Raw genomic sequence first — 144179 nt, 5'->3', positions numbered from 1 at the left:
CTCCTAGAGTATGAGGCACGAGATGAAGCACATTGGAGTGCAGTCAAGCAATTATTCTTACTGCCACCAGTGTCGACATTGCGCCAAATGTCCAACACTACAAAGTATACCTTTAAATGTTTACAGGATGGAGAGTGGGCACAGCTCCTGCCAGTTAGTGCCCAGTCCCCTGAGCGTGTGGAGGAACAGAGGTAACTTATTTTCTTTGGCAAGGTTGAGCACACAGTCACTTGGTTTGTGTTGTGTGATTGTAGTTCTGAAAGACACTCTCTCCCTCCCTCTGTCTTGCTCTCTCTTTTCTCTCCCTCTTTCTCTCCCTCTCCCTCCCAGTTTCTCTCTCTCTCTATAACCTTTCTCTTTTCTCTCTCTCCTTCCCACTTTCTCTTTTCTCTCTCCTTCCCTCTCTCGCTCCCTCCCTCCACCTCCACCCCTCTCTCTGTCACACTGGGAGGAAGGCTGTCTTGCTGTGCTGTGTGTTTGCCTGCCTGGTTCCAGGCTATGCTGTTAGTAAATTGGGTCATTAGAAGACACTCTGACCTAACCAAAGGCATTTTGTTCTTGCTGACGTGTTTTTTCTCCGTCTCTTCATGTAAAAGAACGCATGAGCACCAACATGAGAAGTATATAGGAGCATATCAAATTTGGAGTCGGATGAAAGTTAAGATTATATTTTTGAGAAAGGAAGGCATAGATACGTAGGAATAAGCAAAGTCTTTGATTTCTGGTCACACAGATGGAAACGAGTTTTATGAAACATCTATTAGAAAATGTCTTAAAAGGTATTAGAAATACACAATAATGTTGAAGGCCCCAGTTTTTTGAGGGGCGGGGGAACGAGGTAAGAAGGGGGATTATTTGAGATACTCTTTGAAACAAACAGGTGTAGACTAACAGTTAAATGCTTACTTACTGTCATATGTCAGTTGTGCAGAGGTGAGGACGGAGTCAAGCGCAGGACACAGAACTGAGTAAAATAACGTACTTTACTCTGAAAAATAAATCTGCCAAAATAATCCACGCAGGGATAACAAACCCAAACACACACGACTAACCCAAACCAGGAATAATCACGCACAAAACATAATGGGAACCAGAGGGTTAAATAGGGAAATAATAATAACTTAATGGGAACCAGTGGTGTACACTCAAGACATAACAAATCGAAAACAGAAACATGGATTGGTGGCAGCTAGAAAGCCGGTGACGACGACCGTCGAACGCCGCCCGAACAAGGAGAGGCACCAACTTCGGTGGAAGTCGTGACAGTACCCCTCCCTGACACGCGGCTCCAGCAGCGCGCCGACACCGGCCTCGGGGACGACCCGGAGGACGAGGCGCAGGGCGATCTGGGTGGAGACGATGAAATTCCTGCAGTAAGGAAGGGTCCAGGATGTTCTCCACCGGCCCCCAGCATCTCTCCTCCGGACCATACCCCTCCCACTCCACGAGGTACTGAAGGCCCCTCGCCCGACGCCTTGAGTCCATGATGGCTCGCACAGTATACGCCGGGGCCCCCTCGATGTCCAGAGGGGGCGGAGGAACCTCCTGCACCTCAGACTCCTGGAGTGGACCAGCCACCACTGGCCTGAGGAGAGACACGTGGAACGAGGGGTTAATACGATAATCAGGGGGAAGCTGTAACCTGTAACATACCTCGTTCAGTCTCCTCAGGACTTTAAATGGCCCCACAAACTGCGGACCCAGCTTCCGGCAGGGCAGGCAAAGGGGCAGGTTTTGGGTCGAGAGCCAGATCCGGTCTCCCGGTGCATACACCGGAGCCTCACTGTGGTGGCGGTCGGCGCTCGCCTTCTGTCGCCTGATGGCCCGTTGCAGGCGTACATGGGCAGTGTCCCAGGTTTCCTCTGAGCGCCGAAACCATTCATCCACCGCAGGTGCCTCGATCTGGCTCTGATAACCTAGTACACACTGAAATAGAGACAGGTTAGTGGAGGAGAGGCGGAGAAAGTTTTGGGCCATCTCTGCCCAGGGGATGAAAACCAACCACTCCCCTGGCCGGTACTGGCAATAAGACCACAGAAACCTTCCCACATCCTGGTTAACTCTCTCCACCTGCCCATTACTTTCAGGGTGAAACCCTGAGGTCAGGCAGACCGAGACCCCCAGATGTTCCATGAACGCCCTCCAGACCCTTGATGTGAACTGGGAACCCCGATCAGACACTATATCCTCAGGTAACCCGTAGTGCCGGAAGACGTGTGTAAACAGGTCCTCCGCAGTCTGTAGGGCCGTAGGGAGACCGGGCAAAGGAATGAGACGGCAGGACTTAGAAAACCGATCCACAACTACCAGAATCGTGGTGTTTCCTTGTGACGGAGGAAGAGACAACTATCGATGGATTTCGACCGATTAATCGGAATGGCCGATTAATTAGGGCCGATTTCAAGTTTTCATAACAATCAGAAATCGGTATTTGTGGACACCGATTTGGCCGATTTTTTTTACACCTTTATTTAATCTTTATTTAACTAGGCAAGTCAGTTAAGAACACATTCTTATTTTCAATGACGGCCTAGGAACGGTGGGTTAACTGCCTCGTTCAGAGGAAGAACGACAGATTTTTACCTTGTCAGCTCGGGGGATTCAATCTTGCAACCTTACAGTTAACTAGTCCAACGCTCTAACCACCTGATTACATTGCACTCCACGAGGAGCCTGCCTGTTACGCGAATGCAGTAAGCCAAGGTAAGTTGCTAGCTAGCATTAAACTTATCTTATAAAAAACAATCAATCAATCAATCATAATCACTAGTTAACTACACATGGTTGATGATATTACTAGTTTATCTAGCGTGTCCTGCGTTGCATATAATCGATGCGGTGTGTATCGTTGCTCCAATGTGTACCTAACCATAAACATCACTGCCTTTCTTAAAATCAATAAACAGAAGTATATATTTTTAAACCTGCATATTTAGCTAAAAGAAATCCAGGTTAGCAGGCAATATTAACCAGGTGAAATTGTGTCACTTCTCTTGCGTTCATTGCACGCAGAATCAGTGTATATGCAACAGTTTGGACCGCCTAATTTGCCAGAATATAACGTAATTATGACATAACATTGAAGGTTGTGCAATGTAACAGGAATATTTAGACTATTTAGAATATTTAGAGGGATGCCACCAGTTAGATAAAATACGGAACGGTTCCGTATTTCACTGAAAGAATAAACGTCTTGTTTTCGAGATGATAGTTTACGGATTCGACCATATTAATGACCTATGGCTCGTATTTCTGTGTGTTATTATGTTATAATTAAGTCTATGATTTGATAGAGCAGTCTGACTGAGCGATGGTAGGCACCAGCAGGCTCGTAAGCATTCATTCAAACAGCACTTTCGTGCGTTTTGCCAGCAGTTCTGCTGTTTATGACTTCAAGCCTATCAACTCCTGAGATGATGCTGGTGTAACCGATGTGAAATGGCTAGCTAGTTAGCAGGGCGCGCGCTAATAGCGTTTCAAACGGCACTCGCTCTGAGACTTGGAGTGGTTGTTCCCCTTGCTCTGCAAGGGCCACGGCGTTTGTGGAGCGATGGTTAGCGCTGCTTCGAGGGTGGCTGTTGTAGTTGTGTTCCTGGTTCGAGCCCAGTTAGGAGCGAGGAGAAGGACGGAAGCTATACTGTTACACTGGCAATACTAAAGTGCCTATAAGAACATCCAATAGTCAAAGGTTAATGAAATACAAATGGTATAGAGAGAAATAGTCCTATAATTCCTAAAATAACTACAACCTAAATCTTCCTACCTGGGAATATTGAAGACTTATGTTAAAAGGAACCACCAGCTTTCATATGTTCTCATGTTCTGAGCAAGGAACTTAAACGTTAGCTTTCTTACATGGCACTTATTGCACTTTTACTTTCTTCTCCAACACTTTGTTTTTGCATTATTTAAACCAAATTGAACATGTTTCATTATTTATTTGAGGCTAAATTGATTTTATTGATGTATTATATTAAGTTAAAATAAGTGTTCATTCAGTATTGTTGTAATTGTCATTATCACAAATAAATCGGCCGATTAATCGGTATCGGCTTTTTTTGGTCCTCCAATAATCGGTATCGGTAGGCGTTGAAAAATCATAATCGGTCGACCTCTAGTTGTGACCACGGCCGTTGTGGAACGGGTATGGGTTGTAATTTCCCTCTGGGCAGGTGTCTAGGTGCCTTGCACTGGGCACACACCGAGCAGGAGGAAACATACACCGTCACGTCCTTAGCTAAAGTGGGCCACCAGTACCTCCCACTACGACAGCGCACTGTCCGATCGATGCCAGGATGACCAGAGGAAGGTGACGTATGAGCCCAACAGATCAATCGATCACGAACATCAGACGGAACGTACTTACGTCCAACTGGACACTGGGTGGGAGTGGGTTCCACATGTAACTCCCGCTCGATGTCCGCGTCAACCTCCCATACCACAGGTGCCACCAGGCAAGATGCCGGGAGTATGGGAGTGGGATCCGTGGACCACTCCTCTGTGTCATACATTCAAAACAGTGCATCTGCCTTAGCGTTCTGGGAACCTGGTCTGTAGGATAGAGTAATCACAAAACGGGTGAAACACATGGCCCATCTTGCCTGGCGAGGATTCATTCTCCTTGCCTCCCGGATGTACTCCAGATTGCGGTGGTCAGTCCAAATAAGAAAAGTGTGTTTAGCCCCCTCAAGCCAATGCCTCCACGCTTTCAGAGCCCCGACAACAGCCAACAACTCCCGGTCCCCCACAACATAGTTTCGCTCCGCCGGGCTGAGCTTCTTTGAAAAGAACGCACAGAGGCGGAGTTTTGGTGGCGTAGCCGAGCGCTGAGACAGCACAGCTCCTATCCCAGCCTCGGATGAGTCCACCTCTACTATGAACACTAAGGAGGGATCAGGATGAGCCAAAACAGGAGCCGAGGTAAAGAGAGCCTTCAGGTGCCCAAAAGCCCTGTCCGCCCCAGCTGACCACTGCAGTCGCACCGGTCCCCTCTTCAGCAAAGAGGTAATGGGAGATGCTACCTGACCAAAGCCCCGGATAAATCTTCGGTAGTAGTTGGACAACCCTAAGAACCGCTGCACCTCCTTTACCGTGGTTGGAGTCGGCCATTTACGCACGGCTGAAATGAGGTCATTCTCCATTTCCACCCCTGACTCGGACAGGCGGTACCCTAGGAAGAAGACGGAATGTTGGAAGAACAGATATTTCTCAGCCTTAACGTACAAGTCATGCTCCAACAGTCGACCAAGCACCTTGCGCACCAGAGACACATGCTCGGCGCGTGTAGTGGAGTAGATTAGAATGTCATCTATATACACCACTAACCCTGCCCGTGCAGGACCCTGAAAATCTTGTCTACAAACGATTCGGAAGACGGATGGAGCATTCATCAACCCGTACAGCATGACTAGGTACTCATAGTGCCCAGAGGTGGTACTAAATGCTGTCTTCCACCCCCTCCCAGATATGCACCAGGTTGTAAGCACTCTTGAGATCCAGTTTGGTGACGAAACGCACCCCATGCAATGACTCAGTCACACTGGCTATGAGAGGCAGAGGGTAACTATACTTCACCGTGATCTGATTTAAACCTCTATAGTCAATGCACGGGCGTAAACCTCCATCCTTCTTCTTCAAAAAAAAGAAACTCGAGGAGGCAGGTGAAGTGGAAGGCCGAATGTATCCCTGTCCCAGAGATTCGGTGACATATGTTTCCATAGCCGCCGTCTCCTCCTGTGACAGAGGATACACGTGACTCCTGGGAAGTGCTGCGTCTACCAGGAGATTTATCGCACAATCCCCCCGTCGATGGGGTGGTAGTTGAGTCGCCTTCTTTTTACAGAAGGCGAGAGCCAAATCGGCATATTCAGGGAGGATGTGCATGGTGGAGACCTGGTTTGGACTTTCCACCGTAGTTGCACCTATGGAAACACCTATACACCTCTCTGAACACTGACGTGACCATCCCTTGAGAGCCTTCTTTTGTCACGAAATAGTGAGGTCATGATGGGCCAACCAGGGAAATCCCAACACCACAGGAAACGCAGGAGAATCGATCAGGAAGAGACTAATTCTCTCCTCATGACCCTCCTGCATTATTATACGTAGTGGAGCTGTGACCTCCCTAATCAGACCCGACCCTAAAGGACGACTATCTAAGGAATGTACAGGGAAGGGCACATCAACAGGAACAATAGGGATCCCTAATCTAAGAGCAAACGAACGGGCAATAAAGTTCCCAGCTGCGCCTGAATCTACTAGTACCTTATGCTGGGAATGCGGGGAAAAGTCAGGAAATTCTATATATATACACATGTGCTTAACAGGAAGCTCTGGGTGAGTTGGGTGCATACTCACCTGGGATGATCCACCAGTACCCTGCCTGCTGCCTCGACTTCCTGGGGAACCTCTCCAGCACCGACCAGCAGTGTGTCCTCTGCGGCCACAGATAGTGCAGGAAACAGCCCCCCCTCCGGTCACCCTTAGAGCAGCACCTCCGAGCTCCATAGGTGTAGGATCGGAGGTGCTGGGGGATGGAATAGACGGACCCCGATCCAGACGTCCGCGGGTGGCCAACAGGTTATCCAGCCGGATGGATAAATCCACCAGCTGGTCGAGGGTAAGGGTGGTGTCCCTGCAGGCCAGCTCCCGACGAACGTCCTCACGTAGACTACATCGGTAATGGTCGATCAGGGCCCTCTCATTCCATCCCGCGCTGGCAGCCAGGGTCATGAAGTCCAGTGCGAATTCCTGTGCGCTCCTCATCCCCTGTCTTAGATGGAACAAGCATTCCCCAACGCTGAATGGGGAGGTATAGACGCAGCGTTGATCCGCTATTAGGATTTCACCCGCCGCTTCCGTGAAATCCTAATAGCGGATCAACGCTGCGTCTATACCTCCCCATTCAGCGTTGGCCCACTCAAGCGCTTTCCCCGACAGACAGGAGATGAGGGGGACACGCTCTCGCGGGAGCCGGGTGGACGGTCGCCAGGTAGATCTCCAACTGGAGCAGGAACCCTTGGCACCCGGCAGCCGTCCCATCATATGCGCTCGGGAGCGAGAGCCGAATCCCACTGGGTCCAGGTGACGGAGGGGTGGACAGCGGTGTGGGTTGAGGTGTTGGTTGGAGTGAAGTTGATGGGGTTGTGGGAAAACCCCTTTTTTCCCATCGCTCCATGTTTAGCAGCACGCGATCCATGGCTGTGCCAATATGTTGGAGCATCGTCGCGTGCTGCTGGACACGTTCCTCAACTGGTACCGGAGGACTGGGTGCACCTGCTGACTCCATATTATGGTGAGTGATTCTGTCATATGTCAGTTGTCACACGACTAACACAAACCAGGAATAGTCACGCACAAAACATAATGGGAACCAGAGGGTTAAATAGGGAAATAATAATAACTTAGTCGGAACCAGGTGTGTACACTCAAGACATAACAAATGGAAAACAGAAACATGGATTGATGGCAGCTAGAAAGCCGGTGACGACGACCGTCGAACGCCGCCCGAACAAGGAGAGGCACCAACTTCGGTGGAAGTCGTGACGCTTACGGGCCCTTACCAACAATGCAGAGAGAAAAAAAGAGAAATAATAGAAACATGCTAATAATAACACAAGGAATAAATAGAAAAATACTATCTTGAGTAACGATAACTTGGCTATATTCACGGGGTCGGTTTGCAGGGGTGCGAGTTAATCGAGGTAGATATGTACATATACACTATATGTACAAGAGTATGTGGACACCCTTTCAAATTATTGGATTCGGCTCTTTCAGCCACACCCGTTGAAGACATGTTTATAAAATTGAGCACACAGCCATGCAATCTCCATAGTACATTGGCAGTAGAGCTCGGTGACTTTCAACGTGGCTGCTATTTTTCCAACAAGTCAGTTTGTCAAACTTCTGCCCTGCTAGAACTGCCCCAGTCAACTGTAAGTGCTGTTATGGTGTAGTGGAAACGTCTAGGAGCAACAATGGCTCAGCTGTGAAGTGGTAGGCCACACAAGCTCACACAAGCGTAAAATTATCTTTCCTCGGTTGCAACATTCATAACCGAGTTCCAAACTGCCTCTGGAAGCAATGTCAGCACAAGAACCATTCATCGGGTGCATTATGAAATTAGTTTACATGCCCGAGTAGTGACACACAAGCCTAAAATCACCATGCTCAATGCCAAGCGTCAGCTGGAGTTGTGTAAAGCTTGCAGCCATTAGACTCTGGAGCAGTTGAAACACGTTCTCTGGAGTGATGAATCACACTGTCACGACTTCCGCCGAAGTCGGTTCCTCTCCTTGTTCGGGCGGCGTTTGGCGGTTGACGTCGCCGGTCTTCTAGCCATCGCCGATCCACCTTCCATTTTCCATTTGTTTTGTCTTGTTTTCCCACACACCTGGTTTACATTCCCTCATTATTTGATGTGTATATAACCCTCTGTTCCCCCCATGTCTGTGTGTGAAATTGTTTGTTGTAAAGTGTATGTGCACTTCTGACTGGTTCGCGACGGGTTATTTGTACCCATATTTTGTTGTTCTGGGTGCCGTTGGTTTTGCATATTAAACTGCTCCGGTTATTACCCAGTTCTGCTCTCCTGAGCCTGACTTCCCTGCAGCCAGTCACGCACCTCTTATTCACGCTTCACCATTTGGCAGTCCAACAGATTATTCTGGGTTTGGCGGATGCCAGGAGAAAGCATCATGCCTTAATGCATAGTGCACACTAAAAAGTTTGGTGGAGGAGGAATAATGGTTTTGGGCTGTTTTTCATGGTTCGGGCTAGTTCCCTTAGTTTTAATCAATCAATCAATCAATCAATCAAATGTATTTGTAAAGTCCTTTTTACATCAGCAGATATCACAAAGTGCTATACAGAAACCCAGCCTAAAACCCCAAACAGCAAGCAATGCAGATGTAGAAGGGAAATATTTCATTAAATAGAAATCTTAACGCTACAGCATACAATGACATTCTAGACTATTCTGTGCTTCCAACTTTTCAGCATGACAATGTACCCATGCACAAAGCGAGTTCCATAGAGAAATGGTTTGTCGAGGTCAGCGTGGAAGAACTCAATTGGCCTGCACAGAGCCCTGACCTCAACCCTATCAAACACCTTTGGGATGAATTGGAACGCCGACTGCTAGCCAGGCCTAATCGCCCAACATCAGTGCCCAACCTCACTATTGCTCTTGTGGCTAAATGGAAGCAAGTCCCCGCAGCAATGTTCCACAATCTAGCAGAAAGCCTTCCCAGAAGAGTGGAGGCTGCTGTGGCAGCAAAGGGGGGACCAACTCCATATTAATGACCATCATTTTGGAATGACATGTTCGATGAGCAGATGTCCACATACTTTTGGTCATGTCATGTAGGTAGGGATAAAGTGACTAGGCGTATGTAATGAGTCAAAAGAGATTAGTGCAAAAAGGGTCAATGCAGATATTTCTGTGTAGCTATTGGTTAACTTATTAACTAACTATTAACATGTTATTGAATAGGATGGGTGTCTTTTCAGTCATAGAAAACGAATTCATAGAATTGACCTATTCCTTCAGATCACTGGAATTGATCTGCTATACCATTGAAATTGAATGGAAATTGTAATTTATATTCTATATTTCTATGATTTAAATAGGCTTTCTATTAACAGTATAATTTTAAAAAACAGATGTTCCCATTCAAGTCAACATTCTCTGATGTCTGGACCTCCAATATCTTTGTGGTACCATTTGAAATGTGAAATGTATTCCCATTTTAGGACATTTATCAGCCAAAACATGACTCCCAATAGCATGATGTGTCTCATCCGATTGCGGCCACAACACAAAAACCTCAGACGATGAAAAATAGGGTCTAAACTACAACATATGCGAATTTGAAAATAATCTGAGTTTACGCATATTTGGTTAACTGAGGTTAAAACTTCTTGCGACTACAGGGGGTGCTGTTCCGAATTAGCATTTTGTCGTCTCCAAATTAAACTGCCTAGTACTCAATTCTTGCTCGTACAATATGCATATTATTAATTCTATTGGATAGAAAACACTTTCTAGTTTCATACAACGTTGAAATTATGTCTGTGGGTGACCCAGAACTCTTTCTACAGCGAAATCCATGACAGACAGTGAAAGGTCTGAGAGCGAAGCTCTGGTTTCAGATCAGTTTTTAAGGTCTCTGTCTATCCTATGGAACGACACGAACTGCACCCGCCTTCCCCTGGATGTCAGTAACCAATGAGAAGTGGAATGGGCCTTCTAGGTAGCTCTCAGAGGTTATAAAAGACCAAGGAGTGAGAGTAGCCCCCCTTTCGACGCTCGCCCTTACGCAGGAAGGGACCTCCGGATGCCATTTTCACAGGCTCGGTTATCAACTTGAAATGTATCCGTCTGTAATTTAATTCGATATAGGACTTAGAAACATCATAAGGTAGTTAATTTAAACCGTTTTATAGCAATTTATATCCGTTTAGTGCGATTTTGATGCATTTCTATGTGAAGCACCGGGCACATTTCGGGGTCCTGGTTGAACGTTAGCGGGCATTTAGACGGACAAAGGACATCTTTCGACCAAAAGAAGATTATACCCAAGAAAGAATACATTGCCCAAGAATCCGATGGAAAATCACCTCATAGTAAGTAATATTTAATATGATAAATCGTTGTTCTGTCGAAATATTTTAAACGCATATTTCGCCATTTTGTTTTCTATCCCTTCGCTTGGCGAACCCTGTATTGCACAGTAAGGATAATTTTAGAAATGTAAATCAGCGATTGCATTAAGAACTAATTTGTCTTTCGATTCCTGTCAACCCTGTATTTTTTAGTCAAGTATATGATTAGCTTTCAATTAAACTAGATCACTCTGATAGATGACGTCAGACATATTGAGGCTTGATTTCCTAGTATTTTTATTGTGTAACCACGGTTTTGTATGGCTAAATATGCACCTTTTCGAACAAACTGTATATGTATGTTGTAAAATGATGTTACAGGAGTGTCATCGGAAGAATTCTGAGAAGGTTAGTGAAAAAATTAATATATTTTGGCGGTGATTACGTTATAGCGCTCTTTGGCTGGAATCGATGCTCTGGTAACGTTTGCACATGTAGTATGCTAACTTATCGATTTATTGTGTTTTCGCTGAAAAACGCTTAGAAAATCTGAAATATGGTCTGAAATCACAAGAACTGGGTCTTTCCATTGCTATGCTTTGTCTATTCTTATGAAATGTTTTATGATGAGTAAATTGGTCATACACGTTGCTCTATCTAGTAATTCTAGTCGATTTGTGATGGTCGGTGCAATTGTAAACTGTGATTTCTACCTGAAATATGCACTTTTTTCTAACAAAAACTATCCTATACCATGAATATGTTATCAGACTGTCATCTGATGGTTTTTTTTATAGGTTATTGGCTATCAATATCTTAGTTGAGCCGAATTGGTGATAGCACCTGAAGGAGTAAGAAACTGATGGAGTTAGAATAGTGGTGTATTTTGCTAACGTGTTTAGCTAATAGATTTACATATTTTGTCTTCCCTGTAAAACATTTTAAAAATCTGAAATGGTGGCTTTATTCACAAGATCTGTATCTTTCATCTGGTGTCTTGGACTTGTGATTTAATGATATTTAGATGCTACTATCTACTTGTGAAGCTATGCTAGCTATGCTAATCAGTGTGTGGGGGGTGGGGGGTGCTCCCGGATCCGGGATTGATACTCGTGAAAGGTTAACGGTAAAAAAAATGACATGATTTTTATTAAGTATAAAATAGTCGGACAACCTTGTTTGTAAGCTTCTAAATTATATACATCTCATCCGTTTATCTTTTTTCCAGTGATGAAGACATGGGTTATGCAAAAGGGGTACATTTTGAGCACATTTATCTCCTGAATGTTTTGGCATTCAAGTCCAAAAAATCACGTTCTGAGCACTTCTACAACGGGCAAATATGTATGGAAGGTTTCGTTCAAATCAAAACCAGCGCTGTCAAAAAATTATTGAACTCATAAAGGTATTCTCTTTTACCTTCCAATTTATTTTTCCTCAGAATAATTAATGATGAAATTCAGACAGTAGTTGTGACAGAGGTGAACTCCCACGACCTCAAGTGGACTCTAATTCATTTTGTTAGTCACTCTCACTCAAATATCATATTAGTATATGACTAACATGCAATTATGTTTTTTTACGCTGATCTTAACTGTTTTTGGACATAACGTCTCCACCATTATTTCCTATGATCGAAAACGGCTAGTGGACATCAGAACAGCGATCACTAACCTTCGATTTGGACAGAAATGTTTACTTCAAAGCGTCGGCAGCTCTGGACGTTCTGCTTATTCCGGACCCTAATCCCCAGGACTCGAAAGAGGAAGCGACGGTGAAAGAGAGGCAGGCGAGCAGGGACCCTGATGAGATTCCGTAGGTGAGCAAAGAAACCGCCATTGCCCTCTGTTCTATTGGCGAACGTGCAATCACTGGAGAACAAACTGGATGAGCTCCACTCGAGACTATCCTATCAACGGGACATGTAAAACTCGAATATAATATGCTTCTCTGGCTCGTGGCTGAACGAGGACATGGATAAACATCTCACTGGTTTTTCTATGCGTCTTCAAGAACGGACGGCACACTGGGGTAAGACGAAAGGAGGAGGGGTGTGTCACTTTGTTACCAACAGCTATGACTGAGTGGAATTTCTTTGAATTGCACTGAATTAAATTCGACTTCCTGTCACTCAAACTAAAATTCTAGTTCTACACTCTTTGGGGTGTGGCCAATCCAATTAGAATTTCAATTCATGAGTTTAATGGGAGTCAATTCCAAAATGCTCAATTGAGCCCAACCCTGCTTGGCATTGCTCCTGGTCAACAGTCGTTCTGAAGCTGTTCGCTGCAACAAAAACCCAACTCGACATGAGTCCGTGCCTGTACGTTATTCTCTTTCATCTCGAAATCACTCCTAACGATTTGACTATTTATTGGTTTGTCCATAATTCCGTTCTGCCTCTTTATTTCAAAATGGCCGTCACAGTTCCTTTCATGATGAGTGTATAGAACGTAAACATCACAAGTGTATCAGTCTCTCTCACCTGTCAATGAGTTTTAATTGTCAGTGAATGTCGAGGTTCGGCACATTTATTTTCTCTCATCCTGAAACACGTCTTGTGTAATGTTGTCCTTTTGTCCAAGTACACTCATATCATCCATCATACACAGTGTCTCTGACGTATGTTCCATTGTTCCTCAAGTACCCATTTTGATGTTGGAGCATCAACAAGCATCTATTGGCTGAAACAAAATTAGCTTTAACACCTTATTACTCACCTCCATTTAAAAGCCTGGACCTTGACCACTTACGCTGTGAAAGAAAATTACCCTGGCACAAAGACCGAGCTCTTGTCTCCCCAAAACACATCACCGCACCCTTGTCATTAGTGGAGGGTCTATTAAAAACAATTATTGTAGCCCTTCACTGCGGCCAGTTTGGTCTTTGTGCAGTTGTGGGTTTGTATCACTGGAGAAGGACAGAGTATAAACAATGGATGAGCCGTTTAGTCAGAGTAAGACTACACTGTGATTTTAGAACATTACGGAGTGGAAGTCACATGGGGTGACCGGTGAAGATGGCACACTAGGCACTAGCTGCGAACCCAGACCAGAATTTTTATGAAAGATATTCTCTGGTACTTTTGTATACATTTTAGCCAGTAGTTCTACAAGCAGTTCTCACAAGCCAAAAGTGGTCCCCGAAAATGGCATACAGGTACAGTATGCGATAGCCTCAGGATAGTTACAGAATGAGAAGTGTAACCTCATAAATGCATATGCCCCTAATACTTCACATGTCACATTTCTCTCTACCTTGGGGCCTGTGATATCTAACTCTCTTGAGGGTCCCATAAGTATGGATGGTGACTTTAATTTGCTTTGCAATCCTTTACTAGACCATTCTGGTGCCCCCCTTCTCTCAGACACATGCCACAGCAGCAATGGCGGAATTTCCATCAAGGCTATCTCTTTCAGATGTGTGGCTCCTGGTTAATTCAGATTCATGGGAATATACCTTTTACCTGATAAATTGAAACAGATAGAGAACCAACAGTCTATTCAAGCCATTAGGGATAGTGAGAGAGTACCTCAATACGGTGCCAACAGAAGTAATTAATATTTTAGGCACTTCTATTCCAAGTTGTATGGGTCAGAGAATAGAGCCGGGGGCAATGACTTTGATGCCTTCTTTAATTAAGAGCTTTAACCTTCCCATGGTGAATATAGTCGATCAAGTTGATTTGGACCTCCCAATGACACAGCTAGAAATGTATATGCAATTATGAAAATATCCTCTGGGAAAAAGCCTGCTAAAGACAGTTTAAGTATTGAAATATACAAATGTTTCGAAAACAACTGTCCCAGACCCTTCTGGAATTATTTGATGAAATACTAGAATCCAAATATATGCCTCTCGCTGCTACCCATGCCTGGTAAGGACCCTTTAGAGCTAGGGAGTTTCCGACCCTTAAGTTTGTTGAACAGCAACTATGAGATATTCGCTAAGACCCTCACCCTACGCTTGGAGATGGGAATCCCATCAATACGACCGGTGGCGACCTAAATGCCAGAACTGGACAATAACCTGAGACTCTCAGCTGTCACGGATCCCTCCGGAACTTTAATGGCGCACAACTGTCCCCTATTCCCACTGATTAGTACTTGTATAAGTGTGCCCTTTGGTTTCCATTGGGCTGTCGATTATTGTTGCAATGTCCGTTGGTTAGTGTGAGTACCTGTGCTGTGTGTTTTGGCTTTCGTGCCATTGTGTATTTCACAGATGATTACGGCTCTCCTCCCGTGTGTTAATCATCGTGTGTTATTTATTCAAGGTACTGTTCACTCTTTTGTTTGGGTTTCAACATACTGTTTTGTATAGTCAAACACTGTTTTGTATAGTGTTTGTTTGGTCTTCGTCCCCGTGCCTTTACACGGCACGCTGTAATTTAGGTACAATAAAGACCCCTATTATGAATTCCTGCGTCTGTCTCCCGAATCATTCATGCCAGCATGACAGAATAATCGACCATTAAGGGAGACAGCGGGAATGGCCCGTCCGACGAAGCTGCGACTGGTCCGTATGGCACCACCGCAACTTCGGCAGCTGCAACTGGGTCATCCGACGTCGCCACAACGGGTCCGTCCAATGACGCAACTTCAGCAGCTACAACTGGCCCGTTCGACGACGACGCAATTTCGGCAGCTGCATCGGGTCCTGATCAACTCGCACTGCGTTCCTGTGATCTTCCTCGAGGCCAATGTCGTTGTACTGCTAGTGCAGCGCGTCAGGGAGGTACTGTCACAGATCCCTCCGGAACTTTCGTGACGCACACCTGTCCACTAATCCTACTGATTAGTATTTGTATAAGTGTGCCCTTTGGTTTCCATTGGGCTGTCGATTATTGTTACAATGTCCGTTGGTTTGTGTGAGTACCTGTGCTAGGTGTGGTTTGGCTTTCGTGCCATTGTGGATTTCGCAGATGATTACGGGTCTCGTCCCGTGTGTTAATCATTGTGCTCATGTGTTATTTATTCGAGGTACTCCTCGCTCTTTTGTTTGGGTTTCAATTCTGTGTTTTTGTGTAGTGTTTGTTTGGTCTTCGTCCCCGTGCCTTTACACGGCACGCCGTAATTTGGGTTCAATAAAGTACCCTATTACGCATTACTGCATCTGTCTCCCGAATAAATAATGCCAACGTGACATCAGCACATAGGGGGACAAACACCTACCTGGAGGTGACAGTATTCCCCCCCCAAAATATAACTATGACAAAATAACTGACAAAAACTGGTCTCAACTCCTGCAGCTCTGTCTCACACTGGGTCTGTACATAGTCAAGGGTAGGCTTCGAGGAGACTCCTATGGTATAATCTCTTGGCAGTTGACTTTATCACCGACCTCAAGCCAGAGTCTCTCAGAACATTCACAGTCAGCCCACTGACATTCCTATCAGATTACAGCAAAATATGACAGTCTACTTGAACCGAGCAATACACAATCATGAAGCATCAAAGCCAAAAGAACTGCACAATATTAAGCAATGGCTATAGGTGGAAGAAACCTACCAAAAAATATTCAAACTGCTCACCTTAATTGACAGACACATGTCGTGGAAATTCGAATCAATAATGAGGAGAGACAAGGTCATTCACCAATCAGGATATGACTTTATTCAAAATGTATTAATAAGGAAAGCATGTCACACCACACAAACAAGTGAATGATGTGAGTGCTCTGCAATAATGATGGCGGGTCGACACAACACTCTTGACTGTTCTGTTGAGAGCCCTGAGTCAAAGAATACAAAGACCTACTATAGCAAAGGTACACCCCCTTAGTCTACATGACAAATAACAGACGTGTGGAATGGGTCACAAGTTTAGGATTTGTATGATATAAATAGACAGTATCTGCTGTATAGACTATTCTCATTGTGTGGAAACCAGGGTCTGGACCCCAAAACAACGTTCCCCTTATCATTATCCTTACCCGAGCCATCTCCACCCTGGTACCTCCCAGTACACAACTCATGCTATGGAATTTGTTTTATTTGTTTTATCACCAAAGGCATCGTAAATCCACTGTCAGCATTAAGCCCCAGAGGCCCAACTCAGAAGACCACGGACAGATGAGTGTTAAGAACCCTATTCTATTGTGTTAAACCACCATTTGATGCAATAACAGTATTATAACATAATCTTGTAGCTTTGCTCTCTTATTCCCCCATTTTGAGAATTCTCTCAACTTAAAATAATATTACATTGTTTAAAAACATTAATTAACATGTAGAAAACAAATAGGGCATCAAGCAACTTTTAACTCAAACATATAGGGAAAAAAACTTCCTTGCACTAGTATACAAACAACGTATATGACCATCCGTTCGTTCATTGAGTCTTTAACGTTAACATAAAAGTGATATTTCATTGGGAATGCTATAAACATTCAAATATCATTAACAAATTATCAGCAAATCTAAATCAAAGTAAATTTCCCATTGTCAGAAACAAATCATAATGTTGATACTGAGCATACTCCCATTGGTCAGCATAGTGGAAATAACTATTTCCATCCCAGAAACTAAAATTAGCATATCTTGTTGGAGATATCCAGGTAGTGACTCCCGGTTTAGGTTACATTTATTCCATTGGTGCCTAATGAACATGACCCAGGACAAGCACCATAATTCCACTATTTACAAGGCAACTCCTATAGTCTCTATAAGCATAAACCTGCTATAGTTCCTAAATATTATCATTATCATCAAAAATGTAATTTGGTAATGGATATAAATCAAATAGATTAGGATCAATTCACTCTCGGGACCAGAGTTCACCTCTCCATTCACCAGGGCATGCTGAGAATAGTGTCAACATCTTTAGTTCACACAACTTCTTTACACATCTCACAATTAGTTTAAATAACAGCAATCAAAACAATCTATCCCTAATACATTAATTGCTTCCCTCATATAGTTATTAACATACTAAACTCAAATCAATCAGTTAGTTTTAAAAATCATTCAGTTTCCAAATCATAATCGAAACCCAAATAATTATCTAACCAAAATGAGGAATGACATTGCTCAGTGACTCACATTGGTCCTATCACTCAAAGTGAAAACCCTCAATTTAACACACATTAACATTGGCAGAATGTACATTTATATTAACATATAATTATCTTATAACTTATCACGATTATAATTGCAGATCAGTATCTCAATGGATGTTATGTCTTCATTATTATACATTTAGCAGTGTGTAGACCTCCACAATCAACCTGATACCCCAAAATATATTTTTTATGTCTAAATCAATTATGGGCACAGTTGAACAATCCCCCCCCCCCCCCCCCCCCGGCATCTCTTCATTGTCTTCTTCAGATGGCTTAGTTCAAAGTGGATGGCCCATGATACTGTCTTGTCCATTCGTCAACGAGTATACCAGCAACATAAGAGAAGTTTGGAACAGATTTCTCTCCATGATCACTCCAAGTGGACTCCTGTCACACCCTGAGAGAAACGACATGAGAGAAAAAGCAGTTGATTGCTTAGATTAGATTCTGTACACCGGTTGCTGGCTCGGACTCAGGTCTCAGTTTTATCATGCAATAATTAATACCCATGTTATCAATTATGATCATGGTCACTGCTCTAACGCAATTACCTATCTGCTATTAGTAGAATGCATTAGATATAGGTAACAGGTAATAAAGCAAACACTTGCTGTTGTTGACAAGCATATATACAATTGATATCCATAGTTGAATTACAATCAGAAACCCAGATTTTAGTCAATACCATAGACCCAATGCTATTGAAATGACAAAGAAATTCTGCAAATAACCCAAGCATAATGGATTGTAGTCTGGCACGTAATAACGACACAATTCCCCAAAAATAGCCTTAAAGTTCCTCCAAGTGTTTCTCCACAGAGATTTTCACATGCGCAAATTGATTTATTCACAATCATAGCAGTCAAACATCCATTGATGTAAAACCAGATCTTGTGCCTTTTAACAATAATGGATTATCTTTTCTCATGCGACATATTTAAATTACTTTACTACATCACATTCGCTCCGTAATGATTATCATCTTGATGAAAAACCCCAAAGTTAGGCTTTGTACTATGTTATAAATTACATAGAGATTCCATCTTAATTCACTCTAACTGTATGAAAAAAGGTTAATTCGAAAAATATAGCAACTCTTCTCATACTGCGAGGGGAAAAAACTAATTGTCATGCCTTATGCGCAGTTTTATTTTAAATGTATTACCCGGAATGAGAAAATCCCATAAGCGTTTTATAGTTACATCGTTACGGTAAGTTAACCAAAAGTGGACACACTCCAATCAGTTTCTGAGACAATTGCCCAGACTTTGTAGACAGTTTAATAACGCTTAACCTCTCTGTGATATGTGGGACGGTAGCGTCCCACCTGGCCAACATCCAGTGAAAATGCAGAGCGCCAAATTCAAATAAATTACTATAAAAATTAAACTTTCATGAAATCACACATTCAATATATCAAATTAAAGCTACACTTGTTGTGAATCCAGCCAACGTGTCAGATTTCAAAAAAGCTTTACGGCGAAAGCAAACAATGCTATTATCTGAGGATAGCACCCCAGCTAACAATCACAGACAATCATAATTCAACCTTCCAGGCGCGACACAAAACGCAGAAATAAAGATAGAATTCATGCCTTACCTTTGACGAGCTTCTTCTGTTGGCACTCCAATATGTCCCATAAACATCACAAATGGTCCTTTTGTTCGATTAATTCCGTCGATATATATCCAAAATGTCCATTTATTTGGCGCGTTTGATCCAGAAAAACACCGGTTCCAACTTGCACAACGTGACTACAAAATATCTCAAAAGTTACCTGTAAGCATTGTCCAAACATTTCAAACTACTTTTGTAATACAACTTTAGGTAATTTTAATGTAAATAATAGATAAAATTGAAGACGGGATGATCTGTCTTCAATCCCGGAGGAAAACAATGTGTAGCATGCTTTCTGGTCACGCGCCTCTAACAAACAGTACACTCAACTAATTTCTAAAGACTGTTGACATCCAGTGGAAGCGATAGGAACTGCAGGAAGGTCCCTTATAAATCTGGATTCCCAAAGAAACCCATTGAAAAGAGAGTGACCTCAACAACAACAAAAAATCTGAATGATTTGTCCTCAGGGTTTTGCCTGCCAAATAAGTTCTGTTATAGTCACAGACATGATTCAACCAGTTTTAGAAACTTCCGAGTGTTTTCTATCCAATACTAATAATAATATTAGCATCTGGGACTCTGGGCAGTTTACTCTGGGCACGCTTTTCATCCAAACGTGACAATGCTGCCGCTTATCCTAGAGAGGTTTTAAGGATCCGACCCTTTTTTTAAATTTTCACCTAAAATTATATACCTAAATCTAACTGCCTGTAGCTCAGGACCTAAAGCAAGGATATGCATTTTCTTGATACTTTTTGAAAGGAAACACTTTGAAGTTTGTGGAAATGTCTAAATAATGCATTATTCCAGCACAGGCACAATTTAGGTTTTGGCAACTAGATGGCAGCAGTGTATGTGCAAAGTTTTACACTGATCCAATGTGTCACATCTTCTCCTGCTCTTCCTCTCCAGCGTATAATATCACCAGAATACTAACCACCGGTCCTGGGATTCATCATTACTCACACCTGGCACTCATCATTCCGCGCACCTGTTAATAATTATGATTCACCCCTGAACTTCATTACCTTCATCGTTTCCTCCCCTTTATATGTCACTCTATTATGTTCACTGATCAGTTGGTATAATTATTGTGTTCCGGCGTGTAACCTTATAGATAGGTGTCATCATCTAAAATAACCCTGATTTATAAGACAGTTCTTTTTTGATTAATGGTGGTCAAACCCATCTACAGTTGAAGTCGGAAGTTTACATATACCTTAGCAAAATACATTTAAACTCAGTTTTTTGCAGTTCCTGACATTTAATCCTAGGAAAAAATCCCTGTTTTAGGTCAATTAGGATCACCAGTTTATTTTAAGATTGTGAAATGTCAGAATAATAGTAGAGAGAATGATTTATTTCAGCTTTTATTTCTTTCATCACATTCCTAGTGGGTCAGAAGTTTACATACACTCTATTAGTATTTAGTAGCATTGCCTTTAAATTGTTGAACTTGTGTCAAACGTTTTGGGTAGCCTTCCACAAGCTTCCCACAATAAGTTGGGTGAATTTTGGCCCATTCCTCCTGACAGAGCTGGTGTAACTGAGTCAGGTTTGTAGCCGTCCTTGCTCGCACACGCTTTTCAGTTCTGCACACACATTTTCTATAGGATTGAGGTCAGGGCTTTGTGATGGCCACTTCAATACCTTGACTTTGTTGTCCTTTGTCACAACTTTGGAAGTATGCTTGGGGTCATTGTCCATTTGGAAGACCCATTTGCGACCAAGCTTTAACTTTCTGACTGATGTCTTGAGATGTTGCTTCAATATATCCACATAATTTTACTTCCTCATGATGCCATCTAGTTTGTGAAGTGCACCAGTCCCTCCTGCAGCAAAGCACCCCCACAACATGATGCTGCCACCCCCGTGCTTCACGGTTGGGATGGTGTTCTTCGGCTTGCAAGCGGCCCCCTTGTTCCTCCAAACATAACGGTGGTCATTATGGCCAAACAGTTCTACTTGTGTTTCATCAGACAAGAGGACATTTCTCCAAAGAGTACATTATTTTTCCCCATGTGCAGTTGCAAACAATAGTCTGGCTTTTTTATGGCGGTTTTTGTGCAGTGGCTTCTTCCTTGCTGAGCGGCCTTTCAGGTTATGTCAAAATAGGACTTGTTTTACTGTGGATATAGATACTTTTGTATCTGTTTCCTACAGCATCTTCACAAGGTCCTTTGCTGTTGTTCTGGGATTGATTTGCACTTTTCGTACCAAAGTACGTTAATCTCTGGAGACAGAATGCGTCTCCTTCCTGAGCGGTATGACGGCTGTGTCGTCCCATGGTGTTTATACTTGCGTACTATTGTTTGTACAGATGAACGTGGACCTTCAGAAGTTTGTAAATTGCTCCCAAGGATGAACCAGACTTGTGGAGGTCTACAATTTCTTTTCTGAGGTCTTGGCTGATTTCTTTTGATTTTCCCATGATGTCAAGCAAAGAGGCACTGGGTTTCAAGGTAGGCCTTGAAATACATCCAAAGGCACACCTCCAATTGACTCAAATGATGTCAATTAGCCTATCAGAAGCTTCTAAAGCCATGACATAATTTTATGGAATTTTCCAAGTTGTTTAAAGGCTTAGTGTATGTAAACTTCTGACCCACTGGAAATGTGATACAGTGAATTATAAGTGAAATAATCTGTCTTTAAGCAATTGTTGTAAAAATTACTTGTGTCGTGCACAAAGTAGATGTCCTAACCAACTTGACAAAACTATAGTTTGTTAACAAGAAATTTGTGGAGTGGTTGAAAAACAAGTTTTTGTCACACCCTGGCCTTAGTTATCTTTGTTTTCTTTATTATTTTAGTTAGGTCAGGGTGTTTGTGTTTTGTCTCGTTTCGGGTGGTTATATGGAAAAGGGGGTGTTGGGTTTAGTGTATGGGGTTGTGTTGTGTGAATGTTTCTAGGTATGTCTATGGTTGAGTGAATGTTTCTAGGTATGTCTATGGTTGCCTGAGTGGTTCTCAATCAGAGACAGATGTCGTTCATTTGTCTCTGATTGGGAGCCATATTTTAGGCAGCCATAGGCATCATGTTTTTGTTGGGTCATTGTCTAGGTCTGTGTCTGTGTCTGTGTCTAGGTTGCATGTTTGCATTTTGTTCGGTTATAGCTTCACGGTCGTCTATTTGTTGTTTTGCTTCGTTCGTTCATCTCCTAAATAAAGAGAAGATGTATTTTTTACACGCTGCGCCTTGGTCCTCTCTCTCTCCCTTGGACAATCGTGACAGAATGACCCAACCATTCAGGACCAAGCAGCGTGAAAGGAGGGAACCAGAGCCAGTTGTGCGGATATTGGAGGTGAGCAGCGGGAATGATACAGAGACTGTTAAGGATTTATTGAGGAGTTTGGAGGAGAGTGAAATGAGGGAGCTGCTGTGTTGGTGCGTGAGGCACGACATCCACCCGACAGAGCGTGTGCGGGATGTGATGTTACCTGAGTCAGTTCTCCATGCTCGTCCTGAGTTGCGTGCTAACCGTCTGGGAATGACAGTTCCACGAACTAGGTCTCCTGTGTGCCTTCCTAGTCCTGCTCCTCCTGTAGCACCTTCCCGCTCCAGCCCGGTACCACCAATTCCGGCATCACACACCAGGCTTCCAGTGTGTCTCCAGAGCCCTGTTCTTCCTCCACGTACTCGCCCTATGGTGCGTCTCCAGCCCGGTACCACCAGTGCCGGCACCACGCACTAGGCCTAATGTGCGTCTCCAGAGCCCTGTACGCACTGTTGCTTCTCCCCGCACTCGCCCTGAGGTGAGTGCCCTCAGCCCGGTACCACGCACTAGGCCTATAGTGCGCTTTGAGAGCCCAGTGTGTCCTGTTGCTGCTCCCCGCACTAGCCCTGAGATGCGTGTCCCCAGCCCGGTACCACCAGTTCCAGCACCACGCACTAGGTCTAAGGTGCGTCTCCAGGGTCCAGTATGCCCTGTTCCTTCTCCCCGCACTAGCCTTGAGATGCGTGTATCCAGCCCGGTACCACCAGTGCCGGCACCACGCACTAGGCCTAATGTGCTTATCCAGGGTCCAGTATGCCCTGTTTCATCTCCTCGCACTAGCCTTCAGGTGCGTGTCCCCAGCCCGGTACCTCCAGTTCCGGCACCACGCACCAGGCCTATAGTGCGTCTCAGCCGGCCAGAGTCTGCCGTCTGCCCAGCGGCGCCAGAGCTGCCAGTCTGCCCCGAGCCGTCAGAGCTGCCAGTCTGCCCCGAGCCGTCAGAGCTGCCAGTCTGCCCCGAGCCGTCAGAGCTGCCAGTCTGCCCCGAGCTGCCAGTCTGCCCCGAGCCGCCCGTCTGCCCCGAGCCGCCCGTCTGCCCCGAGCCGCCCGTCTGCCCCGAGCCGCCCGTCTGTCCCGAGCCGCCCGTCTGTCCCGAGCCGCCCGTCTGTCCCGAGCCGCCCGTCTGTCCCGAGCTGCCCGTCTGTCCCGAGCTGCCCGTCTGCCAAGCACCGTCAGAGCTGCCCGTCTGCCAAGCACCGTCAGAGCGGCCCGTCTGCCAAGCACCGTCAGAGCGGCCCGTCTGCCAAGCGCCGTCAGAGCGGCCCGTCTGCCAAGCGCCGTCAGAGCTGCCCGTCTGCCAAGCGCCGTCAGAGCTGCCCGTCTGCCAAGCTCCGTCAGAGCTGCCCGTCTGCCCAGTGCCCCCTGAGTCATCCGTCTGCCCAGCGCCCCCTGAGTCGTCCGTCTGCCCAGCGCCGTCTGAGTCGTCCGTCTGCCCAGCGCCGTCTGAGTCGTCCGTCTGCCCAGCGCCGTCTGAGTCGTCCGTCTGCCCAGCGCCGTCTGAGTCGTCCGTCTGCCCAGCGCCGTCTGAGTCGTCCGTCTGCCCAGCGCCGTCTGAGTCGTCCGTCTGCCCAGCGCCGTCTGAGTCGTCCGTCTGCCCAGCGCCGTCTGAGTCGTCCGTCTGCCCAGCGCCGTCTGAGTCGTCCGTCTGCCCAGCGCCGTCTGAGTCGTCCGTCTGCCCAGCGCCGTCTGAGTCGTCCGTCTGCCCAGCGCCGTCTGAGTCGTCCGTCTGCCCAGCGCCGTCTGAGTCGTCCGTCTGCCCAGCGCCGTCTGAGTCGTCCGTCTGCCCAGCGCCGTCTGAGTCGTCCGTCTGCCCAGCGCCGTCTGAGTCGTCCGTCTGCCCAGCGCCGTCTGAGTCGTCCGTCTGCCCAGCGCCGTCTGAGTCATGAGCCTGCAAAGCCGCCCGTCTGCCATGAGCCTGCAAAGCCGCCCGTCTGCCATGAGCCTGCAAAGCCGCCCGTCTGCCATGAGCCTGCAAAGCCGTCCGCCAGACAGGAGCCGCTAGAGCCTTCCGCCAGACAGGAGCCGCTAGAGCCTTCCGCCAGACAGGAGCCGCTAGAGCCTTCCGCCAGACCGGATCCGCCAGAGCCTTCCGCCAGACCGGATCCGCCAGAGCCTTCCGCCAGACCGGATCCGCCAGAGCCTTCCGCCAGACCGGATCCGCCAGAGCCTTCCGCCAGACCGGATCCGCCAGAGCCTTCCCGCAGACAGGATCTGCCAGAACCGCCAGTGAGCCATGAGCGTCCAGAGCCGTCAGCCAGCCATGAGCGTCCAGAGCCGTCAGCCAGCCATGAGCGTCCAGAGCCGTCAGCCAGCCATGAGCGTCCAGAGCCGTCAGCCAGCCATGAGCGTCCAGAGCCGTTCGCCATGCAGAACTACCCCTCAGTCCAGAGCTGTCTCTCTGTCCGGAGCTGCCCTTCAGTCCGGAGTTGCCCCTCTATCCTGAGCTACCTCTCTATCCTGAGCTACCTCTCTATCCTGAGCTACCTCTCTATCCTGAGCTACCTCTCTATCCTGAGCTATCCCTCTGTCCTGAGCTACCTCTTTGTCCTGAGCTACCTTGTCCCGGGGCTGCCCCTTAGTCCGGTGCTGCCCCTTAGTCCGGGGCTGCCCCTTAGTCCGGTGCTGCCCCTTAGTCCGGTGCTGCCCCTTAGTCCGGTGCTGCCCCTTAGTCCGGTGCTGCCCCTTAGTCCGGTGCTGCCCCTTAATCCAGTGGGGTTAAGTTGGAGGGTGGTCATTTGGAGGAGGCTACGTAAGCGGGTAGTGACTATGGTGGGGTGGAGACCACGACCTGTGCCGGAGCCGCCGCCGTGGACGGACGGACGCCCACCCAGACCTCCCCTAGACTTTATGCTGGTGCGCCCGGAGTTCGCACCTTAAGGGGGGGGTTATGTCACACCCTGGCCTTAGTTATCTTTGTTTTCTTTATTATTTTAGTTAGGTCAGGGTGTGACATGGGGAATGTTTGTGTTTTGTCTCGTTTCGGGTGGTTATATGGAAAAGGGGGTGTTGGGTTTAGTGTATGGGGTTGTGTTGTGTGAATGTTTCTAGGTATGTCTATGGTTGAGTGAATGTTTCTAGGTATGTCTATGGTTGCCTGAGTGGTTCTCAATCAGAGACAGATGTCGTTCATTTGTCTCTGATTGGGAGCCATATTTTAGGCAGCCATAGGCATCATGTTTTTGTTGGGTCATTGTCTAGGTCTGTGTCTGTGTCTAGGTTGCATGTTTGCATTTTGTTCGGTTATAGCTTCACGGTCGTCTATTTGTTGTTTTGCTTCGTTCGTTCATCTCCTAAATAAAGAGAAGATGTATTTTTTACACGCTGCGCCTTGGTCCTCTCTCTCTCCCTTGGACAATCGTGACAGTTTTAATGACTCCAACCTAAGTGTGTGTAAACTTCCGACTTCAACTGTAGGTTAAGGGATATATTTGCTAGCTATTAATCTGATTGATAAAGTTGCCATTACTAGCCAGCTATCTTGAAACTGCTGGGGTAAAGCTAGCTAACTCCCATCATGAGAGTTTACCTTAACCAATGTAATTAGGTTTGTAGAAAATAACAACTAGCTATATAATTGTTAGCTATATTTTAAAGAGTAGGTCGTTTCTGACTATTCAACAGTTTTTGTCAAATTACCCCTGCCTGTTTATTGATTTATTGGTGACTAAAAGTTGGCAAGAAAAATGACCCTCCTAATTTCACAGCAAATAGGCCATTTTATTTTCTCCATTTAATTTGGCTGATTAGGCTCGTGCACATTTACATGAGTGTTTCATTACGTAGTTAGATAAGTTACTGAGTGACTAAGCCAATTCTTATTCATGTTTTTGTTGCATTTCAGGTGGAGTGGCATTGCTGATAGGCCAGGGCTCATATTCACAAAGAATCTCAGAGCAGGAGTACTGACTTTAGGATCGACATTGACGAGGAGGAAGTTATCCTAGATCACAATCCCTACTCTGGGATGCTTTGTGAATTTGGGCCCTGGAAGAAAGCTGTTGTCCAGTACTTTGCACAGCAGTCACTTCACCACAGGACCCTAGAGTAGGCGTAGGTAACCCTGTTCCTGCAGTGCCACAGGTTTTTCAACTGGTTGTTTAGCACAGCACTGCTTCCATTCAATTGAACGTTCTATCACTTTTTTATGTACTGAACGCCGCCCTGACCAACTGAGCGAATTGATCAGTTCAGTGATTGCCTAAATTCAACACACTTGGTGGGTTAAATCAATAACATGAAGTGCCAGAGGCAATCCAGGGCCAGGGTTCCCTACCCCTGCCATAGAGGTATTAGTCAGTGCTCATGAACTGAATATTGCACATCTATCACTCCTGTCTCTATTACTCCAGTGTTTAATTGCTAAATTGTCATTATTTCGCCACTATGGCCTATTTATTGCCTTACCTCCATTATCCTTCCTCATTTGCACACACTGTATATAGACGTTTTCTATTGTGTTATTGACTGTATGTTTGTGAATTCCATGTGTAACTCTGTGTTGTTGTTTGTGTTGCACTGTTTTGCTTCACCTTGGCCAGGTCGCAGTTGTAAATGACAACTTGTTCTCAACTAGCCTACCTGGTTAAATAAAGGTGAAATAAAAAATAAATAAAATAAATGTGAATGGGTTTGAGTTCGGCCCTCTTTTATCTTGCTCACGTTGAGGGAGAGGTTGTTATCCTGGCACCACACTCCCAGGTCTCTGACCTCCTCCCTATAGGCTGTCTCATCATTGTTCGTGATCAGGCCTACCACTGTTGTGTTGTCAGCAAAATTAATGATGGTGTTGGAGTACAGGGGGGGACTAAGCACGCACTACTGAGGGGTCTCAGTGTTGAGGATCAGCATGGCAGATGTGTTGTTGCCTAACCTTACCACCTGGAGGAGGACAGTCAGGAAGTCCAGGATCCAGTTACAGAGGGAGGTGTTAAGTCCCAGGGTCCTTAGCTTTGCTTTGTGGGTACTATGGTGTTTAATGCTGAGCTGTAGTCAATGAACAGTATTCTCACATACAGTGGCTTGCGAAAGTATTCACCCCACTTGGTATTTTTCCTATTTTGTTGCCGTACAACCTGTAATTAAAATAGTTTTTTGGAGGGTTTGTATCATTTGATTTACACAACATGCCTTCCACTTTGAAGATGCAAAATATTGTTTATTTTGAAACAAACAAGAAATAAGACAAAAAATCTGAAAATTTGACCGTGCATAGAGCCATCTTTTGCAGCAATTACAGCTGCAAGTCTCTTGAGGTATGTCTCTATAATTTTGGCACATCTAGCCACTGGGATTTCTGCCCATTCTTCAAGGCAAACTGCCCCAGCTCCTTCAAGTTGGACAGGTTCCGCTGGTGTACAGCAACCTTTAAATCATACCACATATTCTCAATTGGATTGAGGTCTGGGCTTTGGCTAGGCTTCCACTTAAACAACTCGAGTGTTGCTTGAGCAGTATGCTTAGGGTCATTGTCCTGCTGGAAGGTGAACTTCCGTCCCAGTCTCAAATCTCCGGAAGACTGAAACAGGTTTCCCTCAAGAATTTCTCTGTATTTAGTGCCATCCATCATTCATTCAATTCTGACCAGTTTCCTAGTCCCTGCCGATGAAAAACATCCTCACAGCATGATAATGCCACCACTATGCTTCACTGTGGGGATGGTGTTCTCGGGTGATGAGAGGTGTTCGGTTTGCGCCAGACATAGCGTTTTCCTTGATGGCCAAAAAGCTAAATTTTAGTCTCATCTGACCAGAGTACCTTCTTCCATATGTTTTGGGAGTCTCCCACATGCCTTTTGGCAAACACCAAACGTGTTTGCTTATTTTTTTCTTTAAGCAATGGCTTTTTTTCTTCTTTTTTTCTCCTCTGTAAAGCCCAGCTCTGTGGAGTGTACGGCTTAAATTGGTCCTATGGACAGATACTCCAATCTCCGCTGTGGAGCTTTGCAGCTCCTTCAGGGTTATCTTTGGTCTCTTTGTTTCCTCTCTGTTTAATGCCCTCCTTGCCTGGTCCGTCAGTGTTGGTGGACGGCCCTCTCTTGGCAGGTTTGTTGTGGTGCCATATTCTATCCATTTTTAATGACGCATTTAATGGTGCTCCGTGGGATGTTCAAAGTTTCTGATATTTTTTTATAGCCCAACCCTGATCTGTACTTCTTCACCACTTTGTCCCTGACCTGTTTGGAGAGCTCCTTGGTCTTCTGGTGCCGCTTGGTTGGTGGTGCCCCTTGCTTAGTTGTGTTGCAGACTCTAGGCCTTTCAGAACAGGTGTATATATACAATGAGATCATGTGACAGATCATGTGACACTTAGATTGCACCCAGGTGGAATTTATTTAACTAATTATGTGACTTCTGAAGGTAATTGGGATCTGTTGGGGCAGTATGCAAATTGGAGTGGGTCTAGGGTTTCTGGGATGATGTTGTTTATGTGAGCCATGACCAGCCTTCCAAAGCACTTCATGGCTACCGACATGAGTGCTACGGGGTGGTAGTGATTTAGGCAGGTGACCCTCACTTTCTTGGGCACAGGGACAATGGTGATCTGCTTGAAACATGTAGGTGTTAGACTCGGACAGGGATAGGTTGAAAATGTCAGTGAAGACACTTGCCAGTTGGTCCGCGAATACTCTGAGTACACGTCCTGGTAATCCGTCTGGCCCCGCGGCCTTGTGAATGTTGACCTGTTTAAAGGTCTTGCTCACATTGGCTACGGAGAGCGTGATCCCACAATCGTCCGGGAACAGCTGTTGCTCTCATGTGTGCTTCAGTGTTGCTTGCCTCAAAGAACATTTAGCTCATCTGGTAGGCTTGTGTCACTGGGCACCTCGCGGTTGGGTTTCCCTTTGTGGTCTGCAATAGTTTGCATGCCCTGCCACATCTGACGAGCGTCAGAGCCGGTGTAGTAGGATTACATTTTAGTCCTGTATTTACACTTTGCCTGTTTGATGATTCGTCTGAGGGCATAGCGGGATTTAGACTTATATCCTGCCCCCCCCCCCCCCCCCCCCAAAGGTTCTTCAGCTAATAATGAGGCAAAGCCATCACAGAATGTGAAATGTGATCCCTGCATTACTTACTGAGATGGATGGAATATTCAGTGGTTTAGGACTGCAGGTTCCACCCCACACGACCACTCTCACAAGCAGCTGTATATTGCTGTAGCTGCTTTAGTATTTTTGTGCATAAGTAATACATTTCCTAGTTACCGTCCTCTTCTGAGCCTGAGTGAGTAGCTGAGGTGTGTGTGTGTGTGCTTGTGTGAATTGTGTCTCACATTAGCCTTTTCCATTAAAGCAATTTCACCGACCATTGTATTCCTGAAGAGGACCTGGGATGTCACTAATGGTGTCTCACACAGACACACACACACACACACCTCTCACGTCGTGCAATCATCAACTGTCACCTGATTGCTGTGTAAAACACAGACATCAGCATAGAATGAGACACAGTATGACTCCTCACACCTTTCCTCAACAATGCCTGGCATTACTGAGATAATGTTTCAGAAAAGCTCTGACACTCCAGAAGGCTTGAGACTGTGGTGATGGTATTAATAGGTTCTTCTTATTCACATTCATTACAGCCAGTTTTATTATCAAGTCTAATGTAAATATTGATGTTAAAATGAAGCCGTGAGGAAGAAGCTAAATTAGACAGACGCGCACACACACACGTACACACACACCAGTCAGTCAGAATGACAGAGGTGACAGCGGGAGGTTGTGCAGGTGGTCTGTCTTGAAGAGGAACAGGAAATGTTGGACATGTACGGCAGACACGCTGGATACATGCTGGTGTCAGAGGTCGCTGCTTTCTCCTGTCTGCCATGTTGTCTTAAGTCCTGCCTACTTAATGAGGTCTTGTTACATCTGCTATCCCTCGCTCGTTATATGGGTGGAGGGGATACAGGAGGAAGGCGGGAAGAGGTTGTTATTGACTCCTTTTCGGGTACCCCTCCATCACATGTAGGAGATCAGGCCCAAGGGGGCTACTTCCACCTGCGGCCCAGCAGGGTCACTGGGCAGTAGGGCTGGAGGGGTCCAGGAGGTGGGCTGGGGCTGGAGGATCATCCTGAGGCACAGACAGTACTAGAAAATGTGAATGTACTGGAACTCCTTGGATGTAAATGGGTTTGTTACCCCACCTGACACCCTGCCCACTTGCACATAGACATGCACATAGAGGTCTTTGATAATGACCTAATCATCCGAGTGCACCGAACCATGCAAATGGGCAAGATGAGTTGTGTTCCGATCCGTGGGTCTCCATCTATTTCCATTGTTGTAATGTACTGCTGCTGATTACCTGTATTCACAGAATTAGCAGCTACTGAGAGGACTGCCCTCGGAAAGAGACCTGCACTGACACCCACCTGCTGAAAATGTGTGGACGATTTTAATTTGTCTTTCTCAAAAAAAATTACAAAAAAAAAACATGGAAAAGTAGTGCGTGTAAATGTACGTTTTCAAACCCTTTGCTATGAAGCCCCTGCATATGATCTGGTGCAACCAATTACCTTCAGAAGTCACATAATTAGTTAAATAAAGTCCACCTGTGTGCAATCTAAGTGTCACATGATCTGTCACATGATCTCAGTATATACAGTTGAAGTCGGAAGATTACATACACCTTAGCCAAATACATTTAAACTCAGTTTTTCAAAAATCCTGACATTTAATTAGTTAGGACCACCAATTTATTTTAAGAATGTTAAATGTCAGAATAATAGTAGAGAATTATTTATTTCAGCTTTTATTTCTTTCATCACATTCCCAGTGGGTCAGAAGTTTACATACAGCCAGACTCAGTTAGTATTTGGTAGCATTGTCTTTAAATTATTTAAGTATTTGATCAATTGCATAATAATTGATCTAGCTAACATGAGTTAGCCAACATGCACTGCTTGTGACATGCCAAGGTCCTGCTTACTTTACATCTGACAGATATTTAGCTACCGTATCTAGCTAGATAATAATGGTTTATGATAATTGCAGTTTAGTTCATTATCTAGCTAGCTAAGTATAAAACTGAGTCTGGCTGTAAAACGCAGCTAGCCAACTCAACTTTATCAGTTGAAGCTTGATACTTACTAACTAACGTTAGTTTACCATGATTTTATGGCCAATCCCGGTCGACTCCTTCTTGCCTACTTCTTCTTCGATGAGGTTTAATGGTGGTTAGCATCCAATATATATGGCATTACCGCCACCTACTAGACTGGAGTATAACTCCCTTGTACTTTGCAAAATAATTACTCATATAATACCCTTCCCATCTAATACTACACTCACAATAAATAAGTAATAAATAATAAAAATACATTAAATAAATACCATACTGCACTATTTAAATCTATTTAGTCCTACTTCAGGCCAACACCCTGTAACTCTTCTGACTTCAAATCTCGCACGCCCAAATACCTCTCTGCAGCTGCCCCCAGAACCTCTAATTTCTGCAATTTATGTTCCATCCCTGCAGTACAGTTGATAACCAATGCTATAAATGCCAAAAATCCAATCTTACTGAAACATATATCACTTGTTGGTTTATCCCTCTATACTTGTACAGATCTACTACTCACTCCTCTCAGGATCCATCCCCCTTGAACCATCTTCCTCTACTTTCTTCACTGCCTCAGCATATGACAACTTCTGCACTACTCTAACCCTGGAAACCTCAACCTGCCTCTCTCGCACCGGACATTTCTGATCCCCAGCCCCATGGGCACACCTACAATTAACACATACCACTACTTTCCCCAATGCTACACATTCCTTTGTCTCATGCCTTTCTGCACATCCTCACACCTAGGAACCTCCCACCTACACACTTCTGCAGCATGCCCATAAGCTTGACACCTGTAAAAACGTAATGTATTCAGCACAAAAGCTTGTACAGGATAACTTTATATATCCTAACATCACTTTGTCCGGCAAAGACTCAACATCAAAACTCAAAAGAACAGACAATGACTCTTCTGTTCCACCACTCACGCCACCCTGTCTGCATCGCACCAAACGGCGAGCATCACAAACACCGGGAATCTTCCCCTTTTAGTTGGTCAGATTTCACATTTACCGCTACCCCAGTAATCAGTCCTTTCAATTGCACCCTTTTCTTGAGAGCAAAACAATTCACATCTCTTGCCCCCATTAATTTAACGCGGAGCGCCTGCTCTCTCTGACCAGCAGAAACACAAAAAATTATCACAAGACCCCTTCTGGTTGGTTACCCTCATCGATTCCACAGCACCCAACTCTGTTTAGTCACTTTAACTATACATTCATGTACATACTACCTCAATTGGTCCGACCAACCAGTGCTCCCGCACATTGGCTAACCAGGAATTCTGCATTGTGTCACGCCACCCAACACCCACCACCCGCCAACCACTCTTTTACGCTACTGCTACTCTCTGTTCATCATATATGGATAGTCACTTTAACCCTACCTACATGTACATACTACCTCAATCAGCCTGACTAACCGGTGTCTGTATGTAGCCTCGCTACTGTATATAGCCTATCTTTTTACTGTTGTTTTATTTCTTTATTTACCTATTGTTCACCTAATACCTTTTTTGCACTGTTGGTTAGAGCCTGTAAGTAAGCATTTCACTGTAAGGTCTACACCTGTTGTATTCGGCACACGTGACAAATAAACTTTGATTTGATTTGTTTTCACCCACCAATGGATCAGCCAAAAAGCAAGGGTACACTTTTTCAAAAAACTTCACTCCTACTGTCACAGACTCATCTTTATCCTGACCCTCGGTGCAAGCCTCGGGCTCCGAGAGCTTCACCACACCTATCACCTCCGATACTTTGCGCTCATTCACTTCCATTTCTCCTCCTGTCCACAACTCACTCTGCTTACACTTTATACTATTCTTCTTTTAACAAACCATCTCCCTTTTTTCTGCCTTTTTTAACCGACTCAAGCACACCCTCTTCCTCTCTCTCGCTGCCTCTCTTTTTCCCTCCATTCCTCCTCCGTATTCCAAGTATAAGTCTCCTTATGATAACACTGCACTTCTCCTGACATGCATCTTGTTCTTGCCTTGTCAAGGGATACCATTTAACCGGCTGTCACAATCTACATACAATCAGCACGAACCCCTGGGGATGTAGCACTCAACAGTGCATCCCACTTGTAAAGCAGCTGCTTCATCTTGATGTTCTTCTTTATCAATAGCTACCGCAAAGCTTTTCCATTTCAAACAAGCACGCTCTCTTTCTCCCGGATTCCTCCCTTCTTGCCTACTCCCGTCACTTGGTCTTCTTCTAGGTTCAAAACTGGCTGTAGTCAGGTGCCTTAAGCTGAAACTACACAGAGAGATGCATCAACAGCATCAACATTTGCGTGAGAGGGTAGAGATCGTCAATTCAACTACACTGTGTAATGTATCCCACTTGTCATGAAAATCCATAAACAGTTGAATTTGTTGTGTTCACTATGTGGCCCTTGTGAACTATTGCTGTGTGTTCCTCTTGACTCGCCTTATGTCCTATGGGAACCACCGTACCTGCCTCCTGTTATGTTGGCTCATGAACACGAGGAGAGCTGTAACTAATACACCCTAACAGTGTATAAAGATTGTTGCTAGTCACATTCTTTCTACATAACAGTATTCTCTGTTGAATGAGTTCCTCAAATTTCCCATCCGTAGCCTGCCTAGGCTACAGTATATGCCCATGCAAGAAATCAACAAAGGTAGGCATATGGTTGTTTTCAAATATGTAATATTGGCACCGGCAGCCAAACTTATCAACACTTTTTTAAATATACATGTCACAATTCCAGATGTAACCATGTGTCTATTTTATCTGGCATTTGATCTGCTCACTTTACCATCACTGCTTAGCGTAGACATGAGAAAAATAGACTTGCTTTCCTAATTTGAAGCGCATGAAGCTGTTGACGCTCGCAGCCCATCTGTTTTCTCTCATTCACTACCATGCATTCTAATTCCATGCATTCTCGTTCACGCGCAAAAAAAAAAAGAAAAAGCTTTTCATTTCATTTGGGCTTTATTGTCCAAAAGCAACCCACTTGTAACACAGCCACCTGGTGCAACCAGGCAATCAATGGTTCAGTGTTCCAAAACTGTTCATCTGTTTCTATGGCAAGCAAGGACAATGTTCCATTTGTTATGTTTGTGTGTTTTTATGGTACGCTGCAACACAGCAGCATATAATCTATTTTATCTCCAATTTCCACAAAGAAAGGTGACATATATTGATACATAGCTATATGCGCCAGTGGAGGCTGCTGAGGGGAGGACGGATCATAATAATGTCTGGAACAGAGTAAATGGAATGGCATGTGTTTAATGTATTTGATACCATTCCACCTATTCCTCTCCAACCATTACCATGAGCCCGTCCTCCCCAATTAAGGTGCTACCAACCTCCTGTGATATACGCTACATATTATTGTTTTGGGGGGTGGAACGTGGCCTTTGTTGAACACCGTTCTGTCATGCTGAACGCAGCCCAGGCAAATGCAATCGAGCAACGCGCCGTGGCAGTTGATCAAACAATGATGTTTGATTTCACTCACATACGCTTGCTTGACCGCCCCTCATTTTTATATTGGAGGAAGAAATACAGAAATAAATAAATGAAATAATAACAATGAAAAACATCAAAGAAATTGTGATTCATTATTTAAATTATTTATTTGTGTGCGTTCATTCATTCATCCATTTATTTAGGTACTGCAGCAGACAAGCATTGTGCAGTGAGGCCTCCTGGCTGGCTGTGGCTCTGCTCACCATGCCTCACCACAGAAAACAAAAGGTTGGAGAGGTTGTCTCTAAATAAGTCCTAGACAGGGGAGGGAGGGTACGGAGGGAAGAGGAGAGGAGGGGAGATTTGGGGATAACGACCAACCTTCCTGGCCCTATACTCACACATACCAGGGCTTTGGAGCTGAAACCCTATCGCGTGGTTTTTCCCTGAAATAAAACCGCAAAGCCCCCTTGCTAATGTCCAGATCAGAGGAGCAGTTAAGCAGCGCCACGGACGGATGGCTAAGTTTGAGTTTTTGGGGGATGGAGGGGTGGGGTACTTACTCATTTTAAATGTGTGATGCAGGCGAGGGCTTGCATAACATAGGGAGATGTTCCCCCTTCTTATTAGGAACTAATTCCTGTTTTTACTTGGGTGTAAGTAATCTGCAGTAATTGGCAAACACACACACACACATATATATATAGACACACTCAAAACACATACACACAGACTAGCAGTAGTAACGTAATGCTCACCTATGGGCTAAATCCTATTCAGAGTTGGGGCTGAGGACACAAGGTTGCTAGAGAGTGAAGAGGTTGTGATTTTAGATTTTTGATATTTGAACTTTTAGACCCCAGTCATTTAACCCTTTAATTGGGTTGGGCTGTTGAAAAAAATAGACATTTGTGCAGCTGTTTTGGTACACATCTGTCCCTAACGTCTGACATCATCATCACCAGCTGGAGATCACTACGACTAAACTGATGCTTGGAATTGAAAAAGCGCTAGTACACTAGGGTTGGGGTCAACAATCTAATCCATTTAGGCTTTAGGGAAATTCCAAATGTTTTTACAAATCCTAATTTAATATAAATTGCATAAATGTTTTCATTATTATTATTCATCTGGATTTTTATTATTTCCCTAAATTGACCCCAACCCTATTAATGATAACTGTGAGCAGGCATGTGCTGTCCAATATTCCGCTCCTCATGGCCCAATCTTGATTACACATTTAGGGATGAGATCTTGGAGAGGCATTTCCTTGGACTGGGAAAGCACTCATCATTGATTTATGAATAGAGCTTTTGGACGTTGGATCTGCTAGGGAACACACCCCTAAAGACGTGGAATACAATGAAAAATCACAGTGCTTTCACTCGGTGTCCATCTGCCCGCTACTGAGCCCGCTCAGTGTGTGCCACTTGGCTTAAATCTGTCCCATCAGCCATCACAAAAGCCCTGATCCAATTCAAAGGCTGATCGAAGCATGGCCAAGGCCAGGGAGCAGGAGCCAAGTCCCAGTCCAGAATCAACAACCTATTCTCCAAAGATCACAGACACAGAGGAGAGGGAGAACGAGAAAGAGGCAAACATATTCAAAGATAGAAACAACGATACAGAAGATAGACAGAGAAAGGAAAGTATGGTTTGAGAGATGGAAAGAGCCTTGTGAAGCCTTGTCATTTGCTGTAAATATCTATAATGGTCAGTCAGCACTAACCTCATTGTTATGTGAAGAGTGATGTGTATTCACAAATGGATCAGCTGGCATACAGAATCAAACCAAAATTCCCCAAAATCCACTCAAATTTATAGGCTCAGACTCTTAATCAGAAATGAAAATGGTTGCATAAATGTTTAATTGAATTCAGTCCCAAACTCCAGAAAAAAATCTGCAAATGAGCAAACATCCAAATAATCTAGCTTCATGTTATCCAGAGGTAAACAAATCATTGGCAAGAGCGTCAAGTGAGCGAAACGAGATGGGTGGGGCTAAAGCTTAAGAGTGATGCTGAATGGGTGTAGACAAAGAAGAGCTCTTCACTAGATACCAAAATATTCAAAGACCATTTTATCAAAAGTGAGTTTACAAGTTGATCATTTTTCAAAGCAGAATTACTTTTCCATTTTCCTCATGTGGTGTATGATGTACCATTTTGTAGCTCTGAGTCTCTACTTTTATGCAATGTAAAAACACCATTTCACATTTTGCTAAATAAGACCGAAGCCAGGTGGTGAGTCACATATATTGTTGTGTTACAGCCTAAATTTAAAATGGATTAAATAGAGACTTTTTATTACTGGCCTACACACAATACCCAGTAGTATCTAAGTGGTATTATGTTTTTGATTTTTTTATTGCAAATTAATAAAAAAGGAAAAGCTGAAATGTCTTGAGTCAATAAGTATTCAACCCCATTGTTATAGCAAGCATAAATAAGTTCAAGAGTAAAAATGTGCAGAACAGGTCACATAAAAAGTTACATGGACTCTGTGTGCACTCTGTGTACACTCTGTGTGCAATAATAAGGGTAATATGATTTTTGTATTGCTACCTCATCTCTGTAACTGACACAATTATTTGCAAGGTCCTTCAGTCGAACAGTGCATTTCAAACACAGGTTCAATCACAAAGACCAGGAAGGTTTTCCAATGCCTCGCAAAGAAGGGCACCTATTGGTAGGTGGGTAAAAAAAAACTAACATTGAATATCTCTTTGAGCATGGCGAAGTTATTAAAACAATTGCAGAGTTCTTAGGGCTGCAATCCCGGTAACGGGATCGATATGACAACAGCCAGTGAAAGTGCAGGGCGCCAAATTCAAAAAACAGAAATCTCATAATTAAAATTCCTCAGACATACATGTGTCTTATACCATTTAAAGGTAATCTTGTTGTTAATCCCACCAAAGTGTCCGATTTCAAATATGCTTTTCAGCGAAAGCACCACAAACGATTATGTTAGGTCACACCAAACCACAATAAGCATAGCCATTTTTCCAGCCAAAGATAGGAGTCACAAAAAGCACAAATAGAGATAAAATGAATCACTAACCTTTGATGATCTTCATCAGATGACACTCATAGGACTTCATGTTACACAATACATGTATGTTTTGTTTGATAAAGTTCATATTTATATAAAAAAATCTGAGTTTACATTGGCGTGTTACATTCACTAGTTCCAAAAACATCCAGTGATTTTGCATAGCCACATCGATTCAACAGAAATACTCATCATAAATGTAGATGATAATACAAGAAATACACATGGAATTATAGATATACCTCTCCTTAATGCAACCGCTGTGTCAGATTTCAAAAAAACTTTACGGAAAAAGCTAACCATGCAATAATCTGAGACAGCGCTCAGAACAATAGTCAAATTAGCCGCCATGTTGGAGTCAACAGAAACCAGAAATGACATGATAAATGTTTCCTTACCTTTGATGATCTTCATCAGAATGCACTCCGAGGAATCCCAGGTCCACAATAAATGTTTGATTTGTTCAATAATTTCCGTTATTTATGTCCAATTAGGTACTTTTGTTAGCGCGTTTGGTAAACAATTCCAAAGTCACGAAGCGCGTTCCCTAAAAGCTGACGAAATGTCCAAAAGTTCAGTAACAGTCAGTAGAAACATGTCAAACGATGTATTGAATCAATCTTTAGAATGTTGTTAACATAAATCTTGAATAAGTTCCAACCGGAGAATTACATTGACTTCAGATGAGCGATGGAACAGAGCTCCCTCTTATGTGAACGCGCATGGTGAAAGCATGGTCAGGTCATGGCAGACTTGACTAATTCCTCTCTCATTCGGCCCCCCTTCACAGTAGAGGCATCAGACACAGTTCTACAGACTGTTGACATCTAGTGGAAGCCGTAGGAAGTGAAAACTCATTCATATCTCGCTGTGATTTCAATGGGATGTGGCAAAGCAATTACATTTTTGTCTTAAATACAAAGTTTTATGTTTGGGGCAAATCCAATTAAACACATTACGGACTACCAGTCTCCATATTCTCAAGCACCCTGGTGGCTGCATCACCAGCATGCTTGTCATCATTATGGATTCGGGAGTTCTTCACGATAAAAAATTACGGAATTGAGCTAAGCACAGGCAAAGTCTTAGAAGAAAACCTGGTTCAGTCTGCTTACCACCAGACAATGAGAAATTAATTAAGCTTTCAGCAGGACAATAACCTAAAACAGGCTAAATCTACAGTGGAGTTGCTTACCAAGAAGACAGTGAATATTCCTGCTTGAAAATCTATGGCAAGACCTGAAAATGGTTGTCTAGCAACCAATTTTATAATGGGCAAATGTTGCACAAACCAGCTTTGAAAAGCTCTTAGAGACTTACCCAGAAAGACTGACAGCTGTTATCGCTGCCAAAGGTGCTTCTACAAAGTATTGACTCAGAGATGTGGATAGTTATGTAAATGAGATATTTCTGTATTATTTTTCAATAAATTTGCAAAAACAAAATATATATATGTTTTCACTTTGTCATTATTTGGTATTGAATGTAGATGGGTGAGTAAAATCTATTTAATCCATTTTGAATTCAGTCTGTAACAGAACAAAATGTGGAATGAGTCAATGGGTATGAATACTTTCTGAAGGCACTATCTCACATTCACATTATTGTGAACGTGAATGGGGAAAGCTGATCTGAGAGTAGTGCGGCCTTTCTATGGATCTTGTCGATACACATGCTCCAACGTCGCGCTTGTGAAAGTTCTCCCTACTTGGTGTTTTGGTAAAAAGCACGAGTTCTACGGTCGTTATAGCAACAATGCATTGTTAAAACACTCATAAGCTTAAATTCCATCGCTATCAGAAAACCGGGCCCAGTTCAGTAGTTTGGTTCAGTATAATAATCCAAAAGGAAAGAAGTCCACAGAACAAAACCACAACAGGCCTTGTAAATAATCTTCCAAGCGTTGGTCTTTAGTAACAATAGGACCTAAATGATTGATACAGTGGCTTGCGAAAGTATTCACCCCACTTGGCATTTTTCCTATTTTAATGCCTTACAACCTGGAATTATAATTGATTTTGGGGGGGTTTGTATCATTTGATTTACACAACATAACTACCACTTTGAAGATGCAAAATATCTTTATTGTGAAACAAACAAGAAATAAGACAACAAATCTGAAAACATGAGCCTGCATAACTATTCACCCCACCAAAGTCAATACTTTGTAGAGCCATCTTTTGCAGCAATTACAGCTGCAAGTCTCTTGAGGTATGTCTCTATAAGCTTGGCACATCTAGCCACTGGGATTTATGCCCATTCTTCAAGGCAAACTGCTCCAGCTCCTTCGAATTGGATGTGTTCCGCTGGTGTACAGCAATCTTTAAGTCATAGCACAGATTCTCAATTGGATTGAGGTCTGGGCTTTGACTAGGCCATTCCAAGAAATGTAAATGTTTCCCCTTAAACCACTTGAGTGTTTCTTGAGCAGTATGCTTAGGGTCATTGTCCTGCTGGGAGGTGAACCTCCGTCCCAGTCTCAAATCTCCGGGAAGACTGAAACCGGTTTCCCTCAAGACTTTCCCTGTATTTAGCGGCATCCATCATTCCATCAATTCTGACCAGTTTAACAGTCCCTGACGATGAAAAACATCCTCACAGCATGATGCTGCCGCCACCATAATTCACTGTGGGAATGGTGTTCTCGGGGTGATGAGAGGTGTTGGGTTTGCGCCAGACATAGCGTTTTTCTTGATGGCCAAAAAGCTCAGTTTTAGTCTCATCTGACCAGAGTACCTTCTTCCATATGTTTGGGGAATCTCCCACATGCCTTTTGGCAAACACCAAACGTGTTTGCTTATTTTTTTCTTTAAGCAATGGCTTTTTTCTGGCCACTCTTCCGTAAAGCCCAGCTCTGTGGAGTGTACGGCTTAAATTGGTCCTATGGACAGATACTCCAATCTCCTATGTGAAGCTTTGTAGCTCCATCAGGGTATCTTGGTCTCTTTGTTGCCTCTCTGAATAATGACCTCCTTGCCTGGTCTGTGTGTTTTGGTGGCCCTCTCTTGGCAGGTTTGTTGTGGTGTCATGTTCTTTTCATTTTTTATAATGGATTTAATGGTGCTCCGTGGGATGTTCAAAGTTTCTGATCTTTTTTTATAGCCAAACCCTGATCTGTACTTCTCCACAACTTTGTCCCTGACCTGTTTGGAGAGCTCCTTGGTCTTCATGGTGCCGCTTGCTTGGTGGTGCCCCTTGCTTAGTTGTGTTGCAGACTCTGGGGCCTTTCAGAAGAGGTGTATACAGTTGAAGTCGGAAGATTACATACACTTAGGTTGGAGTCATTAAAACTTGTTCTTCAACCACTCCCAAAATTTCTTGTTAACAAACTATAGATTTGTCAAGTCGCTTAGGACATCTACTTTGTGCATGACACAAGTAATTTTTCCAACATATGTTTACAGACAGATTATTTCACTTATAATTCAATGTATCACAATTCCAGTGGGTCAGAAGTTTACATACACTAAGTTGACTGTGCTTTTAAAAAACTTGGAAAATTCCAGAAAATGATGTCAGGGCTTTTGAAGCTTCTGATAGGCTAATTGACATCATTGGAGTCAATTGGAGGTGCACCTGTGGATGTATTTCAAGGCCTACCTTCAAACTCATTGCCTCTTTTCTTGACATCATGGGAAAATCAAAAGAAATCAGCCCAAAGAATTGTAGACCTCCACAAGTCTGGTTCATCCTTGGGAGCAATTTCCAAATGCCTGAAGGTACCACGTTCATCTGTACAAACAATAGTACACAAGTATAAACACCATGGGACCACGCACCCGTCATACCGCTCAGGAAGGAGACGTGTTCTGTCTCCTAGGGATGAATGTACTTTGGTGCGAAAAGTGCAAATCAATCCCAGAACAACAGCAAAGAACCTTGTGAAGATGCTGAAGGAAACAGGTACAAAAGTATCTATATCCACAGTAAAACTAGTCCTATATTGACATAACCTGAAAGGCCGCTCAGCAAGGAAGAAGCCACTGCTCCAAAACCGCCATAAAAAAAGCCAGACTATGGTTTGCAACTGCACATGGGGATAAAGATTGTACTTTTTGGAGAAATGTCCTCTGGTCTGATGATACACAAATATAACTGTTTGGCCATAATGACATCGTTATGTTTGGAGGAACAAGGGGGAGGCTTGCAAGCCGAAGAACACCATCCCAACCTTGAATCCCATAGAAAATGTGTGGGCAGAACTGAAAAAGCGTGTGCGAAAAAGGAGGCCTACAAACCTGACTCAGTTACACCAGCTCTGTCAGTAAGAATGGGCCAAAATTCACCCAACTTAATGTGGGATGCTTATGGAAGGCTACCCGAAACGTTTGACCCAAGTTAACCTTTCTGACGCAGGCATTCCGCTAGCGACCCACCTCGACAACATCTGGTGAAATTGCAGAGCGCCAAATTCAAAATACAGAAATAGTCATAATAAACATTCATAAAAAATACAAGTGTATACATCGGCTTAAAGATTAACTTATTGTTAATCCAGCCGCTTTGTCAGATTTCAAAAAGGCTTTACGGCCTTTTTACGGTGATTATCTGAGGACAGCGCCCCGCTTACAAAAGCATACAAACATTTTACAAGCAAGTAAAGAAATTACAAAAGTCAGAAATAGCGATAAAATGAATCACTTACCTTTGAAGATCGTCATATGGTTGCAGTCACAAGAGTCCCAGCTACACAATAAATGTTCATTTTGTTCAATAAAGTCCCTCTTTATATCCCAAAAACTCAGTTTTGTTGGTGCGTTTTGTTCAGTAATCCACTGGCTCATAGGCGGTGAAAACATGCAGACGAAAACATCCTAATAGTACCGGTAAAGTTTGTCAAAACATGTCAAACGATGTTTATAATTAATCCTCAGGTTGTCAGTTGTCTAAATAATCGATAATATTTCAACCGGACAATAGCGTATTCAATAGAAAGGAAAAACAACGAAGGGCACGCACTCGGTCACACGCGCAAAACAGCACTGCGTGACTCTACAGTCCACTGACAGAAAGGGCTCATTCTTCTTCATTTTTCAGAAAACAAGCCTGAAACAATGTCTAAAGACTGTTGACATCTAGTGGAAGCCATAGGAACTGCAATCTGGGTCCTAACCCATTAGATTCTCTATAGGCATTCAATTGAAAATACCCATATCAAAGAAATCCCACTTCCTGGATGGATTTTCCTCAGGTTTTCACCTGCCATATCAGTTCTGTTATACTCAAAGAGTTTTAGAATCTATCCAAATCTACCACTTATATGCATATCCTAGCTTCTGGGCCTGAGTAACAGGCAGTTTACTTTAGGCACGCTTCTCATCCAGACGTCGAAATACTGCCCCTAAGGCATAAGAAGTTAACAGCTTTTACCCCCAAGCATTAAGACTGCTCAACGATTAATCAAATGGCCACCTGGACTATTTACATTGACACCCCACTCCCCCTTTTGTTTTTACACTGCTGCTACTCACTGTTTATTATCTATGCATAGTCACTTTACCCCTACCTACATGTACAAATTACCTCGACTAACTCGTACCCCCGCACATTGACTCGGTACCAGTACCCCCTGTGTATATCCTCGTTATTGTTATTTTATTGTGTTACTTTAAAAAAAAATCTATTATTTAGTAAATATTTTCTAAACTCTATTTCTTGAACTGCATTGTTGGTTAAGGGCTTGTAAGTAAGCAGAATAGTGTTCAATACCTGTTGTATTCGGCGCATGTGACAAATTAAATTTTATTTGATCACTTAGTGTGACTCATTCTCTCAAGCTCACAGGTTCAGTCCATTGTAACATTATGCTCTAAAAAGTGCTAATATTGATTACATTTAAAAAAACGTTTAGTCATTTAACCACTAGAAGTGAGCATTTACTTATCACTAATCCTACTGTATGTCACTGTGGTTTGTTTTAGTCATGTTTCTTTGAAGGTCATTATAATCACACACACTCTGCCTCCATCCTTCATAAGGCAAGGTATGTCCTACCTTTCTAAAAGGTCTCATCTGTGCCCTACTCAAGTCTGGCAGCATCTATTTCACTACAGGCCACGCCAGGGCTCCATGGAACCTGTGTTTTCCTGCAAGATCCCCCTTGCGACCCCGCTAACCCCTACCTCCTGGCCTTTAACTGATGCCCCTTGCATGTAACTGATGCCATCAGCTTAACTCCTCTCCTCCTAGATGTGTGAGATGTGGTCTGGGGCCCTGGCGGCGCAGTGACAGAATGTGTCTTGGAGCCAGGAAGCATTCTCCTCAGAGAAGTACAGTCACAGATTAACGCTGCGTCGCTCCCAGCCCGACTTGCCTTCCCAGGAATGGGGCTCCTTAACAGGCGTCACATTCCCCTCCAGTAAGACTGCGGCACCCGCGACAGCTCAAGAAACTGAGAGGGGAAAGTGATCTGATGGCAATATCTCTCTCCATTCCTCCAACTCTCTTCCGTTCTCTCTCTCCCCCACTCGTTTCTTTCTCTCTTATTCTGTCTCTCTCTGGAAGTCAAGGAGCCATGTCTCCGAGCCGTGCATATCAACAATGACACAGAGAGGGGGGAAGAGGCGCTAAACGGGCCCCTGCTACGACCTCTTCAGCCTCTGCCCGGAGCGGAGAGAGAGAGAGAGAGCGAGAGAGAGAGAGCGAGAGAGAGAGAGAGAGAGAGAGAGAGAGAGAGAGAGAGAGAGAGAGAGAGAGAGAGAGAGAGAGAGAGAGAGAGAGAGAGAGAGAGAGAGAGAGAGAGAGAGAGAGAGAGAGAGAGAGAGAGAGAGAGAGAGAGAGAGAGAGAGAGAGAGAGAGAGAGAGAGAGAGAGAGAGAGAGAGAGAGAGAGAGAGAGAGACTAACAAGTGGTGCTGCAGAGCCACAGAAGGTGTGTGTATCAGAGCGTGAGGAAGCTGTTGAGACAGCGCCGAGCCATTGAGATGACTGGGAAGAAAATGCTATTTTACTGGGACGCTAACGGCATGCCTTAACACAATGAAGCCTGCTCCACACTCTTTTGGGAGCAAGTTGAGACTTCCTTAATATTTGACCTGTTCCATATGACTCACCGCTGGAGATTAGTAGTATATAAAGTACTCCGTCTGCATATTCAATGTGACACAGAAGGAGAGGTAGAATAACAAACACTCAACGAGAAAATAACCACCCAGTCTACATTAAGTAGTTTCACAGAAAGTACCCTGGTGTAATTCTGCTTGAACTGAGTTCAGATATCTCCTAGGGTTAGTCTCTCGCTTTTTCTCTGTCTCTCTCATATGCACAAACACTGAAAAAAATATTCTAGCCCTGTAGGGTGCATGTAGATTAAAATACAATTATATTGAGATTTTTTTTAAATTAACTGTGTCATTACTTATACCATAACCAATATATTTTTGGGGGGTTGAAGGTCCAATACTGTATATTTATATAAACTTTTTACTCAACATTCCTACAGCTGCTAAGTAGGATGACCCTGACATCCTGTAATATTTACGCAGACCTCCGGTTGACCTTGTGAAAACATCTCCTGGAGCATCCAGTGATCTACGTCCACGAGACTAACAAACTGTCACAGGGTCACAATGTGCCCTATAGGTCCCTGAAACCAATGTAAGATCATGCACCCCTGACGTGCTAAGATCAAGGTCATGTTATCTGATTCCAGATCTCTGATACAGCCAAACGCTACAGTCTTGACCCCCCCCCCCCCCCCCCCTCCGTCTTGTCATTGTTATAGGGGAATGTGACAGTCGAAAACCTGCTACTATACATATGGTCCCTAACCACAACCCTTTCTATTCTACTATAGTCCTGTTGAGCTCCCTCCATTCTCCCTCTTATATCACTATAACATAACATGTAACATATAGCCCGGGAAGTGGAGGTAGGTGTGATTTTATTTATTTATTTATTTTACCGTTATTTTACCAGGTAAGTTGACTGAGAACACGTTCTCATTTGCAGCAACGACCTGGGGAATAGTTACAGGGGTGAGGAGGGGGATGAATGAGCCAATTGTAAACTGGGGATTATTAGGTGACCGTGATGGTTGAGGGCCAGATTGGGAAGGGGTGGATGGGGGTGGATGTACTAAAGAGGCTTTGTGTCTCTTCATTATGACATCATGGCTCTGACAGAAGCTGGAGAAGATGCCCAGGGATCTGAAGCGGTGGCACTGTGTGTGTGTGTGGGGGGGGGGGGGGGGTTGTGTACACCCCACCCTGGGCTATGGGAGTCCTCCTGTGCTTTGTGGAGGAAAGTCAAACAAAGCCTGACCACCAGCAATATGAAGCAGAGAGCAAATCAATTGGCTGCATGCATGTATGAGAGAGAAGGGAGATGGGGGAGAGGACACCAGAAGGGAGGTACATGCAGAAAAGGTGAGAAGATGCCAGGGTGTACAGAAAAATGTTAAATGTACAGTATTGTCAGTGAACATACAGTGCATTCGGGAAAGTATTCAGACCCCTTGACTTTTTCCACATTTTGTTACGTTACAGCCTGATTCTAAAATTGATTATTTTTTAAATTCCTCCTCATAAATCTACACACAATACCCTGTCATGACTACACATGAGGATCACAATGGGTCCGATCAGCTTGGCAAGGGCAGACAATCACCAGACCCTCTCCCACCCACAAAGAGGGAGAGTTTTGCCAGCCCTAAACTCTAGCATCCAAAAAGTGAAACACTAGAACAATATTTCTAACATCTGAATGTGGGAAATGGTCAATGGGTAGATGTGGAAAATGAATGTCTATTTTGGGATGTCATTAAAAATTTTATAAAAATGGTATAACAAAAATACTCTAACTTGGAAAGTGTGCACACTGTTTATGTCAAGTTTCCATCCAATACGTGGTGTAGACAATATGAAAAAGGATGAAACAATTGTTGTTAAGATATGAATGTGACTTTTGTTTTCTAACGAGCTCATCGTTTTTGATTACACTTTGTACATTATTAAGTAGCCACACCCTGAATGAGGTCAGAGAGCTTGTCAATGTGGTGGAACCGCCTTTTCAACCAGATTGCTTAAAACCTCTTAGCGCTAGGGGTCAGAAATGTTTTTCTCTTAAAATAACGTTCCCAAGGTAAACAGACATTTTCTCTGGCCCAGATCGTACAATGTGCATATAATTTACAGATTGGGATAGAAAACACTCCAAAGTTTCCAAAACTGTCAAAATATTGTCTGTGAGTATAACAAAACGTATTCTGCAGACCAAAACCTGAGAAAATCTAACCCGGAAGTGATATTCTTTTTTAAAAATCTGTGTTTCCTGGACCGTCTTTCTTCCATTTAAAGGGGTATCAACCAGATTCATTTTCCAATGGCTTCCTCAGGCTGTGACCAGGCTTTAGACATATTTATTTATTTTTATTTTGAAAAATGAATGAGATTTTTCAAAAGTAGTCAGGTGTCCTCCGAATAGTACCTGCGTGCGCGAGAGGAGCCCTCCATTTTCCTTTTGTCTCTTAATGAATAGGTTATGGTCCAGTTGAAATATTATCGATTATGTTTGTTAAAAACAACCTGAGGATTGATTATAAAAAAACATTTGACATGTTTCTACGACCATTACGGATACTTTTTGGAATTTGTCGAACGGAACAAGGCTTTGGTTTTCTGAACATAACGCGCAACCCAAATGGCGTTTTTTTGTGATAAAAGTAATATTTATCGAACAAAAATAACATTTGTTGTGTAACTGGGAGTCTCGTGAGTGCAAACATCCGAAGATTATCTAAGGTAAGCGATTAATTTTATTGCTTTTCTGACTTTCGTGACCAAGCTAATTTGAGGCTAGCTGTTCTTACTGTTTTGTCTAGTGATTGATAAACTCACAAATGCTTGGATTGCTTTCGCTGTAAAGCATATTTTCAAAATCTGACACGATAGGTGGATTAACAACAAGCTGAGCTGTGTTTTGGTATATTTCACTTGTGATTTCACGATTATAAATATATATTTTTTTTTTTATTTATTTGGCGCTCTTCAATTCAGCGGTTGTTTACGAAAATGATCCCGCTAAAGGGATCCATGCAGGCAAGAAGTTAACAAGAATTTAAGCTTTCTGCCAATATCAGATATGTCTATGTCCTGGGAAATGTTCTTGTTACTTACAACCTCATGCTAATTTCATTAGCCTACGTTAGCTCAACCACCTCGTGGAAGGGACACCGATCCCAAAGAAGTAAAACATCTGCTGTTTCCAGCTACAATAGTCATTTACAACAATAACAATGTCTACACTGTATTTCTGATAAATGTTATTTTAATGGACAAAAACTAAACTAAAGTCCACCTGTGTGCAATCTAAGTGTCACATGATCTGTCACATGATCACATCTGTTCTAAAAGGCCACAGAGTCTGCAACACCACTAAGCATGAGGCACCACCAAGCAAGCGACACCATGAAGACCAAAGAGTTCTCCGAACAGGTCAGGGACAAAGTTGTGGAGAAGTACACATCAGGGTTGGGTTACTAAAAAATATCAGAAACTTTGAACATCCCACAGAACACCATTAAATCCATAATGAAAAAATGGGAAGAATATGGCACCACAAATCAAATTTATTTATATAGCCTTTCTTACATCAGCTGATGTAAAACCCCAAACAGCAAGCAATGCAGGTGTAGAAGCACGGTGGCTAGGAAAAACTCCCTAGAAAGGCCAAAACCTAGGAAGAAACCAGGCTATGAGGGGTGGCCAGTCCTCTTCTGGCTGTGCCGGGTGGAGATTATAACAGAACATGGCCAAGATGTTCAAATGTTCATAAATGACCAGCATGGTCAAATAATAATAATCACAGTAGTTGTCAAGGGTGCAGCAAGTCAGCACCTCAGGAGTAAATGTCAGTTGGCTTTTCATAGCCGATCATTAAGAGTATCTCTACCGCTCCTGCGGTCTCTAGAGAGTTGAAAACAGCAGGTCTGGGACAGGTAGCACGTCCGGTGCTACCACAACAAACCTGCCAAGAGAGGGCCGCCCTCCAAATCTCAGACCAGGCAAGGAGGGCATTAATCAGAGAGGCAACAAAGAAACCAAAGATAACCTGAAGGACCTGCAAAGCTCCACAGCGGAGAGTATCTGTTGGGTCAGCATTGTGTCAGTAACTGAAAGGTCGCTGGTTCGAATCCCCAAGCCGACTAGGTGAAAAATTTGTCGACATGACCTTGAGCACGTCAACAGTACTACAGAAAAAATAACTATTTTGTATCCATTGTTTCTTCAGAGGGGATTTACACTAAGCTGTTGGGTTTGTCTGATGTGAATCTGGGACCATGGAGGTTGATAAAGATGGCGCCTACAGACATGGCACCTCTCCAAAGCAACTTTGCAGTATTTTTTTTTAGGGGGGGGTTATTTCTGACATTATTAGCCCAGAACGTTTTTTTTGTGTTATTACACACAGCCGGAAATAACTTTTGGATATAAGAGCGGGGGTAACTCACCAGCATTCCAACAAGAAATATGACTTTCCCAAATTAGATCCTTTGTTTGTACCCCCCAACGCAATTGAACTTATCCCAGAGGCTGCTCCAAGATGCTGCCGGTGGAGAAGAGGTATATGGAGTGGACTTTTATCCCGACTCAGGAGGCGTGCACACCATCCACAGTTTAAGAGTTTATTACTCGCTAATGTTCAGTCCCTGGACAATAGAGTAGAGGAGCTCATGATGTCTTTCCAGAGAGACATCAGGGACTATAACCTACTCTGTGTCCCAGAATTGAGGCTCTCCGGATATACTGTCACTGTCCATACAGCCAGTCAGCTGGGTTCTCAGTACATTGCACAAAATTCTCCGGGAAGAGGAAAAGTGGAGGTGTGCAGTACCAGTCAAGTTTGGACACCTACTCATTCAAGGGTTTTTTCTTTATTTGTACTATTTTCTACATTGTACAATAATAGTGAAGACATCAAAACTATGAAATAACACATATGGAATCATGTAGTAACCAAAAAAAAGAGTTAAACAAATCAAAATATATTTGAGATTCTTCAAAGTAGCCACCCTTGGCCTTGATGAAAGCTTTCCACACTCTTGGCATTCTCTCAACCAGCTTCATGAGGTAGTCACCTGGAATGCATTTCAATTAACAGGTGTGCCTTGTTTAAAGTACATTTGTGGAATTTCTTACCTTCTTAACCTCACTAGGGTATGTGGGACGCTTCACCTGGCCAACATCCAGTGAAATTGCTGAGCGCCAAATTCAAATACAGAAATACTTATTGTAAAAATTCAGAAAACATACAAGTATTTTACATAGGTTTAAAGATGAACTTCTTGTGAATCCAACCACGGTGTCAGATTTCAAAAAGGCTTTACGGCGAAAGCATACCTTACGATTATTTGAGAACATCGCCCAGCAGACAAATCATTACAAACATTAACCAGCCAAGTAGAAAAGTTACACAAGTCAGAAATAGAGATAAAATGAATCACTTACCTTTGATGATCTTCATATGGTTGCACTCAGAAGACATTCATTTACTCAATAAATATAAAACCAGAAGCCATGGATTACAGGCAGTGCCCAAGAACACAAAGGCAACCTGCCTAAATGACTACAGACCAGTAGCACTCACGTCTGTACCCATGAAGTGCTTTGAAAGGCTGGTAATGGCTCACATCAACACCATTATCCCAGAAACCCTAGACCCACTCCAATTTGCAAACCGCTCAAACAGATCCACAGATGATGTAATCTCTATTGCACTCCACACTGCCCTTTCCCACCTGGACAAAAGGAACACCTACAGTGGGGAGAACAAGTATTTGATACACTGCCGATTTTGCAGGTTTTCCTACTTACAAAGCATGTAGAGGTCTGTAATTTTTATCATAGGTACACTTCAACTGTGAGAGACGGAATCTAAAAATCTAAAAAAATCCAGAAAATCACATTGTATGATTTGTAAGTAATTAATTTGCCTTTTATTGCATGACATAAGTATTTGATACATCAGAAAAGCAGAACTTAATATTTGGTACAGAAACCTTTGTTTGCAATTACAGAGATCATATGTTTCCTGTAGTTCTTGACCAGGTTTGCACACACTGCAGCAGGGATTTTGGCCCACTCCTCCATACAGACCTTCTCCAGATCCTTCAGGTTTCGGGGCTGTCGCTGGGCAATACGGACTTTCAGCTCCCTCCAAAGATTTTCTATTGGGTTCAGGTCTGGAGACTGGCGAGGCCACTCCAGGACCTTGAGATGCTTCTTACGGAGCCACTCCTTAGTTGCCCTGGCTGTGTGTTTCGGGTCATTGTCATGCTGGAAGACCCAGCCACGACCCATCTTCAATGCTCTTACTGAGGGAAGGAGGTTGTTGGCCAAGATCTCGCGATACATGGCCCCATCCATCCTCCCCTCAATAAGGTGCAGTTGTCCTGTCCCCTTTGCAGAAAAGCATCCCCAAAGAATGATGTTTCCACCTCCATGCTTCACGGTTGGGATGGTGTTCTTGGGGTTGTACTCATCCTTCTTCTTCTTGGGAACCAATGTCTAGGCCTATGGCTGCTTTGGCGTTGCATTCCATTATCACCTGCGAAATGGGTTCACATGGCTGATATCCTGAAAAAAAAGTGACAATCAACTAAAACGAGCACTTACAACTGAATAAAAAGGTAGGTAATGTTCGTTTAAGAATACTACACAGATAAATTAGTGGAAGATTCCCTTGCCCTCTTTATGACAGGATTGTGAGCTGTGACTAATCAACATTGACACTGGTTTGTCTTGAATAATAGTTTTAAGTTGACAATTAAAACAAGTTTAAACACTTCACTTCAAATAATCAACACTCTTTCATATAATTTCAAAGTGTACAAGTAAGCTAACTCATATGTAGAGGTTTTATATCTTAGTATGAAGTAGGCTATTATTACTAAAGCATAATTTCAGGTGAACAAAAAAATAGTCAATACCAGAGGTGGCCAACATCGCTCCACTGATCCCTGATCTACTTTGTGAGCAGACTTCCGTTCCAGCCCAGCAATAACACACTTGATTATCAACCAATTAGGTTTGATACATTGAATCATGTGTGTTATTGCTGGGCTGGAACAGAAGCCTGCACACCCAGCAGAGTTAGCCTGCTCCAGTTGTAATAGGTTCATACATTGTTTTACAAATTTTGCTAACATGGGGTGCGGTTTCAACATGGCTACATAAAGACGTGTTCCAAGGCCTCTCCACTAAGGGTTGATACTTTTATGTTTTATCCTTATCTATCAAAACGAGAACAAACTTTGCACACCTACTGGATCGAGCAACATTTGGGTGGCATTCTTGGATACGTTTGGAACCGGGAAAACGATACAAAATGATAAACAAGACATGACGAAGACTAGCAACAGGATGGCAGATGCTAACGTTATGGAGATGCTAGTCACCATCCACACAGAAATGGCTACACTATGCTCTGATTTCATAGCTGAACTTTGTTCCTCTGTGTCAAGTCTACGAGCTGAAATTATGAGAGAATTCCAGTCAACTATGGCGACACAAACCCAAAGGATATGGAAACGTCATTGACCGACAATGATAAGCGGTTTACCGAATTGGAGACCAAAAACTACGAGTTTACCTCCGAAAACGTGAAGCTAAAGGTTAATCTAGATTAACAGGAAAACCGTTCCCGGAGACAGAACATACGTGTGGTCGGAATCCCAGATGGGACGGAAGAGCGCAATCCTACCGAGTTCATGGCCTCTCTCCTGCAAGACGTCCTCGGCGGAGAGACATTTGACAGGCCCTTAGTCGTCGACAGGGCGCATAGCATTCTAGCTGCAAAACCACAGCCTGGTCGCCCTACCAGAGCAATGCTGGTCCGCCTACATTACTTCCAGACCAAAGAGAAAATTCTTCGGACCTCCCGCGAAAGAGGACAGCTACAATGGCAAGCTGATCCATATCTTTCCAGATTACTCAGCAGACCTGGCAAGACGCAGAGCTGCATACAAAGATGTGAAAGCCCAACTTCACAAGGCAGGAGTCAGATTTGGCCTGATACACCCGGCTAAATTGAGGATTACTTTCCAGGGGGCTAGCCACGTACTGGACGACCCCCAGTCTGTGCTCACCTTCTGCAGGGACAATATCCACTCAACAGCGGCACAGAAACCCAGATCCGTGAAGAGTGCTAGTTATGTTATTAGGGTGCACACATGGTCAGTTTATGGACGTGAATGTGAGTAACTTTTATTTGCCCTATTTGGGCAGTCTATTCAACGCATATAGATGGCCGACTACCTCGAGATGGAACCATCTACCATGCCATTGTATACAAAGTAATCGTTAATAAGCCTTATGGTGTAATGTAATTACGCTTTTCATTTGTAGAGCTGAGGTTCTTTTTCATTTCTTCATAAATGAATATGCCAAAGCCCAATGTCATTCCTGTTAATTTGCTCCTTCAGTTGGGCCTCAAGGTCGGCAAAGTGACGTAATTATTAGTCTATATTAATTGACTTTAGGCCTGCAATAGATTTTTTTTGTATTCATTATATAGGCTAGGCTACATGTGACTGTATGGTGTGTGTGTTTGGGCACATGCATATGAGTGCAATAGCAATGATGCTTAAGACAATTTAAAAGATTAGGTTACTTATTTCTCATCCACATGTCCATAGAGCTATGTTAATTCCCCTTTATTCAACATAGGACATAGTGAAACTTATTTGATTTTTTCTTAAAAACCCTTAATGGGCTTCCTTTTAGTAACGTGACAGAAAACAGGGTTGGTACTGTTTTTGGGGTCTGTCATTTCATTTGGGGACTCGGGCAGTGGTGGTTACACAACCGTCTTATTAATTGTTTTGTTTTTGTGATGCACTACTCAGTCTGGGTTAAGTTCTTTTGTAATACTACTGTGACATAAACAGTTCATTTAACAGTTCAGTCTCCTGGAATGTTCGGGGCAGTGGGCATGTGGTCATTCTTAAAAAAAGGAAAGGGTTTCAATTGCGATGCTACAGGAGACCCATTTATCTTCAACAGAGCATGCTAATCTGAAGAGGGATTGGGTGTGCCAGGTGTACTTTTCTTCTTTCAGTTCAAACAAAAGAGGCACTGCCATCCTTGCAAATAAAAATGTCCCTTTTATATTTGAGCACCAAGATGCAGACCCCGAAGGATGATTTATTTTGATTACAGGTAACGTACTTGGTCAACATATTTCTATACTAAATGTATATAGCCCGAACACAGACTCCCCCCAAATTGTATTATTTAATCAACACTGCAAGGGACTTGGGTTTATTTCAGGATATTTTATTTTTGGATAAATCAACTGCTCCGATCTCAATTCATAGAGCTTCAAATGCTCTCAGAAGCGTTTGTGATTCATCTGGTTTAGTAGACGTATGGAGAGAGCTAAATTCTAATGTCAGAGACTATACTTTCTACTCTAAAACCCATAATTACTACTCCAGATTGGACTATTTTTCATGCCCGCTACTTACATTCATGTTGTCAAGTCATGTGCTATTGGTTCTATAGTCATTTCTGACCATGCCCCAGTGTATATAGATATTGAAATTGGCCCCCCAAAAAATAAATGCAATATTGGTGACTTAATATGTCTCTGCTTAACAATGAAGGATTCTGCTCAGTGATCATTTAAATTTTATCACATTACTGCCTCGACAATCAACTCTCTCCTGTCTCAGCTGCAACTATCTGGGATGCTGCTAAAGCAACCATAAGGGGTGATATCATTTCCCAAGCCTCTCTGATCAAGAAGCTTAGGATGGAAAATAGGGAAAGGTTGGAGGCTGAAGTAAAGCATGTCGAACTTTTTCATGAACAACAACCAACCTAGGTGAACTGGAATTCACTAGCTTGTGCTAAAGCCAAACTCAATTTAGAGCATACAAAGCATGTAAAAAAAAAAACGGTAGTTTTTAACAAGCAAAAATATGATGAGGTTGGTAACTGTCCGAGCCGTCTACTTGCACACCAACACAAGTACAGAATGAAATATTGATTAAGCTCCACTTCTTATGATCGATTGCTTATCAATAATATGTTTTGCGACTTCTATCAATCTCTTTATACTTCACAATGTACAAGATTGAATTACGAAAATACAAAATCATCTTACAAGATCATCTTGCGCACGATATCAGATAAGCATAGAAATGGACGAGAGAGAGAGAGAGAGAGAGAAATATCAAATGACACATACAGTACCATTTTGATGTGTGTTTTGGGTTGTTCAGTTAAGTAGACCATGTCCATTTCAAGCTTATCTTTCAGAACAAATTGTTATTTTGGCAAGTTAGCAGGCTAACTCCTTGATCCTCTTTTGTAGTATACCCCTCAGGTGAGACCCCACAGGTTACACTTTAAGTCACTCAACTATTTTCAAAACAAGGATTTTATATCTGACACATTGAAACAGACACCTTACTCTAGAAGAGCTCTCCAAATGCCCCTAATGTACAGTATGTTTGAGCAGCAGGCCAGGAGGAAGGTCTATGACATCCTGGGGGCAGCACCCATGTCCTTAACCTGCAGTTCCAACTGCTTCCCCTTGGATGATGCCTGCACTGTCTCAAGTGCCCCACCAATAGGGGCAGGGCACAGGAGGTTGGTGGCACCTTAATTTGGTTGGACGGGCTCGTGGTAATGGTTGGAGTGGAGTAAGTGGAATGGTATCAAATATACCAAACACATGGTTTCCATGTGTTTCATGCCATTCCATCAACCTCCGTTCCAGCCATTATTATGAGCCGTCCTCCCCTCAGCATCCTCGTTTGTGCTTGAGGCCATCCAAATGGGTAACAGGACAATTAAGGAAGACCTAGGGACTATTCTATAAATAGTTTAGCCCTGCCAATAATTAAGAACTGTGGCTACCAAGGAATGTTTGTTTCTTAAATTGCACCATGCACTTTTAGCTGATGGCTTGATAAGTGTTTATTTTTTATACAGCCTGTCTGTTTGTGTTTGTCCACACACACACACACACACACACACACTCGCGCTCTCTCTCTCTTTCCGTTGTCTTTCTTTTCTACCCCTGAAGACGAGCCCCCAGGTCACTACACTGGAAGACCCATTCAAGGTGAACGTGGTGTGGGCCGTGCATCCTTCCCATAACTCCACCTCCCTTTCTCCCTCCATCCATTCGTCTTTATTTCCATCCCTACCTCCCTGGCCCCTCCAGGCCCCTGGCCCCTGGCACTCTCACCCACAGAGGAGGTTAGGGAAGCAGAGACACACAGCCAGAGTGACAGGCAGGTCAGCTGGGGGCCACTGGTGGGTGTGTGATGTGTGTTCCACTGGGCACCAGATGGCCCCTTGTGTCTCTCTCTGCTCCTCTCTCCAAAGGGTGCCTGGTAGCCCTTTGGCCGGGGCCTAGGGGTCAGAGAACATTTACCCAGTGACCAGGCTCCTCGGATACGGGAGGAGAGACAAAGCCCCGGCTCCTTCAGTAGGCTCCAGGGAGCTGTGCAGCTCTCTTCCAGCCAAGGTTAGAGAGCCCCAGACAGGAGTATGATACTCCTCCCCTCTGGCCGCCCCTTAGGAGCATCCAGTCTGTGTGCTCACACACACACAAACACACACACACACAGCCAACTGAGCAACAAGTCTTCAGGGCTCCAGATGACCACTATTTTGACAGCCAAGGAGAAGAGATTGTCATTGAATAGACTAGTGATACCTGCGTGGTTATGAGCTTGGGGGTGGGATACTGGACACACACACACACACGTCTCACAGCAAGGTCGATTGTCATCACAATGGATTAATGTCTGAGGAGCTGCAGGGAAAAGACAGTGGAGCTGGCTACACTTACTGCTCTGTCAGAGCAAGTCCGGAAGAGAGGGAGAAAGGGGCAAAGAGAGCGAGAAAGAGGGGGGAATGCACAGCATGGGACATGGGTGACTAACTAAACCCACTCATACAGTAAGCCTCCGTTTTACATGACTGTAATACACGTGAGTAAATTCTAAATGTTTCTACATACTAAACTGTTTCTCTCCTTTCCTCAGTGTCTTTCTCATTCCATCTAGGAACGAGAACCTTGGCTGATCTTTACAAAATCAGTGAGAGCAAGGGAATGCAAAGCCAGGTAGGGAACAGAGTATTCTCAGCCCAGGTGTGATGTCAGACTCAGTACACAGCATAGCTTCCCTTTTCTCTATAGCTAACTAAAGGAGCTATAGGAGTTCCCTCTCCCTTGGTCAGTTGTTTATTAAGAAAATTATTCTCTCTTCTCCTCTCTTAGGGCCAGGAGGAACCTTCTCTGTTCTCCTGTCTCTTCTCCACTTCCCCAAAAGCAACCGAGAGCCATTTTTCAAGGGGGAAACGATTCAGGAGGGAGTGGGAAGTGAGGAGATGAGGTCCGGAGAGTCTGGAGATTCTCACGCTTCAGGTAGAAACTTCTACCTATTCTGATTGGCACAGTTGACGTTGGGTTTTGAGAACTTTAGCTCTGAATATAAATGGGGAAACTTAAGACAGCCAAAAAAAGAGGAATCTAAGGCATATCTTTAAGTGAATCAGGCGATTCAAATTGTGACAATGCACATATTATCATCAGACAGAATGACAGTGAGGTAGATAGAATGAAAGGGAGTGAGTGAGATTGAAACAGAGAATGAAAAAGAGAGTAAGACAGAGTGAGTGAAAGTGAGATGAAGAGAAAGAAAGTGGTAAAGAGAGAGAGAGAAGTTGAAGAGAGTCAGAGACCAGTTATATGGACTTCAGACTACCACAGGCAAAGAATCACAAACAGACTCACAGACAGACTGGCAGACAGAGACTGAAAGAGACTCACAGGCAGAGACTCACAGACACACTGAGAGACACACAGAGACTGAAATAGACTCACAGGCAAGAGACTCACAGGCAAGAGACGCACAGACACACTGACAGACTCACAGACAGAGCATGAATCCCCCTGCTGGAACCTCATGGCTACTACACCTATCACATGCTGCCCAATGAACAGTGCACAAACAGAACCAAACTAACCAGAAAGACATATAGATTAGACATGCTTTGACAATTAGTCCTATATCTGGAGCTATATCTATTCAGAATCTAGACTTAGTCACCCCAACCCATCAAAAGAATACCATATCTTCATATTTCTCAAATTAGAAGAAGTACAGCCAACACTCAATTACATCTGGAATGAATGACCCCTATAAGAATGGTTCTATCTGACCTACAAAATCCCCAACCTCTGCCTGCTTATCCCTCCCTCATCTGTCTTTAGTGCAACAACTCCTGCTGACCTCTGGGACATGTGTTCCCATCTCCATTAGAGGGCTTTAATACATGAATGGTGCTTCTGCTGCTCTGGCCTTCCTGAGGCTTCGGCTACTGTGCATTTTGAATATTATGTGTGGAGCGAGATGGTGCTTTGCTTTCAGACTTATTACTCTGCCATACATTTTGTTTGGACACAAGGATTGAGGGAGGGGGGATAGGGGTGTGAGAGAGGGAGACAAGTAACACACACACTTAAAGGTAAATACATCTGTCATTTTTGTTTTTTCGAGCGACACATATGTTAACTATGTGTCCCCTGTTGTCTGGTGTTCTAGTACAGTATCGTGCACAGTGTCGCAAATAAACATGCACACACACACAACCACCTAAAGGCATTAAGTTGCAAGGTGGTCCGGTGGGGTCTTGCGCATAACAGCAGTGTGTTTAGTCAGCCTTTAAACAATATGCCAGGCCACAGGAGAGGTCAGTCACTCCACCGTAATGCATGCTGGCACAACACCGCCCTCTATAGGACACTATGGGAACTACATCCAGCTTGTCCCTAAATGTATATTTTCTTCTGTACATTTTAAGCCTTTCAAAATATGTAAAAACAATGGATGACAGTAATCGCCTTTCATCAATAGTCACACAAAAAATGTGGCCTTCTGTGCATCTGTTACTAAGTTTAATTCTCTGCGATAAGTGTGGGTTCAAATCTTGTTCATGTTATAAAGACATCACTGAAAGACAACTCTCAAGGCACTCACAACATCTCTTAGTGTGTGTAGATCGCCTTTGACAGGCTAATAATAACTAGACATCTTTTAAATTAGCATACCCTTGCAAGGCTTGACAATCAGATACATTTGCCAGTGGCACATCGGGCCAGTGCCAACTGAAAGCTACTGGCCCGAATGAAAAGAATACTGGTCTGGGAAAACCTATATCCTATAATGACCTACCCTCTATATACAAATAACTAAATTTTAACTTGACAATATCATATTTACATTGGAGGAATAAAATAAAACCAAACTATCAATCTCAAATTTGTTTTGAACAGTCAATCTACAGTTGTAAGGTCCTGTAAAATCAGTTTTATCTTTAGGTAAATTCAGTTTTCACAAATATATTATTTCCGTTTTTCACTCTAAAAAAATCACACTTTTTATAGAAAAACAACAATGCTTAAACCATGCCAGCAGACCACATTTCAGGTCTGGGAACAATAAAATAAAAAACATTTGGAGGGTGCAGTTGCCCTTTAATTTAATTTCACCTAGCAAGAGACCATTGTGTTTGGTACTGTACAGTGCAAAATAAAAGCTACATGTGATGGCAGTTTGCAAAACAAATGTCCCGCAATTGATACAAATCATCATCATAAGCCTACTTTGCAGTCAACATTTAATTGGGAAGGCTTTTTGGGAAAGCCTTTAGAAATGTTCATAGAAATTGATGATTGATTTGAATTGATGATTGAATTGCACAGCGCAAAGATTCAACCAAGACTTCGGACCAAACCTTTTGAATACCTGGTCTACATACCCATTGTTGCATACCCTTTGCTGTTTCAATAAATCTTGATGAACTATTTTATTTTTTATTCTGAACCAAAAACAAACATGACCAGCAAAAAAAACATTTCACTGGCACCTTAGCGACCAATTCAATATTGGTGTCACACTGCACAAGTCAAAGGGTCGCTAATGCGCTGACTCTCTCTCTCTCTCTCTGCAAAGCAGTCCACTCAGCTCACCTCTACAACACCCCTCTTTTCCTTACTTCTTCCTCTCTTCCCTTTTAACAGAGGTTTTCCAGCAGTGCACGGCCCCAGTGATTACTCCTGTTTAGCTGGTAACGGCTAGTGCTATCATTAGGACTAATGGTGTCATTAGCTAGCAGGGGCTATTAGCCTGAGCCTGGGCTAGCCAGACTGATGCACAACACTAGCCTGGGCTGGTGATGGCCATTTAGAACAATAACTACACACAGAGACACAGGGAGACCAACAGCCACTCAGCTAATTAGACAAGTGGCTGTAAAGAGGTGCAGAAAGATGATGGGACTGGAAACGGAAAAGGTGAGAAATATTTTCTAGCCTGGGTCGGTGTAAAACAAAGAGGGAGTTCCCAAACTATTGGTATCGGTTCTGTGAACGCTGCATGTAACACATCCGGTATCAGGATAAATAAAAACAAGGTCTGCTAACTTTCTTTAATTATGTTTAATTACCGCAAGCAATGAATGGCAAATGCAATTTTCGTATATACGGGTTCACTGTATCTCCGCGCAGGGTAGATCAGGGAACTGGCAGGAAGTACGTAAACAGCTGTTCTTATACCGTGATGACGTAGTTCCAACGCGTCTGTTGGCCTATCACAGTAGAGGCTGGGCGCGGTTTAGACTTTGCCCCGCCTTTGCTGGCCCTCGGACTTGTCCAAGTCCCTTAGTGCTTTCCTTTGTCCACATCTGGTTGCTGGGTAGATTAGATCCGTCTTGTGTCTGTCGATTCTACACTGAAACAGTTCCTAATATGGTATTGTCCAGTAATCTAACCTCCGTGGTTGGCCTAGAGAGATGCACCCCTCCCCTCTCCAGATTGACTGTGTTGGTCAGTCCTTACACACATCTGTATTGTTTGTGTGTGTGTAACAAAACAATATGCTAGCAGGCTATAGTGCATAAACCCTAACAGTTCGAACTGAGAGACGGAAGTATGAGTGGTATGTCCTGTCTCTTTGAATACATCTAGTAGAACTACCATAGAGACTAAGCTTTGAAGGATAAGCCAAAGATGAGGAAAAATCCCCCACCAGAGTGATATCTCTCAAAGTTCAATAAGAACTGAGAGTACATTGTTTCATAACTTCTCTACTGGTAGACAGAGAGAGAGTGGAAATTAGATTAGAGGCCCGCATATTTTTCCTAATGCATATTACTGGATCTACACAAGACGTGGCAATGAATCAGGACTTGGCTTGACTTTGGAGACCACTTTACAGGTAAGAAAATGTCTTGATTTGGGGGTAAACGATGACTATGATGGCAGTTTACTTTTGATGTATATGGCCTAAAAACATCCATCACATGTGAAAGCCCTGTCCCTTCAGTAGAGCTGTGTGACCCCTGCCCTTTGCTGTTGATAAGGATGTTTTTGGGTTTGAGGTCCTTGCAGACGATGCCCTCCTGATGCAGTGAGTCCAGGGCAGAGACCATCTCGACGGCCCAGCACCTTACAAACTCCTCTGGAATGCTGGCCTGGAAACTGCAGCATACAACTGGTCCAGCTCTGTCCTTATCTGACTCTACTATGTCCTCCACACCAAACACAACGCCCCCAAAGCCAGCTCCTCCCCCTCCTCCAGCTTGTGATGGAGCTTGCAGGACGTCTGAGTGAATTTGGGGGAGGCCTTGGCCAGCTCCTCCTCTATGGCCTCCAACGCCCCCATTACGGCCTCCAACGCCCCCATTACCACCCCCACACCGGCCATGATCCCAGGCAGGTTAACCAGTAGTTCAGGGGGTCGCCCCTCATCCTCCACCACCCCCTCTTTAAAGCGGAATGGAAACACCAGGATTTAGAACACCAGCTAACTGTAACTGTAAATCGTCATATTGGCATTGTTGCATCACTGGCAGGAGAAAAATGTTGGAACTCCCAAAAATGGCTGAATTTACTGAGTAGCTCCAAGTCAGAGAATGAGTTTATGGCAGAAGATTAAATAACGTTAGTTAGGGAGCCAATAAACCTACTGAAGCCCTTCATGTTTGAGACGATCGTTGCCCCAGATCAAAGAGTTTGTTCTCGTTGCAGTAACTACACAGATATGCCGCCTGAAATAACTCAGCTAGAGGGTCGGAGTAGTGGTGACATAAACTGGTGTGAGTGCGGATGCTGCCAGAAAATGGCTAGGGAGTATGAGTGTGTGTGTTGTAGAGAGAATGTGGTGATACCATTTTGTACTCGTTCTCTGCTAGTGTATACAACTTTCCTAGTTTATTTCTCACTTCCCCAATGTCAGGTTGTTACTACGGCTGCTCTTAATACTGTATGATTTGAAAAATAACATAATATTTTCAATTTATAATACAGATAATATTATAATAATTACCAGCAACATGCACAGTTAACTGTTTTCATAAAAAAAGCTTGGCATGAAATTAATCAATCTCCACTCTACACAATGATCAAAAATAAAATATCATGGCTGCCTCTCCTACAAGTTAACACATGCAATACACCCTCTAGACTTAAGATAATATAATTTCGCCACAGATCATATAATGTATGATCATTCAGATTGATTCACACTATGACAGATCCTTAGTCTATGAACTCTATGAGCTTGGAGAGGCACTTCTCACTGTCTTACCTGTTGGTTTGTGGGCCAGCCTCTCTCTCTGTGGGTATCATCATGGCTGCTTCTGTAGGTGAAAATTCATGACTATGGTTGATTTTCCAGTATCTAGACTGTTCTCTCAGAAGTATTGAGACAGAAAACATAGAGTTAATTAATAGACATGTGTAAGCAGAATGAAGGCTGAGCCCATGTGAGTGTACAAAGCTGGATCAACATCGAATTGACCATTAGACATGTAAAAAAACAGAACGTAAGCAGAATCTGTGTGGATGAGGCAAGATAGACCAACAAGACGTGACTGGTCTAGGCCATATCTGATCTTGTGAAGGCTACTGGACATGCACATGGGTTAATCATACATGGACAACATCGGCCTGAACTTGTGAAGACCTTTGGACAGGAACATTAGCTAATCAGTGACAGGCACCAGTAGGAGTGTGCATGTCACGCCACCAATAGAATCTATGCCCCAATGTCTGAGCCAATAAGAGAATGGAAACTAAGTAAGACAACAAGATATGTAAAGTGGAGTGACAACGTTATGTAAGGGTAAGACTGTATAAAAGCCAAGTACTAAGAATGAAGATTCAGTTCTTCCATGGAATTGCTCAGCTTTGTTACTGTTTGTAATAAAGTCTAATTGAATTTACAAGTTCCGGTATCTGTGAAATATTTTGATTCAACATTTCCACAACACATGCAATACACTCTCTAGACTACAGCCGAGCCAGACTACTGAACGACTCGTACAACTCTTGCAACATCACTAGCTAAAGGAAAGTGCTTATTTCCAGTGTGTGAGAGAGTTTCTAAATTGTGATCAGTATAGCCCCTCATGTGTTTCCCAGCCAGCTGCTGTTGGGAGACACCGACTTGACGTCGAAAACTTTGGAACTCAAGAACTCGGATACCTGTGTCAACAACTGCTAACATCTAGCTAGCTAGCTAGGTTGCAATGGAGCCCGCATTGCCTAGAATAGCTAACGGAAGTTTCCAGCGATGTAGAAGCTGTGTTTCTTACACTCTGGTCCGTGACAATATTGACAATCTAGATTTCCAATGCGGCAATTGTTTGCTAGCGGAGGACTACAGGAATGAAGGGGCTATGCTTGGCAAATAAATCTCAATTCTGCGCAAACTTATGGGGAAAACGCAGATTGGAACTTTCTCGTTCTCACCTCCTATGGCAGGACGCCGCTCGGGCCTAATGGATGTTTCCCCATCATCTGTCCCTATACGACTGGCCTGTGCTACCTGGAACTAGCCTGCCAAGGAAGTCTTCTCCATCTGCTTCTCCTCCTCCATCATGTAGTGAAGTAGACGGAGAACAGCAAGAAGAGCGTTCCAATCTCCCCTGATCCCATGTCACAAGTTGTGGAAACCGAAGGCAGCGGCATGCTGTAAGCAGACAGGACAGACTGCAAGAGGTTCGGAGCAGATTGACATAAGGAATAGCTTCGCTGCACTTGTGCCTGATCTACCTGCGCCTTCATTGCTGGGATTACCTGTGTCTGCGATGGCGGTGCTGACTCCAACTACGCTGACTTCAGCAGCTGCTTCGTCGTTGAGTTCGGCTCCTTTCCCTCTCTCTGGATCTGACGGGGCACTGCCTGCTGTGGGAGATCTGGACCTATCGCCAGGCCCATGAAAGGATCAATGAACTGTGTGAGGGGTGGGAATGGGCGGATTTCTCAATTCCCTTCTCCAGCCGTTGTATTGGGCAGTTCAACAGTGAGGAATGTTAAAAACGTTGTGCTATCCAGGAGCACGAGTACAGGACATCAATAAGCTGCTCCCAAACATTTTAAACCAGCATCAGGAAATGGAGTATATCATAGTTCATGTGGTATTCAATAACATTATGAAGGGCAGCTCAGAAAAGCTGAAGATTGATTTTAACTTGTTTGGGATAGGGGGCAGCATTTTCACGGTTGGATGAAAAGCGTGCCCAGAGTAAACTGCCTGATACTCAGTCCCAGTTGCTAATATATGCATATAATTAGTATATTTGGATAGAAAATACTCTGAAGTTTCTAAAACTGTTTGAATGATGTCTGTGAGTATAACATAACTCATATGGCAGGCAAAAACCTGAGAAAAAATCCAACCAGGAAGTGGGAAATCTGAGGTTGGTCGTTTTTCAACTCATTCCCTATTGAAGGTACAGTGGGAGATTGGTGATGTTGCACTTCCTAATGCTTCCACTAGATGTCAACAGTCTTTAGAACCTTGTTTGATGCTTCTACTGTGAGGTGGGGGCGAATGAGACGGGATTGAGTAAGGTCTCTCCCAGAGTCCCATGAGCTGACCATGCGCATTCACGGGAGAGTTAGCTTGAGTTCCATTGCATTTCTGAAGACAAAGGAATTCTCTGATTGGAACATTATTGAAGATTTATGATAAAAACATCCTAAAGATTGATTCTATACTTTGTTTGACATATTTCTACGAACTGTAATATGACTTTTTTGACTTTGTCTGAACTAAGCAATCGCGCATTGAGCATTTGGATTACTGGGCTAAACCCGCGAACAAAAAGGAGGTATTTGGACATAAATTATGGACGTTATCGAACTAATCAAACATTTATTGTGGAACTGGGATTCCTGAGAGTGCATTCTGATGAAGATCTGTCACACCCTGGCCTTAGTTATCTTTGTTTTCATTATTATTTTAGTTAGGTCAGGGTGTGACATGGGTAATGTATGTGTTTTGGTTTGTCTAGGGGTTTGTACGTTTAATGGGTCAGCGTCTTGTCTAGGTGTTTGTATGTCTATGGCTGCCTAGATTGGTTCTCAATTAGAGGCAGCTGTGGTTTATTGTCTCTGATTGAGAGCCATATTTAAGGCAGCCATAGGCATTTGGGTTTGGTGGGTAATTGTCTATGTTGAACGTTTGTTGCTTGTCTATGCACTTACGTCGTTAGCTTCACGGTTGTTTTGTTTAGTTTGTATTCAGTGTTCGTTTTCGTGTTTTTTCCCTTCTCTAAATAAAAGAGAATGTATTTTGCACACGCTGCGCCTTGGTCCTCTCTCTCACCCATAGACGATCGTGACAGAATTACCCACCTGAATCGGACCAAGCAGCGTGTAAAGCAGCAACGGGAGCAGCGCATAAAGGATTCATGGACATGGGAGGAGATATTGGATGGAAAGGGACCTTGGGCACAACCGGGAGAATATCGCCTCCCTCGTGAAGAGCTGGAGGCAGCTAAAGCCGAGAGGAGGCGATATGAGGAGGCAGCACGGAAGCAAGGCTGGAAGCCCGCGAGTACAACCCAAAAATTTCTTGGGGGGAGGCTAAAAGGGAGTGTGGCGAAGTCAGGTAGGAGACCTGCGCCTACTCCCTGTACTTACCGTGGAGAGCGAGAGTACGGGCAGACACCGTGTTATGCAGTAGAGCGCATGGTGTCTCCTGTACATATGCATAGCCCGGTGCGGTACATACCAGCTCCTCGTATCGGCCGGGCTAGATTGAGTATTGAGCCAGGTGCTTACATGGCACCAGCCTTACGCATGGTGTCCCCGGTTCGCCTACATAGCCCGGTGCGGGTTATTCCACCTCCCCGCACTGGTCGGGCGACGGGGAGCATACAACCAGGTAAGGTTGGGCAGGCTCAGTGCTCAAGGGAGCCAGTACGCCTGCACGGTCCGGTATTTCCGGCGCCACCTTCCCGCCCTAACCCAGTACCACCAGTGCCTACACCATGCACCAGGCTTCCTGTGCGTCTTCAGAGCCCTGTTCCTCCTCCACGCACTAGCCCTATGGTGCGTGTCTCCAGCCCATTACCACCAGTGCCTACACCACGCACCACGCCTCCTGTGCGTCTCCAGAGTCCTGTGCGTCCTGTTGTTGCTCCCCGCACTAGCCCTGAGATGCGTGTCCCCAGCCCGGTACCACCACGCACTAGGCCTAATGTGCGTCTCCAGGGTCCAGTATGCCCTGTCCCTTCTCCCCGCACTAGCCCTGAGATGCGTGTCCCCAGCCCGGTACCACCAGTGCCGGCACCACGCACTAGGCCTAATGTGCGTCTCCAGGGTCCAGTATGCCCTGTTCCTTCTCCCCGCACTAGCCTGAAGGTGCGTGTCCTTAGCCCGGTACCTCCAGTTCCGGCACCACGCACCAGGCATACAGTGTGCCTCAGCCGGCCAGAGCTGCCAGTCTGCCAAGCACCGTCAGAGCTGCCCGTCTGCCAAGCACCGTCAGAGCTGCCCTTCTGCCAAGCACCGTCAGAGCTGCCCGTCTGCCAAGCACCGTCTGAGCTGCCCGTCTGCCAAGCACCGTCAGAGCTGCCCGTCTGTCCCGAGCCGTCAGAGCCGCCCGTCTGTCCCGAGCCGCTAGAGCCATCCGCCAGACAGGATCAGCCAGAGCCGTCCGCCAGACAGGATCAGCCAGAGCCGTCCGCCAGACAGGATCAGCCAGAGCCGTCCGCCAGACAGGATCAGCCTGAGCCGTCCGCCAGACAGGATCAGCCAGAGCCGTCCGCCAGACAGGATCAGCCAGAGCCGTCCGCCAGACAGGATCAGCCAGAGCCGTCCGCCAGACAGGATCAGCCAGAGCCGTCCGCCAGACAGGATCAGCCACAGCCGTCCGCCAGACAGGATCAGCCAGAGCCGTCCGCCAGACAGGATCAGCCAGAGCCGTCCGCCAGACAGGATCAGCCAGAGCCGTCCGCCAGACATGATCAGCCAGAGCCGTCCGCCAGCCATGATCAGCCAGAGCCGTCCGCCAGCCATGAGCAGCCAGAGCCGTTCGCCAGCCATGAGCAGCCAGAGTCGCCAGCCAGCCATGAGCAGCCAGAGTCGCCAGCCAGCCATGAGCAGCCAGAGTCGCCAGCCAGCCATGAGCAGCCAGAGTCGCCAGCCAGCCATGAGCAGCCAGAGTCGCCAGCCAGCCATGAGCAGCCAGAGTCGCCAGCCAGCCATGAGCAGCCAGAGTCGCCAGCCAGCCATGAGCAGCCAGCCAGCCAGGATCTTCCAAAGCCGCCAGTCAGCCAGGATCTACCAGAGCCACCAAAGCGGGTATTGACAATGGTGGAGTGGGGGCCACGTCCCGCACCCGAGCCGCCGCCATAATAAGGCCCACCCCGGACCCTCCCCTTCAATGTCAGGTTGTGCGGTCGGAGTCCGCACCTTTGGGGGGGTACTGTCACACCCTGGCCTTAGTTATCTTTGTTTTCAATATTATTTTAGTTAGGTGTGACATGGGGAATGTATGTGTTTTGGTTTGTCTAGGGGTTTGTACGTTTAATGGGTCAGGGTCTTGTCTAGGTGTTTGTATGTCTATGGCTGCCTAGATTGGTTCTCAATTAGAGGCAGCTGTGGTTTATTGTCTCTGATTGAGAGCCATATTTAAGGCAGCCATAGGCATTTGGGTTTGGTGGGTAATTGTCTATGTTGAACGTTTGTTGCTTGTCTATGCACTTACGTCGTTAGCTTGACGGTCGTTTGTTGTTTTGTTTAGTTTGTATTCAGTGTTCGTTTTCGTGTTTTTTCCCTTCTCTAAATAAAAGAGAATGTATTTTGCACACGCTGCGCCTTGGTCCTCTCTCTCACCCATAGACGATCGTGACAAGATCATCAAAGGTAAGTGAATATTTAAAATGCTATTTCTGACTTCTGTTGACTCCGCAACATGGCGGGTATATGTTTGGCTTGTTTTGGTCTCTGAGCGCCGTACTCAGATTATTCCATGGTTTGCTTTTTCCTTAAAGCTTTTTTGAAATCTGACAAAGCGGTTGCATTAAGGAGAAGTGGATCTATAATTCTGTGTATAATACTTGTATCTTTTATCAAAGTTTATTATGAGTATTTCTAGTATTTCCGCTAGCGGAACCCTGTTCCCAGACAGGTTAAAGAACTGATTGGGTCACTACTAGACACCAACAAGCGCCCTATAATATCTGGCCCTCTGCCATCCCCAAATCGTGGCATTGAATGGTTCAGCAGACTTTTAACCCTCCATAACTGGCTACGAGACTGTGGTAGCTCTGTGTGTGTAACATTTATTGACAATTTTGATACCTTCTGGAAACAAAGCTCGTATTATAAGGAGGATGGTATCCACCCAAATCATTTGGGTTCCTGGATTCTTTCACAGCATTATAAGGCTGCATTGAGACAATGACTGTTCAATGACACAAGCATCCCAGAAAAGTGCTAAAAATAGCCCATGTTAACATATGTAGCTCAAGAAACAAGGTTCATGAAATCAGTCATCTGCTAGTGACAGATGACACTGCTTGAAACAACCTAGAATGAGTCAGTGGGGGCAGGGGAGTCAGTCAGTCAGTGGGGGCAGGGGAGTCAGTCAGTCAGTGGGGGCAGGGGAAGTGACTCCTGTTCCAGCAGCGGAGGCCTTTTCTAAATAAAAGCCTTGCGCTTGTATTACACCTTTGGGGGGAGGTGGGCATTTCCCCCCTGTCCACCCCAGCCTCCTGCGCCCTTGTCATTGCATCTTTCACAAGTAATACAATTGTGGGAAGAATCTTCTCAGTGAGTAACTGCTATTAGTACTTTCTCTCTCTTTCACACACACACACACACACACACACACACACACACACACACACACACACACACACACACACACACACACACACACTTTGAATGGAAAATAAGGAGGCCCAGGTGTTAGCATAGCTAATGAAGCGCTGTGCCACCGGGTATTCAGAATAATGACCTGTGACATAAACCAATCTCTATCAAACATCTGTTTACAACAAGGGCAGGGAGGAAATGGGAGGGAGCGACAGGGAGGGAGGGAGAGATTGTAGGGTAAGTGTGAGTGGGTATACATAGAAAAGGAGAGGAGACGAGGAGAGAGAGAATACATAGGAAATATGAAGTTAGTGACAGAGACAAAAGGAAGGAGTGCGCAGTGCACCCTCAGCATACTGCAGCTGCAGAAACACAGTGTCCTCTGAGAAGATGAACTTCCTCAATGCCCATTTGGGGCACGGAGTGAGGAATGATGGTACGCTTGGTCCTCCCACACTCACTGCTCTTCCTCAGGCCCTGGTGAGGAGGCAGGGAGGGAAAAGGCCAGGGTTGAGGGGAAAAGTTAGAGAGGAGATGAGTGATGTTGTAGGGTTGAGGGACAAAAGTTGAAAGGACATCGATGGAGTAGAAACATTGCATTGAGGTTGTGCAAACATTTTCCTGCCATCCTGACTCCCTGTCTGTACTCAGCAAGACACATACAGTACATGTTTATGAGTTATTCTCGACTTCAGCGGAGGTGTGTGTGTGTGTGTGTGTGTGTGTGTGTGTGTGTGTGTGTGTGTGTGTGTGTGTGTGTGTGTGTGTGTGTGTGTGTGTGTGTGTGTGTGTGTGTGTGTGTGTGTGTGTGTGTGTGTGTGTGTGTGTGTGTGTGTGTGTGAAAGAAACAATGTTTGTGTGTGTGTCGTCTGTGCCGTGATGTTCGTTGGCATCTACACCATTACACTCAAAGCACATGGTGGCTTTCACACACACACACACATACATGCCACTACAGTCTGGATACATAGGACTGACACACACAAGAGTAAGACTAGTAGTTCACCACATAGAGTTACTTTCAAAATGAAGGTCTCCTGGGTTCTCATGTCCATAATCAGAAGAACCTGAGGGGGAAAACAAACAATAGAATACCCATTTAAAAAGACAAAGCATAAACATTACAGTATCCCTCAATCTCCTCTCTTCCCTTCCTCCTTCCCTGCCTTTCCTCCCTCACTCTTAAATATTTTCCGTTGCACCTGCCTGGACCCCCTCCCTTCCTCTCTCCTTTCCTGACATCTTCATTTATTTTCTCCTTCACTTCTCCTCCTCTCTCTGACATCTCCATTTCTCTCCTGCTCATTCTGTCAGGGGTGAGCTGGAGCATATGTGGCAGTTTGTGTGTTATTCTCTCTGTGACACTGGCTGGGCCCAAACAGGTGCAGGCTAAATAGATATGAATGGAGTTGTGAGTAAACAGAGTGAAAGTGCTAGCCAGGGCGCTAATATAATTAACACACCAACATCAGGGACGAGGGAGAAAAGAGGGGAGGAGGGAGGAGACGCAGGGGTGACCAGCTCTTTCTATCTATCCCCCCTGTCACCAATTAAAAGTGAGAGAAGGAGGTAGAATGAGAGAAATGTTGTGTTCGGTATGCCGTTGTTCGTTAGTTTAGAAACAATGCTGTTATCTTTCGTTGGACACATTTTGATTTGCACAGAGGAATGGAGAAAATGTCCTACTGGTACTTAGTTGTGTTGCTGAGTTGTGTGTAAACATATTATGGATTTAGTTTTGTGTAAAACTACAACACTGTAGCACATGTTGTGTGTTGTACTGTGTAAATATTATTTGTGTGTTGGTTGTGTTCATAGAGCTGTGGCACTGGCCCGTGTTGAGCTCCATTGATTCTGTGTTGTGTAATGTCTGCTCTGCCAGCCAAGTAATTTCATGCTCCAGTGCTGGAGTCACTTTGCCAACAGCTGTTTGAGAGGACCAGTAATCTAAACTGACCTTGTGGCACCCCTAACACACACACTTCTTTCACTGACACACAGACACACTGCATTTCAACAGTTAATATTACACACTGGCTTACATTCCCCTTCTCGTTTCCTTGAATCTAGCTGATTTTAAAGACCCTGGATACAGTAGGTGAAAACAGGTAACACAAAAGTCTTTCTAGGAGATGAGATGAGTACAGGAAACCACAGGGTGCATCTCAATAGTCTAAAGTGGCTTCCTCTCATTGACTTCTCGACTTCATCTGCACCGAGCTAAAAGAAACCGTCTCTTTGACTGACCTTTAACTCCTTCCTCCCCAGACTGACCTTATCAATGACCCTGTAGGCCCTGAGCTCCTCGGCTAGACTCTGCTGGCCCCCTCTGCTGGTGGGGGTGGAGCACTGTACCCCCAGGGCCTGAGATAGATGGACGTTTACAAAATATTGATTTGATATAACCTTTATGTAGCCAGGCAAGTCATTGAGAAGAAATGTTGTATTTTACAATAATGACTATCAGGGTGCATCAGTAGCCAATAAGATTGTCTGTAGCCACTTACCACTGCCTGTGTTGACCTTTGACCCATGTTTCTTCTCAGATGTTGATTGGATATCTGCTCAGCACGCATCAGATACTCAGCCATCCTTCTCTTCACCGCCTCCCGCGTTGTAGAGCTGGGCTCGCTTGGAGAGGGAGAGAGTCGCTCCATGTCATTTTAGCAAGCCCTGACACCCACCTTCTCAGATTCTTCTGAAATTGTTTCTGTAGTTAGAAACAGGTAAGATTGGCTTTCCTGAAACAGTATTTTGTTGAAATGTAATTTTATCTTGGCGATATTAAGCTAATTGTTTGCACCCAAACTGGCCATGTTAATTTATAGGATTCAGACCATATTCTATAAATATAATACCCAACATCTGATGTGAACCAAACTTCCTCCTACCAATGAGTAAGACATGAGGAATAGAAATTATAATGATCAAAAGCCACCAACGGACCCCCACACCCAATGCCAATCCCACCCCACCCACGGACCCCCACACCCAATGCCAATTCCACCCCACCCACGGACACCCACACCCAATGCCAATCCCACCCCACCCACGGACACCCACACCCAATGCCAATCCCACCGCACCCACGGACACCCACACCCAATGCCAATCCCACCCCACCCACGGACACCCACACCCAATGCCAATCCCACCCCACCCACGGACACCCACACCCAATCCCACCCCACCCACCCACGGACACCCACACCCAATGCCAATCACACCCCACCCACGGACACCCAATGCCAATCCCACCCCAACAACAGACACCCACACCCATTGCAAATTCCACCCCATTAACCAGTATACAGTATCAGTTCTCTATGTTTGACAAGTAGCATGCGGCTTGGAGTATTGCTTCTCCACTCCTTGTAATGTATTCCCTGTGAATCTGGTGATGGATTTTTTCACATGACAGAGAAATTTGTAATGGAAGTTGCTTTCATTATTTAGTGTGAAAGTAGCAGGTTTTGACCACTAGATACCTGTGTTCCTGCTATACCACCACACTCTTTTATCCATTTTGTTGGTCTCTTGTGTTTATTAAATAGATCACAACATTTCCTTTGCAACTTTGGGTAGAAAACCAATAGATGTGGCTCATCATGAAAATAAATTGTCCCAAGCACACACTGTACTCACTTAGATAATACCCTTAATGATACAGTGGTAGCAATACATGGTTTCAGCATCTTCAGAAGAGACAGGAATGCCCATGGTGGAGGTGTTGCCGTGAATGTTGAGAGTCATATTCCTTTAAAGCTTAGAGAGGATCTCATGTCAAATACTGTTGAAATAATACGGCTACAGGTTCACCTGCCTCACCTAAACCCGATTCTGGTAGGAAGCTTCTATAGACCAACAAATGCTAACAGTCAGTATCTGGATAATATGTGTGAAATGTGATATCAACAGAGAGGTATATTTTCTGGGTGACCAAATATTGACTGGCTTTCATCAAGCTGGCCACTCAAGAAAAAACTTCAAACTGTAAACAGAGCCTGCAACCTGGTTCAGCTTATCAGCCAACCTACTAGGGTATTTATAAACAGTACAGGGATGTAATCATCCACTTGTATTGATCACATCCTTATTAATGCTGCAGAAATATGCTCTAAAGCAGTATCCAAATCCATCGGATGTAGTAATCACAATATAGTTGCCATATCTAGGAAAACCAATGTTCCAAAGGCTGGGCCAAATATAGTGTATAAGAGATCATACAACAAGTGTTGTAGTGATTCCTGTTTTCAAGATGTAAATAATATTTGCTGTTCGGTGGTGTGTAATGAGGATCAACCAAATGCTGCACTTGACACATTTATGAAATTGCTTATTCCAGTTACTTCAGGAGGCGGAATAAATTTGGCTGGGCACCTAAAACCCTCACAAAATTGTACAGATGCACAATTGAGAGCATCCTGTCGGGCTGTATTACTGCCTGGTAAGACAACTGCACATCCCGCAACCACAAGGCTCTCCAGAGGGTGGTGCGGTCCGCATCACCAGGGGGAAAACTACTTGCCCTCCAGGACACATACAGCACCCAATGTCACAGGGAGCCCAAAAAGATCATCGAGGACAACAACCAACCGAGCCACTGCCTGTTCACCCCGCTATTATCCAGAAGGCTTGGTCTGTACAGCTGCATCAAAGCTGGGACAGAGAGACTGAAAAACAGCTTCTATCTCAAGGCCATCAGACTGTTAATTAGCCATCACTAGCACATTAGAGGCAGCTGCCTATATACATAGACTCGAAATCACTGGCTACTTTAATAAATGGAACGCTAGTCACTTTAGTAATGTTTACATGTTTTGCATTACTCATCTCATATGTATATACTGTATTCTATTCTATTGTATCTTAGTCTATGCCGCTCTGACATTGCTCATCCACATATTTACACTACCGTTCAAAAGTTTGGGGTCACTTAGAAATGTCCTTGTTTTTGAAAGAAAAGCTAATTTTTTGTCCATCAAAATAACATCAAATCGATCAGAAATACAGTGTAGACATTGTTAATGTTGTAAATTGCTATTGTAGCTGGAAACGACAGATTTTTTATGTAATATCTACATAGGCATACAGAGGCCCATTATCAGCAACCATCACTCCTGTGTTCCAATGGCACGTTGTGTTAGCTAATCCAAGTTTATCATTTTAAAAGGCTAGTTGATCATAAGAAAACGCTTTTGCAATTATGCTAGCACAGCTGAAAATGGTTGTTCTGATTAAAAAAGCAATAAAACTGTCCTTCTTTAGACTAGTTGAGTATCTGGAGCATCAGCATTTGTGGGTTAGATTACAGGCTCAAAATGGCCAGAAACAAATAACTTTCTTCTGAAACTCGTCAGTCTATCCTTGTTCTGAGAAATGAAGGCTATTCCATGCGAGAAGCTGCCAAGAAACTGAAGATCTCATACAACGCTGTGTACTACTCCCTTTACAGAACAGCGCAAACGGTCTCTAACCAGAATAGAAAGAGGAGTGTAAGGTAGTCATTAAGATAGTCATGTAACCTTGTAGGCCTATTAGAAATCTCCTCTGAATATTGTGTATAGATGACAGATTGGGGTTCGGGAGTGGGTATGAAAAAATAACTTTTTCAATGGAATGCTATTTTTCCTCTGTTTTTATTGAGATAAACGGTACCGTATTGTAAATGTATATATTAAAAGGATACTGTTTTGTGGCAAGCAACACAATTGTCTGCCTTTTTTTTTGTACTGAGGTTAACCAAACAAGCAACCAAGATAAAAGGCAGTGGTGCCTGTCAATGTACAGGGATAATAGTGACAAGTGAGTAATTGTGCATGGGATGGGATGTGTTCGCTCAGCTCCTGTAGACTGGTGAGTGATGCCAACTAATAAGAGTAAGAGAGGGCAGGTTTAAGCGGCATTGCTCTGATTTATAACCACATTACCCTGTGGAGCCAGTCAAATAAAACTGCACATAACGATACATCAAAAACAATACAGCTACAGTGCACTCATAATACAGCAGTTCCAAAGAAAGAGGGCAGGGGAGATGGAGAGAGAAATAGAAGTTAATAGAGTTAAAGAGACAGAGCAAGAGAAATAGAAGGAGAGAGAGGAAGGAAGAGAGGTTACTGATGAACAGTGGGTAGAGTCTGTGAATCATATCAAAACGTCACTCAAGATGAAGATACATCTAATTTATCAGTCTCATTTTCTCAGGCCTTTTTATATATGTCCCTTTGCCTTCTCATTTTTGCTGATACAGAGTCTATTTGTACTCTAGTGATGAGAGAAGATAGTGTGCTGTACTGGTGGACAGGCTCTATTCCATCAATCCCATTCCTAATTATATTCTTAAGTCCCTGGTTATTCGAATGGTCTTAAAAGTCGCTTCACTCAGCTGTCAGAGAAATAGCCTCGGTGGGTATGGAAATACCCTTCAAATGTCACAATATGCATTAGAGCTGCTTCAATCAGGTTGACTTTTATAGATCCAGAAAGTCACCACACAGGCACCGTTTGGCAATGCCAATATTTGTAAAGTTAATTCATTTGACAACCAATCAAATGACAATCGGGAAGAACCAAAACAGCTGAGCAGGACAAACAGGGTCAACATCAAGGACCAGGAGGATACAGTCAGTCAACGCTGCACAGTAGTGTTTTAATGACAACCCAAAACACAGCACATACTGTAGTCTCTATCAAACTGTGGAAGAGAGAGGGAGAATACCTCAAATAGTCTGACAATCACTCACACACAACCGCATGCTGTTGTATTAGTGTTAGAAAAACCTATTATGGTGTTAGCTCATGTGCCTATATGCACAGGTAATGTGTTACTGCATAGGAGATTAAACATGACTCGTTGTCCCATGTTCAACCCGACATGTCGTGTCTGTCTTCCCTTCATCTCAACATGGTATCAGAAGTGACTTAAAACACTATAACTCATCTCCAATGTTAGTGAAAACAATGTTAACAATCTAGTGCACAGTTCGCTTCCCGTTTGGTTGAGTAAAAACTTAAGTAAAGACGAGATACAACAACACTAACAGATCACACTTAGCTCAGCTAAAGTTAGCTAGCTGGCAACGTAATGCTAGCTTATGAAGCTTACCACTCAAGAGAGATATCATCAAGAACTTAGCAACTTACTGTGCTATGTTGTGGATTTCCTTTACGAATACAGAATGTTTTTATTGTGTCGATAAGCCCTCAGTAGCGTTTAAATGGCTTCTGAAGGATTTAATGTGAAAGGCCGTTGATTTCTTAACGCATCTAGCGGCACATTCCTTTGGTTTATTATGACTCGGTCAGACATGCTAACGTTGTTTACTTTACCGAAAAAAACTCAATTAGTATATCATCAGATTGCCATCAATTGTGAAGTGATCTTGATGCATTAATTTGCCCATCCAAGGAATTTGACGTCAGGTACCATTGTCACCTTGACCCATTTACAAATTAGCTAAGGGAAAATGTCGTCTAATACATTATTATTTGTCATAATTACTTTTTAGTTAACCTATACAATTCCTGAGACTTGTGTGAATAATGCCAAGAATTTTACATGAGCCAATGTTTACACTTCACAAGTGTAACAAGAAGCTAAAATTGCAAGTGTATGTTGCAGAGCTTCAAGTTCCTTGGTGTCCACATCACCAACAAACTAGAATGGTCCAAACACACCAAGACAGTCGTGAAGAGGGCACAACAAAGTCTATTCCCCCTCAGGAAACTAAAAAGATTTGGCATGGGTCCTCAGATCCTCAATAGGTTCTACAGCTGCAACATGGAGAGCATCCTGACTGGTTGGATTACTGCCTGGTACGGCAATTGCTCGACCTCCGAACGCAAGGCACTACAGAGGGTAGTGCGAACGGTCCAGGACATCACTGGGGCTAAGCTGCCTGCCATCCAGGACCTCTACACCAGGCGGTGTCAGAGGAAGGCCCTAAAAATTGTCAAAGACCCCAGTCATAGACTGTTCTCTCTACTACCACATGGCAACAGTTTTTACCCCCAAGCCATAAGACTCCTGAACAGCTAATCAAATGGCTACCCGGACTATTTGCATTGCCCCCCCAACCCCTCTTTTACGCTGCTGCTACTCTCTGTTTATCATATGCATAGTCACTTTAACTATACATTCATGTACATACTACCTCAATTAGCTTGACTAACCGGTGCCCCTGCACATTGGCTACCCGGACTATCTGCATTGTCCCGCCACCTACCACCCGTCAACCCCTCTTTTATGCTACTGCTGCTACTCTGTTTATCATACATGCATAGTCACTTTAACCACACCTACATATACATACTACCTCAATCAGCCCGACGAACCGGTGCCTGTATATAGCCTCGCTTTACTTATCTATTGTTCACCTAATACCATTTTTTTTTTTACTTGAAAGTTGCACTGTTGGTTAGGGCCTGTAAGTAAGCATTTCACTCTATTCACTGTTGTATTCGGCACACGGAACAAATAACTTTGATTTGATATGTGCTTGCTGGTAACTACAGTTTTTTGTTGTTGTCATATTTGCCTAAAATCTTGACTATATGTACAGTATAGTGGTGGTTCCCTCAGGTGTGATTCTACTCAACCCACCCTGAACCTCTTATTTTATGTTCCCCAGTCACCCATGTTTGACGGTAAGGTGTCCCATTGGCACCACTTCTCCTGCTTCTGCCTGCGAGCGGCCGCCCAGTCTCATGCGGACATCGCTGGGCTCTCTGACCTGCGCTGTTAGGACCAGGAGAAGGTCAAGAAGGCCATCGAGACTGGGGGAGCCACAGGAGGGCAGGCTTTAACTTCTAACCTTTAAACTTTCCCCCAGCATGAAGTCATCTGTGTATCCCTGTGATGCAATTGAAAAGGCACACCCAAAAAAGTGAATGCTCATTGACTGGAAGTCAAAGGTCAAATAACACATTGGCTTCCCTCTTCCTCATGGGAAAAGGTGACGCAAAGGGCGGGGCCAAAGGAGAGAAGACTCTGAATGACTTTGCAGTGGAGTACGCCAAGTCCAACCGCAGCACGTGCAAAGTGTGTGAGGAAAAAATTGAAAAGTTTAGGAGCCATTATTTACATCTGTTCGTTATCTGATATACACATTGCTGCAAAATGGAATTGCCCTACATCTATTCTTTAACATCTGTTCAATGTGAAAAACGGTTTAAGAATAAAGAGATTGTCAATTTCCATAAATGCATGAATAGCTATCCTACATAAACCCAAATATACACTATCATAACAGCCATAACAGCTCTGTGCTCCAGGACTAGATCCGCGTGTTTAACAAGACACTGGACCCAGAGAAGCCCCAGCTTGGGTTGATAGACCGCTGGTACCATACGGCCTGCTTCGTGGGTCGCAGGGAGCTGGCCTTCAAAGCAGAGTACCAATCAGAGTACCAATCAGTGGAAGACAAGGAGCTCAAGATGAGGCTGCCTGCCATCAAATCTGAAGGGTAAGGCTTTGTTTAGTAATGTAATGAAATATGTAGTTTATTGTCTACAAACTTTAACTTTACTGGAATGTACATAAGTCTGGAGCGGTGTCCCTGATATTCTAGCAGTTCAGTTGATTGAACCTTTTTTCCCCACCAGGTGTCAGTACACTCATGAATCTCCCTGATGTTTGACTTACCTTGGATAAAGCTCTGCTCCCGACTGGCCTCATGTACAAAGTTAATGGGGAATTCAGTGCCTGTCAACTTCCTTCACAGCGAAACTTTTCTCTTGAAGGGTGAAATACAGAATTATGTTTGTAAATGTTTTACTTTGGTGGATCAATTGGTCATAGAGAATGTAAACGGCTAACTTCTCTCCCCTATTTTTCCCTCGGAAAGAGGAAGGCTGACAAAGTAAATAGAGGGGGCATCCAAGAAGCAGCAGCAGCAGAAGGAGGAGGAGGAGAAGAAGAAAGTGGAGCTGCTGATGAAAATTCACTCAGATATAAAAATATATTTTTTGCAGAAATGCCTATACATTAATACTTTATTACTTCATCAAATGATTGACATTGTTGTGATTTTGTATGTGTGTATACAAATGTCACTTGCTCAATATGCCCATATGTTTTGCTAATTATGTTTTCTTAATACCGCTCTGAGTGGTTGTGTGTGTACAGGAGCAGTGCCAGCTGAGCTGGGCCATCAAGGACAAGCTGAGGCAGTTCTGTTCCACCAATGACATGAAGGAGCTGTTCATAGCCAACGGACAGGAAGTGCCCTGTGGAGAGTCCAATGTAAGGAGGCTCATTGTGTGTCTGTCTCATTAGCTGTCTTTTTCTTTATATCTTCATGTCTGTTTCTGTGTCTCTCATTTTACTCTTTGTGTAAATATGTGTTTGTGTGTGTCTGATTGATGGGTCAAACAGCCAGTCAAATAGTGTTGTTTGTTTGATTGATAGGTGGTGGACAGCCTGTCAGACTGCATGGCCTTTGGAGCGCTGAAGCCCTGCAAGGAGTGCAAGGGCCAGCTGGTGTTCAAGACTGCACTAGGGACATCTCTGCCTGGACCAATTGTGTGTTCAAGACCCAGCTGCCCAACTGCAAGGACTGGGTCACCCCAAAGGTATGTCTCCTTCTCTAGGGTCAGTGTCTGTCTGTAGAGCTGCTTATAGAACTTGATGTTCATCTGGGTTGTGTTCATTAGGGCACAACGAAGCAATCTTTTGCAACAGAACTAAAACTGGTGTTTCTAATTGGACAAGTTTAGATAGTCCCTCTCTGTTTCAGACTGTTTTTTTTCTCTGTGTCGTGCCTAATGAATACGACACAGATCTCAGTTATAACTCACTGAATGCTCATTTGAATTCCACACGCTAACATCTCCTCTAATCTATCCACCCCCAGGAGTTCCATGACTGGGTGTTCTCCAAGGTGGACCCGGCCCCTCCCCCTTCCTCCTCTGCAGCCGCCCCCAATCCCAGTGCTCTCAGTAAGCCCCTCTGAGGGAGTCCCTGCAGGTGAGGAGGAACCAGTAGGTGAATGGGGTGCAGACAGTGAGAACTGGTGAATGACCTGAGTTGTCTCCTTATTGCTCTGAGGAATCTTGCTGAAATGGAGAATACCATTTTGAGTAAAAGAAAGTAGATTTATACTTTTCCTATATTTTGCTTCTCTAGTCTTGTTGCTCAGTTTGATGCTATAACATGACCAGCCCCATTCATAGTTTTGTAATGTCCATTCTACTCATTCCAATTCTGTCTATATGCCTTCCTCGTCGCTCTCCTCCCCTGTAGACACGCCTCTGACAGGGATGAAGCTGCTGACCGTTGGCAAGCTGAGACAGAACAAGGATGAGCTGAAGGCTGCTGAGGAGGAGCTGCTTTTTGCCTCAGCACCTATAGTGAGTAGCCAATCAACCTGGTGGGGTTGTCGGATTCAACTTTTGCTCACCTTTACAGTAACAAATAACACATACGTACACATTGTCAGAAGGATAGGTTGGATTTTTTTTGTAATCCCTGACCCCATTTGGTCAATTTTTTGGCGATAGGCTGTTGGTCGACTGAGATTTCTTTAGTTGAGTAGTCGCAAATAGATTTTTTTTATGGTGCACGAGACGCATGTCTGATTCGCACCTTTCTCAGTGGACTAATCCATTGCGGGGGCCACAGGGATGGCACAGTCCATCACTCTAGGACGTGATACTGAACATGTACATGGTTATATTATGAAAAATGATTGTGCAACACTAATAAATCTATTATTTTAGAACAAAAGCGCTTTCTCTCGCGTTGGATAGCGGAATCTTTAGTGCGCCGTTGAATGTGCATTATAGCAAAGTTAACCGGCGTATTGGTGTATTGGAGGCAGCAGTGGAGTGAGGAGATGAGGAAAAAGCCCTTGCCTTAACTGTCTACGAAAATTGAGGAGAGCGGAAACGCCAACTTAATTAGGTCTATAATCAATAGCCTAACTGTTAAATGTGCCTGGCTTTATAAATCATCCATATACACTGAGTGTACGAAACATTGAACGCCTTTCTAATGAGTTGCACCCCCCCCCCCACCCTTTTTCCCCCGCCTCAGAACAGCCTCAATTCGTTGGGGCATGGACTCTACAAGGTTTCAATCACTCCACTATTGCCTATCATAATCACATCAATAAATTGGTTATAACAAACTCCGAACACCGTAGCAAAATGGATGTGCAGGACGTGAAAAATAAACTCGAAACAGGCAAATCTTTACTGCTTCCTCAGGAGGGAACAAGGAAGTCAGATCTGACTTCAGGCCCTATTGGTCACATGCATGCGATGCATACATGTTTCACGTAAAGAGAGCAAGGGTTGAGGGAATAGGGTATGTTCTTCCTAAACAACTGAGGTAGCAGAACGTTTCAGTCAGAAACAAGTAAGAAACAAAATGGTTGAAATTATGTTGTAGCTTCAGCACAGACAGCGCAATGAACACTTGCTGTGGTGCCCTTTTGCTGCAGCAGGGAGGAGAGAGGGACAACGTGCGCCAGTCACACAGGCAATAGCTTTTTTTTTTTTTTTTACACACAGCTTGGCCATCGGGCTCCCTCTTCAGTCATTCATCTTAATTATTTAATCAAACGGTGTGCTTAAAGCATCAGACAAGCTCAGTGCATATAGTTGATTTTATCAAAACACATATGTTGTGTCTATATACAGTGGGGAGAACAAGTATTTGATACACTGCCGATTTTGCAGCTTTTCCTACTTACAAAGCATGAAGAGGTCTGTCATTTTTATCATAGGTACACTTCAACTGTGAGAGACGGAATCTAAAACAAAAATCCAGAAAATCACATTGTATGATTTTTAAGTAATTAATTTGCATTTTATTGCATGACATAAGTATTTGATCACCTACCAACCAGTAAGAATTCCGGCTCTCACAGACCTGTTAGTTTTTCTTTAAGAAGCCCTCCTGTTCTCCACTCATTACCTGTATTAACTGCACCTGTTTGAACTCATTACCTGTATAAAAGACACCTGTCCACACACTCAATCAAACAGACTCCAACCTCTCCACAATGGCCAAGACCAGAGAGCTGTGTAAGGACATCAGGACAATAGGACAATAGCCAAGCAGCTTGGTGAGAAGGCAACAACTGTTGGCACAATTATTAGAAAATGGAAGAAGTTCAAGATGACGGTCAATCACCCTCGGTCTGGGGCTCCATGCAAGATCTCACCTCGTGGGGCATCAATGATCATGAGGAATGTGAGGGATCAGCCCAGAACTACACGGCAGGACCTGGTCAATGACCTGAAGAGAGCTGGGACCACAGTCTCAAAGAAAACCATTAGTAACACACTACGCCGTCATGGATTAAAATCCTGCAGCGCACGCAAGGTCCCCCTGCTCAAGCCAGCGCATGTCCAGGCCCGTCTGAAGTTTGCCAATGACCATCTGGATGATCCAGAGGAGGAATGGGAGAAGGTCATGTGGTCTGATGAGACAAAAATAGAGCTTTTTGCTCTAAACTCAACTCGCCGTGTTTGGAGGAATAGAAGGATGAGTACAACCCCAAGAACACCATCCCAACCGTGAAGCATGGAGGTGGAAACATCATTCTTTGGGGATGCTTTTCTGCAAAGGGGACAGGACGACTGCACCGTATTAAGGGGAGGATGGATGGGGCCATGTATCGCGAGATCTTGACCAACAACCTCCTTCCCTCAGTAAGAGCATTGAAGATGGGTCGTGGCTCGGTCTTCCAGCATGACAACGACCTGAAACACACAGCCAGGGCAACTAAGGAGTGGCTCCGTAAGAAGCATCTCAAGGTCCTGGAGTGGCCTAGCCAGTCTCCAGACCTGAACCCAATAGAAAATCTTTGGAGGGAGCCGAAAGTCCGTATTGCCCAGCGACAGCCCCGAAACCTGAAGGATCTGGAGAAGGTCTGTATGGAGGAGTGGGCCAAAATCCCTGCTGCAGTGTGTGCAAACCTGGTCAAGAACTACAGGAAACGTATGATCTCTGTAATTGCAAACAAAGGTTTCTGTACCAAATATTCAGTTCTGCTTTTCTGATGTATCAAATACTTATGTCATGCAATAAAATGCAAATTAATTACTTAAAAATCATACAATGTGATTTTCTGGATTTTTGTTTTAGATTCCTTCTCTCACAGTTGAAGTGTACCTATGATAAAAATTACAGACCTCTACATGCTTTGTAAGTAGGAAAACCTGCAAAATTGTCAGTGTATCAAATACTTGTTCTCCCCACTGTATATGGAAGGACAGACAACTTTTTTTCAGGGACAGCCCGTCGAAGTTCCTTTGTTTTTTTTATTAGAAATTCTTGTGCATGTTCTTTTTTGTGCAGTCCATATTTATCATTATATGACAACAGCTCCAGCTCAAATTCAGCTTTACTACATTGTGACATTTGAAAAACGCTCATCTGGTGAGTACCTGCCTTACAACAGGCTTACAAGCCCTCAGTTCAGCCTCTCTGTCTATTGCGGACAGTCTGAGCACTGATGGATGGATTGTGCGTTCCTGGTGTAACTCGGGCAGTTGTTGCCATCCTGTACCTGTCCCGCAGGTGTGATGTTCGGATGTACCGATCCTGTGCAGGTGTTGTTACACGTGGTCTGCCACTGCAAGGATGATCAGCTGTCCGTCCTGTCTCCCTGTACCTCTGTCTTAGGCGTCTCACAGTACGGACATTGCAATTTATTGCCCTGGCCTCATCTGCAGTCCTCATGCCTCCTTGCAGCATGCCTAAGGTACGTTCACGCAGATGAGCAGGGACCCTGGGCATCTTTCTTTTGGTGGTTTTCAGAGTCAGTAGAAAGGCCTCTTTAGTGTCCCAAGTTTTCATAACTGTGACCTTAATTGCCTACCGTCTTTAAGCTGTTAGTGTCTTAACAACCGTTCCACAAGTGCATGTTCATTAATTGTTTATGGTTCATTGAACAAGCATGGGAAACAGTGTTTGAACCCTTTACAATGAAGATCTGTGAAGTTATTTGGATTTTTACAAATTATCTTTGAAAGACAGGGTCCTAAAAAAGGGACGTTTAGTTTTTTTGCTGAGTTTACACGTGTCAAATTGTCAAGACTTCAATTTTAGTTTTTTGCTCCAGGAACGTAACTTGCGTTTAATATTATGCCATGCCCCCATACTGTACTCCCTAGTCCCTATGTCCCTTAACCTCCCCTCCTCCAGATACATTATGTATGAAGTGGCACAGGTGAACCTGAAGTACCTGGTGTAGATCAAGTTCAACTACCAGACGTCCCTGTGGTAAAGGGGGCCGTAGTAGCCCACTACCACCCCTCCAAAAAGATCCAGCTGACCATGTAGCAACCCCACCGCTTCCAGCCCACACCCCACAACAAAGGACATCTTTGCCCCCTTTACCATCTTCCCAGCATAAGACCATGTTATGTTTTCATTCAGTAGTTTTAAAATCCTTGCCACTATATACATGGCTTATTGCAATAGCAGATAGCCATAAATTGGATTGATGTATTGGCCTTGGTTTTATGCAACTCAGTACGTACCTGTTTCAGTCTTTACTAAGTTACTAAGACTGTGGATCATGAGGTCAGAGTTTGCCTTTCAGAATGGCTGAATTGAGGTACCTGTGGAAATAGACTCTCATTAGAAAACAATATAAAAAGACTTGTCTGTAAAATTGTACATGTGTACCCATAGTCCTAGGTAGTATTTGAGGTAAAAGCAATGCTCTGTTATTTACTCTTAACTGCAATTTGGCACAGTTAAGGTATTAGTTTGGGCTGACAGCATTTAGACCACATTCTGTAAAATAAATGATTTACTTGGAGTGATTGTTGGTGTTATATCAATCTTGTCATGATTTAATGATAACCTCTGGGGTTACATGTACAGTATGTCTGGAGAATTAATGTCTACACCTAATATGTCAAACATCCCCAGGTGGCCCACTTACTGCATGTCTGTCATTTGGGGGTGACACAAGGGGAGATTCTCTGCGTGGTCAGACAATTTAAACACCACTCTCATTAATGTATTTTTGTCTTATTATTTGTCTGGATGAATTATACAACAAGGATCATTGGAGTATTTTTTCCCCCTTCAGACAGGACGTTTGAGGTCTGTTCCAGTCTTCTCAAAGATCTATACAACTATAGCTAAATACATTAATTTCATTGTAACCCAATTTGAACATCGCTTTCCATAAACTATATACCTGAAAATAATATTGTACTGGTTTATTATAAAGATGACCGCTGAGTTAGCTGTATGCTCCAGACACCCTCTGTCCCAGAATGCATCTTGACAATACATCTTTGAAAAAGCGGCGCGGCTAATTCAAGATGGCGGAGATGGACCAGCTGTTAGATGAGAGTAAGTAATAACACGAATTTTACAACACGTTTAAGCTACCAATGCCATTCTGTGAGGTAATTTGTTGTTTAAAACCTGGTAGGTTATTATTCACTGAATACTTGTCGCACCCCCCCATGAAGTGTTTGTAAGCTCCCGATTTCTAGACTCAAAAGCTAGCTAGTGAGCTAATGCTTGTTAGTTACTAAGGTTAGCTAGCTAGTTATCTGCTAACGTTAGCTAACTACACTAAACATAATTAGGCGATGGTCATAATGGCTAGTTAAAGTATAGCAACCTTGTAGTCCGTTAGCTAATGACTAAACTAGCTAATGTTAGCTAGCTGAGTTTTGTTTTGTTCAATTCTGAATTTTTATCCACTCACATTTTTGAGCCAAGGGTGTAACTAACGCTAAATTATGGGATAATAATTACCCAACCACGATGAGAGGTCTAGCTTACTGTTGTTGTAATAACACATTTAGTTAGCTAGTTGCTTACATTATCCACTGCTCCCTAAAATATATAGTTAGGTTTCTTGCTGCTATCATCTATAAACAAACCGCCTATTCAGCAGTCTTATCTGAAGACACTGACAGAACAGCTGTCTAGTGGGTGATGTGAGGCGTCATACTGTGTTGGCTTGCTGTCATCTGACATATTTTTCTGGTAACCTGTCCAAGCCACAATGACTGCCAGTTTCCTAGGTATTATTTAGAGGGTATATCTGCAGTTGAACAATAGCAAAGCAAATTCCCTGCCCGTGTTTGGTAAAATGCTGAGGGATGGGGTGGACTGTGTCAACTATTTTGTGGGCTCCTGATTGGCTCAGTGGTCTAAGGCACTGCATCTCAGTGCATCACTACAGTCCCTGTTTCGAATCCAGACTATCACATCCGGTTGTGATTGGGAGTACCAACATGCTGACCAGACCGGACGCGTGCGCGAGCGTCGCAAAATACATTTAGAAATCCATGTTATTCAATTATTGCACCCACACTGCTCGCGCGCGCCGAGCAGTGGAATGTCAGTGTTCTGCCACGATTCGGTTGGCCGTTTGATGTGTGGATTAATTGTCGGAGTAGAAGTCCTTGTGCATTTCAAGGAAAAATAGCAAGTCAATGTTTATATCCCAGGACAAATTAGCTAGCAACATCAAGCTAGCTAAATAGGACAAATTAACGTTAGCTAGCAAGTGCAAGCTAGCTAGCTAAATTGCCATACATGTTTAATGCTTTTCGACCTGTCCCCAAATTAATGTCATTGGTTCAGAGTTTGTTTTGACATTTTAAGCTGCGTGTCGTGATCGCGTTTGGTGTGGGAGGGAAAAATAAATGTATGCATGATGGCGCACGCGCGCAGCCGGTTTGGGTTCGGTGTTATAATGGCGCTGCACAATTTGGCCCAGCGTTTGGCCGGGGTAGGCCTTCATTGTAAATAATAATTTGTTCTTAACTGACATGCCTAGTTAAATAAAGGTAAAATAGGGGCCTCCCGGGTGGCGCAGTGGTCTAGGGCACTGCATCGCAGTGCTAGCTGCGCCACCAGAGTCTCTGGGTTCGCGCCCAGGCTCTGTCGCAGCCGGCCGCGACCGGGAGGTCCGTGGGGCGACGCACAATTGGCATAGCGTCGTCCGGGTTAGGGAGGGTTTGGCCGGTAGGGATATCCTTGTCTCATCGCGCTCCAGCGACTCCTGTGGCGGGCCGGGCGCAGGGCGCGCTAACCAAGGGGGCCAGGTACACAGTGTTTCCTCCGACACATTGGTGCAGCTGGCTTCCGGGTTGGAGGCGCGCTGTGTTAAGAAGCAGTGCGGCTTGGTTGGGTGGTGCTTCGGAGGACGCATGGCTTTCGACCTTCGTCTCTCCCGAGCCCGTACGGGAGTTGTAGCGATGAGACGAGATAGTAATTACTAGCGATTGGATACCACGAAAATTGGGGAGAAAATGGGATAAACATTTTTTTTAAAGAAATAAAGGTAAAATAAATATAAAATCTCAAATTCATAGAGCTAGCTATGGATGCAAGGAATGACCATCCATGATATAAAAATAATAGTTTTAAGCAACTTTTGTACTCGGGCAATACATGTTTTTGTTTTGTACATTTACTATGTTTACAAATGTTGCATTAAAACAGGCATATATTTTGGGTTCTAATGGGGGTAAGACAGTTAGCTCATGAGGCATTTATAAGTTATATTCAATAATTGATGGGTAAATATAATTAAGTCCCAAAAATTGATGTTTGACTGCAGATTGCCTCTTTAACAAACATTATAATTTAACTCTACAATCTATCAGAGGACCTGCTATTCTTTCCATCTGTATCTACCTTTGTCTGTTCAAGGTAGCCTTTCTCAATAGTTGACCCTTACTTGGGTTAATAAAGATGACATTCTCTCCAATAAGCATTGTTTTGTGTCACAACACTTTTAGTATTTGCATACAGATGTCCCTGGGCTAAAGTGTAAATCATAGTCCACAGACTCTGACTCCGAAGTTCCATTGTGACATAGCTACGAGGCTCTGAGACTACCATCTGCGCACCTCCCCACAATTCTCAACCTATTAATTTGAATGTGTTGAAAGTTGGAGAAATTCTTTCAGCTGGGCTGAGAATTCAAAAAGTATGTAAGCCAGTGGTTCAATATTCTAGAACACTGCGGTGCATAGTGAATAATAGCGCACACAGAACAGATCTACTGCTTCTTAGACTTGCTTTCAATAAGAATGACAGATCTATAACTCACATTTCGATGTGAATTTGGTCAGGTCGCCCAAAAAGTTACGTATTGCAGTTCTATGAGATATCTACTGCAGCCCTCAAACTCCACATACAACACCCGTTCTGCCAATCACATTCTGTTAAAGGTCCCCAAAGCGCACACATCTCTGAGTCGCTCGTCTATTTAGTTCGCTGCAGCTAGTGACTGGAACGAGCTGCAACAAACACTCAAACTGGACACATTTTTTGTTGTCCATATCGCCCAGCTCTACTTTGCGCACACACCTTTCTGTGTTTCACAACTGTTTGTATAGCTAATAAGCCTTGCAAATTGGCCTGCATGCTGCCCCGGATGGGAAGTAGGGGAAATGTGTGTGTGTGTGTGTGCAAAGCCAGAACAAAACAATGCCATCCATATTAGATTTTAATTTGGTGCGGGGGTTAACATCTAAAAACTGGATTTAATAGTTGGGGGAAAAATAAGGAACTTGTCTGCCCTGCATTAAAGACCAAAATTGTGATAAAGTATACCAGTTTCATTTAAGGCCCAAAAAATTGACAGCTGTGCCATATAGATTGCAAAAATAGTTGGGTAGATATTTTCGATATAAACATTACATGGTTTATGAACTGATACGCATAACGTAGAATTTTTCAATTTGAATTATTATACAAAATTCTTGCAACCAATAGAATGTTATATATATGGGGATACAACCTTCCCAGCTCTGCAGATTTTTCTGCGAAGAGACAGTCATTAGATAATTTATTTTGTTACTGTCCATATGTAGCTTGCTTTTGGTCAGGTCCAGGAATGGCTGAAGAATTGTGCAATATTTACCTGGAGCTAACCCTGCAGATAGCACTACTGGGTGATCTGAAAAGTTATAGTCAATCGATCAATAATATAATACTTTTAGCAAAAATGTTTATCTTTAATTTAAAATCTGTAGAAACTAGGAGAATAGAAATGTTCAGAACTTTTCTGAAACGGCACAGTTGAAAAATATATGGGAAATAGAAATCCAATATGGATGGTGTTAAGAAATAAATGGCAAGGGTTTGAATGGAGCTGAAGGGTGGGACTAATAGCAATATACTGTGTCCGTAAAATGTATATAGGTTCAGAACTTTTGTGAGACAGCAGTTAAAAATATGGCAAATATAAATCAAACTGTATAGACATCACAAATAGATGAGGTTGAGGGTAGAGGAAGAACAGGACTAAAAACAAATAAAATATAACTATTGTAAAAATAGATTGTGTCCATAAAATGTGTATAGTATGTAGGAGCCTATGTATTGTTTACTACAAGTAGGGGAATGGGTGGAAGGGTTAGTGGAAAATATATATATAAAAAATGTGTATGTATATCTCTATCAGTACCAGTCAAAAGTTTGGATACACCTACTCATTCCAGGGTTTTTCTTTCTTTTTTTTTTTTCTTTTTTTTTACATTGTAGGATAATAGTGAAGACATCAAAACTATGACATAACACATATGGAATCATGTAGTAACCAAAGAAGTGGTAAACAAATCAAAATATATTTCATATTTAATTTTTTTCAAAGTAGTCACCCTTTGCCTTGATGACAGCTTTGCACACTCTTGGCATTTTCTCAACCAGCTTCATGAGGTAGTCACCTAGAATGAATTTCAATTAATTGCCTTGTTAATTTGTGGAATTTCTTTCCTTAATGCGTTTGAGCCAATCAGTTGTGTTGTGACAAGGTACGGGGTGGTATACAGAAGATAGCCCTATTTGGTAAAAGACCAAGTTCAAATTATGGCAAGAACAGCTCAAATAAGCAAAGAGAAACAACAGTCCATCGTTACTTTAAGACATGGTCAGCCAATCCGGCAAATTTTTGTGCAATCGCAAAAACCATCAAGCGCTATGATGAAACTGGAAATGAAGATGCAGAGTTACATCTGCTGCCGAGCATAAGTTCATTAGTTACCAGTAGAGGTCGACCGAATATGATTTTAACGCCGATACTGATTATTGGAGGACCAAAAAAAGCCATCAATAAAATCAATTTATTCTCAAATAAATAATGAAACATGTTCAATTTGGTTTAAATAATGCAAAAACAAAGTGTTGGAGAAGAAAGTAGAAGTGCAATATGTGCCATGTAAGAAAGCTAACGTTTAAGTTCCTTGCTCAGAACATGAGAACATATGAAAGCTGGTGGTTCCTTTTAGCATGAGTCTTCCATATTACCAGGTAAGAAGTTTTAGGTTGTAGTTGTTATAGGAATTATAGGACTATTTCTCTCTATACGATTTGTATTTCATATACCTTTGACTATTGGATGTTCTTATAGGCACTTTAGTATTGCCAGTGTAACAGTATAGCTTCCATCCCAAGTCCTCGCCCCTACCTGGGCTCGAACCAGGAACACAACGACAACAGCCACCCTCAAAGCAGCGTTAACCATGCAGAGCAAGGGGAATAACTACTCCAAGTCTGAGAGCGAGTGACGTTTGAAACGCTATTAGCGCGCACCCCGCTAACTAGCTAGCCATTTCACATCGGTTACACAAGCCTAATCTCGGGAGTTGATAGGCTTGAAGCACAGCGAAGAGCTTCTGGCAAAACGCAGGAAAGTGCTGTTTGAATGAATGCTTACGAGCCTGCTGGTGCCTACCACCGCTCAGTCAGACGACTCTATGAAATCATAGACTTAGTTATTACATAATAACACACAGAAATATGAGCCTTAGGTCATTAATATGGTCGAATCCAGAAACTATCATCTCGAAAACAAGACCTTTATTCTTTCAGTAAAATACGTAATCGCTCCGTATTTTATCTTACGGGTGGCATCCATAAGTCTAAATATTCCTGTTACATTGTACAACCTTCAATGTTATGTCATAATTATGTAAAGTTCTGCCAAAATAGGCGGCCCAAATTGTAGCATATACACTTACTGCGTGCAATGAACGCAAGAGAAGTGACACAATTTCACCTCGTTAATATTGCCTGCTAACCTGGATTTCTTTTAGCTAAATATGCAGGTTTAAAAATATATACTTCTGTGTATTGATTTTAAGAAATGCATTGATGTTTATGGTTAGGTACACATTGGAGCAACGATACGCACCGCATCGATTACATGCAACGCAGGACACCCTAGATAAACTAGTAGTTTCATCAACCATGTGTAGTTAACTAGTGATTATGATTGATTGATTGTTTTTTATAAGATACTTATGTCATGCAATAAAATGCAAATGAATTACTTAAAAATCATACAATGTGATTTTCTGGATTTTTGTTTTAGATTCCGTCTCTCACAGTTGAAGTGTACCTATGATAAAAAATTACAGACCTCTACATGCTTTGTAAGTAGGAAAACCTGCAAAATCGGCAGTGTGTCAAATACTTGTTCTCCCCACTGTATGTATATATACAAAACAGAACAAAAAATATAACAAAAAATTCCACTTTGACATTATGGGGTATTGTGTGTAGACCAGTGACACAAACATCTTAATTTATACTATTTTTAATTCAGGCTGCAACACAATAATGTGGAAAAGGTCCGTGTGTGTGAACTATGAACTATGAATAGCTCCATTCTTGTGTATTTTATTTTCTTCCTGTTCCTTACTATTTTTATCTTTAAACTCTGCCATGTTGGGAAGGGCTCGTAAACAAGCATTTACTGTGAAGTCTACACCAGTTGTGACAAAAAAAATCCCAATCACTATTTAATAGAACATCCAATTTTGTTGTCTTTCTAAGTGAACAACAATGCTTAAACCACATTGAGGTCTTTTTTGTGTGTAGTTACCTTTTTAGTTCAGGTGCGCACCATCCAGACTGTTGTGTGTCTAGTGGTGTTGTAGCACACGTGTGATGGAGTTTTCTACACAAATGGCCACTGGATTAATGCAAGTATGTGTGATTCTACCAGGTAGGCATAGGTTACGTTGTTGATACCTTTCAATTGCCCGAAAAGTGTTAGGCCAGTGGTCACCAACCTTTTCTGAGTCAAGATCACTTTCGCAGTTTTACCTTAACCTCACACAAACAGTTTTGTAGGAATGAGGTTTGGGCAGTAGGCCTAATACATTATCACAGCATATTGAGTTTATGATTGGCCTGCCAATATTGTAAATCAGACCATATTATTTTTCAAAACTCGAGCTTTGATGAAATATATCAGTTGGTTTAGCACTTGTGAGGCACTGTGGAACATGAATTGAAATTATTAGCTTTTTTATTTTACTGGACTGATGGTACCTGCATCTGATGGTCAACGAGGTCAAATCACAAAGTCAGTGATGTTCGAAAAGTCAAACTGCATGTCTCATGCACAAATTCGTTGTTCCTATGACCAAAGATAACCCTGAAGGAGCTGCAAAGCTCCACAGTGGAGATTGTAGTATCTGTCCATAGGACCACTTTAAGCCGTACACTCCACAGAGCTGGGCTTTATGGAAGAGTGGCCAGAAAAAAGCCATTGCTTAAAGAAAAAAATAAGCAAACACGTTTGGTGTTCACCAAAAGGCAGTTGGGAGACTCCCCAAACATATGGAAGAAGGTACTCTGGTCAGATGAGACTGAAATTGAGCTTTTTGGCCATCGAGGAAAACGCTATGTCTGGCGCAAACCCAACACCTCTCATCACCCCGAGAACACCATTCCCACAGTGAATTGTTGTGGCAGCATCTTGCTGTGGGGATGTTTTTCATTTGCGGGGACTGGAAAACTGGTCAGAATTGAAGGAATGATGGATGGCGCTAAATACAGGGAAATTCTTGAGGGAAACGTGTTTCAATCTTCCAGAGATTTGAGACTGGGACGGAGGTTCACCTTCCAGTAGGACAATGACCCTAAGCATACTGCTAAAGCAACGCTTGAGTGGTTTAAGGGGAAACATTTTAATCTATTGGAATGGCCTACTCAAATCCCAGACCTCAATCCAATTGAGATTCTGTTGTATGACTTAAAGATTGCTGTACAACAGCGGAACCCATCCAACTTGAAGGAGCTGGAGCAGTTTTTTTTCCCTTGAATGGGCAAAAATCCCAGCGGCTAGATGTGCAAAGCTTATAGTCATACCCCAAGAGGCTTGCAGCTGTTTTTGCTGCACAAGGTGGCTTTACAAAGTATTGACTTTGGGGGGTGAATAGTTATGCACGCTCAAATTTTCAGATTTTTTTGTTGTCTTTATTGTTTGTTTACAATAAAAAATATTTTGCATCTTCAAAGTGGTAGGCATGTTGTGTAAATCAAGTGATACAACCCCCCCCAAAAAAATCTATTTTAATCCCAGGTTGTAAGGCAACAAAATAGGAAAAATGCCAAAGGGGTGAATACTTTCGCAAGCCACTGTATCAATGGTCATGAAGGAAGGAGACTGGGAAAGGGGGATACTTCAAAGTTTGGGAAAATAGACTGTCTAAACAATGAGGGAGCAGTTGTGACTTGTCAGGGTATTGTGAGTTTAATCTATTATTGATAACGCCATATGTTGTACATTTCCAGAGGGCAGTCTGTCAAATACTTTGAATGAGAAGCAAACAAAAGCTCACAACACGAGAGGACGACACACCCTGGTGTCCATGGAAACGGTGAGATGACCAATGTAGCCCTTCCTCCCATCTATGCCTTGGAACTCTTTAGGGCTCTTATGGATTTTATCTCTGGTAATTCAACCATTATTGATTAAGTCGGCACTGATACTCTTATCAGCACTTCCCATGAGTTGGGCTGGGAATTGCCACGGCCCTCACGATGCGATATCACAATACTTTGGTGCCGGTACGATATGTATTGCGATTCTCACGATTTATATACAGGTCCAGTCAAAAGTTTGGACACGCCTGTTCATTCAAGTTTATTTTTTTTGTGTACTATTTTCTACATTGTAGAATAATAGTGAAGACATCAACACTATGAAATAACACACATGGAATCATGTAGTAATCAAAATATATTTTACATTTGAGTTTCTTCAAATAGCCACGCTTTGCCTTGATGACAGCTTTGCACAGTTTTGGCATTCTCTCAACCAGCTTCATGAGGTATGCACCTGAAATGCATTTCAATTAACAGGTGTGCCTTGTTAATTTGTGGATTTTATTTCCTCAATGCGTTTGAGCCAATCAGTTGTGTTGTGACAAGGTAGGGGTGGTATACAGAAAATAGCCCTATTTGGTAAAATACCAAGTCCATATTATGGCAAGAACAGCTCAAAAAAGTAATGGACTGTCGTTTCTCTTTGCTTAAAGACATGGTCAGTCAATGCGGAAAATTTCAAGAACTTTGAAAGTTTCAAGTGCTGTCGCAAAAACCATCAAGCGCTATGATGAAACTGGCTCTCATGAGAACCTCCACAGGAAAGGAAGACCCAGAGTTACCTCTGCTGCAGAGGACAAGTTCATTAGTTACCAGCCTCAGAAATTGCAGCCCAAATATTATAATATATGCTTCACAGAGTTCAAGTATAGACGCATCTCAACATCAACTGTCCAGAGGAGACTGCGTGAATCAGGCCTTCATGGTCGAATTGCTGCAAAGAAACCACTACTAAAAGACACCAATAAGAAAAAGAGACTTGCTTGGGCCAAGAAACATGAGCAATTTTTTAATTTTTTATTTAACCTTCATCTAACTAGGCACGTCAGTTAAGAACAAATTCTTATTTACAATGACGGCCTACCGAGGAACAGTGGGTTAACTGCCTTGTTCAGGGGCAGAATGATAGATTTTTACCTTGTCAGCTTAGTGATTCGATACAGCAACCTTTCGATTACTGGCCCAATGCTAACCACTAGGCTACCTGCAATGGACATTAGACCGGTGGGAATCTGTCCTTTTGGTCTGAGTACAAATTGCGACGCAGAGTAGGTGAACGGATGATCTCCGCATGCGTAGTTCCCACCTTGAAGCATGGAGGAGGTGTGGGGGTGCTTTGCTGGTGTCACTGTCTGATTTTTATTTAGAATTCAATGCACACTTAACCAGCATGACAACCACACTTTTCTGCAGCGATACGCCATCCCATCTGGATTGCACTTAGTCCCACTATCATTTGTTTTTCAACAGGACAATGACCCAAAACACATCTAGGCTGTGTAATGGCTATTTGACCAAGAAGGAGAGTGATGGAGTGCTGCATCAGATGACCTGGCCTCCACAATCACCAGACCTCAACCCAATTGAGATGGTTTGGGATGAGTTGGCCTGCAGAGTGAAGGAAAAGCAGCCAACAAGTGCTCAGCATATGTGGGAACTCCTTCAAGACTGTTGGAAAAGCATTCCAGGTGAAGCTGGTTAAGAGAATGCCAAAAGTGTGCGAAACTGTCAAGACAAAGGGTGGCTACTATGAAGAATCAAAAATATATTTATAATTTTAAGTTACCTCATGATTCCATGTCATTTCAAAGTTTTGATGTCTTCACTGTTATTCTACAATGTAGGAAATAGTAAAAAACTGTATACTGTATGTATTGCAATTTGATGCTGTGATTTTATTGCGATTCAATGCTTCAAACATATTGCTCACCATATCTCTGCTGCAGAGGGACAAGATGGCCATGAGAACACTTTTATCAGTCATGGAAATCAAAGTGCTGAAAACAAATTGGCTATCTTTTTTAAAAAGATGGGGAACAAGCTATGAAGGAAAAATAGCCAACTAGCGCAAGAATGTGATATTGTCTATATAATCATCAAATAATATCACTATGTAACTATCACTTTTAGTTTTTTTACTACCCATGAGCAGTTTGTCTTTCTGTTCAAATAACCATCATTGGTCTGATTTGCACAATCAATTCTACCATGTTGACACTTCATTTGTATTTTTAACAAATCAGTTCCCCAGTTTCATCTTAGTTTTGCTTATTAAACTTTCCTACCCCATCTATCTGCACATTTTAAAAACATGGTAACTTATTACCTATATGCTGACCCTGCCCTCCCTGTGTCCAGCCGGGAGGGCAGAGCTCCAAGAGAAGCAGACTGTTCAGGGAAGAGGAGGAGCAGCGCCTCCCATCCAGATCCCCTAGAAGGAGCCAAAGGGTCACCTCTGTGCCCCAGGTAAGGGCTCCAGCTCACACAGCTGGGCAATGCAATCTCTCTTCAAATCAAATTAGTCACATGCGCCGAATATAACAGGTGTATCAACCTTAGTGAAATGCTTACTTACGAGCCCCTAACCAACAATGCAGTAAAAAAAAAGAAGGATAATAATAAGTAATAAAAGTAACAATTAATTAAAGAGTAGCAGTAAAATAACAATAGCGAGACTATACACGGGGGTACCGGTTAGTTGAGGTAATATGTACATGTAGGTAGAGTTCCCTCCCTATAGGCTGTCTCATCGTTGTCGGTGATCAGGGGTACCATTGTTGTGTCATCAGCAAACTTAATGATGGTGTTGGAATCGTGCCTGGCCGTACAGTCGTGAGTGAACAGGGAGAAACGGGGGGACCGAGCACGCATCCCTGAGGGGCCCCTGTGTTGAGGAGCAGCGTGGCGGATGTGTTGCTGTCTACCCTCACCACCTGGGAGCGGCTCATCAGGAAGTCCAGGATTCAGTTGCAGAGGGAGGTGTTTTGTCCCAGGATCCTTAGCTTAGTGATGAGCTCTGAGGGCACTATGGTGTTGAACGCTGAGCTGTAGTCAATGAATAGCATTCTCACACAGGTGTTCCTTTTGTCCAGGTGTGAAAGGGCAGTAGAGATTGCATCATCTGTGGATCTGTTGGGTCGGTATGCAAATTGGAGTGGGTCTAGGCTTTCTGGAATAATGGTGTTAATGTGAGCCATGATCAGCCTTTCAAAGCACTTCATGGCTACAGACGTGAGTGCTACGGGTTGGTAGTCATTTAGGCAGGTTACATTGGTGTTCTTGGGCACAGGCACTATGGTGGTCTGCTGTAAACATGTTGGTATTACAGACTCAGACAGGGAGAGGTTAAAAATGTCAGTGAAGGCACTTGCCAATTGGTCAGCGCTTGCTCGCAGTATTAGTCCTGGTAATCCGTCTGGCCCTGCGGCCTTGTGAATGTTGACCTGTTTGAAAGTCTTACTCACATCGGCTTCGGAGAGTGTGATCACACCCTTACTCGTCTTGTAGGCTCGTGTCACTGGGCGGCTCTCGGCTGTGCTTCCCTTTGTAGTCTAATGATTTGCAAGCCCTGCCACATCCGACGAGTGTCAGTCGGTGTAGTACGATTCGATTTTAGTCCTGTATTGATTCTTTGCCTGTTCGATGGTTCGTCGGAGGGCATATCAAGATTTCTTATTAGCTTCCTGGTTAGAGTCCCGCTCCTTGAAAGCGGCAGCTCTAGCCTTTAGCTCAGTGCGGATGTTGCATGTAATACATGGCTTCTGGTTGGAGTATGTACGTACGGTGACTGTGGGGAGGACGTCATCGATGCACTTATTGATGAAGCCAGTGACTGTTGTGTACTCCTCAATGCCATCGGAGGAATCCCGGCACATATTCCAGTCTGTGCTAGCAAAACATTCCTGTAGCTTAGCATCTGCCTCATCTGACCACTTTTTTATTGATCTAGTCACTGGTGCTTCCTGCTTTAATTTTTGCTTGTAATCAGGAGGATATAATTATTTTCAGATTTGCCAAATGGAGGGCGAGGGAGAGCTTTGTATGCGTCTGTGTTTGGAGTGAAGGTTGTCCAGAATGTTTTTCCTCTGGTTGCACATTTGACATGCTGGTAGAAATTTGGTAATACGGATTTAAGTTTCCCTGTGTTAAAGTCCCCGGCTTCTAGGAGTGCCGCCTCTGGGTGAGCATTTTCTTGTTTGCTTATGGCGGAATACAGCTCATTCAATGCTGTCTTGGTGCCAGCCTTTGACTGTGGTGGTATGTAAACAGCTATGAAAAATACAGATAATGTGGTCTACAGCTTATGAGATACTCTACCTCAGGCGAGCAAAATACATAGTCCGCCGCCCCTTGTCTTACCAAACGCCTCTTCTATCCAGCCGGTACAGCGTATAACCAGCCAGCTGTATGTTGATAATGTCGCCGTTCAGCCACGAATCCGTGAAGCATAAGATATTATAGTTTTTAATGTCCTGTTGGTATTTTAATCTTGTGCGTAGGTCATTGATTTTATTCTCCAAAGATTGTTATCAAAATGGAAGGAAGGTTTTTTGATCGCCTACGATTACTCAGAAGGCAGCCAACCATTTGGCCCCTATTTCTCCACCTCTTCACGCAAATCACGGGGATCTGTGCCTGTTCAGAGAACGCAGTATATCATTCACGTCAGGCTCGTTAAAGGGGAAAAAAGGTTACTCACCACGGACTGGCAGAAATCACAATCCTGATGTCCAGAAGTTATTTTCGGTCATAAGAGACGGTAGCGGCAACATTATGTACAGTTGAAGTCGGAAGATTACATACACTTAGGTTGGAGTCATTTAAACTCGGTTTTTCAACCACTCCACAAATTTCTTGTTAACAAACTATAGTTTTGGCAAGTCGGTTAGGACATGTACTTTGTGCATGACACAAGTCATTTTTCCAACAATTGTTTACAGGCAGATTATTTCACTTATAATTCACTGTATCACAATTCCAGTGGGTCAGAAGTTTACATACACTAAGTTGACTGTGCTTGGAAAATTCCAGAAAATGATGTCATGGCTTTAGAAGCTTCTGACAGGCTAATTGACATCATTTGAGTCAATTGGAGGTGTACCTGTGGATGTTTTTCAAGGCCTACGTTCAAACTCAGTGCCTCTTTGCTTGACATCATGGGACAATCAAAACAAATCAGCCAAGACCTGATTACCTGAAATAATTGTAGACCACCACAAGTCTGCTTCATCCTTGGGAGCAATTTCCAAATTCCTGAAGGTACCACGTTAATCTGTTCAAACAATAGTACGCAAGTATAAACACCATGGGACCCCGCAGCCGTCATACCGCTCAGGAAGGAGAAGCGTGCTGTCTCCTAGAGATGAACATACCTTGGTGCGAAAAGTGCAAATCAATCCCAGAACAACAGCAAAGGACCTTGTGAAGATGCTAGAGGAAACGGGTACAAAAGTATCTTTATCCAAAGTAAAAGGAGTCCTATATCGACATAACCTGAAAGGCTGCTTAGCATGGAAGAAGCAACTGCTCCAAAACCGACATAAAAAAGCGAGACTACGATTTGCAACTGCACATGGGGACAAAGATTGTACTTTTTGGAGAAATGTCCTCTGGTCTGATGAAACAAAAATAGAACTGTTTGGCCATAATGACTATCGTTATGTTTGGAGGAAAGTGGGGGATGCTTGCAAACCGAAGAACACCATCCCAACCGTGAAGCACGGGGGTGGCAGCATCATGAGGCACTAAACAAAATAGATAGCATCATGATGAGGAAAATTATGTGGATATATTGAAGCAACATCTCAAGACATCAGTCAGGAAGTTAGAGCTTGGTTGCAAATGGGTCTTCCAAATGGACAATGACCCCAAGCATACTTCCAAAGTTGTGGCAAAATGGCTTAAGGACAACAAAGTCAAGGTATTGAAGTGGCCATCACAAAGCCCTGACCTCAATCCTATAGAAAATGTGTGGGGAGACCTGAAAAAGCTTGTGTGAGCAAGGAGGCCTACAAACCTGACTCAGTTACACTAGCTCTGTCAGCAGGAATTGGCCAAAATTCACCCAACTTATTGTGTGAAGCTTGTGGAAGGCTACCTGAAATGTTTGACCCAAGTTAAACTATTTAAATGCAATGCTACCAAATACTTATTGAGTGTGTTAACTTCTGACCCACTGGGAATGTGATAAAAGTTGAAATAAATCATTCTCTCTACTATTATTCTGACATTTCACGTTCTTAAAATAAAATGGTGATCTTAACTGACCTAAGACAGGACATTTTTACTAGGATTAAATGTCAGGAGTTGTGAAACTGAGTTTAAATGTATTTGGCTAAGGTGTATGTAAACTTCCGACTTCAACTGTACAAAATAAGTAAAATAATGTGCAAATAAACGACCCAAAAAACACAATCGGTTGAACACGTAAAACGTCTGCCTTCTCCAACACCATTTTAGTATATTTGCATATATTTTTACATCATAAAGAAGTAATGTGAATCATTGCCTATCATTTATCAACTTGTCAGGATCTGATTAACCTAGATGTCTCTAACTTAATTCTTGTTAATTTGTTTGGTATGTTTTCTTGTAGAAGTTTACTGCTGTGACAACCCCAGATAAGAAAGTGTCTCAGAGAATCCGTCAGCGATTGAGAAACCTCCTCAAACTGCCTAAAGCACACAAATGGTGCATCTACGAGTGGTTTTACTCTAACATAGACAGGTAAGCTGTATTACATACTTTCACAGTGAGTTATTCTAAGTTCTTTATTCCATTGAGCTCTGCCAACTTTTTCTCCTTCCAGACCTTTATTTGAAGGGGACAATGACTTCTGCCTGTGTCTGAAAGAGTCCTTTCCTAACCTGAAGACCAGGAAGTTGATCCGTGTGGAGTGGGGGACAATCAGGAGACTGATGGGAAAACCCAGACGGTATTGTTTATTATTACAGCATATTTTCTTTTCAAAGCCTGGCCCTCCAAATCAGATTTTTATTTCAAAGCTCTCTTACATAGAACATTGTCCTGATCATATAGGCCTAGACCATGTCTAAAACAACAAAAAATACACTAAGTTCATACATTTTCTGTCATTTAAATTGTAAAGTCATGTCTTTCTACACAATACCACTACTAATGTATCCAATCTGGGAGGTAAACTTGATAAAGTATTCAATCATTTTGCTGTGTATTTCAGATGGAATCAAGGCATTAGAATGTACCAGAGGCCACCAAAATAGAGCTCCTTCTGCTAAAAAATGTAACCCGGGTGGCCTGGCTGGTTATGTACTTGTGGAAAACACTGATCCCTAGCCACCAATGATACATCTTATTTCAGAAAGGAAACACCACATAGAAACATGTTTAACCATTTATTGAATAATGCAGGTCTTGGCGATATAGGCTCTGCTCCTTCAGCATCAATATATACAATTAACTACAAGCAGTGAGTGTGGTAAGCTATACCAATCCCCCAAAACAGCAGAACCAGACTACTGTGTAGCTACGGCAGAAAGCACTGTTTAGATATTATCAAATGATCCAGCTAAGTCATTCTACCATTACAAGGCTGTGTCCTGACTGGCCTATGAGGATCAGGTTACAGTGGATCATGGTTCTACAGAGAGATCTCTTCCTCCCGTACAGGGGGTGAGGTATAGAGTGATTGGTCGGGGGGTTTATGACCTCACGCCCATCGTACATTTTAAGGCAGCAGCCAACTCCCTTCTGGTCTGTAACGTGAGACTGGAATGTCTGTGTGCCTTAGGAAGAGTTTACAGCCCAAAACTCCAGAACATCAAATAAATTGACTTTTGGACATTATATTTCAGCCAAAATGGTGGTAAAACAATCATGGATGGAATATGAAAATGAATGTCGATTTTTGTGATGTCATTAACTTAAATGAAGAGTTATCATGTATATGATGTTTACATTCTTTTTGTTGTGTAGAAAATATCCATATCAAAGAGAACTGATTTTAGTTGTCTAAACGAGATCATAGTAAGTTCTAATTCCTTGCCTTGTAACTAGCTACGCGCCAGGGAACCCAGAGAGCATGTCATAAAGACGGAAATGCCCCTTTTGACCCGAGGTTATAAAACATGTGCGCTAAGAATTTACATATCAGACTAAGTTGACCATGCCCTGCAGCCGCGAAATGCAACACGAATTTGAGGAAGACAAAGGAACCTCTTAACAATCAATGCTACGGTTGATTACTGTATCTAGGAAGGTGAATTCAAGCAGGACCACCCAGGTTTTCTTTTCAAGTCACCGGTTGTCTACACGGCCCTCCTACCCACGATGGGAGCGTCGACACGGCTGATTAGCCTCCTCAGAAGCTCACTCTCACAGAGTTAAGTGGGCATTGTGTCAAGAAGCAGTGCGGCTTGGTTGGGTTGTGTTTCGGAGGACGCATGGCTCTCGACCTTCGCCTCTCCCGGGTCCGTACGGGAGTTGCAGCGATGAGACAAGACTGTAACTACCAATTGGATACCACGACATTGGGGAGAAAAAGCGGTAAAAAAAGGGGAACAACCACTCCAAGTCTCAGAGCGAGTGACGTTTGAAACGCTATTAGCGCGCACCCCACTAACTAGCTAGCCATTTCACATCGGTTACACCAGCCTAATCTCGGGAGTTGATAGGCTTGAAGTCATAAACGGCTCAATGCTTGAAGCACAGCGAAGAGCTGCTGGCTAAACGCACGGAAGTGCTGTTTGAATGAATGCTTACGAGCCTGCTGGTGCCTACCATCGCTCAGTCAGACTGCTCTATCAAATCATAGACTTAATTATAACATAATAACACACAGAAATTTGAGCCTTAGGTCATTAATATGGTCGAATCCAGAAACTATCATCTCGAAAACAAGACGTTTATTCTTTCAGTGAAATACGGAACCGTTCCGTATTTTATCTAACGGGTGGCATCCATAAGTCTAAATATTCCTGTTACATTGCACAACCTTCAATGTTATGTCATGATTACGTAAAGTTCTGGCAAATTAGGCGGCCCAAACTGTTGCATATACACTGACTGCGTGCAATGAACGCAAGAGAAGTGACACAATTTCACCTGGTTAATATTGCCTGCTAACCTGGATTTCTTTTAGCTAAATATGCAGGTTTAAAAATATATACTTCTGTGTATTGATTTTAAGAAATGCATTGATGTTTATGGTTAGGTACACATTGGAGCAACGACAGTCCTTTTTCGCGAATACGCACCGCATCCATTATATGCAACGCAGGACACGCTAGATAAACTAGTAATATCATCAACCATGTGTAGTTAACTAGTGATTATGATTGATTGTTTTTTATAAGATAAGTTTAATGCTAGCTAGCAACTTACCGTGGCTTCTTACTGCATTCGCGTAACAGGCAGTCTCCTCGTGGAGTGCAATGTAATCAGGTGGTTAGAGCGTTGGACTAGTTAACTGTAAGGTTGCAAGATTGAATCCCCGAGCTGACAAGGTAAAAATCTGTCATTCTGCCACTGAACAAGGCAGTTAACCCACCGTTCCTAGGCTGTCGTTGAAAATAAGAATGTGTTCTTAACTGACTTGCTTAGTTAAATAAAGGTGTAAAAAAAACAACCCCAAATTTTTTTGGGGGTGTGTCCAAAAATACAGATTTCCGATTGTTATGAAAACTTGAAATCGGCCATTCCGATTAATCGGTCGACCTCTAGCCCTCACCCACCCTCAGGTCCCAGACGTGCTCAATGGGATTGAGATCCGGGCTCTTCGCTGGCCATGGCAGAACACTGACATTCCTGTCTTGCAGGAAATCACGCACAGAACGAGCAGTATGGCTGGTGGCATTGTCATGCTGGAGGGTCATGTCAGGATGAGCTTGCAGAAAGATTACCACGTGAGGTGGGATGATGTCTTCCCTGTAACGCACAGCGTTGAGATGTCCTGCAATGACAACAAGCTCAGTCCGATGATGCTGTGACACACCGCCCATACCATGACGGACCCTCCACCTCCAAATCAATCCCGCTCCAGAGTACAGGCCTCGGTGTAACGCTCATTCCTTTGACGATAAATGCAAATCCGACCATCACCCCTGGTGGGACAAAACCCTGACTCGTCAGTGAAGAGCGGTGGGTTTATGCCCATGGGCGGCGACGTTGCTGGTGAGGACCTGCCTTACAACTGTCCGCAATAGGGCTTGTAGGCCTGCCTGAGCACTGATGGAGGGATTGTGCGTTCCTGGTGTAACTCGGGCAGTTGTTGTTGCCATCTTGTACCTGTCCCGCAGGTGTGATGTTCTGATGTACCAATCCTGTGCGGTTGTTGTTGTTACATGTGGTCTGCCACTGCGAGGACAATCAGCTGTCCGTCCTGTCTCCCTGTAGCGCTGTCTTGCGCGTCTCACAGTACGGACATTACAAAGTATTGCCCTGGCCACATCTGCAGTCCTCATGCCTCCTTGCAGCATGCCTAAGGCACGTTCTCCCAGATGAGCAGGGACTCTAGGCATCTTTATTTTGATGTTTTTCAGAGTCAGTAGAAAGGCCTCTCTAGTGTCCCGAGTTTTCAGAATTGTGACCTTAATTGCCTACCGTCTGTAAGCTGTTAGTGTCTCAACGACCGTTCCACAGGTTCATGTTCATTAGTTGCTTATGGTTCCTTGAACAAGCATGGGAAACGGTGTTTAAACCCTTTACAATGAAGATCTGTGAAGTTATTTGGATATTGCTTGATCGCTAACAGCTAATCGCCATATGGGTGTTTAGCAAGCCAACCGCATGCTAGGTAATGCTAGTATCTACTGCTCATCCAACACAGCTGAAAATATAGCAAGCCTTGATTGGTCATCTCACAGCTGTAAAGCGTCAGCTTCCCCACTAAGGTACACGGTGATAACTTGAAATCTGAGGAAGAAAGCTTATGGTTTGGGTTAGGCAGTAGTAACTATTTCAAATGAAGCTGTACTTCTGTGAATATATTCTTAATGATGGAAAGACCCAGAAAAGTTTAGCCGACGACAGACTTACGCTATCCGAGTAGCACAAGATATTACGCTGCTCGACTGCTGAACAGTGTGTGTAGCGGCCCGCAGCATTTGGGCCAGCACAATGGTGGTAGATATGAGTCACGCTCCACTAAAATGACTAGCAGTGTGAGCTGCATCAGGGTATTAGATGCCTTGCATATGCACCATGTACAAGCATGCATGATAATGCACGTAACCTTGCTTACCACTATCCCAAAAATGTGTGCCATCGTACTGCGATGCTCCAAGCAGATGCTATTGAAGGGGTAGATAGTGTTGGCATCTGTCACCACAACATCGTGTGCTATTGGCAATAGCAATAATAGCAACCATGCCATAACGACTATGTGCAGATGATACAGGACGTAACAACCAATGCATGAATTAGCACAAGATCATGGATACGGAGCCTAACCATGCACATGCTCCCACGAATGCAATATCGGCAGCCATTCCATTTATGCAATACTGTGTGTAGATAATGAAATTAACTTAAATGTTCCCCTCTAGGTGTTCGTCTGCATTCTTTTCGGAGGAGCGGACTGCACTGAGACAGAAGAGGCAGAAGATGCGTCTGCTGCAGCAGAGGAAGCTTGCCGACGTGTCACACTGCAAAGACCTCCCTGATGAGATTCCCCTGCCGCTCGTCATAGGAACCAAAGTCACTGGTACAACACTGTTGTCATGGCAACCAAAGTGACTTGTTAAATATCAGCAGCCCTTACCCTAGAAGTAGCTATCATAGTCACTGGTAAAATATCCACAAACCTGTAGCCAAAGTCACCTGCAAATATCTCCAGATTAGATTTCCTCGTTTTTGTATGTGCAGCCAGCTTTGAGTATTGATAATGTCTGTGTGTATTCCAGCATGTCTCAGGGGAGTCCATGACGGCCTGTTCACTGGGCAGATTGATGCTGTGGATACAGGCGCTGCCACTTACCGTGTGACCTTTGACCAGAATAGGCTGGGCACACACACTGTGCCTGACTACGAAGTGTTGGTATGCCTGCCTAGCCTTCATAACACTCATTCAGCATTGATATGTTAGAACTGGGATTCTAACCTCATCAGACATCACGAACACATAAGTCTTTGGCCATCACTAGCAGTTCTGTCCAAACCCCAAGAAAGCATTACCAACCTAGAAGACGATACATTTTTCTTCCTCGATCACGCTCATATGCTTTCGGAAAATCAGCAACAAGGGAGGGAAAATGTACAAGATATTGCCAATACCATGGTGATTTATTGCATTACCAGCTAGAGTTTATTTAAAATATCTGTTGTGTTTCTTCCCCCTCCAGAGTAACGAGCCTAACGAGACCATGCCCATCTCAGCCTTTGCCCAGAAACAGAGACCCTCCCGCTTCCAGAACTTCATGACCCCACCTAGGGAAACGTACCCCTCTGCCACCACACCCGTCCTCATGGTAAGCATGAAACAAGGGCTTCAGTGCACATTATAGTTGCCTTTCCAGTTTTATTTGTGATCATGTGAGATTACGGTGAGCGCTTCATGTACTTCTATTGCTATAAGATGATTATGACGGAGACTTAAATTGAATATTGTTTTGTTTATTTGGAATTGACGCGTCAATTCCTGTGACAGGACAACGACCCCCTCATCGGCCAGTCTCCATGGAAAAGAAAACTCTCCGGAGCGGAAGGGGACACACTCGGCGGATTCCCTGTCAAGTTCCTCGTTCAAGTGGTGAGTGTTCCTGTCTTGGCTTTGCCTCTAGGATCATGTATCATAGTGTAAATATGTCCCACTAAAATCTCTCCCTCTCCTCTGTCTCATAGACGAGGCTTTCCAAGATCCTTATGATCAAGAAGGAACACATCAAGCACTTGAAAGATATGAACTCAGAGGCTGAAAAACTGGTATGGTCATAGATAATTCTATAACAATATTATAACAGAATATATAGTATATTCAGTCAAATAAATTGGAAATAAGTGACAAAAAGTAAATGTATACCACTTGACATTGATGTGTGTGTTGTTTGTCTTTGTAGAAGTCACACTCAATGCCTATAGGCCTGGAGTTCCAGAAGCGTTATGCCACCACAGTACTGGAGCTGGAGCAGCTCAATAAGGACCTGAACAAGGTGCTGCACGAGGTCCAGCAGTTCTGCTGCGAGGTGACGACTTCTTTCGGGCTCATCAAATAAATGGGCTATATTTGATCGTTTTGCAGCTAGATGTGTAACATGTAGCCTTGCCTCTTGTGAGGGTACTTAGTGAGAAGACATACCGAAGACTAGCAAAACATCATCAATAGTCGTTTTAGATTTGTCATCAGCAAAAGGGCGTCTTAATAATAATGTAAATAAAATGTGTTTTTGTTTCCAAAGCTTATATGAACTTCTTTCTCTTCGGCTGCTCCCAGAACAGTTTTGCAACAACATGAATCTAAGTATGTATGTCCCTGCGCCCTCTCCAGCTGGCCCCAGATCAGGGCATGGCGCCTGCGGACCGGCCCACAGAGCTGCGTCAGCACTGTGAGGAAGAGGCCAAGGAGATAGTGCAGCAGACCAACTCCCTCCGCGACGACCAGCAGTGTGTTTCTAACCCCAGCCTCACACGCCTCATCTCAGGCCTCACCGCCTTGTTGCTTCAGATCAAGGTTAGTGTAAGATACACTCACAGCCTCACAGCCCTGCTCAAGTTATTTGTTTGCCTGATCATGTATTTGTTTGCGCTCCAGTGTCTGGCTGAGGGAGGAGACCTGAACTCCTTTGAATTTAAATCACTGACGGACTCTCTGAATGACATAAAGAGCTCAATAGACCCCTCCAACCTCAGGTGAGTGCCTCTACATATCACACCCATTCTCTGCCCCAATGTGTTGTCCTATGCAGGGAGTTATATGGCGGTGATAGAAGTCTTCAGGGAAAGGTCTATAAATATGGCCAAGATGACAGGTGCATGTTCACATGGTCAAAATGTGTGTCTTGTCTGTGCAGTTGCTTCCAGAACAACGTAGAGATCCACGTAGCACACATCCAGAGTGGCCTGAGTCAGCTGGGAAACCTCCATGCCTTTGCAGCCAACAACACCAACACGGTCTGAAGCCGGCATCATTACCACACACAGAGAGCAGACTGGTCAGCACCAACTAAGTGGAACATACACACACACCATCTCGAATGACTGAAAGAAAAGATGTCCTTTGTGGATCCCCTAACTTCCCTCCAAAAAAGGCCCCACTGAAATGATCTGGATCAATGTATTTTTTAGGTTGTGGGGAAATATCCTGATGTTTATCAGTCTGTCATCCACTTTTATTGTGGATGTCTTTGAAAATTATTTGCTTACTATAATGAAAACTGAAATTTTTTAATGTCAAAATTTCCTGTTGTAGATGATTCTATAGTCTCAAGGGCCAAACAGTACGTTAAGCAGTTTCTATAATAATCCATATTTATTTATTTTTGAGTGACATAACAATATTTACCATTTGGCGCTTCCCTTTGAGTCAATGTCTTGTGTTCCTTTACTCAACTGGTAGTAAGCACAGGGGAGGCTAAAGAATGTTTTGTACATTTTCTTTATTGTAGATGTATGTAAAATACCTTTATGATTACTAGGATTTATCGTTAACCTTTCTGTAACATACTCAAAGATGGCTTTTGTAATTTTGTGTGCACTGAGAAGAGATTTTTGTATTTTTGTAAAAGGCGGTTTGACAGTCTCAAACAGGGCATTGCTATTGCTGAAAGCTCACATCAGGCCTACATCACTGACGTAACCGAAATTCAAACACAAAACTGAGTCGGTAAAGTTTGTTACCAGAATTTCTCCATTTCACCATTGGTTTTGTAAATCTGTATATGGGAATGCCCCAGGGCAATTGTACATATTCCTTGCTGTCATTTTGTATTAAACATATAGCAAAGCAAACTGATTACATGCATTTGTGACAATTTGATAAGGATAGGTAAAACAAATACTACACAGCACTGGTACATTAAATGTCGTATATATTTTGCATGTTTGCAAACGAAGACAATTAAAATATTTATGGAAATATACAAAAAAGTGTTTCTTTATAACAAACTGACATCAGTTCATTTTGAAGTTATGAACCCACCACATTTTTTGTTGTTGCTGTGACAGAAAATTCCCATAAAATTTCAAAAGCCAGACATGGCACTATTTTCCCACTCTGAATATCAATCAGAAAACTCTTGCTCCTCCCTGGCACAAATGGAGTGGCCAAAGGTGTCTGGTCTTCACTTGAGGATGCTGGACTTGACATGCTTTGGAGAGGACCTGCCGAAGTTGTTCTGTGATTGAATTGGAGGGATTACCACTCATCTCGGGACCGATGGTTTCATTTGAGGGAAAGTTGTCATATTCAACCAGGACATGTTTTGGCCCTGTGCTAACGCTTATGTTGTTTAAAGACTTGATGTAATGTCCATTTTCCTTGTGATACAGATGAGTGTTGTTGCACGGAACCGCAACGCTCAACTCGTCGAGTCTCCTTTGCTCAGCTTTGCTCCTATTCCCCCCCCCCCCTGGATGCATCGTAAACACAAACGATAGTCGATATACATCGATGCATGTGTTGTAGTTGCCCGTTTTCCTGGGTAGTGTTGCCTTCGCGTGCGTTTCTTCCACCCGGGTGTGAAGTGGTGGTCGGAATTAGTCCCCGAATGAATCTCTTGGGGCATTAGGTTATAGGGTTGTGTGAACGGGGCCACAGGGGTGTTGGCAGCAACACCGTTGAGATTCATGGACAAAGGCAACCCTTCCTGGTGATGGGATTTGGCTCGTCGGTTCTGTAACCACACCTTATTGCATTTTAAAGTTGTGGTTTAGTGGCTAGTAGTCCAAGACCATTTTGTTGTCACGGAAACTGTTTTGTGTCTTAACCGACTTAAAATGTGGTGCCTTACCTGTATTCTGGGTTCTGGTAGGCCAGTGAGAGCCTCCAGTCTCTCTTTCAAAGCATTTCATGGCTAAGGATGTGAGTCCTATGGGGCGATAGGCGTTTAGGCAGGTTACCTTGGTGTTCTTGGGCACAGGTACTATGGTGGTCTGCTTGAAACAAGTTGGTATTACAGACCGGATCAGGGATAGGTTGAAAATGTCAGTGAAGATGTCAGTGCATGCTCTAAGTATGCATCCTGGTATTCTGTCTGGCCCTGTGGCCTTGTGAATGTTCACCTGTTTAAAGGTTCACACTGTCCTCTGGAAAAGCTGGTGCTCTCATGCATGGTTCAGTGTTGCTTGCCTCGATGCGAGCATAGAAGGTATTTAGCTCGTCTGGTAGGCTCGTGTTGTTGGGTAGCTAGCAGCTGGGATTCCCTTTGTAATCTGTGATTTTTGTAAGCCATACCACATCTGACGAGCGTCAGAGCCAGCGTAGTGGGATCCGATCTTAGTCCTGTATTGATGCTTTGCCTGTTTGTTGGCTCGTCCGAGGTCGTAGCGTGATATCTTATAAGCGTCCGAATTGGTCACGCTCCTTGAAAGTGGCCTTTAGCTCTGTGCGGATGTTGACTGCAATCCATGGCTTCTGGTTGGGGTATGTACGTACCAGGGGAGGACGCTCATAATAATGTCTGGAATGGAGTGTCAAGCACATGGTTTCCATGTGGTTGATACCATTCCATTGACTCCATTCCAGCCATTAATATGAGCCGTCCTCCCCTCAACAGCCTCTACTGGTACGTACAATCACTGTGGGGACGACGTCGTCGATGCACTTATTAATGAAGCCTGTGACTGATGTGGTAAACTCCTCAAGGTTATTGGATGAATCCCCGAACACGTTCCAATCTGTGCTACCGAAACAGTCCTTTAGTTTAGCAACCGCTTCATCAGACCACTTCCGTATTGAGTGCCTCACTGGTACTTCCTGTTTGAGTATTTGCTTGTAAGCAGGAAGATAGAGTTATGGTCTGACTTGCCAAAGGGGGGGACAAGGGATGGATTTGTATGCGTTTCTGTGTGTGGAGTAAAGGTGACTAAGTTTTGTCATCAATAGTTGCACAGGTGACATGCTGATAAAAATTTGGTATAACGGATTTCAGTTTCCCTGCAATAAAATCACCGGCCACGAGAAGCCTCAATGTATATTTTCTTATTTGCTTATGGCCCTATACAAGTCGTTGAGTGCGATCTTAGTGCCCGCATTGGTTTGTGGTGGTAAATAAACAGCTACAAAAAATATAAACGATAAATAGTATGGTCTGCACCCAAGACTTCCTTAACATTAGAGATTGCGTACAAGCCGTTGTTACTTAAGAAAGAGACACGCCCTTCCTCCTTTTCATCTTACCCAAGTCTGCAGTCCGGTCTTGGCAATGCATAGAAAAACGGCAAGATGTATATCCATATCCTCGTTCAGCTACGACTCTGAGAATCATAGGATATTACAGTTGTCAGGTCCCATTGATAGGATAGTCTCGAATGGAGCTCAACCAGTTTGTTCTGCAGTGATTGCACGTTCGCCAATAGAATGACGGTCTATTTGCTCGCCAACATAGTTTTGTCAGGCTGCCTGCTCGCCTGCCTCTCTTTAGCTGCCGCTTCCTCTCTCGAGCCGCGGGGATTAAGGCCTGGCTGGAGTAAGCAGAACATCCAGAGCATTTTGTCCAAATCGAGGTTAGTGATTGCTGTTCTGATGTCCAGAAGCTGTTTTCCATTTTAGGAATTGATGGTGGAGACAGTATGTACAAAACAGTTATCAGCGTAAAAAAATAACACAAAATATCCACTGTTGGAATTCTAAAATTGTAAAACCCTATTAGCCAAGTAATTTTATCAAAAACATTTTGAACGGGGTTCGTATTTGATGCATATTGCATTGGAGGGTCTGGTTCATTGGTATGGTTCAGGGAAAATAGAACTCATAGCCCCATACAAATTATGCATGAAGATCTTTCTATAAACTAGGTTACCAGTGAGGGTTCCTATGCTGGACAACTTCTTACTTGACAATAATCTACCAATTTTTTTAAAATGTCATTACATTAAGTTATAAGGGGGAAAATAGCTCTATTCAATCAAATTCACAAGTCCTTTTCTGTCCTTGCATTTATGGCAGTGTAAGTTATCATATAGGCCTATTAAGTATTACTCAGTTAAATTAGACATTGAACTTGAACCCTTTAAGAATCCTGGATCTAACTGTTTGGACAGTTCTTTGTATAGAAATCTCAGACATGCAGTGTATCTAGGTAACATTTTGTGTCTCCTTATGTTACGGGTGAAAGCTGTTTTCATGGGCACATCAAGACGCAGCCGGGGGAGAAGAGGTATTTGGAGTGGACTTCTAGTCTGACTCAGGAGGCGTGCACACCACCCGCCACTTCTAAGTATTTTACTCGCAAATGTTCAGTCCTTGGACAATAAAGTAGACGAGCTCAGGGCGAGGATCTATTTCCAGAGAGACATTAGGGACTGTAACATATTCTGTTTCACGGAATCATGGCTCTCCCCGGATATACTGTCCTTGTCCATACAGCCAGCTGGGTTCTCAGTACATTCTCAGTACAGCAATAAAAAACTCTCCGGGAAGAAGAAAGGCTGTGGTGTGTGTTTCATAATTAACTACTCATGTTTCTTGGTCATTTCTCTACCTAGAAGGCCAGCATCCCAGAGTCGCCTCTTCACTGTTGACGTTGAGACTGGTGTTTTGCGGGTACTACTTAATGAAGCTGCCAGTTGAGGACTTGTGACTAGACACTCTAATGTACTTGTCCTCTTGCTCTGTTGTGCACCGGGGCCTCCCACTCCTCTTTCTATTCTGGTTAGAGCCAGTTTGCACTGTTCTGTGAAGGGAGATGTACACAGCGTTGTACCAGATCTTCAGTTTCTTGGCAATTTCTCGCATGGAATAGCCTTCATTTCTCAGAACAAGAATAGACTGACGAGTTTCAGAAGAAAGGTATTCCTTTCTGGCCATTTTGAGCCTGTAATCTAAGCCATAAATGCTGATGCTCAAAATACTCAACTAGTCTAAAGAAGGCCAGTTTTATTGCTTCATTAATCAGGACATCAGTTTTCAGTTGTGCTAACATAATTGCAAAAGCGTTTACTAATGATCAATTAGCCTTTTAAAATGATTAACTTGGGTTAGCTAACACAACGTGCCATTGGAACACAGGAGAGATGGCTGCTGATATTGGGCCTCTGTACGCCTATGTAGATATTCCATAAAAATCAGCCGTTTCCAGCTACAATAGACATTTACAACATTAACAATGTCTACACTGCATTTCTTATCAATTTGATGTTATTTTAATGGACAAAAAAAATGATTTTCTTTATAAAACAAAGACATTTCTAAGTGACCCCAAACTTTTGAACGGTAGTGTATGTCAATGTTATTCTCAGAGGCAACCTGGAACATATCCCAGTCCGCGTGATCAAAACAATCTTGAAGCATGGATTCTGACTGGTCAGACCAGCGTTGAATAGACCTTAGCATGGGTACTTCCTGTTTGAGGTTCTGCCTATAGGAAGGGAGGAGCAGAATGGAGTCGTGATCTGATTTGCCAAAGGGAGGACGGGGGAGGGCCTTGCAGCCATCCCGGGAGGGGTGTAACAATGGTCGAGAGTTTTTGTAGCGTGAGTACTACATGTGTGGATAGAACTCCGGTAGCATTTTACTCGAATTACATTTTTCCTGGCACCACTCCACCAGGGCCCTCAGTCAAAAGTTTGGACACACCTACTCATTCAAGGATTCTTCTTTATTTTTACTATTTTCTACATTGTAGAATAATAGTGAAGACATCACAAGTATGAAATAACACATATGGAATCATGTAGTAAGCAAAAAAGCGTTAAAAAAATCTAAATATATAAGTAGCCACCCTTTGTCTTGATGACAGCTTTGCATTCTCTCAACCAGCTCAACCAGTCACCTGGAATGGTTTTCCAACAGTGTTGAAGGAGTTCCCACATGCTGAGCACTTGTTGGCTGCTTTTCCTTCACTCTGCGATCCAACTCATCCCAACCCATCTCAATTGGGGTGATTGTGGAGGCCAGGTCATCGGATATAGCCCGTACACAGCCTGGATGTGTGTTTTGGGTCATTGTCCTGTTGTAAAACAAATGATAGTCCCACTAAGTGCAAACCAGATGGGATGGTGTATCGCTGCAAAATGCAGTGGTAGCCATGCTGGTTAAGTGTGCCTTGAATTCTAAATAAATCACAGACAGTATCAACAGCAAAGCACCCCCACACCATCACACCTCCTCCTCCATGGTTCACGGTGGGAACTATACATGCAGAGATAATTTGTTCACCTACTCTGTCTCACAAAAACACGGTGGTTCGAACCAAAAATCTCAAATTTGGATGACAAATCAGACCAAAAGACAAATTTCCACTGGTCTAATGTTCATTGCTCGTGTTTCTTGGCCAAAGCAAGTCTCTTTTTATTATTGGTGTCCTTTAGTAGTAGTTTCTTTGCAGCAATTCGACCATGAAGTCCTGATTCACGGTCTCCTCTGAACAGTTGATGTTGAGATGTTACTTGAACTCTGTGAGTTGCAATCTGAACTGTAGTCAATTGCCGATTTCTGAGGCTGGTAACTCTAATGAACTCTGCAGCACAGCTAACTCTGGGTCTTCCAGTCCTGTGGCGGTCCTCATGAAAGCCAGTTTCATCATAGCGCTGCACTTGAAAAAAATGTAAAAGCTCTTGACATTTTCTGGATTGACTGACCTTCATGTCTTAAAGTAATGATGGATGGACTGTCATTTCTCTTTGCTTATTTGAGCTTTTCTTGTCATAATATGGACTTGGTCTTTTCCCAAATAGGGCTATCTTCTGTATTCCATCCCTACCTTGTCATAACACAACTGAATGTCTCAAATGCAATAAGAAGGAAAGAAATTCAACAAATTAACTTTTAACAAGGCACACCTGTTAATTGAAATGCATTCCAGGTGACTACCTCATGAAGCTGGTTGAGAAAATGTCAAGAGTGTACAAAACTGTCATCAAGGCAAAGGGTGGCTACTTTGAAGAATCTCAAATATAAAATCTATTTTGATTTGTTTAACACTTTTTTGGTGATTCCATATATCTATGATTCCATATGTGTTATTGCATAGTTTTGATGTCTTCACTATTATTCTACAATGTAGAAAATAGTAAAAAAAAATAAAGAAAAACTCTTGAATGAGTAGGTTTGTCCAAATTTTCGACTGTGACTGTACGTGTATGTGACCAATAAAATGTGATTTAATTTAAATTATTCTGGATATAATGACAAAACATGTGGGCTTATTCACATTATGATCTAGTATTGAAATAACATGACTAATATATTTTGTTTTCCATGTTACAACTGCAATTTCAGACAATACAAGGGTTCTACTTGAACTTGAATTTGGAGCTCAGAAATTCAAGTACTGTAATTTGTATTGGTATTTATTATGGGTCCCCATTAGCTGCTTCCAAGGCATCAGCTACTCTTCCTGAGTTCTGGCAAATTTTAAAACATTACAATACATTCATAACTGATTTCACAGCACACTAAGTGTGTGCCCTCAGGCCCCTACTCCATTATCACATATCTACAACACCAAATCCATCTGTACGTGTATGTATAGTGTGTATGTTACCGTGTGTGTTTGTATGCTTGTGCTTGTGTCTGTGCCTATGTTTGTGTTGCTTTACAGACTCCGGCTGTACCATAAGATGTATTTTTATGTTTTTTAAATCTGATTCTACTGCTTGCATTAGTTACCTGATGTGGAATAGAGTTCCATGTACTCATGGCTCTATGTAGTACTGTGCGTCTCCCATAGTCTCTTCTGGACTTAGGAACTGTGAAGAGACCTCTAGTGGCATGTCTTGTTGGGTATGCATGGGTGTCTGAGTTGTGTGCTGGTCGTTTAAACAGACAGCTCGGTGCTTTGAACATGTCAATACATCTCACAAATACAAATAGTGATGAAGTCAATCTCTCCTCCACTTGGAGCCAGGAGAGATTGACATGCATATTATTAATGTTAGCTCTCTGTGTACACCCAAGGGCCAGTCGTACTGCCCTGTTCTGAGCCAATTGCAATTTTCCTAAGTCCCTCTTTGTGGAACCTGACCACACGACTGAACAATAGTCCAGGTGCGACAAAACTAGGGACCTGCCTTGTTGATAGTTCTGTTAAGAAGATATTATGGACAGACTTCTCCCCATCTTTGCTACTGTTGTATCAATATGTTTTGACCATGACAGTTTACAATCCAGGATTACTCCAAGCAGTTTAGTCACCTCAACTTGCTCAATTTCCACATTAATTATTACAAGATTTAGTAGAGATTTAGGGTTTAGTGAATTATTTGTCCCAAATACAATGCTTTTAGTTTTAGAAATATTTAGGACTAACTTATTCCTTGCCACCCATTCTGAAACTAACTGCAGCTCTTTGTTAAGTGTTGCAGTCATTTCAGTCGCTGTAGCAGCTGACGTGTATAGTGTTGAGTCATCCACATACATAGTCACATTGGCTTTACTTTTTTTAAAGCCAGTGGCATGTCATTAGTAAAGATTGAAAAAAGTAAGGGGCCAAGACAGCTGCCCTGGGGAATTTCTGATTCTATGTTGGAGAGGCTTCCATTAAAGAACACCCTCTGTGTTCTGATAGACAGGTAACTCTTTATCCACAATATAGCAGGGGATGTAAAGTCATAACACATACATTTTCCAGCATTAGATCATGATCAATAATGTCAAAAGCTGCACTGAAGTCTAACAAAATAGCCCCGCAATCTTTTTATCATCAATTTCTCTCAGCCAATCATCTGTCATTTGTGTAAGTGTTGTGCTTGTTGAATGTCCTTCCCTATAAGTGTGGTGAAAGTCTGTTTTCAATTTGTTTACTGTAAAATAGCATTGTATCTGGTCAAACACAATTTTTTCCAAAACTTTACTAACGGTTGGTAACAGGCTGATTAGTTGGCTGTTAGAAACAGTAAAGGGGGCCTTACTATTCTTAGGAAGCGGAATGACTTTTGCTTCGCTCCAATCCTGAGGGCACACACTTTCTCGTAGGCTTAAATTGAAGAGATTGCAAATAGAGTGGCAATATCGTCCGCTATTATCCTCTGTAATTTTCCATCCAAGTTGTTAGACCCCGTTGGCGTGTCATTTTTGATAGACAACAATAATTTTTACACTGAGCAGCTAGCTACATGTCCCATTCTGACTCAGAGAAACTGGCCAATGTTCTCCCAACCCCATGTGCTATGTTGCTTATGGTGCTTTCATGTCAATTGGGAAGTAAAAAAAACAGGTCAAACCACGATATCAGTGATCTTCAGGTCTGATTAATTTTTTTCGATTTCACAGTTGTTTTGAACATTCTGAAGTCTGAGATTTCCGAGGTCCGATTTCCCAGTTGTTTTGAACGCAGCATTAAGTCCTGTCTTGGTACGTCATTATTTACATCTTGTAACAGTATCTACCGGAAATTCCGCTAAAAACGGAAGTAGGTACGTGGCCGCTTTAGGCAGCTGACATTCTGCATGATGGCGACAGAGGTTCAGAGCGCCGACCTCAACAATGGCAGTTCTAGCCGGCTCGAAGTCTCCATCGACGGCCTCACCCTCAGCCCCGATCCCGAGGGCGAGCAAGTCGCTGAACCTGACCCCGAGCATGATACGGAGGACCAGAGCGCCACCGACGATAGGGAAGAAGGCGAGTCTTCCAAAACCACGATAGAGAGGAAATGGGGCTTTGGTTTGCTGGAGCTATACAGACTAGCCTTGAAATTCTTCAAAGGTATTTTATATTCCTATTTGATAATAAAAAGGTATAATAGCATTTATTCACGATTTGACTAGGTAACGTTAGATAGCTTTTTCATCCCTGTGTTCATTGTTTTCTTGCGGTGCACTAGCTAACATTTAACTAAATGTTAGCTAGCTAGCCACTTGCTAATGATGCTTGGCTAACTGACAAAATGCCACAGTAAATTTAAGCTTTTTCATCAATCAGAATCTCTGAATTCCAATGAATTGCTGGATGGTGTCTTGTTGTTCAGACAACGCAAGAATAAAGGGCTAACTGTAATGTTTATAGTTCAGATTAAAGATGAGGCGACAGTTAACTTGACATGTAATGTGTCGATATGGTCATGTGGATCCTCCACATAGCTAGCTGTCAGTCTCTAGAGTCTAGTGAATGAGAATCCAGTTACTAGTTTGACTGGTATGTGGCAGGCACACACCCTCCTCTAACCCATGATCATGTCTCAGTTCCATTACACATTGGACGAAGGATATTCTGTATGGGGGAGTTTTGTTTCGAGCCCCACTGCCATATCTCCATGTTACTGCCCGTGTTTACTGTCGACTACCTGTGCTAATTAGCGATCTGCATCTCCTAACACCTGTGTATAAACGGAAGATGGACGCCACAAGCGTGTTACTGGAAAAATACGGTTGACTGCATCTGTGTTAAAACAGTACAGTAAGTGTGTATTTTGCATATATGAAAGTAGAGGGATTTATGTTTCTAGAACAATACCGCAATTGACAACCGATACATTTTAGATGGAGTATTTGGCTGTTTTGTCTTCCAGAGCCAATTCACCTGTAAACATAGCCTCTACGAATCTGAGAGTGGAAGACCACTCTCTTATCTAACCTGTAGGCTCACTTTTAGTAAGCAGTCCCATTACAAGTCAGAATGTTGAATTAGCTTAATTTGAACGTACTTTTCCTGTTGTCTGCAGTTTTTGTCCTTATGTAGGAGGTAATCTGAGACAAAAGTATCCACAGAGTAGTGTTAGTAACCAGACTTTCAGTACACTGGTTTGTATTTTCAATACCGATGCAATTCGCTCGCGACTTGCACAATATGTCGTTAATGGCTGAGGTTGATTTACATTTTTTTAGGAGTTATATTAGTCCAAGGGCTAGTCTTCCAAGAGTCCTTAAGAAATGTAAAAAACAGACTGAACGTTATCCCACACAATCAGCTGGCAAATTTAACAAGCACTAGCAGCTTATTGCGAGGTAACTTCCTTCGGTCGACAAAGTTTGGTTACATTCGTCTATTGTTTACATATTGTACATCTCATGAAAGGCGTTACGAGATACAAGCGATAGAATATCTTGGCACCTCAAGAAGTCGAATAAACAATACTTTACTGTGGACATTTGATCTCCACTACCTTCCGGCAAAAGGACCAACAGCACGGACAACCAGTAAAGTAAACTCAAAAATAATTTTATTCAACATTCTGGCTTGTAGAGCCTTGCATCCTTTTTCACTTGACTTCTTTCAGACTGACAAAGTATGTGGACACCTGTTCGTCGAACATCTCATTTCATGGGCATTAATGGGCATAAAATCATGGGCATTAATATGGAGTTGGTCGCCCCTTTGCTGCTATAACAGCTTCCAATCTTCTGGGAAGGCTTTCCACTAGATGTTGGAACATTGCTGCTGGGACTTTCTCTCCATTCAGCCACAAGAGCAATAATGAGGTCCAGCACTGATGTTGGGCAATTAGGTCTGGCTCGCAGTCAGCGTTCCAATTCTTCCCAAAGGTGTTCAATGTGGTGGTCAGGGCTCTGTGCAGGTCAGTCAATTTCTTCCACACCGATCTTGACAAACCATTTTTACGGTGAATCTCGCTTTGTGCACGGGGGCATCGTCATGCTGAAACAGGAAAGGGACTTTCCAAAAGGTTTGAAGCACAAAATTGTCAAGTGTTATTAAATGCTGTAGCATTAAGATTTCCCTTCACTGGAACTAAGGGGTCAATCCCGACCCATGAAAAACAGCCCCAGACCATTATTCCTCCTCCACCAAATTGTAAAGTTGGCACTATGCATTGGGGCAGGTAGCGTTCTTCTGGCATCCGCCAAACTCAGATTCGTTCGTCGGACTGCCATAAGGTGAAGCGTGATTCATTGCTCTAATAATACTGTTATTACTTGCCTATTGCCAGCATCACAAAGATATCATACAGAAACACACACACACACAGGCATTACAACTTTCTCATCTTAACTATCAGAAGTTGCAACAGTAAATTTCACCTAGTTTCCAATGATCCAGAGTACGGCGGCAAGCTTTATATCATTCCAGCTGACACTTGGCATTGTGCATGGTGATCTTAGGATTGTATGCTGCTGCTCGGCCATGGAAACCCATTTCACAAAGCTCCCTTTGAACAGTTCTTGTGCTGACGTTGCCTCCAGATGTAATTTGGAATACGGTGGTGAGTATTGCAACCGACGTTAGCCCTTAAAAATAGTCCTTAAGCGCTTCAGCACTCGGCTGTCCCGTTCTGTGAGCTTGTGTGGCTTACCACTTCGCAGCTGAGCCGTTGTTGCGCTTAGACATTTCCACATCACAATAACAGCACTTACAGTTGACCCGGGGCAGCTCTAGAAGGGCAGAAATTTGACTAACTGACTTGTACAGTCATGGCCAAAAGATTTGAATTACACATATTAATTTTCACAAAGTCTGCTGCCTCAGTTTGTATGATGAAATTTGCATATACTCCAGAATGTTATGAAGAGCGATCAGATGATTTGCAATTAATTGCAAAGTCCCTCTTTGCCATGCAAATGAACTGAATCCCCAAAAAACATTTCCACTGCATTTCAGCCCTGCCACAAAAGGACCAGCTGACGACATGTCAGTGATTGTCTCGTTAACACAGGTGAGTGTTGACGAGGACAAGGCTGGAGATCACTGTCATGCTGATTGAGTTTGAATAACACTGGAGGAGCTTGCTCAGGAATGGCAGCAGGCAGCTGTGAGTGCATCTGCACGCACAGTCAGGCGAAGACTTTTGGATGGCCTGGTGTCAAGAAGGGCAGCAAAAAAGCCACTCCTCTCCAGGAAAAACATCAGGGACAGACTGATATTCTGGAAAAGGTACAGGGATTGGACTGCTGAGGACTGGGGTAAAGTCCTTTTCTCTGATGAATCCCCTTTCCAATTGTTTGGGGCATCTGGAAAAAAGCTTGTCCGGAGAAGACAAGATGAGCGCTACCATCAGTCCTGTGTCATGCCGACAGTAAAGCATCCTGAGACCATTCATGTGTGGGGTTGCTTCTCAGCCAAGGGAGTGGGCTTACTCACAATTTTGCCTAAGAACACAGCCATGAATAAAGAATGGTACCAACACATCCTCCGAGAGAAACTTCTCCCAACCATCCAGGAACAGTTTAGTGACGAGCAATGCCTTTTCAGATAAACTCTAAGCATTTATTATGCAAGAATGGGCTGCCATCAGTCAGGATGTGTCCCAGAAGTTAATTGACAGCATGCCAGGGCAGATTGCAGAGGTCTTGAAAAAGAAGGGTCAACACTGCAAATATTGACTCTCTGCATCAACTTCATGTAATTGTCAATGAAAGCCTTTGACACTTATGAAATGCTTGTAATTATATTTCAGTATTCCATAGTAACATCTGACAAAAATATCTAAAGACACTGAAGCAGCAAACTTTGTGGAAATTAATATTTGTCACTCTCCAAACTTTTGGCCACGACTGTAGGTGGCATCTTATGACAGTGCCACATTGAAAGTCACTGAGCTCTTCAGTAAGGCCATTCTACTGAAAGTCTTTGTCTTTGGAGATTGCATGGTTGTGTGCTCGATTTTATACACCTGTCAGCAACTAGTGTGGCTGAAAGAGCCGAATCCACTAATTTGAAGGGGTGTCCACAAACGTTTGTGTATATATAGTGTAAGTCTGATGTTTATGCAACTTTAAACATAACGTGTGTGGTTCTATAAGGAATAACTTTGGGCTCCTTTAGTCCATTATTGGGCTAAACCTCTACTGCCATTCATACGTCCAGTTACAGTGGAGGAGGCAGATTTGCACACTGAACAAAAATATAAATGCAACAATTTCAAAGATTTTACTGAGTTACAGATCATATAAGACATTCAGTCAATTTAAATGCATTCAATAGGCCCTAATATATGGATTTCACATGACTGGGAATACAGATATGTATCTGTTGGTCACAGATGCCTTTAAAAATATGTTTTTTTTAAAGTAGGGGTGTGAATCAGAACCAGTCATTTGGCTCGTGACACCTCCTTCACATAGTTTATCAGGTTTTTAATTGTGGTCTGTGGAATGTTATCCCACTCTTCAATGGCTGTGTGATGTTGCTGGATATTGGCGGGAACTGGAATACGTGGTCTTAAACGTTGATCCAGAGCATCCCCAACATGCTCAATGGGTGACATGTCTGGTGAGTATGTAGGCCATGGAAAAATTGGGACATTTTTAGCTTCCAGGAATTGTTTACAGATCCTTGCTACATGGGGCTGTGCATTATTATGTTGGAACGTGAGGTGATGTTGGCGTGTGAATGGTACGACAATGGGCTTCAGGATCTTGTCACGGCATCTCTGTGCATTCAAATTGCTATCGATTTAAAATGCATTTGTGTTTGTTGTCCGTAGCTTATGCCTGCTGATACCATAACCCCAGCGCCACCATGGGGCACTCTGTTCACAACGTTGACATCAGCAAACCGCTTGCCGATACGGCTGCCGTCTGCCTAGTACATTTGAAACTGGGATTCATACATTGGATAAGTGTGTTCTTCACGGGTCAGTAACAATCGAAGGTGAGCATTTGCCCACTGAAGTGGTGAGGACAACGAGCACTCAGATGAGCTTCCCTGAGACTGTTTCTGATAGTTTGTGCAGAAATTCTTCGGTTGTGCAAACCCACAGTTCCATCAGCTGTCCGAGTGGCTGTGTCCCGCAGGTGAAGAAGCTGGATGTGGCGGTCCTGGGCTGGCGTGGTTACACGTGGTCTGCGGTTGTGAGGCCAGACGTACTGACAAATTCTCTAAAACGACGGAGGTGGCTTATGGTAGAGAAATGAACATTAAACTCTCTGGCAACAGCTCTGGTGGACATTCCTGCAGTCATCATGCCAATTGCACATCCCTCTGTGGCATTGTGCTGTGACAACTGCACATTTTTAAAGTGGACTTTTATTGCCCCGCACAAGCATCTGACCTTTTTTTTTGCCTAAATGAACATACCCAAATCTAACTGCCGTAGCTCAGTACCAAGGATTTGCATATTGATACTATTTGAAAGGAAGTACTTTGACGTTTGTGGAAATGTGAAATGAATGTAGGAGAATATAACACTTGATCTGGTAAAAGATCATACAAACCAAAAAACATGCGTGTAACATTTTTTGGGGGGGTTCTGTCGTCTTTGAAATGCGAGAGAAAGGCCATGCATTGAGAGAGGATTCTAGATGCTGTCCCGAAGATGGCAGCAGTGTGTGCAAAGTTTCAGACTGATCCAATGAATTACTAAACTACACAATATTTTGTATCAAGTCTGGGAGGAGTTTGCCCAAATGTGCCGAATTGGTCAATTTATACATTTTCAAGTACATAACTGTAGAGAACCATACAAAAATGCTATTACACACTCCCAGGAATGTCGTCATACATGATGGATCATGAGCTTCCCTTCAGAAAATACACTAACCTTCACATCTAGATGGCGAGCTGGGTGTGGAGCCAGAGACAGCAGTGTGGTCAAACTGTAGAGCCCAATTCGTACATTTTGAAAATAAAAATAGATTTTATCACCGGGACCCTCAGGATGACAAATCAGAGAAAGATTACTGAATATAAGTACATTATTTACCTTCAGAGGTGAATGTATCAAACCAGTTGCTGTTAGAAGTGGGGGTTTTTTGTGCCCCATCCTCAAACAATAGCATGGTATTTTTTTTCTCTAATAGCTTCTGTAAATTGGACACTGCTGTTAGCTTACATTCTTGTTAATCTTTCTGCCCATATAAGACATGTCTATGTCCCAGAATTGGCTGTTTACAAAGTCATTCTAGTCACATTATCGCATATTGAGCAGCAACTGACCTGGCTTAGGGACACCGATCCCGTAGAGGTTAAGGTGACCTGACCTCTACCCCCTTCCTCACTACTCCACAGCTCTCCATCCTTATCAGTGCCTGCCACGTGATTATCTTTCCTTCACTCTGTACATTCCAAGCTTAATTGCGTCCACCATATACATTCCTCCTACAGATAACCATTAACTTCTGGTGTAAACCCGAGACTATGGTACCCCTCACGTCTCTAGTGTAACTGATGATTAACAATATTTAATGGTTAGAAATCTGAACCCATCAATGCCAACACAGTCGCTACAGTTAAATTATTTTTCATAGCAGCCTCGTTTGAATGCCACGGTTGCGCAAATTTGTACAAAATGGGGTTAGCCAACAGTAGACTCTTACCTGTATACGTGGATGACGCTTCTCCCCCTCTGTCATGGATGCCATGGTTGCCTTAGTTTGAAGATGTAATCTGGAGACGGGTTGTTTATACAACAGCCTTCTGTGTGTTTTCTTTATGACTCCGTCTGCATATTTGCAATAAAATACCATCTCCTTAGCTATCATACTCTATTTCCACCGTGCATTCCACTGATTTTCAAAACTCGGCCCTTCAGAAAGTGGAGAGCAACATCATGCAGTTCTACTACGTGATATCTTTCAAAAAAGCTGTGTTAGAAAGTATTACCTACACATACTGAACAGCTCACGTTATAGACAGAAGCATGTTACATGGCAGACCAATCTGAACTCATCCCTCGCCATGTCCTGCCCACCCATTCTCTGTGGCAATCATGGATACCTTGTCTTTTTTTGAGGCTAAACCAACTAAGCTCGAAAGTTAATTTAAGGGGAAAACCAGCCACGTTGCGGACACCGACGTCTTGCTCCCGGACAAGCTAAACACCTCCGCACGCTTTGAGGATAACACAGTGCCACCGACGCGGTCCGCTCCCAAAGACTGGGCTCTCTTTCTCCGTGGCTGAAGTGAGTAAGACATTAATTGTTAACCCTCGTAAGGCTGCCAGTCGAAGGTATCCCTAGCTGCGTCCTCAGGGCATGTGCAGACCAACTGGCTGGAGTGTTTATGGACATATACATCTCTCCCTATCCCAGTCTGCTGTCCCCACTTGCTTCAAGATGTCCACCATTGTTCCTGTTCCCAAAAATGCTAAGGTAACTGAACTAAATTACTATCGCCCCGTAGCACTCACTTCTGTCATCATGAAGTGCTTTGAGAGACTAGTCAAGGATCATATCACCTCCACCTTACTTGCCACCCTAGACCCACTTCAATTTGCATTCTGCCTCAATAGAGCCACAGATGATGCAATCACCATTACACTGCCCTATCCCATCTGGACAAGAACAATACCTATGTAAGAAGGCTGTTCATTGACTATAGCTCAGCCTTCAACACCGTAGTACCCTCCAATCTCATCATTAAGATTGGGGCCCTGGGTCTGAACCCCGCCCTGTGCAACTGGGTCCTGGACTCCCAGTTGGTGAAGGTAGGAAACGACACCTCCACTTCACTGATCCTCAACACAGGGGGTTCCACGAGGGTGTGTGCTCAGCCCCTTCCTGTACTCCCTGTTCACCCATGACTGCGTGGCCACGCACGCCTCCAACTCAATCATAAAGTTTGCAGACAACAGTAGTAGGCCTGAGTGCACAGCATGTGTGCTGGAAACACTCGGTTTGGATTCCGCGATGTGGTTAGCTTTGAACCTCTCTTGGGTACGTGAGACGTTAGCGTCCCACCTCTTCAACAGCCAGTGAAACTGCAGGGTGCCAAATTCGAATACAGAAATACTCATTATAAAAATTCAGAAAACAAAAAATTATTTTACATAGGTTTAAAGATTAACTTCTTGTGAATCCAACCACGGTGTCAGATTTAAAAAAAAAAAAAAAAAAAATGCTTTACGGCGAAAGCATACCGTACGACTATTTGAGAACATAGCCCACTAGACAAATCATTACAAACAGTAACCAGCCAAGTAGAACAGTTACACAAGTCAGAAATAGAGATAAAAGTAATCCCTTACCTTTGATCTTCATATGGTTCCACTCAGCAGACATTCATTTGCTCAATAAATGTTCCTTTTGTTCGATAGGTTCTTTATATCCAAAAACCTCTGTTTTGTTCGCATTTTCTTCAGTAATCCACAGGCTCAAACGCAGTCAAAACAGGAAGACAAAAAAATCCAAATTGTATCCGTAAAGTTCATAGAAATGCAATTGGCATGCTGACTGCACGAATATCCACCAGAGTTGTTGCCAAAGAATTGAATGTTCATTTCTATACCATAAGCCGCCTCAACCTCTTTTTAGACAATTTGGTAGTATGTCCAACCAGCCTCACAACCGCAGACCACATGTAACCACCAGCCCAGGACCTCCACATCTGGCTTCTTCACCTGCGGGATTGTTGGGGGAGGGGGGGGGTGCGGAGTTGTATTTCTGTCTGTAATAAAGCCCTTTGTGGGGATAAACTAATTCTGATTGACTGGGCCTGGCTCCCAAGTCTGTGGGTCTATGCTAACCCATTGCTGCGCCCCTGCCCTGTCATGGGAAATCCGTAGATTAGGGCCTAATGAATTTATTTCAGTTGACTGATTTCTTAATGAGCTGTAACTCAGCAAAATCTTTTAAATTGTTGCATTTAAAAAGTATATATGGAAAGTTTCGTTGAAATCAAAAAGGGTTGCGGTGAAAAAGTGATTCAAATCAAATAGAACAACCTTTTAAATAAGTGGTACGCAAGCCAGATTCGAGACACGGACAGTCTTTCAGACCATCGACAAGCAGTGTGTAGTTTCCAGAGGTCAGCCTTTGGAGATCCTTCTGGGCCTTAGTGATTTGACTTTTACTGCTTAATTGTAGGCTGACTAGAAGGCAATCTTCATAATTAAATGCACTTGGCTTCACATCAAAAGAAAGTCCCTCTGTTTCCTTTGAAGGGCCATTTCATAGCATTTACATTTAAGTCATTTAGCAGACGCTCTTATCCAGAGCGATAGCCAATGGATAAGCATGGAAATAAATCTGAGCCAATGCCATTACCATCGCTTCCGATATACACCTTTTTATAGCAGAAATCTGCAGGTTGTGGGCGACCCTGTTCCGCCCCACTTCTTGTGTCGTGTTTTCACTTTGAACGAAAACAAGGGGGTTGAGTTCTGAGCCACCTTGGGCTGGCCTTCTGGGCTAGGTGTGTCTTTGCGCTAATCCCGCCTACTTAAATGACCCTGCTACCCCAGAGCTGGAGAGGAAATGAAAGTCACTAGCAACCTGACGCTTCAGCCGCCAGAAACAAAGAGCAGACGAAGCCAACAAGCATCATTCTCTGTTCTTGGATCAGAATCAACTTGATCCCAAAGGGGGAAAAGAAGCGAGAGACTGCTCATGTTTATCCGGTATATGGATTGGTCATTGGAATTAATTTTAACAAGTGGAAGAGTGACTGACATGGCCCTCGTTCTCATGGACTGGTAACATTAGGTAAGTGTTGGGTTGCGTGTTTAGCCTGCTAGTTATGTTAGCTGCATATCTTAGTGTGTTCATTGTTCAAGCTAGCTAAGATAACTTATTTGGTATTCAGACTGTTTTGTACTCAAAGGAATCTTAACAATAGCATCATGTAGCTGCACTACATAAACCCCACAAGATGCTCAATGCCTTGATTTCAACACGCTAACGTTAGCTAGCTGACGCTAGGTATGCAGATTGTTGACATAGTGTTTCGTTTGCAGATGATAATGCTAGCAAGGTGGTAGACAACATTTCCGGCACCAGACCAATCCCCAAAAAGTATCTAGCTATAAAATTTGGTACAGTAACATCACACGAACATGTATTTCTCAGGGAGATACTGGTGAACATGGTCTGATTTCGAGGGAACCTGAGACTACAAGTTGTGGTTGTGTGAACTCCAACACTGAAAGAGGTAAGAAATGTATGCAATTTCTGTTATGCTTTGACTCAATAATTATTTTGTTGGTTATTGACCAAAATAGTTTGTTTTCCTGTTCAGCACATTCCCTACCTATATATAGCGTTGATTCCTACCTAGAGTTAACCCAACTGAATGAATACCCATCATGGCCAGTAAAGTAAACAATGGCTCATCCTGCGTGACATATTCGTGGACTATGGGCAATGAAGTCATAGGACGGGACATTAGCATGACACATCTTACATGGTTATAGCACGACGCCACATTCTATGTGCAGTGTGTTCAGACCCCTTGACTTTTTCCACATTTTGTTACGTTACAGCCTTATTCTGAAATGGATTCAATTGTTTTTTTATCATGGTACTACACACAATACCCTATTAATTTATTCCAAATAAAAAAGATGCGTTATTTACTTAAGTATTCAGACCTTTTGCTATGAGACGAGAAATTGAGCTCAGGTGCATCCTGTTTCCATTGATTATCCTTGAGATGTTTCTACAACTTGATTGCAGTCCGCCTGTGCTAAATTAAATTGATTGGACATGAATTGCAAATGCAAACACCTGTCTATATAAGGTCACACAGTTGGCAATGCATTTCGGGGCAAAAACCAAGCCATGAGGTCGAAGGAATTGTCCATAGAGCTCCGACAGGATTTTGTCGAGGCACAGATTTGGGGATGGGTACCAAAAAATGGCTGCAGCATTGAAAGTCCAAGAACACAGTGGGCTCCATCATTCTTAAATGGAAGAAGTTTGGAACCAGCCCAGCCAAACTGAGCAATCGAGGAAGGGCCTTGGACAGGGAGGTGACCAAGAAGCCGATGGCCACTCTGATAGAGCTCCAGAGTTCCTCTGTGATGGAAGAAACTTCCAGACGAACAACCATCTCTGCAGCACGCCACCAATCCGGCCTTTATGGTAGAGTGGCCAAACAGAAGCCACTCCTCAGTAAAAGGCACATGACAGCCCGCTTGGAGTTTGCCAAAAGGCACTTAAAGGATTTTCAGACCATTTAGAAACAAGATTCTCTGGTCTGATGAAACCAAGATTGAATTCTTTGACCTGAATGCCAAGCGTCACGTCTAGAGGAAACCTGGCACCATCCCTACAGTGAACCATAGTGGTGGCAGCACCATGCTGTGGGGGTGTATTTCAGTGGCAGGGACTGGGAAACTAGTTAGAGGTGTACCTACCAGCAGGACAACCACCCTAAGCACACAGCCAAGACAACGCTGGAGTGGCTTCGCGACAAGTCTCTGAACGTCCCTGAGTTGCCTAGCCAGAGTCCGTACTTGAACCCGATCGAACATCTCTGGAGAGACCTGAAAAAAGATGTGCAGCAACGCTCGCCATCCAATCTGACATAGCTTGAGAGGATTTGCAGAAAAGAATGGGATAAACTCCCCAATCAATTGGCGTTGTACCTGTGGATGTATTTCAAAGCCTACCTTCAAACTCAGTGCCTATGCTTGACATCATGGGAAAATCTAAAAATATCAGCCAAGACCTCAGAAAAAAGTGTAGACCTCCACAAGTCTGGTTGATCCTTTGGAGAAATTTACAAACGCCTGAAGGTACCACGTTCATATGTACAAACAATCGTACGCAAGTATAAACAACCATGGGACCACGCAGCCGTCATACCGCTCAGGAAGGAGACGCGTTCTGTCTCCTAGAGATGAACATACCTTGGTGCGAAAAGTGCAAATCAATCCCAGAACAACAGCAAAGGACCTTGTGAAGATGCTGGAGGAAACGGGTACAAAAGTATCTATATCCACAGTAAAACGAGTCCTATATCGACATAACTTGATAGGCCACTCAGCAAGGAAGAAGCCACTGCTCCAAAACTTCCATTAAAAAAAGCCAGACTACCGTTTGCAACTGCACATGGGGACAAAGATTTTACTTTTTGGAGAAATGTCCTCTGGTCTGATGAAACAAATAGAACTGTTTGGCCATAATGACCGTCGTTGTGTTTGGAGGATAAAAGGGGAGGCTTGCAAGCCGAAGAACACCATCCAAACCGTGACGCACGGGGTGGCAGCATCATGTTGTGGGGGTGCTTTGCTGCAGGAGGGACTGGTGCACTTCACAAAATAGATGGCATCACGAGGAAGGAAAATGATGTGGATATAAAAAGTTCAAGCTTGGACGCCAATGGGTCTTCCAAATGGACAATGACCCCAAGCATACTTCCAAAGTTGTGGCAAAATGGCTTAAGGACAACAAAGTCAAGGTATTGGAGTGGCCATCACAAAGCCCTGACCTCAATCCTATAGAAAATCTGTGAGCAGAACTGAAAAAGCATGTGCGAGCAAGGAGGCCTACAAACCTGATTCAGTTACACCAGCTCTGTCAGGAGGAATGGTCCAAAATGCACCCAATTTATTGGGAAAGCTTGTGGAAGGCTACCCGAAACCATTGACCCAAGTTAAACAATTTAAAGGCAATGCTACCAAATACTAATTGAGTGTATGTAAACCTCTGACCCACTTGGGAATGTGATGAAAAAAATAAAAGCTGAAATAAATAAATCATTCTCTCTACTATTCTGACATTTCACATTCTTAAAATGAAGTGGTGATCCTAACTGACCTAAGACAGGGAATTTTAACTAGGATTAAATGTCAGGAATTGTGAAACTGAGTTTAAATGTGTTTGGCTAAGCTGTATGTAAAGTTCTGACTTCAACTGTATGTGGAGTCAAGTCTTTTATCAAGTCTTTTATCGTGCAGCAAGTAGTCCCAATCATCCGTGGATCTGTTACTACAGCAGTGTTAATGTGCGAGAGAAAAAAAATCACATCACTGAAATTATTAGCGCTAGTGTCAATAGCCTTTCCAAGTTTTCATATTATTGATTCTAACTCAATGTAATTGTGTTATCATTTCAGTTTCATCAGGAAATGGTAAATTCCCCAGGTCGTTGCTGTAAATGAGAACGTGTTCTCAGTCAACTTACCTGGTGAAATAACGGATAAATAAAATAAATACTTGTAACAAGCGTAATGGCTGCCATTCTGTATCAACAAAAGTTTCCTACTAAGCCCCTTGCACTGATGTTCCTGGAGAAACTCTTGCGTGGTTGGTAATGGTACAGAATGACAGACACTGTATACACACCACTGTATCCTATGCATGTGCTGAAAAATAAACATTGATTTTGGTAACACAATTTTGATGGAATATGAGTAAATTATAGTACATTTCTTAAGTATACTCAAAGTACTTGTATGAACAAAAAATTCCTACCATCATATTCCCGTATACACCTTCACTGTATCCTGTGCATATGCCAAATAAACATTGATTTTGATAACAGAGATGGTAAACTCAGCAAAAAAAGGAATGTCCCTTTTTCAGGACCCTGTCTTTCGAAAATAATTATTATATACCAAATATCATCACAGATCTTCATTATAAAGGGTTTAAACACTGTTTCCCATGCTTGTTCAATGAATCATAAACAATTAATGAACATGTACCTGTGGAATGGTCATTAGGACACTAACAGCATACAGATAGTAGGCAATTAAGGTCACAGTTATGAAAACTTGGGACACTAAAGAGGCCTTTCTACTGACTCTGAAAAACACCAAAAGAAAGATGCGTGAATGTGCCTTAGGCATGCTGCAAGGAGGCATGAGGATTGTAGATGTGACCAGGGCAATAAATTGCTATGTCCGTACTGTGAGACGCCTAAGACGACGCTACAGGGAGACAGGACGGACAGCTGATCATCCTCGCAGTGGCAGACCACGTGTAACATCTGCACAGGATCGGTACATCTGAACAGCACACCTGCAGGACAGGTGAAGGATGGCAACAACAACTGCCCGAGTTACACCAGGAACGCACAATCCCTCCATCAGTGCTCAGACTGTCCGAAATAGGCTGAAAGAGGCTGGACTGAGGGCTTGTAGGCCTGTTGTAAGGCAGGTCCTCACCAGACATCACCAGCAACAACGTCGTCTATGGGCACAAACCCACCGTCGCTGGACCAGACAGGACTGGCAAAAAGTGCTCTTCATTGAAGAGTCGCGGGTTTTGTCTCACCAGGGGTGATGGTCGGATACGCCTTTATCGTCGAAGGAATGAACGTTACACCAAGGCCTGTACTCTGGAGCAGGATCGATTTGGAGGTGGAGGGTCCGTCATGCTCTGGGGCGGTGTGTCACAACATCATCGGACTGAGCTTGTTGTCATTGCAAGCAATCTCAACGATGTGCGTTACAGGGACGACATCCTCCTCCCTCATGTGGTACCCTTCCTGCAGGCTCATCCTGACATGACCCTCCAGCATGACAATGCCACCAGCCATACTGCTCTTTCTGTGCGTGATTTCCTGCAAGACAGGAATGTCAGTGTTCTGCCAGAGCCAGCGACGAGCCCGGATCTTAATTCCATTGAGCACGTCTGGGACCTGTTGGATCGGAGGGTGAGGGCTAGGGCCATCCCCCCCCCCCCCAGAAATGTCCATGAACTTGCAGGAAGAGTAGGGTAACATCTCACAGCAAGAACTGGCAAATCTGGTGCAGTCCATGAGGAGGAGATGCACTGCAGTCCTTAATGCAGCTGGTGGCCACACCTGATACTGACTTACTTTTGATTTTGACCCCCCCCCCCCTTTGTTCAGGGACATATTATTCAATTTCTGTTAGTCACATGTCTGTGGAACTTGTTCAGTTTGTCTGTTGAATCTTATGTTCATACAAATATTTACACATGTTAAGTTTGCTGAAAATAAATGCATTTGACAGAGGACGTTTCTTTTTTTGCTGAGTTTATATGTAGTGTTGTGCTCTTACCAGTGTAAGAAGATAATGTACCATCCTATGACTTCATGTCCCGTAGTCCACCCATATGTAATGCAGATGAGCCATTGTTTACTTGACTGACTACGCTGGATATTTATTTTAAGTCCGTTAAGAACACATTCTTAATTACAATGACAGCCTACCCCGGCCAAACCCTACCCCGGACAACGCTGGGCCAATTGTGCGCCACCCTATGGGACTCCCAATCACGGCCGGTTCTGGTGGGTAGTTCACACTAGGTAGGAATCAATGCTGTTTATAGACAGGCAATGTGCTGAACAGGCAAACATGGCTAACTATTTTGGTATTTTACCAACAAAATAATTATTGAATCCCAAAGCAATACAGAATATGCAAATACAGCATTTCTTACCTTGGTCAATTATCAACAAAATAATTATTGATTCACAAAGTAAAACAGATGTATACAGCATTTCTTAATTCTTCAGTGTTGGGGTTTGCACAACTTGCACAGTCTTAGGTTCCCTTGAAATCAGACTCTCCACCAGTATCTCCCTGAGAAATGTAGTATTTTGTGTTTATTAATGATCCCCATTTAGCTGCTGACACGGCAGCAGCTACTCTTCCTGGGGTCCAGCAACATTTAATACAGTTAAATATATGACATTACATTTCATAACACTTTACCCAATACATTTAGTGTGTTCCCTCAGGCCACTACTCCACTATCACATATTTATAATACAATATCCATGTGTACGTCTGTGTGTGTGTCTGCACAGTCCCCACTGTTCAATATGGTATATTTGTATCATTTTTTTAAATCCTATTCTACTGCTTGCATCAGTTACCTGATGTGGAAAAGAGTTAAATGTAGCTATGGCTCTATGTAGTACTGTGCACCTCCCATAGTCTGTTCTTGACTTGAGGATTTTGAAGAAACCTTTTGGTGGCATGTCTTGTGGGGTATGCATGGTTGTCCGAGCTGTGTGCTAGTAATTTAAACAGACACCTCAAAGTTTTCAGCATGTCAACACTTCTTACAAAAATAAGTAATGATGAAGTCAGTCTCCACAAATTTGAGCCATGAGAATGGCTCAAGAAATGCATATTATTGTTAGTGTACTTTTAAGAGCCAGCTGTGCTGCCCTGTTCTGAGCCAATTGTATTTTTCCGAGGTCCCTCTGTGGCACCTGACCACATGACTGAACAGTAGTCCAGGTGCGACAAAACTACAGCCTGTATGACCTGCCTTGTTGATAGTGTTGTTAAGAAGGCAGAGTTTTATTTTGGAAAGACTTCTCCCCATCTTAGCTACTGTTGTATCAACATGTTTTGGCCATGACCGTTTACAATCCAGGGTTACTCCAAGCAGTTTAGTCACCTCAACTTGCCCAATTTCCACATTTATTTATTACAAGATTCAGTTGCGGTTTAGGGTTTAGTGAATAATTTGTTCCAACTACAATGCTTTTAGTTTTTGAAATGTTTCTGGAATTTATTCCTTGCCACCATTCTGAAACTGCTGCTCTTTAAATGTTGCAGTGATTTCACTCGCTGTAGTAGCTGACCTGTATAGTGTTGCGTCATCCTCATACATAGGCACACTGGCTGTCTGGCTTTACTCAAGGCCAGTGAAATTTCATTAGTAAAATTTATAAAATTAAGGGCCTAGACAGCTGCCCTGGGGAATTCCTGATTCTACCTGGATTATGTTGGAAAGTCTTCCATTAAAGAGCGTCCTTCTGTTAGACAGGTAATGCTTTATCCACAACATAGCAGGGGGTCTAAAGCCATGACACACACATTTTTCTATCAGCAGATTGTGGTCAATAATATTCAAAAGCCGCAAAGAAAAAATACAGCTCCCACTATTTTTTTATCATGAATTTCTCAGCCAATCATCAGTCATTTATGTAAGTGCTGCGCTTGTTGAATGTCCTTCCCTACAAGCGTGCTGGAAGTCTGTCAATCTGTATACTGTAAAATAGTATTGTATCTGGTCATGTTTTTTTCCCCAAAAAGTTTACTAAGGGTTGGTAATAGGTTGATTAGTTGGCTATTTGAGCCAGTAAAGGGGGCTTTACTATTCTTGGGTAGCGGAATTACTTTTTCTTCCCTCCAGGCCTGAGGGCACACACTTTCTAGTAGGCTTAGATTGAAGATGTGGCAATATCACCACTTATCCTCAGTAATTGTGCATCCAAGTTGTTAAACACCAGTGGCTTGTCATTGTTGATAGACAACAATTTGTTTTACATCTTCCACACTCTATGGAATTCAAAATTACAATGCTTGTCTTTCATGATTTTAATCAGTTATACTTGGATTTGTAGTGTCAGCATTTGTTGCTGGCAGGTCGTACCTAAGTTTGCTAATCTTGCCAATTAAGTAATTGGCAATGTCAGAGAAATACATGTTTCTGTACCAAATTGTATAGCTAGAAGCATCTTTTGTGGGTGGTTCTGGGCAGAAACTGCTGTCTTACCACCTAGCTAGTTAGCATTATCATCTACAAACGAGAGACACTACCATGTAAACAATCTGTACATCTAACTTTAGCTAGCTAACCGTACCTAGTTGAAATAAAGACATTGAGCATCTTGTTGGGGTTTATGCAGTGTCGCTACATGCTGGTATCGTTAGATTCCTTCGAGTACAAAACAGTCCAAATTCAGAAGTTAGGTAGCCTTGTTAGCTGCTAGCTTGAACGTTGAACACACAGAGGTTAGTAGCTAACGTAGCTAGCAGGCTAAAAATGCAACCCAACACTTACCTAACGTTACCAGTCCATGAGAACGGTGGCCATGTCAGTCACTCTTCCATCGGTTAAAATCAATCCAATGTTTATCATGTTTATGGATTGGTCATGAGCAGTCTTTCTTGCTTCTTTATCTTTTGGGGTCGAGTTGATTCAAATCCAAGAACAGAGAATGATGCTTGTTGGCTTCGTCTGCTCTTTGTTTCTGGCGGCTGAATCATTAAGTTGCAAGTGACTTTCACTTCCTCTCCAGCTCTGGGGCAGTAGGGGCAGTAGGGTCATTAGAGTAGGCGGATTAGCACAGAGACACACCTAGCATAAAAGCTCAACCGCCTTATTTTCGTTCAAAGTGAAAACACGACACAAGAAGTGGGGAGGCGTAGGTTCACCCACAATCTGCGGATTTCTACTTTAATACAGTCACAACATTGTGTAAACGGGTTCTAAAGTTCTAAAGCTGGACTCCTATTCTTCAGTGAAGCTGTGCATTGCAGTCATTGTTAATTTCTCCAGAAGGGCATTGGCAATATAAGGAGTGTACATTTAGAGAGCATGTCTTTCTCTCGTCATTTGATCTTGTCTAAATGGAGGCTTTTCTACGACAAAGGTCAGACATGGCTAACTTCTTCGCTGACTGTATACATTGTAAAAGGGACATGTCAGTCACCATTCGCTAGCAACACACTTAGCAACAAGATGTTGTGTGCCATTTCCAATATAGGCCTGTCTAGCAATGAATGATCAACATATTATTTGCCTTGATAGTGTATTGCAGAGTCTAGCCCATTAGCTGGTTTGTCTTGTCCTCAGATAAGGATGGCAAGGCCTTCCACCCCACCTATGAGGAGAAGCTTCGTCTGGTGGCCCTCCACAAGCAGGTGTTACTGGGGCCATACAACCTCGACGCCTCTCCAGAGGTGGGCTTCTTTGACGTCCTGGGAAATGACCGCAGGTAAACCACCACCCCTCCCCAGTGTGTGTGTGTGACTTAACTCCAGCTGACGCTCCAGCCCTAGTGCTGCTGCTGTGAGGAAACGGTTTGGAATCAGAGATTTTCCTCTTCACGTTTTATCAAGGTTTTTCACAGCTCAGTGTGAAAAGAAATTTCCCCCATCTCTATCTCCCACTCGTTTAAATTCAAAGGGTATTTATTGTCATGAGAAACTTGTTTACATTGCCAAAGAAAGTGAAATAACAAAAGTGAGAAGGAAAAAAATTGAACATCTACAGTACAAAAAAACTACTATCCCTCTTTCCCCTCTGTAGGAAAGAGTGGGCTGCTCTGGGTAACATGGAGAAGGAGGAGGCTATGGTGGAGTTTGTCAAGCTGTTGAACAAATGCTGTAATTTATTTGCACCCTATGTCACCTCCCACCAAATAGAGAAGGATGAGCAGGAGAGGAAACGGTAAGATGTCCATGAGGACAGACATTTCTGCCCATGACAGCAACATGGTGGAAACTAGCCTAGGAGTTGGGGAGTTTACTCAAGTTTGTCGTGTTTTTGTCTCTTTCCTTCCATCTCACCTCAGGAGGGAGGAGGAGGAACGACAGCGCCGGGAGGATGAAGAGAGGGAGCGACAGAGGCAGGAGGAGGAGAGGAAGATGATCAAGGAGGAGGAGAGGCTGAAGAGGGAGGAGGAGGAGAGGAGGCAGTTGGAGGAGGAGAGGCTACGGGTGGAGCAGCAGAAGTGAGTAGGGTATCTGCTAGATTATCAATTTCTTTAGCTTCAGCTTTACCTCCATCTACAGTTTTTATCTAATCCAGTGTTCGTTGAAGGAAGGGTGCTGAGTTGACTCTCTCCTCCATCCTCCCCCTCCCTGTGTGCAGACAGCAGATCATGGCAGCACTGAATGCCCAGACGGCGGTGCAGTTCCAGCAGTATGCTGCCCAGCAGTACCCAGAGAGCCCTGAGCAGCAGCTGGGTCTCATACACCAGCTACAGGAACAACACTACCAACAGTACATGCAGCAGCTCTACCAGGTCCAGCTGGCACAACAACAGGTACACACAACAACATTCTATGAACCTCACATCTTCCTCAAGCAAGTGGGTAGGCCAATGACATCATCAGACCAACTCCTTGAATGCCATACTTCTTGAAGTTTGCTGTTGTCAAAAAAAGCACTGTTTTGCGCAAAACATTTTATTTGTTTTACCCTTAAGTGTGTGTACATTACTATAGGGGAGAGTGGAGTAAGTTGAGCCATGTTTTTACATTCAGCATCACTCATCAAGGAAAATCTAGTATTCTTTCTAACAAAGATATTTAGATATATTTCAGGATGTTGTTTATCCCCAGAAATAATCAAAATTCATGGGAAAATGTGTTTTGAAAACCATAGCTTGTCCAAAAATTGGCACAACTTACCACGGTCATGGGTTCTGTTGAGCCGCGGGACAGGGTCTGTTAAAGGACAATTCTACCCCAAAACTATCTTTTGGTATTTGTTTTATTGGTCCTTTGTTGATTATAGTCACAAAATGTTTTGCATGTCAGCAATCAAGTGTTCAAAATAAACCGTTTAACTTTCAAAATACAGAAATACAGCCGGTGTGATATATTTAGCGTTATATGATGCTGTGTTTGGCATTATATGATGGAAAATGCATACGGCTGTATTTCTGTATTTTGAAAGTTATATATCTTGAAAACTTGATTGCTGACATGCAAAACATGTTGGGACTATATCAACAATGGACTAATGAAACAAATACCAAAATATAGTTTTTTGGTGGAGTTTTCTTTTAAGCCACCTACAAATTTCTGTACTGAATAAAATATTACCACTACCTTTTTAAAACCAAACACAATTTAACACCATCACAATCGCTTTTGTCTTTTAAACGCCCACACCAGTAGGAGTCCACTTTTGAGCTGAAAGACGATGACCAGAGCTTACCCAAGTCAATAAGTCATAGTTTTAGTCAAAGTATGACATATGGTAGGTGTTCCAGTGGCATGCATTGAAATGCGTGGCTTTCTTTTGCAAAATAACTATGAATTAACGGACATATTTTCAAATAATTGTCAACCTACAGTGCCTTCAGGAAGTGTTCATACCCCTTGACTTATTCCACATTTTGTTTTACAGCCTGCATTCAAAAGTGATTAAATATTATTTATTTTTTCACCCATCTAAACACAATATGCCATAATGATGAAGTGAAAATGTGTTTTTATAAATGTTTGCAAATATCTAATTTTACATAAGTATTCACACCCCTGAGTCAATACTTTGTAGAAACACCTTTGGCAGCGATTGCAGCTATGAGTCTTTTTTGGGTAAGCCTTTAAGAGCTTTCCACACCTGGATTGTGCAACATTTGCCTATTCTTTTAAAAAATTCTTTCAAGCTCTGTCAAATTGGCTGTTGAATGGCACACGCACAATCCATCTCTCAATTGTCTCGAGGCTTAAAAATCCTTTAACCTGTCTCCTCTCCTTCATCTCCACTGATTGAAGTGGATTTAACAAGTGACATGAATAAGGGATCATAGCTTTCACCTGGTTACACTGTCATGGAAAGAGCAGGTGTTCTTAATGTTTTGTACACTCAGGCTATTAGCCCACACAGCTACAAGGATGCACTTTCATGCTATGTTTAGGACCTCGTATTGAAGCTTATAGAGACCCCAACTGATGTATAGAACCTTAGAATCTTAAAAGTATCTACTTTGGTTTAGATACAAGCATCATGAAACCTCTAACACAAATTCATTTGACTTAGTCCAAAAAACTGATTTTCACCAACTTGCTTACCACTTTTTCCATGTAGTTTCTAACTTCAGTGTCCATGAAATGATGACCTCTTCCTAAATATTTGGTCAATGATTAATTTTGTGTATAGTTTCCTAGAAACAAGGGTGGCTCAATTTACCCCTTTTGGCTCAACTTACCACACTCTCCCCTATTTATACTTGGGATATCGCTTTTCCACAGGAAAAGTTCAGAAATAGCTGGAGGACGTCTTTAAACACTGATACGAAAACATTTCCCTAATTAGAGATTTTAGTAACTTGTGTTGTCTTACGAAGAGATTGTTTTGTGATCACTAAGGGAAAAATGTAGATTATACAGACATGTCTTAATTCTGCTGCCCTCCCAGTCATTGACCCTCCGTTCCCCCTCCCTCACCCTTCCAGGCAGCCTTACAGAAGCAGCAGGAAGATGCGGTGGTGAAGGCCACCCTGGAGGCCACGAGTGAGCCTGTAGCTGCAGCGCTCGCGGCTAGAGAGAAGGTCCCCTTGCTCAATGGCCAGTCAGACTCCCACTCTGAGGGCATGAACAGAGAGCCAGAGCGTTTAGATTCTGCTGAGGAGGCCACTGAGAATGGGCCAATAGGTACACACACGCAAAGGCCAGGTACAAACACGCATGCATGCACGCACGCACACCGGCCAGGTAGACATGCATACATGCATCCACAATCGTGCACACATTCCAAATTGTAATGTGATGCCTTACTCTCTACACTTGGTGACGTGACTTTGGGGATCAGAAAGGGATGAATAGGTGTAAGGGATACGTGAAGGACTCCACCCTAGCCCTTCGATTGGCTAAGAAGTTGCTGGCCAGGACAGAGGATGCCAATTTATGGTTTGTAATCAAGCCATGGTATTCTTTCATTGGTTACAGCAGAGTATCTCTGCCTACTTTGTTATCCTGCATAGAACAAGGAGACCGTGTGCCAGTATAGCCCTAAAGCCAGTACTGCCTCATCTAGTGAAAATGAAAGGAACTTTTACTACTCAAAATCATACATTTTGTTTGTATCCTGTATTTTTCTGAAATGTTGTACCTGAGAAATGGATGTGCATAATCTGCCACTGTTATATTTACACGCCCCTCTCATTCCGTCCTCTCCCTTCTCTCCCCCAGCAGACTCTCCCCCGGTCATAGCAGCCCCCTCCATGTGGACGCGACCCCAGATCAAGGACTTCAAGGAGAAGATTCGGCAGGACGTGGACAGTGTGATCACGGTGGGGCGTGGCGAGGTAGTGACAGTGCGAGTGCCCACCCACGAGGAGGGCTCCTACCTCTTCTGGGAGTTTGCCACGGACCACTACGATGTCGGCTTCGGAGTCTTCTTTGAGTGGACAGATGCCGCCAACGCCTCGGTCAGTGTGCACGTCAGCGAGTCCAGCGACGAAGACGAGGATGAGGAAGGTGAGGAGAGGAAGATGAGATGCCTGCTGTATTTTTAATGGGATGCTATGGGTTCTTTCGTGAGACCCAGGATACAGTTCTACAGAGGGCGTATACCTGCTTGTTTGTCATAGTTAATATTTTTTCATGTCTTAAACATAGCACCTTATTGTTAATGTGTGTGGTCCTTTCAAACTGCTAGAAAAACACTGGGCTGAAAGCCACCTCAGACCAGATGAATATAATCTTGTAGTGTGATCCAGTAGTTACTGACCAGCCCCCCTGATGGTCTGTGTTCCCTCTATTTCCAGGTGAGCCCCCTAGTGAGGAGGAGAAGGCTAAGAAAGAGGCAGGGAAGCCGCAGGTGGATGAGATAGTGCCGGTGTATCGGCGGGACTGTCACGAGGAGGTCTACGCCGGCAGTCACCAATACCCTGGCCGTGGGGTCTACCTTCTCAAGTTCGACAACTCTTACTCTCTTTGGAGGTCAAAAAGTGTCTACTACAGAGTCTACTACACCAGATAAGCCTGGAGGGACTACATGAGGCAGGGTGTGTGTTTGAAGAGAGGAAGGGGGGGATGGGATGATCTGTTCTGGACTAGATCTCCAGAGGGCGATAGGTTGCGTCGGACTCCCGTTGGAGATGGGACTCCTGTCTGTGTGTGTGTGTGTGTGTGTGTGTGTGTGCTTACACCTCATTGGAGCCTGTGGAGTCCGGGAGGTAATTAACCCTGTAGTGTATTCACCACCTGTCGTCTTCTCGCTCTTAGAGATCAACTGTAGGACTTTCTTGTATTTAATGGCCATCTTTCCTGCCCAAACATCATCTAACCCTAGTCTGCCCTGTCATGTCATTGTTATGGCTGTGCTTTGAGACACTCCTTAACCTGAGTTTTTAAATTTAACACAACTGAAGTCCATACAGGGTTGGGGTTTTGTCCAATGAGACGAGTCATTGATCGAACGGAGTCCAAACATAGTGACAGACTACACTACAGCACCATGCCTTTTGTACTACAGAAGGAGTCCCTCATAGACCACCACGGAGTAACACTAAAACACACTCATCTGAACTCAGTCAGTTACTCCTCAAGTGGCAACGCTTCTATTGAAAGGGCTACGGCCAAATCCACATCAACCCCTAGCACCTACCAGCTACATACTTCTGGAGATCTGAGAGGGTTGGATTTAAGACATGAGCAATATTGCAGGATTTCTAGTATAGCCTGTCCTATAGGCCATGGTGGAGCTATTATATATTGATATTATCTAAGCAATCCTTTCAGATCTCCACAAGTGCAAAAGGGGGAGAGGCTAGGGATTCATTTGGGATTGTACACTGTTCAACTGAGCGAAGGATGAGGAAGGGGTTGGAAGGGGTGTATAGGGTTGGAAGAGGGATATGACATGTACATGGAAAAGTTCGGTATCTCAAAATGGAATGCTGAAAAAAGCGGGAGTGTGTCTAAAAAGCATTTAATTCATATTTATTATTCACCCTTTCTTGTAGTGTAGGATCATTTTTGTGTCGGTATAATATTTGGGTGTATTTCGTCTCCAACCAGTGGCCTCCCTGCTTCAGGAGACATGTCTCTATAGTCTTTAGATGCTTCCTTTCCTTCGTGGCCACTGATCTCAAAGGACATGAGCGGTGAAAATAAGGATGGAAACTTACCCATCTTTCCCTATCAGTGGCTATGAAGGACAGGGGACAAGGAAAGCAATCAAGTAAGGCGTATTGGGACACCCCCATGTCTGTTCTGAAGGAGACTAGGCATTGTCATCTATTGATCACTCTTGTGTGTTGAGTTTGTCCGTGGACTGAAGATGCTAATCCAATTTCATACATACGAACTGCCGGCTAATAACTTAGAGGGAATCATCAGTTGAAACAATAACAAATTGAAATCCCCACCCCTGTTTCGGTAAAAAGCTGAGGGATAGGGCTGGAGAAAGGTAACCACTCTCAAATTCATTGACAGAGGTATGGATGCAAGGACTGACCATCCACGAGTACAATTATAGTTTTAACCATATATAGTGCTTGTTTACATTTACTTTGTTGACCGACATTGTAGTGAAACGAGCATATATTTGAAGTTCTGATGGGTTATGACAGTTGAACTGAAGTCATTAAGAATTGAACTTAGAAATGCCTCAAGGGAATATTTCATTCATTCAGAAGTCCGAAGAGGGATGGTGCAACTGCAGATTCCCCCTATTAAGATGAGTTTTACTGTGACATCTCTCTAGCATTTGATCTATCTGTCCTAATTGATGGATCGATTCCGATTTTTTTCCCTCTCAAATATGACTGTCTGCTATCTAGTCTAGTCATCCATGTCTCTTGTTGAGAGTAATCAGTTACTAACTGAACTCAGACTGAGCTCTGAAGGTGTATTTTTCTTTAACTCTTACTGTATGATCTCTTAGTTGTTTATTTTGTTGCCATTATTTGGTATTGTCCAGTCAGATGTTCCTCCATATTGCATCTGCATGCTTTGTGTTTCACTTGAAGTCAAAGTTAGATAGCCACCAGGGTTTGTTTTATTTAAAGGAGAAAAAAAAAGTTAAATAAAAGGTTAACTAGGCAAGTCATTTAAGATCAAATTCTTATTTACAATGATGGCCTACTCCGGCCAAACCGTAACCCGGATGACGCTGGGCCAAGTGTGCGCCGCCCTATGGGACTCCCAATCACGGCCGGTTGTGATACAGCCTGGAATTGAACTCGGGAGCTGATGATTCTGTATGAATTGTTCTTCTTTTGAAATAGTTTTTTGATTAACCATACTATTGTTTGGTTTCCGATGAGTTTCCAAGTCTCCTTTCCATTCAAAGATGCCTGACATTATATTCACACTTAATAACGTCCGCTGTGCCGAGGTTGGTTGCACAGTGTCATCAACAAGGGTCAGAAAGAGATTGGCTACCGGTAGGCCTTATTCTATTACTCCCTCTCCTAGTTGTAGTTCCTACTGGTTGACTTGTGTCAAGTGATAGGATTGGAATGTGGCAATGGTTTTGACCCAGAAATTGAGAAATGCATCATGCAAGGCACTATTGATGGTAAAGCTAGTCAGGAGCCACAAAGTTCAAGAAATCCCCATTATTGAGCTCTTTCATTGTGTTCTGTTCATTTGTCTGAAGTACTTTTTCTCACCAACTTTAAGCCTAATGATACAGATTGTTCTATCCTTGTATATCATTATATAAATGGGTTTAAGTGTGGGTTCTAGAGATGGGGGGGGGGGGGGGCGGCATGAGTTGATGCACTGCAAAGTGTGGAGAAGGGGATATTATGTACATTGTTCCCAAAAATAAAAGTCAAATTCTAAAGTGTAAACTGAAAGACTGGATGAAATGTGGGGGGGGGAAGCTCATCCATTTTTGTATTGCTTTGACTTTTTTTGATCTGTATGAGTTTAAAGAAGAATCTGTCATATTTAATATTGATTAAACTTATGTTCATCTCTATTACCTGAATGTCATTTTATTCTCACATTTAAAAAATGTAAATGTAAAACATCTACAATTAGTGTGTTCAACTCTTATAGTCAAGGAGTTACGCCAAGGTTTTATTTAAATTACTCCTGTCTCACTATGGGTAATGCCAATCTATGAAGATACAATCACACATCTAGACAGGAGAAACTGCCACTCCACTTCCCATATAAGGGGCCGCTCATTTCTTAATTTTCTTTTACCCTCACATGCCCTAAGGATTCCCCCAGACTCCTACGGGAGGGTT

The 144179-nt window shown here is 43.4% G+C and overlaps 2 protein-coding genes and 1 pseudogene across 7 annotated transcripts; 2 read left to right on the top strand and 1 right to left on the bottom strand.

The window, feature by feature from the left end:
* The first annotated feature begins 85492 nt into the window (after positions 1–85492).
* On the top strand, positions 85493–108815 carry LOC139556628 (protein lin-9 homolog). 3 transcript variants are annotated; one of them, XM_071370814.1, is made up of 14 exons: positions 85493–85595; positions 93804–93889; positions 96255–96362; positions 100492–100622; positions 100705–100830; positions 105419–105576; positions 105776–105909; positions 106214–106339; positions 106519–106620; positions 106713–106793; positions 106928–107053; positions 107356–107538; positions 107620–107717; positions 107879–108815. In XM_071370814.1, the coding sequence occupies exons 1-14, from the start codon at positions 85565–85567 to the stop codon at positions 107982–107984; spliced, it is 1596 nt and encodes a 531-aa protein (XP_071226915.1). In that variant the 5' UTR covers positions 85493–85564; the 3' UTR covers positions 107985–108815. The 3 variants fall into 3 exon arrangements, with proteins under 3 accessions (XP_071226915.1, XP_071226919.1, XP_071226916.1); XM_071370815.1 differs by lacking the exon at positions 93804–93889 and having other exon boundaries at positions 85504–85595; XM_071370818.1 differs by lacking the exons at positions 93804–93889; positions 96255–96362 and having other exon boundaries at positions 85498–85595.
* Positions 108816–108982: 167 nt separating this feature from the next.
* On the bottom strand, positions 108983–110508 carry LOC139555885 (uncharacterized; annotated as a pseudogene).
* Positions 110509–117353: 6845 nt separating this feature from the next.
* On the top strand, positions 117354–143905 carry LOC139556627 (Golgi resident protein GCP60-like). Of its 4 annotated transcripts, none has more exons than XM_071370813.1 (8): positions 117354–117669; positions 136088–136229; positions 136544–136684; positions 136809–136967; positions 137108–137282; positions 139425–139623; positions 140164–140448; positions 140739–143905. In XM_071370813.1, the coding sequence occupies exons 1-8, from the start codon at positions 117414–117416 to the stop codon at positions 140951–140953; spliced, it is 1572 nt and encodes a 523-aa protein (XP_071226914.1). In that variant the 5' UTR covers positions 117354–117413; the 3' UTR covers positions 140954–143905. The 4 variants fall into 4 exon arrangements, with proteins under 4 accessions (XP_071226914.1, XP_071226913.1, XP_071226912.1 ...); XM_071370812.1 differs by having other exon boundaries at positions 140161–140448; XM_071370811.1 differs by having other exon boundaries at positions 139425–139644.
* The last annotated feature ends 274 nt before the right edge of the window (positions 143906–144179 follow it).

This window comes from Salvelinus alpinus, chromosome 27 (assembly GCF_045679555.1).
Source record: "Salvelinus alpinus chromosome 27, SLU_Salpinus.1, whole genome shotgun sequence".
NCBI lineage: Eukaryota > Metazoa > Chordata > Actinopteri > Salmoniformes > Salmonidae > Salvelinus > Salvelinus alpinus.
The sequence above is the reverse complement of the archived record's forward strand: the minus strand, read 5'-3'. Positions and strand labels throughout refer to the sequence as shown.

Bases quoted from the DNA above. Each gene is read 5' to 3' on its own strand.
- LOC139556628 (XM_071370814.1), top strand. From the start codon at position 85,565: ATGGCGGAGATGGACCAGCTGTTAGATGAGA. The intron at 106,340-106,518 runs GTAAGCATGAAA...TTCCTGTGACAG, and splicing joins CCACCACACCCGTCCTCATG to GACAACGACCCCCTCATCGG. The intron at 107,054-107,355 runs GTGACGACTTCT...CGCCCTCTCCAG, and splicing joins TCCAGCAGTTCTGCTGCGAG to CTGGCCCCAGATCAGGGCAT.
- LOC139556627 (XM_071370810.1), top strand. From the start codon at position 117,414: ATGATGGCGACAGAGGTTCAGAGCGCCGACCTCAACAATGGCAGTTCT. The intron at 117,670-136,087 runs GTATTTTATATT...TCTTGTCCTCAG, and splicing joins AGCCTTGAAATTCTTCAAAG to ATAAGGATGGCAAGGCCTTC. The intron at 140,449-140,738 runs GTGAGGAGAGGA...CTCTATTTCCAG, and splicing joins CGAAGACGAGGATGAGGAAG to GTGAGCCCCCTAGTGAGGAG.